Here is a 104,201-nt window from a genome sequence, read left to right as displayed (position 1 = left end):
ATTTAAGCATATGTTGAGATACACCAACTGTGAAGGCTTGTCTTTGACAAGTACCAATAGTGTCCACTGCCTTTAAGGTAAGATTTGTGAATCGGTTGGGAGAAGAACTCCTTGGGCAAAATATCACTCACAAACCAAACTCTTAATATATACCAATAGTTTTATTGAGATTTTTAAAGAGGAATTCGAGGTCAGATTCAATTGTTGGATGTACCCATTTTCCAATTGATAGAGTCCTCATTGCAGAGGGCAAAAAGCCTCTGACCTCTTATAAAGTATTGTAAAATGCAGATTATTTGATACTCTCAAAGTGCGGAATTTGCCAACATAAAAATCGTCCAATGACGGTAATACATGTAATTGGTCAGTAAAAGTTTGTACAGGGAAATTTTTCAGAGCGAAATTTTTAACATGACATCATTGATTTTCAACTTGTAATGGGTCTGTACATTTTAAGGAGGAATTTTTCATCAGTCAAAAGATCAAATTCAAGACCAGTTTGAATGAAACCCATCAAGTCAGGAATGAAACAAAAATTGCTTGTACATTTTGACCAGAGTTACATTTTAGGATGTTGGCAAATTTCACACTGGAAGGGTACCGAATACAACGGCAACCTCACAAATGGTGTAATTACATCATTTTATTGTGAGGATATTAGAAACTTTGTTTGTTCCAAACTCATGCAAGGATAATAATACAGAATTGAATATTTGACCTTGTGAATAGTGCAACAAAATATTACAGTTATTTTATTTTAAACAGGAGACTATTTTATAAATAATATTAAATCTGGTTATTACTATGATTAAAATCACTTTCAAAAGATGTTTCAAAAACTAACAGTTTCTTTTCTAGGGGGATAGCAATACGTGTGAGAACACATAGTTTGTGTCCTTAAGCAAGACACTTTTCTCGTCCTTCGGATGGGACGTAAAGCCGTTGGTCCCATGTGTTGTGTAACACATGCAAAAGAACCCAGTGCGCTTATCGGAAAGAGAAGGGGTTCGCCCCGGTGTTCCTGGCTGTGGCTGCTGAATTCGCCGTAGTACCTTGTAAACCCTTATAGGTGCTACATAATTGGGTCTCAGAATTCATCAATTCAGTAACCTGGCCCCATACAAAACTTCTATATTATTATTATTATTATAAATATTAGAATGAGTTTACTTTCCCCAAAAAATGTTAACATGGTGCCTTTCCTATTTATAAGAATGAAGAAGTGAGTGAAGAATTGGGGTCATTGAGAATGCCCCACTCTGTCCCTTGGTATAAGTCTGAGTTCTGCTCCATGCTTCAGGAAGACATTGCCAGCACTCTGGGCTGGGTTAATCCCTATTCCATCTGGAGAGAAAAAAAACATCAACAAATCATCAAAATCACAAACGGCATCAAGTTCAATAGATATAGTATTCCTTCTTGAAGGAGTGGACACTATTGGTAACTACTCAAAATAATTGTTAGCATAAAAACTTACTTGGTAACGAGTCATGGGGAGCTGTTGATAGTATAAAACACTGTGAGAAACGGCTCCCTCTGAAGTAACATAGTATTCGAGAAAGAAGCAATTTTCCACCAAATATTTGAATTTAAGACCTTTTAGATTTTGAGGTCTCGAAAACAAGGATCTGAAAGCACACAACTTCGTGTGACAAAGGTGTTTTTTCTTCCATTATTATCTCACACCTTCGGAGACCAAATGAGCTCAAATTTCCCCAGGTGTGTTATTTTGCGCATATGTTGAGATACACCGAGACTGGTCTTTGACAATTACCAAAGGTGTTCAATGTCTTTTTAAAAAAATTTGAATTAAAGCATTTTTAAATTGAACTATGTAATAAATTACACACAGCAATTCTAGAGACATTTAATTATTGATTTGACACTGGCTCTTACCATCAGTTATGATTGCACTGGTTGCAGCTGGCACTCGGAACTAGTGAAAAACAACATCAATCAATGTATCAGGAAACATGAAACGTGAGTAAAATGGCGTTCCTCATAGCATTACTTTTTTGGGACATGACATTTGACTACCCTTTACATTCGTACAAAAATCTGTGAGTTTTGGGTTCCCATCAATGCATTGATGGGAACCCAAAACTCACCGATGTATATATTTGGTACCAAAAAGTTGATTAGATATTGTGTAGAAGATGTGGAGGTACATTTGACAGAATTTTCGCAAATTTTGTCTCTAGAGCACAAAACATGGCGTTGCAGATATGACATTTGGAGCGTATTGGACATTACACTTTTGGCCACTGTTATGTTTCAGAAGAGCTGAAAAAGTGTTGAACGATGCAATTCCTTTGCACTTAATCATCCAAATATAGACTGTCTTCATTGAGTTTCAGTTGAAAACTGAGCTTTTATAGACAATGTGACCTATGTTTACATTCACACCGCCCTCTGTTGACAAAACACTGTATAAATACTGTATACGTCATGTTTCGTCATGGTAAGATTGCATACACTTTCTAGCTGGCTACCAAAACACAAAGGTTTTGCCCGACGGAATGCGTACTAATCATGTTATGGTTTTCGAGTGACGTCACAGGTCACATCGTCTATACAAAGTTCATTTTTCACCTTGATGTATCTGTTTCAGTGGAATTGCCGACCTCCAACTTTACTCCATAGAATATGTACAATATACATGTATATCCAATGGAAAATGCAGCATGGAATTCTACCGGAATTCATTACATAATGTCCCATGCAAGAGGTAGTCACTACCAACCAATAGAAAGGATTTATTTTTAAAAAATCCTAAAATACCTCTTCAGCGGTGAACTGCAATACAGCTGTAAATGGTGTACTCTCTGGAACACTTAACCTAAAGAAAAACAATTCAAGAAATTATAATAACAACTTTATCTCTGCTTTGTTAATCCTTTCAATAATGACTTAAAGCCAGTGGACACTATTGGTAATTACTCAAAATAATTGTTAGCATAAAAACTTCCTTGGTTACGAGTAATGGGGAGCTGTTGATTGATAGTATGAAACATTGTGAGAAACGGCTCTCTCAGAAGTATTGAGAAATAATTAATTTCTCAGTAAAATCTTTGAATTTATATTGAGACCTCCTTCATTAGGTCTCGAAATCAAGCATCTGAAAGCACAAAACTTTGTGTGAAAAAGGGTGTTATTTCTTCCACTATTATCTCGCAACTTCGACGACCAATTGAGTTCAAATATTCACCGGTTTGTTATTTTGTGCATATGTTGAGATACACCAAGTTAGAAGACTGGTCTTTGACAAATACCAATAGTGTCCAGAGTCTTTAAGTAAAAAATAAGCTTGCTAATAATATACGATCCCTTTAAACACAAGTGGAAAGATTCAAACTGCCAAACACCTATGTCACACCATAAAGGCTGTGTACAATTTTGTGGGGGGTTTACAGATCACAGAGAAACAGGGACTTGGAACTTGATGATTTTTTAATAAGGCCTACATGAAAGGAAATTTAATAACTGAGAGTTTGACATTATTACGTGTTACTTATTAAGCCCGGTTCATATGCGCCTGCGAATGCGAAGCGAATGTTGACGACACAAATTCGCAATGAATAATTCGGAGCAGTTTAACTTTGCTCAACTCACTTGCGAATATCGCTGCGAAAGGAGAGTTATGACTTCAAATTCACGTCAAATTCGCATCGCATTCGCAGGAAGTATGAACTGGGCTTACGAGTTCGGTTACAAGAGAGTTAAAAGAAGGTGGATATTCTTGTAATTTAACAAAAGTTCATTTGAAAAGCATATACTTACACTTTGAATGGTAATTTTGGATCAGACGTCAACGTTATCTTAAATGTAACTTTCGACCTACAGAGAAAGTGCATACAAAAAAGGTTACAATAAGTGTACATTTGTGGGAACAATTCCTATTGCAGAAAGCTTTATAACTAACTATCGCTGAAAGATACAACAAAAAACTTTCAAAAACAAGAGTAGTGTGTGCGTCGACAACTGCAATAATGCCAAAGCGACAATCATCTCATTCAACTTGAGTTTGGATGGACAACCTTTCTTTTGTTTTAGCCACATAGCGTTGTAGCCACAGTGGGCGGCGCTGGGCGGGCCTGCCTAGTGCTAGTCCTCAGAGTCCTCAAACCTGAACAAAAAATTGACTTCTGCGGTGCCGCCCACCTTAAAACTTCCTGCCGGGCTCAAAATTTCCTGTCGGCCTCAATATTCAAAGGTGGCAATGGCCGTAGATGCCCCTCTTACTGGCCGACGTACCCCTGGACAAATTTTACTTTTGGCAGCTGTGCCCTTTTTAATATTTTACTCAATGGTACATGATGAACTCCATATTCCTCCCTCGCCCACCACTTTGCTTCCCATAAATAGTTATCACTGGCAATTTTTCTAATAAGAAAGGTGGCACAACAGCTCCGTAGTGATGTTCTGACCCAAGGGCGCGAATTAATGTGACGTTAAATGCATCCCGACAAATCACAGCTGTTTGCAGATAAAAAAGTTTATAAAAGCTCTCATCATTTGTTGTGCCTCAACAACATTCCGCGGGCTTCACAATTCTACTCTCTCACTCAGATGGGCTTTGACATCAGAAAATAAAAGTAAATGGCAAAATTGTTAATCAAATAAAAATTCAAATTCAAGTCTTACGTGAGTGACACGAAGGTTGTCAATGTCATCTGCAAACCACCCTAATTTGGGATGCGTTTATAAAATAACGTCACATAAATTTGCACCATTGTTGGGCCAGAACGTCACCACAGATTCCCTGTTGTGACGCCTTTCTTCTATTATCAGTCAAGTCAAGTACCATCCTAGTTGCGATTTAACGTAACCCTCCTGCCGACGGCGTAGCCGGAGGCCGTCGGCAGGAGGGTTACGTTATCGCAACTATGTACCATCCTAGTATAGCTACTATATGTCATGTATGTATAGCTGAATAAGGAGTTCACCATTGAACTTTGAAGATTGAAGATTGGTTGGAGTCTTCAACCATCATCATCAGATCATCATCATTCATCATAATCATAATGCTGGTTCAACACTCACTTGTCGTCTTGAGTCACACTCATCTCATTGATTGAATAATGAAATGACACAATATTCAGAAATCATGTTTGCAGCACAGCAATTACGAACATTACCAAATAAACATGGATATTTAGAACCAAACTATGTCATTAAACACTTACATATTGTCCACTCAACCACTCACTTCGGTGTAGTGATTAGCAAGCTCTCAGTCTGTGTGTGTGTGTCGAAATCAGATATCCATATGGCGAAAACTGTGCACTAAACTTTTTCTGATAGAGCGCCCTCCTCCGTCAAGCCTGAGCCCATCCGAAGCCGTAGCCGATTGCGGCTGCAGCCCCCCTGCAGCTCCGCAGCTATGGCTATGGCTGAACGTTAGACTTAGTCCCAAGTCTGTGATTGTGGCTTTTAGTCTACCCGATAGTCAACGCATTTATCACAGACATGGAACAGACGTAAAGGTTCTTTCTGTGCACATTATTGCCTGAAATAGCGCCCTCTTGCAGATTGCGATTGATAGCAAATCTGCGGGTGAGATCTACGTGGCTGAGAAATACCCGCAGTCTCAGACTTGAAATCAAGTCTAGCTGAACGTTGCGTATGGTATCTGGACGGCCCGTACGCAAACAGTAACTACACATCGCCGGTGTACAATCTAGCCCGCATTTAGGAGTAAAACGCGAAAGAGCAAGCATGGCGACGTCCGCCGCAGTTCGATTTCTACCAAGAAACTTCCACATGTTCCAGCCTTCTCTTGCATGCTGGAGATGCACAGTTGTGCATAAGAGAGAGCTTAGGACACAAGGGTTTGATGGCAGGAGTAGTCTGTTACGGACTTGCATTGGAAAACAATTTGATGGTAAAAATTGGTATTGAATTTGAATTTGTATCGGACTATATCACTATCATTTTGGCATTTGCAATTCATATTTCGTGTACAGCTTTTATTATACGTCGTCAGAATTGGGGGCGGGGGTGGGTGAGGGAGGAGTGCATAGACCTTCTGACACTCTCTCTATTACTCCGCCAAATAGTAATATGCTATCGATACGCTACAAACAAATAATATCATGAATTGTTTCTTGACAAACATTCTCAAATTTCTATACAGTACACAGTTGCTTAAATTCCGTAGCCTTTCTAACGCGACGAATCACGTGGACAGTTGAGTTTAGTAAATAGTAAGTTAGTTTAGACTTAGTCTCCCCAACAAAAGTCAAAATGTATGCTATTGCTAGCTAACAATGTATGGTGGGAAAAGTTTCTGTAGGGCGCCACCACAGTTTCATTCGATATGAAATAATGTAGTATCTGATTTACCTCCATGAGATTTCCGTTCATTTTTGTGTAAAAATGAGTGAAAAAGTGGTGGCGCCATACGAAAGTTATCCCTGGTGCGTGCAAGGGTTGTATTCAATTGTAAGACAAGTTGAATTTTGATTAGCTCTCTGAATCCTTGGCCAAACATTCGACCCATTTTTTAAAAGCTAAGCAGTTGGTTGGTGATCTTACTCCTAGAAATATTTCGGTTCCGTCCGGCTATCGTCTCCTTGCGGGAGACGATAGCTGGACGAAACTGAAATTGTTTTAGGAATAGTTGGTGATCCAAACCAACTTGGCTGTAGGTACTGACCAGTCATGAATGTAGGCCTACTGATTGTACTAACAGTACACTTGGTACTTTAGATTTGGACTTAAGCTCAGGCTCAGACTTCTACTTCTACTGGATGCAATGCAGAGGAACTTCTTGTCCATGAGCGGTGCAGGGGTGCGTTTGTACATTTGATATGCAAAAGTACAAACTCATCGCAGCTTACATGTGTGCAGTCACCACTCCCCTGAATACCTCAACTGAAAGGGAGGCGATGATGTTGCCGGGGAGTGAGTTCCACCAGATAACGGGAAAAATGAGTTTGAGAATGACTGATCCTACCTGGGATGATCTGATATTTATTTGGGTGGTATGACCTGGTGTTACATGAGATTAACTGCAAGAGTTTGGTTCTGGATTTTGTAGAGGAGGGTGAGGCTGGCTGCCTGGCGTGGCGTCGCCTTTCTAAGGTGTCTCATTCCAAGGTGTTCAACATGGCCGACACGCTTTCAATGCAGTGGTACAGCTGTAGAACGAACATGGCAGCACGTCGTTGAGTGGCTTCAATTTTGGTTATGTCTTTCTGGGTGTATGGATTCCAGAAAGGGCTGCACTATTCCAGGTGAGGTCTAACGAGTGACAAATAAGCTTGCTGGCGTATTTTGATGGAGCAGTTCCTAAGGTTACGTCGAACAAGGCCCAACATTCTGTTGGCACTTAGCTTGGGCGATATCACGATATTATCGAATATCGCGATATTAATTTGGAAACGATTTCGATATCGGATGGATTTGGTTTTAATCGAAATATCGATATATCTCGATATATCACGATAATCGCGATATATCGATTAAATATCGCGATGTATTTGCTAGCTGAGACATCTTGCACCCCATAGGTTTGGAGTAAAACCAGAAGAATAGGTCATTAGAACACCTCTCTTATGCTATGACTGTCTCTTCTACAACTTTCACTTGGAGTTTTAAGACTGATGATGTCAAATTTCATTAATCGCGATTATATCGATTATATTGTCGGCGATATATCGTAAATAAAATAAATCGATATCGCCCAAGCTTAGTTGGCACAAGTTGTGATTTTCTTGATTTGTTTCAGCCATGACATATTATTGGAGAAGGTGAGGCCAAGGTTAGGGGTGGTCGGTGACTGTAACAAGATTTCTTCCACAAAGGTGGTAATTTGAGATGAAAGGGTTGCGTCGCAGAGTAAATCGCATTACATAGCACGTGTTGATGTTGAATTCTATCTGCCAGGATTTGGACCATTGATGTAACGGGTTAAGACCTTCTTGAAATTGAAAACTGTCACTGGCCTTGAGACGGAACGATACATAATACTGGTTCATATACAGTACTTTGACTCGGCCTCTTAACTACTTGAAGTAAGGTACTTGGATTTGAGAATGTCACTCCAACACTGGTTTTAACGAGCCTGAATGCGATTTCACAGGGAGCTTAGGTTGATCTAAATCGACAATTTGTCTTGCGATGAATTTGATTGCTTGGTGAAATCGGCCCGTGATGTAGTCATCATCAGGGTTATCAATGAGCAAGTTCTCGAGTGTGCACAATGGTTAACTAAAGGTTGACCATTTGCACTCGGAACCCAGGCTGGTCGACCATTGGTTGACTACTGTGGTCGACCATTTGTCACCAGCCTCGAGCCCATGGTTTCTTCACTGGTCCCAACAGCATGTTCCATTGTAACATGTGTAAAGCACACAGGGGAACCAGTGATACATGTACTATAGCGAAAAGGCGGAAGGTTGACTAGACTTCCAAATGAGTCATTCGAGTGAGTGCGTCACTGCGCATGTACGTTGCTGGTCAGTAGTCAACCATTCGTCGACTATTTATGCCCACTTGTACTTGCTCAATGTTGTAATTGTTTTGTTTGTTTTTTCTCTTCAGGATCCATTCATACGGCATCCTCCAGACTGATTCACGCAAGTTCAGCTTTCTCAGCTATGTCTGATCCATACAAAGTACTTGGAGTTGCAAAGAATGCCTCGCAAAAGGATATCAAGAAAGCTTACTATGAGGTATGAGCAAAGAGTAAAGTATAATAATTATACAAACAATGTAATTGCTAATTAAAACCCTAACGATGCCAATCAATATGCACCAAATGGTAATAGTGGTTGTAATCTGTTGCATTTGGCAGTGAACTCAGATGTCATTCTTTGACTGAATTTGTTGCATTTAGCAGTCAATCAACTTTGTTCATTTGGTAAAGTTCATGGTCGCACACATAAGCCAAGTCACCACTACACTTATGTGCATACTGTTAAGGCCCGGTCACACAGGCGCCGTCAACGAGAACAAAAGACGAGAACGATAAAAATACACGCCCTCGATTGGTTGAATGAGCAGGGGCGTATTCTGCGTGGAGCAATTCAACCAATGCGTTCTCTTTGCGTCGTTAGCGTTTTCGTTATCGCTGCAGTGATACTTGGCCTTTAGCAGGGCAAACACGCTTGATCAGTCCTAACACAAACAGCATGCCCTGCGCAAAGCAACCAAATCCCTTGTTGCATTTTGGTGCATTTAACAGGGTTCTCATTTCAACTGTGTTGCATTCTGTTCTCTGCTGTGCCTCGAGGGTTTTCCAGACCATCCGGTTTTCCTCCCTCGGGAAAAAGCAAACACTTTTGATCTTGGCTGTGCTCCGTGGTCATAATGGGTTAATGTGGCTAGCAGTCAACGGCGCCCTTCCTTGCATGCCTGCTTCTCGATCACATCGTAGCCGCGTCTTTCGCAATTCAGCTCTTAGCTGCGAGTAAGGATGATTAGCCCCCCAAATTATTATTATTATTATTATTATTTTGTTGTATTTGGCAGGGTATGTAGAGGGACCGTGATGGGTGTAAGGGTTTACAGGAATATTTACCTGCAAAATATGTTTTTTCTAGATGATGATAAATTCATTAACCGTAGCTTCCTGCGTACCCTTACAATACCCAAATAAGATTCAAGTTTGATAAGACTCAACATGACTTCTACACGTAGGCTTGCCTGGTCCCATTCACTGCTGGTACATCAACGCATACAGGGGTCATTGTGGTGGTATAAAAACACAATCTCGTAAAGGGATCCACATTTTTTTTATCAGAATGATGAGTAAAATATTATTTCTGTTTTGGGTTTTTTAAGACTTGTTTTTAAAGAATTTAACATAAAAATTACATTGGCTCGGCTCATGACAAGATCGACGCCTGAAACCAAAGCGCTCCAGAGACATTCCGAATGACTGCAACAGTCGATCATTCGACTTCTAGTGCGTCCAATCGCTCCTAAGTGTTTCAGTCGTGAAACTTTTCATGTACTTAATTCAGAATTCATAAATACCCCAGACAGTTTCTCTACTCCTAGTGGTGGAGAGCGCGTCACTTGGGGGTGTTTAAACCTTTGATAATGACCAGCTGGAGCTGTTTATAACAAGCTGGCTTGTGCGTGTCGGGCGCGCAAGACTTTCATGCGGAACGCAATTCATAGCTATAGTAACAGCGCGTGCGCGTACACCAAACCCACGCGCATCGAACAGATTCTTCACAAATTTTCAAAAAATATTTCAAACCTCAAATTTTCAATTGTTAAAGTGTCTATGATTGTATTTTTTTAACGTGTTTTAACAAAAGGGCATTTATGAATCGGAATAAAAGATTATTGACTCGTTCTTAAACGTCCGTATAAAACCTTGCAGGGTCGTTGTCGTGCGATAAAGGCCCTCGCCTTCGGCTTAGGCCTTTATCTTTATCCTACGGCCGCCGACCCTGCCGGCTTTAACCGGCCGTTGAAGAACTCGTCACTACCCTTTTATTCCCTTATTTGTCTGAAACAGGTGTTTGGTGGTAATATTGCAGTTAAGACAACATGTTTAATATCATGCATTTTCATATTTTCCCTTCATTTAGCTTCTGGAAGTTATCCAGGTTCATCAAAGTGTTGCTAACAAAAGACTAAAGGTATCATTTTTCTGTTTTGTTTTTAGTTAGCAAAGAAATATCATCCGGACAAGAACAAAAACAACAAAGAAGCTGCCAAGAAATTTGCAGAAATAGCTGAAGCATATGAGGTTTGTAGACTTCGTGGTTTTAGAAACCTTGTTGTCTCAGAAAAAACAAGATAATGAGACTTAGACACAGACGCACTGTAATAGGTTGTTTTCCCCAATATCTTCCTCTGTATAGCCATTGTTGAAGTGAAGGAAGGAATTTGTCTTTGGTATTGTTCCTTGTTAAAGGCACTGGACCCTATTGGTAGTTGCTGAAATAGAGAATAATAAAAGAAAAAATCTTTCCCCAAAAGATTGAAAGACTGAAAAGTGTACCAACTTTGTAAATTAAGTGTAGAGGTTATTTCTTGTCTTCAGTGATGAAGTTTTTCTTAGTGTTCTATCCCTAGCACATTACATCCTAAAATTTACCATGTGATGGCAGTAACCTTATATTATTTGAATCCTTGATTCTGATTGGTCGATCCATAGCAACAAGGAATGTGATATAAACTTATATCGCACCGCCAATATCACGCCCTGCTTATTGTGTGTTCTAACTCTGCGTATTGCGCTTTTACAATGTAAGCTTTACGCAAAACATACAGCTTATATAAACAGTGAATATAAATTTCCGAAGTGGCGCTTTTGCGTCAAATGCTTATCGTCACATGCGTTGCTTGAAGTTTGATTGAAGATAAATTCGTTATCACAGGCGAGTTTGAGGAAATACATAACAAATATAGCGCGTCTGTGTCCCATATCAAACTTATAATAACTGAATACATTATATGATTTAGGTATTAGGAGACGACAGTAGGAGGCGTGAATATGATACGATGGGAGCAGCTGGATTTGGAGGCAGTGGAGGTGGATTCCAGCAAGGTCAACAATGGCAACAAACAAATATAGATCCAGAGGAACTCTTCAGGAAGATCTTTGGCAATGCTGGATTTGGAGGAGGCAATAGCGGGGCGTCTTTTGGCGATTCGGTGTTTGGTGGATTTGACAGAGGTCATGAGGTGAGGTCATTATATAATTGTTGCACGCTGTGATGTGGTGCTTTGTACATCTGAGGGGGCAAATGGCACCCGAGGAGAAGCCGAGGCTGCCATTTGCCCCTGAGAGTTAACAAAACCTATGGACCATGTCACAGCGTGCAACAATTGTTTTGTTATACCTTGGTAAGGTTATTATTCCTCTTCCCTCTTCTGTTTTGTTGTCATCTTCAAACAATTTTACGGCGAAAGAATATGCATAGTTTAATGAGCAGACCAACAGTTGTTCAAATAAGAAACAATTATTTACTGTTCCCTCAAACCCGTGTCTGTTTCGTACTAAGTGCTGGAAATGGCCCAACGGTGGGAATGATCAAGGTGATGTACACCGGTCAACAAAAACTCTTGTTATACCTCGGTAACGGATTGTGAAGTTTGATTGGTCGAGAACCAGTCACGCGTGGAAGGTAACATGAAAAGTGATGTTAACCGGTGTACATCACCTTGATCGTTCTCACCGTTGGTCGATTTCCAGCGCTGTGTACGAAACACACGCGGGTTCGAGGGAACAGGTGAAGAGTTGTTGCTTATTTGAACTGGTCGTCTGCTTATTAAACCATGATTAAACTTTGCATTACTCCGTCGTAATAATGTTTGAAGATGACAACAGAACTTCGAGAAGAGGAATAACAATGTTACCAAGGTATATCAAAACAATTGTTGCACGCTGTGATTGGGGTCCATGGGTTTTGTACACCCTCTGTGGCAAATGGCACCCTCGGCTTCGCCTTGGGTGCCATTTGCCCCCTCGGGTGTACAAAACGCAATGGATCCCGTCGAGCGTGCAACAATTGTATAATGTACCATGGCTAAGGATGTGCGCTATGCATAATACACATCCTTAGCCATGGTACATGCGTTTTTGTATCACATCCATGACATCACGTGATTGGTTCTTGACCAATCAAATTTAACAATTTGTTACCGAGGTATAACAACTTTGTTTGCTTTGATTGTATCTCAGGTTATGATGGATCTAACATTTAGCGAGGCTGCAAGAGGTATTAATAAAGAAGTGAGTGTTTCCATGGAAGATGCTTGTGATCGTTGTAAAGGAAACAGAGCGGAACCAGGCTCCAAAATAGTCCGTTGTCACCACTGCAATGGAACGGGGCAGGTGAGTTCTAACCCCAAACTTGTGTTAAAGGCAGTGGACACTATTGGTAATTACTCAAAATAATTATTGGCATAAAACCTTTCTTGGTGACGAGTAATGGGGAGAGGTTGATGGTATAAAACATTGTGAGAAACGGCTCCCTCTAAAGTGCCATAGTTTTCGAGAAAGAAGTAATTTTCCGCGAATTTGATTTCGAGACCTCAGATTTAGAAATTGAGGTCTCGAAATCAAGCATCAGAAAGCACACAACTTTGTGTGACAAGGGTTATTTTTCTTTCATTATTATCTCGCAACTGCGATGGCCGATTGAGCTCAAATTTTCACAGGTTTGTTATTTTATGCATATGTTGAGATACACCAAGTGTGAAGGCTAGTCTTTGACAATTACCAATAGTGTCCACTGCCTTTAAAGGGTCTTGGTTCTTTTTGTAACACAAACCACAATGTCCACAGATTTACATTAAACTCTCACAGTTTGAAGATAACGATAGTAGATAGCGTACCTTAAAATATTATATGCTGAGGTGCTTTAGTTTTCGAGAAATGAATCAAACAATGTCATGAAAATGATTTTTGTCTTTTATTTGTATTTGTAGCAAAATACATTGTGCCGCCCAGCACAGATTTCCCCACGAATAAATCAAAATATTGTCCACTGTGCATTTAAATGAGACACAGCTAATGATAAGGAGTATCAAATGTCACAGAGAAAGAAAACAGTCAAAAGGCCATTCAACTTATTGCATGGCTCCATACATGAACAGTTCGGAAAATTTGCCCCTCCAGTTTGCTGATCCACTCGCCCTTGGTGGACCTCAAACTAATTTTTTTGCCCACCACTGAAATTTGTCTACCCAAAACCCTGATCGAGACTATATTAAAAGTTGTATGTCGACCCTTGCTCTTGTCTGACCCATTACTTTCACAACAAATTCTCTTCCCAACCATGACCCCAGTCTAACAAAGATTTTTGTTCTCTATTTGTTACAGGAAACCATCAACACGGGTCCTTTTGTTATGCGAACAACCTGTAGACAATGCCGAGGGACTCGTACGTTAATTACTGTACCATGTATGACATGTAGAGGTGCAGGGACCACTATGCAACGCAAGAAAGTCACTGTGCCTGTACCAGCAGGTAGGTAGTCTTCTTTCAATTACGTCACTATGTACTTGGACGCTATTGGTAATTGTCAAAGACTAGTCTTCACAGTTGGTGTATCGGTCGTTGCGAGATATTAATGAAAGAAAGAACCACCCTTGCAGCACCATGGTCACACGAAGTTGTGTGCTTTCAGATGCTTGATTTCGAGACCTCAAATTCTAAATCTGAGGTCTCGAAATCAAATACGTGGGAAGTTACTTCTTTCTCGAATAATACGTTACTTCAGAGGGTGCCGTTTCTCACAATGTTTTATACTATCAACCTCTCTCCATTACTCATTACCAAGTAAGGTTTTATTATAATACTTATTTTGAGTAATAACCAATAGTGTCCACTGCATTTAAGTAGGATTTGAAGCTTTGCTGAACATGTTTTCGCTGGTAAACGTTCGCGTGTAGGCGAAGTAGCACATCAAGCATAAGTTACTGGCGAAATGTTGCTGGTTCGGATTGGGCAGAACCGTGTATCCAGGCCGATCCGATAAATACTTTGGCAACAAGAATGTTATCACCGAACCTTGACTGAACAGTAATCTTTTACGGAACAATTATTTTGAGACAAAAGTATGAAAACAATACATTTTACAGAAGGTAATCGTGATAGACTTCTCTTGAAATATTATTCCATGAAATGCTTTACTTTTTGAGAAAACATTAAAATAATATCAATTCTCGATATCGAGAATTACGGATTTATTTTAAACACATGTCATGACACGGCGAATCGTGTGGAAACAAGGGTGGGTTTTCCCGTTATTTTCTCCCGACTCCGATGATTGATTGAGCCTAAATTTTCACAGGTTTGTTATTTTATATAGAAGCTGTGATACACGAAGTGTGGGCCGTGGACAATACTGTTTACCGAAAGTGTCCAATGGCTTTAAGTTTCAATTATGTGTGTTTACTCTGTAGGTGTTGAGGATGGGCAGACAGTACGTATGCCAGTAGGTAACAGAGAGCTCTTCATAACATTTAAAGTAGCTCGTAGTGATACATTCAGGAGAGATGGTGCTGATGTACATTCAGATGTCACTATAAGCTTCTCACAGGCAGCGCTTGGTGGCAGTCTAAAGATCAAAGGCATCTATGATAGCATACATCTCAATGTAAGTTGACATGATCCCTCTCCATCCCCCCCCCCCCCCCCCAAATTGAAGAGGGAAATAGGCCCCTCTTCTGGTCACTCACAGGCCCGAGGGGGAATAGACGTACACTAGTTACCGAATTATGCCAGTCAATATGTGTTTTGTAACACACCTCGGTCTTAAATGTGAAATAAGAACAGAAATCTGGAAAAGAAAGGAAGTTGTAGTTGCTGTTCACTGTTCACGTCAAGAGAAGGCGCTGTAACCAGGCTCTATTTTCAAAGACTAGTGCATGGCGGGTACTATTCCCGCAAAACATGCGCGCGCGATCATTAGACTATATTAGTTCACCCCCTTGGACCGTGTTTCAGCCAACCAGAACACAGAACAGGCAAGAGGTGTGTTATATAAATAAATAGTAAACTTGCGGGTACAACCATGTGTAAATCTCTTTTTGTGGGAGTGTTGGCTCTGAGAAGAGCTGGTTTGGTCTTGACGTTTCGTACAGTATACTCTGCTCGTCTTCAGGAGACTGCTGGTGGTGGTTGAGCTTGAGGGATGAACATTTGGGCAGGAAGGACCCAAGATGTTCTTTAACAGTGAAGGTTGTGAGAGCCAACACTCCCATATGGTTGTACCCGCAAGTTACTATTTATTCATAGTTTCTTCCTATTTATCCACAAAGGTAAAGGTTTTCACCAAATTAGTTGCCCTCTAAACATTCCTTCCCTCCCAAAAAAATCAACATGCCTTGAACAAAGGACGTAGGACAGTCAAAAAGCTTCCTGGGAATGCGAATGCGAAATGAAATTTTGACATCACATGGCTGTTTTCGCAGCGAATGTTTTGCAGGAGTTGAACACAATTCAACTGTCATTGCGAATTTGTGAAAAAAATTCTTCAAATTCACTTCGCATTTTGCATTCGCAGGAAGTATGAACCAGGCTTAAAAACCCAACCTCTTTGGCAGTCGACGGGGAACCTTTTGGTTTTGTTCACTCTCTGACTATTCAAAACCAGCCACTGCAAATTCCTGAAAGACACTGGACACCACTGGTAATTGTCAAAGACCAGTATTCTCACTTTGTGATCCCAACATATGCAAAAATTAACAAACCTGTGATAATTTGGACTCAATTGGTCGTCAAAGTTGGAAGAGAATAACAAAAGAATAAACACCCTTGTTGCATAAAGCATGTGCTTTCATATGCTCAATAAATGGCTTCAGGTCTGAAGTATTTTAGTATTTGAGTGAGAAATTACCTCTTCCTCAAAAACTTTGTTACCTCAAGGTAGGTATTTCTCACAATGTTTTATACTATCAACAGCTCTCCATTGCTCGTTACCAAGTAAGCGTTTATGTTAGAGTAACTAGAGTAATTCATCACTGCAATAACCTATCTTTCTGGAAGTTTGTATATACTCAGCGCCTTGAGTACCTTTTTTGGTAGATACGTGCGCTATATAAGACTTCGATATTATTATTATTATTAGTGTCCAGTGCCTTTAATGGTTGTTTTTTGACAGCATCTATTTGAATACTATACATGATGAGATGTATAATGTTGACATTGTTGATTTGTCTTATTACAGATACCAGCAGGTACACAGTCCCATACCCGGATACGTCTACCAAGTAAAGGCATCAGTAGAGTCAATGGTTATGGTTATGGTGATCACTATGTTCATATCAAGATTAAAGTTCCCATGTAAGTATATTTTGGATGTAGTATTACAGCTGTTTCAGACAGGTGCACCAGAGTTGCGCCGAAACAAATTTGGAATTAGTTACATGAAAACTTCTGAAACAATTGTTGCAGTTGTTTGGAATGACTCTGGAGCGCCTTGGTTTCAGACGTCGATCTTGTCATGAGCCGAGCCAATGTAAATGTTATGTTAAGTTAGCCGGTCTGAAAGAAACCAACATTTATTGGGATCGACTTAGAGTAGCTCCTAATCTATTTGGTTTGGCGCAACTCTCGCGTGCCTGTCTGAAACGACTGTTAGTCAATTCATAGATTCATATCATTATTTTTATTAATAAAGTTGAGCAGATAATTGTCAAAGATCATTTTAAAAATACACATTTTGTCATGCACTAATTTGCAACCCCAAAATATACTTTTGCAGCCTTATACCTGCGCTGTGGTTGTAACACAATGTGACACTATCCACTTTAGTTTCACACTTTTGTTTGCAGGTTTCCATGATCAAATACAGTAATTGCCACTTGTTTGAAGTCCTATGTTGTAGCCATGGTGGGCAGTGTTGGGTGTCCTTGGGGCGGGCCTGCCCAGGACTAACAAATCTCGCCCAACACTCTAAGCAAACACACTTTGTTGCCCAGTACAGATTTCCCCCAGATTGCACTTCAGCAATGATAGCCCTTAATCGAACTAGCTATAAGTGAACATTTTTGTTGAACCGTTCGCCCTTGATGGACTAAATTGGATTAAAAGCACACCGCTCGAATTGGTCTACAATCCCAGCCATATCTCCTGTGGCCCCCCCTGCCCCCTCTTAATGTTGATTCTGATTGCATGGGATTGTACGGTCTCCTGTGTTCCAGTCAACGTTGAGCGGGGGGGAAAGGGGACGGGGGATAGAATGGTTTTATGTAGCGTTGAGAATGGGGGGCCCAAGTATTTTGGCCCACCCTGCCACCTTTAAATGTTGGTTCTGATTGCATGGATTGCCCGGTCTGCTGTGTTTCAGTCAACGTTGAGCGGGGGGGGGGAAAGGGGACGGGGATAGAATGTTCATTGTCAGTGGGAAGCAGACAGGGAATGGTTTTTAGCCCCCCTGCCACCTTTAAATGTTGGTTCTGATTGCATGGATTGCACGGTCTGCTGTGTTCTAGTCAATGTTGAGCGGGAGGAGAGGGGACGGGGATAGAATGTTCATTGTCAGTGGGAAGTGGACAGGGAATGGTTTTTGGCCCCCCTGCCACCTTTAAATGTTGGTTCTGATTGCATGGGATTGCACGGTCTGCTGTGTTTCAGTCAACGTTGAGCGGGAGGAAAGGGGACGGGGAGAGAATGTTTTTCGTCAGAGGGGAAGTGGACAGGGAATGGTTTTATGTAGCGTTGAGAATGGGGGGCCCAAGTATTTTGGCCTGGATTGTAGCTTCAACACTGGTCCCTTTTTTTTCTTGTATGAGGAATATTTTTATGAGGAATGCTTGTATTTATTCTTGTTTGTATTTTGTTCATTTCTTCTCTCAGTAAATTAACCAATAAACAGAGGGCGGTATTATTAGCATTTGCTGAAGAGGAGACTGGAGTGTCAGGAGCTGTAGATGGGACAACCAAGACAAGCGATGGTGAGTAACCACAAGGAATCACCAAACTCTGTAGTAATAGCTGCACACAAATACTTTGCCACATTTTTTACTAAAACAAATGGCAAACCTTTAAATAGATGTGTTCTTCTCTCAACACATAGGGTGTTATGGCCGAGTGCTTAAAGACACTGGAGACCTTTGGCAATTGTCAAAGACCAGTCTTCTCACTTGGTGTATCTCAACATATGCATAAAATAACAAACCTGTGAAAATTTGAACTCAATACGTCGTCGAAGTTGCGAGATAATAATAAAAGAAAAAACACCCTTGCCACACGTAGTTGTGCGCTTTCAGATGCTTAATTTCGAGACCTCAAAATCTAATTCTGAGGTCTCAATATCAAATTCGTAGAAAATTACTTCTTTCTCAAAAACTACGTTACTTCAGAGGGAGCCGTTTCTCACAATGTTTTATACTATCAACCTCTCCCCATTACTCGTTACCAAGTAAGGTTTTATGCTGACAATTATTTTGAGTACTTACAAATAGTGTCCACTGCCTTTAAGAGCATCGAATTCAAGTTCTGCTAGTTAAGTATGGGTTTGAATCCTGGTCATGACACTAGTGTCCTTGAGCCAGATGCTGTCAGGGTTTTTCAGACGCGGTTTTGGATGGACGCTTTACATTAGTACCCTGGTCATTGGGCCAATAACATTCCTTTATCTTGCTCAGCTCCCTTGGGAGTATACAGCCCTGAGCTGCTGTATGGCGCAAGTGACTTTTTCATACACAACATCAACCTCTACCCTGGCAGGTACCCATTTACCCCTGGGTGGAGAGAAGCAATTATAGTAAAGCATTCTGCTCAAGGACACAAGTGGGATTCGAAACCCACGCTCTGATATCTTAACCACCAGAACTTGAATTTGATTCTTTTAACCACTCGGCCATGACACCCTTTAAAAATTTCATATGTTAATCAAACAGCATACATTTAAACCAGTTAAATAGTTGTAGTGATGGTGCGTAGTGGTCGAGCGGAAAAGAGCACCATACTCAAGCTCTGGTGTTTCTGTTTAGCAGAGTGTGGGTTCGAATCCCAGGTGTGACACCGGTGTCCTTTAGTAAGACATTTTACCATTATTGCTGCGACCTTCGGATGGGACGTAAAGCCGTTGGTCCTGTGTATTGTGTAACACACTCTTTCCTGGTTTGATCGGCAGCATATTGCGCCACAGCACCTTGTTAACCATTACATAGTGCTATTAAGGAATAGGTCTCATACTTCAAAACATAGCTCCACATACCTTGCAGGAAATATTACTGTGTGCTTTGATATGCCCCTTGGGGTGTGATGAAGCGCAGAGAACCGAGTATTATTATAAATAATAATAATAATATTGAAGTATTATAAAGCAAGCAAGGTACTCAAGGCGCTGAGTATATACAAACTTTCAGAAAGATAGGTTATTGCAGTGATGAATTCTGAGACCCAATTAGTTAGCACCTTATAAGGGTTTACAAGGTGCTTTGGCGCATTAAGCAGCCACAGCCAGGAACACCGGGGCGGACCCCTTCTCTTTTCGATAAGTGCACTAGGTTCTTTTACATGCGTTACACAACACATGGGACCAACGGCTTAACATCCTTATTAGTGGTTGTACTTATAATTATTATAATAATTGTGGCTTCTTATATAGCGCACATGTCCGTCACTCAGTGACGCTCCTGGCGCTGTAACATACAGTATTTCCTGCAAGATGTGGGACTACATTTGAATTACAAGACCTAATTCTGATAGCACCATGTAATGTTTTACAAGGTGCTGTGGCGCAATTTGCTGCCGATCGGACCAGGAACACCGGGGCGAACCCCTTCTCTTTTCGATAAGTGCACTGGGTTCTTTTACATGTGTTACATAACATATGGGACCAACGGCTTAACGTCCCATCCGAAGGAGGAAGCAGTGGTGAAGTGTCTTGCTTAAGGACACAAGTATTTTGGCTGGGGATTCGAACCCACTCTCTGCTGATCAGAAACACCAGAGTTTGAATTCGGTGCTCTTAACACGACACTTCCAGGCCTTTTATACTTCAATACTACATGTAGCTCCACTTATCTTGCAGGAAACAATACGGAGCGCTTTGATGGGCCCCTAGGGGTGTGATAAAACGCTAAGAACCGTGTATTATTATTGTTAGAACCTAGGGATAAGAACCCAGTATTATTATGATTAGTGGTTGTACTTTGTAGCACTCCTTGCTATTTGTCTTTTCATATTATATAGAACCAGATGATACAATATCAGACGAAGAGAAAGATAAAGAACCTGGTTTCTTCAGAAGACTCGTTGAACGTGTTCGGGGTTATTAACGTTGAATCATTACTGACTAGAATGAAAACAGGCTTAGCAGGTAGGCAAATGACTTGTTTAAATAATAATGATCAACATTAATACTCACAATCATACAGGCTCCAATTTCATTGCTCTGCTTACCGTAAGCAAAGAATGCTTGCGGAAGCAGGGAATTCCGTGCTTGCTTATACTCCAAGCGAATTTCATGGGTTAGTGGGGAACTGTGGCTTGTGCGCTTGCGTACTCCACATTACTAGGCATTCCACGCTTACACAGCTAGCCGCTTGCACGTAAGCAGAGAAGAGTGATCGTAAGCGCAGAATTTGGCGATAAGCAGAGCTATGAAATGGGGCCCGAGTACTTTGTGGTTGTGTGTCAAATTTTAAAATAATTTACCAAAAAAGGCAGTGTACTGCTGGTCTGTGTTGCTGTGTTATTTACAAGTCATTTGCCTATTGATCAAATGAATGGAAACCTGAGAATGCGTTGTTCAAAATGCTACAGAGTGAAACCTAGTTGCATCTAGCTCAGTGTTCTCCCTTACAGGCACTGGGCACGTTTGGTAATTAATTGTAAAAGACAAGTCTTCTCTGACTTTCTGTATCCCATCATCAGCATAAAATAACAAGCCTGTGAAAATTTGGGCTCAATTGGTCTTCGAAGTTGCGAGAAAATGATGAAAGAAAAAACACCCTTGGTGGACGAAATTATGTGCTTTCAGATAGGAAGAAAAGACTTTGACCTAGAAGTCTTTTTATATTTTCGTGAGAAATTACTTCTTTCTCAAAAACTACGTTACTTCAGAGGGAGTCGTTTCCCACAATGTTTTATACTATCAACAACTCTCCAATGCTCATCCTAAGTCAGTTTTTAAGTAAATATTTGTTTTGAATAATTACCAAACGTGTACCTTCCCTTTAACAGTGGTCCGCTGGCCAAATTCTAGTTAAAACACCTAAGGACCTAGTTCAAGTGTTAAAAGCATATTTTGTTTAAAGTATTGACTAGTGAAAAAGCTTACTGGTCCTGGGGTCTATTCACTGAACAAGTATAGGGCAATCAAAATATGCTTTTTAATACTTGAACTAGGTCCTCAAATGCCCCCACGTGACATGCTCTCCACCAATAGGAATAGCAAAACTGTCTGTGGTATTTATGAGTTAGCTTTATATAAAAGATGTTGACTTAATCAATATTATTATTATTATTTATAATCCAGGAGCCAAGATAGCTACATTAGATCCAGAGGGTCTCGTCAGTCAGCTACGTGCTGCGTTACACACCAAGGTGGTGAGTTCAGAAATACCAACACACAAAGTAGCTAACGATATTAATGAGACTGAAAAGGACACCACGAGGAAGTCATCCAAATCATAACATTATTATTAATCAATGATTAGATTAGACTGGGCCCAATTTCACGGCTCTGCTTACCGCCGAAATTTGCGCTTACGATGACCATTCTCAGCTTACGTGCAAGCGCCGACTTTCTGTGCTAGCTGTGTAAGCGTAGAATGCCTAGTAACGTGGAGTATGCACGCGCACAAGAAAAATTCCCAGCTAACCCGTGAATCAAGCTTGATGTAAGCACAGAATTCCCTGCTTCCGTAAGCACGATTCTTTGCTTACTGCAGGCATACAACTTTTCCTCGGATTAGCTGATTTCCTCTTTTTTAATCTCAGTTTTACCATTCAAATTGAAAAAAAAAAAATATACAAAATCATTGACATGTTTTAATTTCCTCTTTTTTGGTGAAGTTACAGTTGCCTGTGTGTTACTGTAAGCAGAGCCATGAATTTGGGCCCTAGTCCCCTGTCTTTACCCCCAGTGATTTCATTTGATGCAATGATTTCATTAGATAAACGTGCAGTGACATAGCTTTCCATATCTGTGTTTTGATTCGTCCGAGGTGATGTGGGTGCAGCTGACAATCATCCATTTGGACCAATCAAAACACAGATATGGAAAGCTTACTTTTGGTCATCTGGGCCCAATTTCAAAAAATTTTGCTTAGCATGAAACTTTTTGCCGTGATAAAAACAGGATTACCAACCAAATTTCCATGTGATTTTCAGGATAAGCAAACAACAGCTGAATACGAGTAACAAGCAATATGCAACAAATGGAAATTTGGTTGGTAATCCTGTTTTTATCAAGGAAGAAATTTCATGCTAAGCAAATTTTTGTGCTCAGCAGCTCTATGAATCTGGGCTTTGCATGTATGTGTATTAGGCACAGTTACATGTACTTGCAAGTAATGTTGATATGTAGGATTCGACCGTGTGTGAAATGAATGTAGGTGAAAGGTGATTATGGACGGGGATTGACCTAGGCTAGAGGCCATTCACTGGCGTTATTCACGAGCCTGGAAGTGTGACGTCAGATGTTCAGGCTAATTGTGCATTAAGATACATGTAGGAAGATTGAGAAGTTAAAGACAGTGGACACTATTGGTAATTGTCAAAGACCAGTCTTCTCACTTGGTGTATCTCATTATATGCATAAAATAACAAACCTGTGAAAGTTTGAGCTCAATCGGTCGTCGAAGTTGCGAGATAATAATGAAAGAAAAAAAACACCCTTGTCACACGAAGTTGTGTGCGTTTAGATGGTTGATTTCGAGACCTCAAGTTCTAAATCTGAGGTCTTGAAATCAAATTCGTGGAAAATTACTTCTTTCTCGAAAACTATGGCACTTCAGAGGGAGCCGTTTCTCATAATGTTTTATACCATCAACCATTACTCGTCACTAAGAAAGGTTTTATGCTAACAATTATTCTGAGAAACTACCAATAGTGTCCACTGCCTTTAAGGTATAAGGCTATAATTAAAATGGTGCAAATACAACCAACCCATAGAACTAGAACCAGGAGAACGCCGAGTCCGGCCGCCCTCTGTGTCGTCTTTGGATGCGGTGTATCAATACCCACGATACGCGTGTATGGCAAAATGATCATCGCAGGACACGCATGTATGGCAAAATTATCATCATGTGACATGCGTGTATGGCAAATAATGGCAAGACGTCAGCGCACATAGACTGTTTCTAGTGTGTTCATTGGTCAATGATGACGTCATTGTATGGTAAAATATTTTGCCATACATGCGAAACAAAAATGGCGTATGCGCGTCCATAAAAATGGTCTCACAACGAAACCACACGCACGTTCTATGAACCAACCCAAGATTTTCCGGTAATTTTATTGACATAAATTCTTCCATAAGAAATCAATCTTTGCTATCAAATAAATTCATAAAGATTGCTTCTTTTAAGTGACATTTCTACATTTAATGTAAATATGGAATTTAGAGATGATATTGTAAGGAAAGTTTCATTTCGTTTCTTTCCATTGATCTATGAAACATGGAATGATGAGTCAATGTGTGATCAATCTGATTGATAATGATATTCTGGAGTCCAGTGCATGTAAACTTTGTTGACTGTTCAAAATGGCGAATCCAGACAAAATGTCCTTGGGTGCGTTCCACTTGTGCAAATGTTGCCAACGTTTACGCACGATCGCCAACAATTTTAAGTGGAACGAGTTGTGCGCTGCCGACGTTGCTGAACGATAGCAACTATAGGCGAGCGTAATTCTGAGGTGGTTGTGGTGGTTTTATAATGGCGGACAACAAAACGATAAGCAGACGATGTTATTTTCTTGTCACGAACGTAATTATAGTGTGTTTTTTGTGGTTGATAACGTATTCAGGTCGTGTTGAAATAAATTAGTTGAGGTCACGATGTACAGAAGAGGACCTTCAATACAGCAATAATAATTATAATATTGAAGTCTTAAATAGCGCACGTATCTACCAAACAAGGTACTCAAGGTGCTGAGTATATACAAACTTTCAGAAAGATTGGTTATTGCAGTGATGAATTCTGAGACCCAATTATTTAGCACCTGATATTGCGTTTACAAGGAGCTGCGGCGCATTCAGAAGCCACAGCCAGGAACACCTAACATTACAAACAATATGTACGTAGTGTCGCCATCTTTATTATAAAGTGTCGCCATATTGACATCACGAAGTGCGCAACCAATCGTTCCAATGCATTTGTGCAAACGGTTGTGATACGTTTGCTCGTTTGGAATGCACCCCTGGTCTTTCAGTGCACAACTTCACGAAGGCTTGAATTGATGAAAGTAAAGCTAGTTGATAAAAACAGGACAATGTTTGCTCTCTGGAAATCATTTGAAACAGTCATAGATCAGCTGTAGAGAATTGTTATTGTATAGACATGCATCATACCATTGCATGCAGTTTGCCTCCCAAAATGGCCAAGGTTTGTCTCCCAAAATGGCCGACAAAAATGGGCAGAGTGTAGTTGTATGCGAGGTCAGTGCATGTGGTCAATATGTGCTTCAGTCCCATTTATGGGCATACTCGTACAAAAGTGTTGTTTAATTTTTTCCCACCTCTAACATTATTGTTATTTCGATTATTTTGATGGGTTTTTTTCAAAGGAGATTGTGGGAAATAATGGGCACAAACACTGTTTTTGTTTACGCTATTTCAAACTAAAATATTGCAGGGATGTTATTTATCTGTTATTAACCGAAAATCCAAGGTGTTTTTTTTCAACCCCCAGCCCCCAACAAAATTTATCTAAGAAATAGTTTATCACTTAAAGATAAAACAATATGGAACACCCCCCTGATTGGCTTTCAAACCAAAGATAAATGTTAGTAAGCAGGCTGCGCACGAAAGCTTTCATGCTTGCAAGCTTTCACGCAAACTTTGACGCCTTGCGCTCATAGTTCAGGGTTTTTTTCAACAGCCTATTACATCCCTGGTATTGTTTTCTTTTGATAATATCTTGCAGTTTAAAATGATTCCACAGGTTTTTAAATTGATAGCTTAGTTTTTTTATTTTTTTATTTTTTATTTAATAGGAGACTTTGTAGAGCCCCAGTAATCCAGACTACAGTTATTTTGTCAAATATTTTACAATTTATCTAGACTGGTTATTGTTAAAGGGTCTAATGCACTTTTTTCTAACACGAAACACAATGTCCACAGATTTACATTAAACTAATACAGGGTTTGAAGATTGATTATGATAGTATTAAGCTTCCCTTGGAATATTACTTGCTGAGGTGCTGTAGTTTTTGAGAAATGAGTAAAACAATGCTACAAAAATAATTTAGCATGTAAAAACGTTTTAACCAGTTATGGTATGGTATGGTGCATGTATAATACCATTGCCCAATTTCATAAAGCTTGTAAGCACACAAATTTGCTAAGCATGAAATTTCTTCCTCGATAAAAAACAAGATTACCAACCAAATTTTAATTTGTTGCATATTGCTTGTTACTGGCATTCAGCTGTTGTTTGCTAAATTCTGAAAATCACGTGTAAATTTAGTTGGTAATCCTGTTTTTATTAAGGAAGAAATTTCATGTTAAGCAATTTTTTGTACTTACAGGCTTTATGAAATTGGGCCCATAACTGGTTAATACGTTTTGTGACATTGTTTTACTCATTTATCAAAAACTACAGCACCTCAGTAAGTAATATTTGAAGGAAAGCTTTTAACCATCTTTATCTTCTAACCTTGTTAGTTTAAAGACACTGGACACTATTGGTCATAGTCAAAGACAAGTCTTCTCACTTGGTGTATCTCAAAATATGCATAAAATAACAAACCTGTGAAAATTTGAGCTCGATTGGTCGTCGGAGTTGCGAGTTAACTAGGAAAGAAAAAGACACCCTTGGCACACGAAGTTGTGTGCTTTCAGATGCTTGATTTTGAGACCTCAAATTCTAAAACTGAGGTCTCGAAATCAAATTCGTGGAAAATGACTTCTTTCTCGAAAACTACGTCGCTTCAGAGGGAGCCGTTTCTCATAATGTTTTAGACTATCAACCTCTCCCCATTACTCGTTACCAAGTGAGGTTTCATGCTAATAATTACTTTGAGTAATTACCAATAGTGTCCACTGCCTTTAATGTAAATCTGTGGACAATTTGAAAAAGTACCCGAATCCCTTAATGCTTCATAAGTGTGCCAGCACATACAATGTATTGATTAAATTCACACCCAATTGTACATTAGAACCAATAAGATCAAAATGTACTTGAATAACAGCATTCATCAATATTGATTGTTAATAAGTGAGAAATCATTGATCTTTGATCTCGCCATTGTCTCACCACAGCTCTCAAGGTTGTAATTGCTTAGCGTAACAGATGTTTGAGCTAATGTTTGCTATTGTTCTCACATTGTGTGATCTGTGTAGGGGTTGACATTGCCACTAGCCCGGGACAACCAGTTTTACAACCGGGCTAGTCGTTTTTCCAGTTTGATAGTCCGACGGGCTAGTGTACAAAATAATGCATAAATCAACATCACTGACAATAATGAATTGTGCTGATGGTATTGTAAAATGATGACCAATTTCTCCTTGTGAAACGGCACCCTATGGTGATATTGTAAATTTCTACTGGAGCATTTCAAAGGCACTCAAGGCAATGACCAGTGGACAAGGAGACAATCGCCTTATTGCCTCTTTGAAGTATTAGGCCTGTGCTACATGTATATGGTTGCAGGGCCGTGTGCTTTTTTTTGAAAGGGCAAGGGCACCAAGGCAGAGACCAGGGGACACGGAGGCAATCGCCTTTGTTGCCTCCGTGAAGTATCAGGCCTGGAAAAGTTTCCGTATACCACTTGCACTAGTGTGATAACTAGTAATATTTCATGTTTAGTCTGAATGTAACCAGTTTCTCGCTGGAGGCTTTGATGCAACTGATGTGATTCCTAACTGCATATAACGCAAATAGAGCTGTACAAATTCTCTGGAATAAATTGTTATGATTACAAACAACATGAACCTTGTACCTGTGATGGTTTTCCTACTGAAAGATTGTACTTCACTTGTATGTGTAATTGTGGGGTTGTCGTGGCCGAGCGGATAAGAGCATCAGACTCTAGTTCTGGGTCATTGGGATGTGGGTTCGAATCCTGGTCGTGGCACTTGTGTCCTTGAGCAAGATACTTAACAACCGCTTCTCTCCACCATGGTGTAGAATGGTTACCTTAGAGGGCAGAGATGGTTTATGTGAATGATTAGCTTGGAGCGCGGTAACTCACAGCACCGGCTGTATACTCCCAAGGGAGCTGAGATGGTTTAAGGAATGAAATATATGTCCCGATGAACATGGGTCATACTATCAGAAGAGCTTTGATCGATTATTATCAATAATTGCCAAATACTCACAAAATATGTATGTAGTTTACTGCTGCGATACATGGCACTCCAAAATAAATATAGGAGTCCTATATTGATAAATATAGGATGCTTGGGATACTTCACAGTGAAGCTTTCCTGTGACACTATATGACGTCATAAGTCTTTAACGTCATATAAGCATTACGTATTGATTAAGACGTGGCCTAAAACGTGGTCATCATGCACAGACTTTCATACCATAGCAAGGCGCTATACACACAAACATACTGAACATGATATACATGTGTGCAAATGTATTGTTTATTGATTATATGAAAGAAACAATTCACAACTAATAGTTTACATTTATGAGCAAATAAACCCATTGGATTTAACGTGAAGTAACAGCTTGTAGGTCTGTGTGATATTAAATCATGCCGTCTTAGTACTGTTTATTGAGTGTAACACTACAGTGACTGATTGTACCATGTGCTGCTGATCAGCATAAGTACTGTATTGTATCAGAATTGTTCAAATACAAATATTTAAAGCCATTGGACACTTTCGGTAAACAGTATTTTCCAAAGGCCCACACTTCGTGTATCACAACTTATATATCAAATAACAAACCTGTGAAAATTTAGGCTCAATCGGTCGTCGGAGTTGGGAGAAAAGAACCGGAAACCCACCCTTGTTTCCGCACGTTTCGCCGTGTCATGACATGTGTTTACTATAAATCCGTAATTCTCGATGTTGAGAATTGATATTGTTTTAATGTTTTCTCAAAAAGCAAAGCATTTTATGGAATAATATTTCAAGAGAAGTCTTTAACCATTACCTTCTGTAAACCCTGTAAGTTTTTGTAAATCTGTGAACATTTTTTTTTTTTTCTGTTCCGAAAGTGTATAATGGCTTTAAAGGCAATGGACACTATTGGTAATTAGGCCTACTCCAAATAGTTATTAACCTAAAACCTCACTTGGTAACGAGCAATGGAGAGCTGTTGATAATATAAAACATTGTGAGAAACGGCTCCCTCCGAACATAGAGCAATGCTCTGAAGTAACAGAGTTTTTGAGAAAGAAGGTAATTTCTCACTCAAAATAACAAACTTCAGCTGAAGTCTTTATTTATGCATCTGAAACAGACAAAGTATTGAAACAAGGGTGTTTTTCTCTCATTATTTTCTTGCAACTTCAGTGACCAATTGAGCGCAATTTTTCACAGGTTTTGCTTATGTTGGGATATTTTCACAATTTGGGATACGCATAATGAGAATAGTGGTCTTTAACAATTACCAAAGGTATCCAGTGCCCTTAACTTTTTTAGATATGAAACATTGCTTTGATGAGAAATGACTAAATAAAATCTACTTATAAAATGTTATAATACATATCAAACAAAGTGAAGTTTAGGATTAACTTTTTTAACAACTGTACAATATTAACATTTTCCTTTGGCAAGTGTTTGCTGATACCATGATTTGGTATTGCGTTGATTCAAAACTCAACAACTAGAAAATTTACATATTTGTGAATATAAAACTTCTTATGCTTAAAATGGTATGCATCCAAAATAGTTGAGCACAAGTTAAGAACACTGTTGTCTTTCATGAAGATACAAGTATATGCTATGTAGTAGACAAAATAAATGTATGGACATATATATAGATAAAGTACATAATATTTACATCAATTTTCATGCACAATGTACTTTTCTTCAGCTGGGTTTTTCAAAAGTCAGTGTTACTGAAATCAAATAAAATTGCTGTGTGACCCATGTCGTTGTGAACTAACATGGCACGCCATTTTGTGGGGGTCAATTTTTTTCATTAAAAAAACGGATTCAAACGCTTTTCATGGACCAACTCGACCGATCCAAGGCAACGTGTCCCTTTAATTAAAAGCAAATGTGTACACCCATTTTCTCAATTCTGGCCAAAAATATTGTTCACATTTTTTAATTGTAGGACGAGTGTTCCAGTCAGCTGATGAGTTTTTTAAAAACTTTCTTGTAATTGTTTCTAGAAGCATACTGATTGATGGATAAGAGCACCGAACTCAAGCTCTGATGCTTCTGTTCAGCAGAGTGTGGGTTCGAAACCAGGTCGTGACACTTGTGTCCCTGAGCAAGACACTTAACTATAATTGCTTCTCTCCACCCAGGGGTAAATGGGTACCTGTGAGGGCAGAGATGGTTCTTGTGATTGGTTTAGCTTAGTAGCGCATATTTGTCGCACAGGCTGTATACTCCCCAGGGAGCTGAGATGGTTTAAGGAATGAATTAAGGCCCAGTGACCAGGGGTAATAATGTCGGAAGCACTTTGAGACACCCCGTGAAAAAGCGCTATATAAAAACCGTGTAGTATTATTATTATTATTAAGGTGGGAATTAAGATTGGTATCACAATGAGCATTCTCATTAAAAAGACTTCATCCTCAATTATAATTTCAGCAGTAACAACAAGCCAGTTAAAGGGACACGTTGCCTTGGATTGGGCGAGTTAGTCTGTGACAAGCAGTTGACCTGGTTTGTTATCAAATGCGTATGGTTAGAAAGATTATTTTAAAGTAGAATATAACAATCCACACAATTATGCCTCGAATCTGCACAGTTCTCCTTATGCGGTTGCCCATTTTATTTTAGCCAAAAAGTTTACTCCACAAATTTGTGTGCCGTGTTAGTTCTTGACATATAAGGAAAACCACACAATTTTGATGCATATGTTTGTGGATCTTTATATTCTACTTTTAAAACATCTTTCTAACCATATAATTTTTATAACAAATGATTGCAGATGCTTTTGCAGATGCTTTTCATAGACCATAGAGAAAGGACCATGGAAGGAGTTTGAACTTCAGAGGAAACACGTTCGTCGCCGCTAATCCGTTGCAGTCTTATGCTAATCTTATTGTGACTGCTGGCACAAACCTACACTTAAACCCTGTTCTATTTCAGTCAAACACAGTTATATGCCAGTTGGTGTCCTACGACTGATGGAAGCATATGATTTATAGTTACAAAATGTCTATGGCATTGTATGAGTTGATTCAGCTCTGTACTAGCACTCGGCACTAATACTAAAAACAGAAGCTAAGTTCCCGGATCTCAGACTAAAGTGTCAAATTTCACTAACGAGCCGTTCATCCAAATTGTTTGTTTAATCGCACCTAACTACACTACTTGTGCAGTTTGGCGCGTCGATGGCACAGTAATCACTTAGATGGTGTGGCATGTTTGTCTGACAGCAAAAGTGACGTCATTACTGCGACGTGCTATTGTCAACTTGCAGATGAAGGTTATGACTGCATTCACAGCAAGGATCAATAATATTCAGGAGTCAAATCACTGGTAACATCACTCCGATATCCACTTCAGTTGCACCATGTTTCAGTTGCGCGTGAATGTTCGTCTGACAGCCGGGTTTCTTTAAGCAAAAGTGACGTCATTAGTGCGGAGTGCTATTGTCAACTTGGATGAAGAATATGACTGCATTCACTACAAGGCTCAATAATATTCAGGAGTCATGTCAGCAGTAACATCACTCCGGTACCCATAGTCTGCTTCTGTATCATCATGTCCTGCGTAGGAGTGAGGCCGACCATAATTGTCATACCTAGGATACACTGTACCATCTTTATGACGTATCAACGTGCTGATTGGATAAGCCTGCTCAGTGTTACCATGGGGATACTGATACGCTTCGTTGAGATTGTTTGCTGCGATGGAGTTCTTACTATCTGTTAGTTCCATTGGATCCTCCGTTATTGGCGATAAAATCAATGGTGGTGCATTGTTTCTATAATGTTTGCCATTATTACTATGGTCTGATGTTGCAGCGTTGCTGTGTGAGCTATTAGATCGTTGTTTAGCTGATGGTCCTGTGTTGAAGCCATTTTGATGTGTGTTGGCTACCTGTGAAGCATTGGTACCAGTGTTTCTTGGGAAGGTATTATGGTGCGGAGAAGCGTTGTCGTAATCATCATAGGATAGTCTGTCATTGTTTCCATGAGGCTTTCCATGGTATCCCGTAGATCTGTTGGCATACATGCTGATCGGTTTATGTATCGGTTGTTGTGAGTAGACATTAGCTGAAGCTGAACGTGGTCTGCGCGGTGTCGATGCATCATCCCAGCATAGGTCAGAGTGCCCTAGTGTTGCGCATTCAGGGGTACAGTTCGGACTTGCCATGTAGTGGTCTCTATTATACGGACCTCCTGAAATAAAAACAGAAATATGGTTTGTGAAAAGAAATTGAGATGAAGTATTATTCTTGTTTTCCTCAAATTCAAGAGAACAGTTGAACATGGGTGTTAGGTTTGAATTTGTAGATGACCTCTATTAACAAGACGCATCATTGGTAACTTGGTTGTGTTCTGGCTGTTCTGCTAAGTAAACTTGTTTGTGCTGAGCAAGTTGTTTCGCTTACAGGCTTTATGAAATTTTGATATCTATATGTATACATGTAGTAAGATGGCATCCAGGGGAATTTTAGGCGGTCTTGTTTAACAGTTCTCGCCAGTAGTGCGCATGCTCAGACCTACGCGCGCAATACTGAGCATGAGCGCCCCACTCAGAGCCACAAATAAGGACCGTTATGTCTGCTGCCACCAGCGTCTCAAAAGTCTCCCATTATGATCATCGGTTTTGGGGTTTTTTTTATTTGTTGTTTTTTAATGAAAGTTCACCCCAACATGGCTAAAAGCAACTTTTGGTATGGGCTACAAGAAGACAAATTATTTCATGTGAAAATAACTCAGGGGAGCTGAGGTTAGGAATTGATATTCCTCTTAAAACAGTCTAGATTGTAGGATGGAGGGAAACATGCACCAGGCAAGGAGTTCCAAAGAGATGCAGTTTGTGGATTAAAGCTGTTGTAATGGCTCTTTGTTCTACATCTAAGCAAATCAAGAGTGTATGGATGAGAAGAAGCAGGAAGTATGAGTGTCTTACCTTGTTGAGATGAATTGGAGAGTCTTGGGCATGATGAAGATCGGACTCGGTCAGACGGAGTATAATGATCATGATGAGGATCATGATAATCATGATCACCCTGTCCGCTATCGTAGCTACTCCTATTAGAGTTATCACTAACAGCATCGGTTTCACTGTGAATAGGGTGAAGTTGAGCTACATGTAACAGTTTCTGCACCTACAATAAAGAACAACATGGAAACAAATTACAATCAAAATTTGGAAACTTAAACTTTCAAATACAGGGTGTGTTTGATTAGCTTCCCATTGTCGACCACGCGGTGCTCATTCTGGTGAGCCCCTGACAAGAGCTAATCGAATGATCACTCACCCCCTCATGGTGACGTCATGCACCTGGGGCCAGCCCTAAGTCATCCGTTCCACAAGCAGGGCACCTGGGGCTGACCCGGGTGAGCCCCTGGAATGACGTCAAAGCTATTCTAACGTACCGGGGGGCAGACCGGGGTCGACCCGGGGAAGCTAATTGAACGCACCCATTTGGTTTGTGGTATCACTATGTGTGTATCTTGCTAGGTAGATTTTGTTCTTTAGAGAACTGTCGAGCTTTATGTTCTACTACAGCTGAGTAGATATTAAGAATTCGGGAGACTTCTCGGTTCTGAAAGCTATCCGGCTTTTTAAGTACTACCTGGGCGGAAGGTAGAAAATTGGCCGGGACTACTACATTAGCTTTTAGTGAGTTTGTATATTGGTCTCAACGTTTTGATTAGCTTGCTCTAGTCTTTGTCAGGAGAATGCTTCTAATTTTGGATCAAGTGTACAATAGTTTCTTGCAGAACATGATGTTGAATATTTCTCTTTCCATATCAAAAGATTTGGAGTTATCTTTAAAAAGATTGTGCAAATCGATATTAAAAATTTGCTACCTCATTTGATTATTTTATTTGTTTTTAGCAAGCTAACTGTCAAATTTGTCAAGTATTTCCACCATGTTTTGATGGGAGGTTACTTCTTTGGAAATGTGCAACTCAGGCCTGACACTTCACGGAGGCAACGAAGGCGATTGCCTCCGTTGCCCCTGGTCATTGCCTTGGTGCCCTTAAAATACTCCAGTAGAAATTTACAATTTCCTCATAGAGTGCCCTTTGCCAAAGAGAAAATACCTTGGTGCCCTTGCCCATTTAAAAATGAAGCATACAGCTCTGGCAACTGAATCTAACAAAAAAATGTATGAAAGGAATGAAGGTTGAGCAAGTGTCAAATTGTGTTCTTCTAACAACAAGACATTATTTTGTTAAAGAGTTTGATGAAATTACCTCTGCGTCATTATCTGGTGTTTGTCTAGCTGATGTATCTGACCTAACATCAGAGTTACTTCCAAACGTCGTCATCTGAAGGTTCCCAAGCCTTGAATCTATAGATCCATTCTGTGCTGCTTGGGCTCTCCATTTCATGATGTTCTTAGATGGTATTGAACTTAAAGATGTTGTGATTGAGACTTGAGAGGAGTCTGTCGATAGCTTTCTTTGTACGCCATGACTTTCAGAGTAGTATTCCACGCTCGTTACAGTATCACTATTGGATAGGTTAGAGGGTTCTTTATAAGTCTGCTTGGGTGTTGGTCTGGCTCGGCATTTGAAATGAATCAGGATGATCACAAGAAGGAGAAGCAGAACTGTGGATCCGAGAACGATTGCAGTTATAACAGGCCATGTTGTTATGGGATTATTGTTGTCAGTATGTGGCACCGTGTCGTCAATAAGACCAAAGTCGGCTGCTGTGAGGTTAAACCGCTTGAAGAACACATTGGCCGGGAGTGACATGTTGAAATCTAAATTCGTAATCACAACAGTTATGGATAATGGTGTTATCTGAGGTGTCTCTCCGCCGTCGGAGATTTGAACAGTTACTTTGTGAACTCCTTCCCATTTGGTTTGTATCGTTTGAGCTGTAATCAGTTGACCAGCGCTGTTAACTCCAAATATGCCATCTGTGTTTCCACTACTCATACTGAATGATAACTGGGAGTTTAAACCTTGGTCGGGGTCGGAAACATCAACGGATACGACTAGGAAACCTGGGTCAGCTGTAGCAGGAATGAAGAAAGTATCATCGGCTGCCGTTGGGTAGACAACATTTGGAGCGTTGTCATTTGCATCATGTACATCGACGCGTACGGGTACTTGAGATACTTGTCGTGTAACACCATGATCAGAAACCATCACTGTGAACTCAAATGACTGGTACTCTTCACGGTCGATATTCCTCGTCGTGAGGAGCTTTCCTGTTTGCTCAACAATACGAAAAAACTCCTTTGCATCTGCTTCTTGGATTGCATAAGCAAGCTGTGAATTCTGGCCGTAATCAGAGTCCGTGGCTTTGATGAAACCAACCACAGAGTTGACCAACTCATTCTCAGTTACTGTGAATTGGTAGCTGGATTGTTCAATTAGTGGTGCGTTATCATTCTGATCGTCAATATCAATGACTAAGGTAGTATTTCTGCACAGGATGGGTAGGCCGTTGTCGCATGCGCTTATGCGCATATTCATGGTCGACAGTACCTCTCGATCCAAGACAATGTTAGAAGTTACGACACCTGAGGAAGGGTCAACGGCAAAGTCATTCCCTTCCATGAATAGATGATAAATAATATCACTATTGGTCCCTTCATCTGGGTCGGTAGCTGTGAGAGTCACAATGGGCGTTGGAGGTATATTGTTTTCTTGGATGTTGGTGTAGTAGATCGGGGAAGAGAAGTATGGAGCGTTATCATTGATGTCGTCCACACTGATGAGTAGATATTGAACAGTGCTTCGTGCTGGTGACCCATGATCTTCAGCTCTAACTGAAATGTTATATCCCCGCAGTGTTTCTCTGTCTAATGCTCGCAAAGACGCAATGAAGTATTGCCCGTCACTGACCTCCTGAAGCTCAAAATCAGAGTGAGTATTCGACAATGATATACGAACATCGCCACTTCGGCCACTATCTGGATCAGATGCTTTGATGAATGCAATTAAAGTACCAATTGCAGTGTTCTCCATCACATGTACCTGGTCATTAGTACCACCACCTAGGGCATTAACAGTCAATGACGGGGCATTATCATTCATATCAATGATATCAATAGTCACTGTAGTAAAATCAGGCACTGGGTTAGTAACTCTATTTGTTGCTTGGATAATCAGCTGGTAGCTTGCTTGCTGCTCATGATCAAGTATACCTATGACACTTAGACTTCCCGATGCGCCATCGATTTCTAATACTTGTCTTGCGGCTTGTGTGACACTACTACTGAATGAATATTGAATCTGCCCATTGGTGCCCCAGTCAGGATCCACAGCCTGTACTTTGAGAATCTCAGTCCCGATGGCGATATTCTCTTCAATACTGACAGCATAACTAGACTGTTGGAACTGTGGAGTATTATCATTTGAATCCAGGACTGTTACATTCAAGGTAACTGAACCCGTCAGGGATGGATTACCCCCATCATGAGCTAGAAGCGTCAACAGATATGTACCACGAGTCTCTCGATCCAACCCACCAGTTACTTCAAGTTGCAGCAAGACAGAGTTATCGGCATAACGCTGTAGGTAGACTCCGAACTTTCCACCGTAGTCGTTAAGAAGTTCGTACTCTTGGACTGAGTTGATCCCAATATCAGGATCTTGAGCGTTCTCAAGGGGTATCTTAGTTCCGATGGCTACCGTCTCCGGTACCTCAATAGGAAGAACAAATTCACTGAAGAATGGAGCATTGTCGTTGATGTCTTCAATGATTACATGAATATTGATGAAGCGGAAGGAAGACTGAGGCGAGACCAGTACCTCTAACTCATATTGGCAAGTTTCACTCCGTATTGGGCAAACAGTTTCTCTATCAATTTTCCGGATTGTCGTGATATCACCCGTAACGCTGTTGAGTTCAAAATAGGTGAGGTTCGCTGATGCAGTGGTTAGCAATTGGAATCGAGTCGCAGAGTCTGTTGGTAAGGTTAGGTCCTCAACCAAGTTGCCTACATGGTATCCAACCTCCTCCTCAGGTATATTGTAGGTTATCTCTTGGGTTGTAACAAGAGGTACCAGACTACATCCCAAGATCCAAATCAATGTTGTTGGGAATATCATTTTGAAGGATGGTCTCTTTCAACTGAGGAATCGAACCGGATAGCTCCGTTGCCTTGGTTACTTGCTTGTGTATACAACCTAATGCACGGTAATAAAGAAAGAAGAAGAAAAAAAATGACTGACAATTGAAAACAAACACAGAATTCCTGCTTGAAGAAGCACCATGATATTGGGCTCATATCTCAGGAAGAATTGTAATTTTGTACATGTGGAAATGAAGGAATGGTATATTTTTCTAGTCGAGTTGGGGGCTATTTCAGTAACATTTCACCCTGCCTCTGGAACTCTCTGTCTCAATATCTCAAGGTTACACATGACATCTCACGATTCCAACATTCTCTCAAAACCCATCTCTTCAGATTAGCCTATGCAGATACATGTATTGTTACTATCAACAGCTCTCAGTTGCTCAATCTTATAAACAATTTGTTATGCAATTGTTTTGAGTAATTACCAATAGTGTCTGGTGCCTTTAAATCACTTATTCTGCTTCAGTATGTTTAAGTCCACTTACACTTTGGGGGATTTTTACCCTTAAGCAATTTGTTACATTATACTTCAGTCATGCATGTATAATATATTATAACACTGTATAAATACAGAAATAGAATGTGATCTACCCTGCCACCAAACACATGTCCTCTTTTTAAAGGAAAATACATCATTGGTTATGGGAAGAGTTAATCACTCCCAAACCTATGAAAAGGTTTGGTGAAAATAAACACATACATTGATTTTGAGCACCGATCATACTGGGCCAATTTCAATTGCAGCAACCAAAACAAGCAACCTACTGATTTCAATTTCATTTTTTGAATTTTATTATTTAGACAATATAATATTTCAGTTGGAAATAATTCTCTGGAGGACTGTGAACTTTCAGACAGGCCGGACACTTCATGGAGGCAACAAAGGCGATTGCCTCCATGCCCTTGGTCATTGCCTCTATGCCCCCTGGTCATTGCCTTGGTGCCCTTGAAATGCCCCAGTAGAAATTTACAATTTCCTCATAGGTTGCCCTTTAACCATCAGGAAACACCTTGGTGCCCTTGCCCCTTCGAAAACAAAGCATACAGGCCTGAATATGTAAAATTTCAGTTAACGGGAAAAAGGTACACGTTTGGTAATTACTCAAAACAAATATTAACTTAAAAACTGACTTGGTAACGAGCATTGGGGAGCTGTTGATAGTATAAGCCATTGTGAGATGCGGCTCCCTCTGAAGTAGCATAGATTTTGAGAAAGAGGTAATTTCTCACTAAAATAATAAAAGACTTCTAGCCAGAAGTCTTTTATTCCTATCTGAAAGCACACAACAAATTGTCCAACACGGGTGTTTTTTTCTCTCATCATTTTCTCGTAACTTCGATGACCAATTTAGCTCAAATTTTCACATGCTTGTTATTTTATGCTTATGTTGGGATACACACCAAGTGAGAACACTGGTCTTTGACAATTACCAAACGTGTACATTGCCTTTAAATTTGTTGGACTCAAATTGTTACTGATTGTGATGTTAGCGCCTAAAGTTATGGAGCTTTGTACTGGTATGTAACCGCATTGACCACATAGGGAGTGTCTGCTATTCAGTTTCAATATCACTTACTTCTAAGAGGTTAAACTTGCTAATCACTGAGGGGTGTAATGTCTTCGGAGTGGGAATAATGCACATTAGTTTGTTTAACCTTTAACCCAAGAGTATCTTATTACGTGACCGATTAGTCCTCCATCCACATTCTTCCTATATGAAACCATTGAGGAAGAAAATTGTAACCAAAGGATCGTGCAGTAGAAGGCCTTTTGTCAAGTTCACTTTTGGTCATGTCATTATTGTCAAGTGAGTTTCAGCATTTTTTTTTTTTTTTTATATATTGTTTTATGATTGATATCCAACAGCGGACAGCCACCACTTACAGGTATCATTAAAAACTATGTATAAATATAAATATATATAAAGTTGAAAATTGCAGTTACATAAAATTGATAGAAACATTATTATAAATAGACAAGAATAGTACACCGACACCCGCATAAAACAGACCATGGCACACTAACATGGTACTCCCACAATTGACCAATGTACTAAACTTTTTTCTCCGACCCAAAACCATAACTTGGAACAAAGAGAAACAGCATTGAGTATGACATCCTGATCGTCAGGCGTGATACTTCATGGAGGCAACAAAGGCGATTGCCTCCATGCTCCTAGGTCATTGCCTTGGTGCCCTTAAAATGCTCCAGTAGAAATTTACAATTTCCTCATAGGGTGCCCTTTAACAAGGAGCAAATGCCTTGGTGCCCTTGCCCTTTCAAAAACCAAGCACACAGGCCTGGGTGGACATTACCTATGTGTATTGTCCAAATTAAGTTTGTAAGAAAAGATGTTCTTAACTTGAAGGTAAATTCAAGCGAGTTTCAAATGAATCTCAACAAAGGTTCTCCCAAAGTTGGCCATTAAAAATGACATCCTTAAAGGCAGTAGACCCTTTTGGTAATTACTCAAAATAATTATTAACATAAAAACTTGCTAACGAGAAATGGGGAGAGGTTGGTTGATATTGTGAGAAATGGCTCCCTCTGAAGTAACAAAGTTTTATGCCAGAAGGGTTAATAACATTTTTTTAGGAGACTGAAAAAGCACTTAAATTTTGTGCAATATCAAGGGTGTTTTGCGTTGATTATTCTCTTGCAACCTCGATGACCAATGAGTCAAAATGTTCACAGTTTTTTTATTTCATGTATTCATTTATTCGTTTTAAATGTTGGGATACCTTGACAATAAGGCTATGGTGCCCAGTGCTTTCATGACAAATATTTACCAAATATACTTTTCGGGTTGGAAATATGTTTTATAATCTTTTTCCAAGGTGCATGACTCATACCTTCGTTCGTAAACACACAACCAATTTTTAAAAGCGGTGTTTTATAAAATGTCCATCAACACACGGTATACTGATGCTGATCGATCATTACTGGGGCCATGGGAGACCCAACCCTACACAGGGTTAGTCTTCAACTCCACGGGACCACCTTTTCACCCCCTAGGCTTCCACCAAAACCATTTGATTCCAAAAGAGTTTAAAAAACCCAGTAGGCCAACATCGAATAACAACCAAGGGCTTGACAACTTCAAGTTTCAGTAATCTGAAAATGATCCGGGAGATTGTGAGCAATGAGTGTGAATGAGAACTAGCTTAGCCCCTGGGCGTTGTTGGTAAGATCCAAGCATTCCTCAGACAAGCTCCTTTCTCATTGATGACAAGTATTGATGACTGTAGGCCTAATGAGTTAACCAGCTACCATTATAACAGAGTACCTATTGTTTTAATGACAGTGACCTTTAAGTATCGTGAACCCTTTTAAGATTTGTTTCTATTTTGATAAACATTGTATCATTAAGTTTCCCTGGTGACACCTTCTTGCAAGAATATCATCAATCATAAACATTGACGTTGACAAAATCATTGTCTCGTATTTAATTCCCATACAACTCGATTTCAAAGACCATGATATTCATCATTGGTGTTTGGAAAGTTTGAAGGTTTTAATAGAATAGTCGGCAAACACTAAACAACAAAAATGTAAAAGATTTTCATCCATCACGATTTAGTGATTAACAAATAAGTGTTTTTTGTTTGTTTAAGGCATTGCACTGGATACAAACGTTTTGAGAAACGGCACCTTCTGAAGTAACGTAGTTTTTTGGGGGAAAGAGGTATTTTATGAAAACGCACACAGTTGTGTAACAAGGGTGCAATTATTCTCTTGCAAATTCGAGGACCAAATGAGCCCAAATTTTCACAGGTTTGTAACAATGACAATTACTAAGGGTGTCCAGTGCCTATAAGCTCAGAGACGCACTCGGCAGCCCATCAAAGAACCACACACACGCAATACGACCCCGACCTCTAAACGGAAAAACCTTATTTCTAAATCCGTCGTCTTTTCGTCAATGATACTTTGAGATGACTGTTATTTTAATAACGTGAAATAATAAACCACAAACGTCTGGAACTTAAGACTATCCACCCCATGGGTTAAGGTTATCTTCTGTTGGTGGTTTAAACTCGCTAAGCACATTCAATATGATAAGCACCCCAGGAATCTGATAACTTATCCTACTTGATCTTATAATACAGAAGTAATAAAGTTTCTTAGCGGGAGACTGGCTCCATTATTTGCTACCATGGAAGGAAGCATGAGTAGCTGATTGTTCAGTCGGTAGTCCTACTTCGTCTGTTAGTCTCTCGGTGGTCATGACTGATTGGGTCTCTGGGGTATATCAGTGGGTGTTTCTGGTGTTTTTCAACCAGACATGACAAAATGTTTCAATTTAGTTAAAAAACATCATCTTAGTTAATAATGTTCCTTTTTGGTGGAACTGGCGTATACGCAATGTACAACGCTAGAAAAGCAATAATGTCGTTACACTTTTCATGTTCTATAATCTAAGCATGAATCAAGAATCTTCTGTGAAAGGACGAAGAAACACTATGTGAATAGGGTCAACGGGATGAACTTTTCTGAAACGTTTCCAGCCCTGATACTTCGCAACGGCAACGACGGCATTTCTGACGTCGTTTCCCCTATCAATTGCCGCAATGCCCTTCAAAATATCCTACTTTCCACGGCAATTTTTGACCTGGCCTTTTCTGATCATTGCCGCCGTGCAATTATATTAAACGATATCCAAGTTCGACATTCACCAATGAAACAGAAAATGAGCCGAAATAGCAAATGTCCAAAGTCACACAGACTACAATGACAAAAGCACTTGAACATAAATGGTTTGGTAATTTGTTTGTAGTTTTATAAAATGATGTTATTGCACACGTTCTGGCCAACCACGACGCCATCTGGCCATACATATTGAAGCATTTGTCACGATTGGAGCAGAGAAACAAAAACCCTGGTGCAAGTGTTCTCTCCTTTGTCATTCAATGACAACAGTTTTGTCTTTGCTATACTTTTCTGTCCGTTCGTTCGTGTTCCTGTTTATGATGTTCTCTCTAAATGTAAAAGAGTGAAAAACACCACTCTTTACGAGCTGTCCCTCATATGGCTCTTCAAAAAGAGTGGTGTTTATTTCAATCTTTTAGAGGGGTTTCACTCCAGGACAGAGCGAAAAATCACTCAAAAAGATGCAAACTTCAATCTAAAAGAGTGGAAGACCACTCGTAAAAGAGTTGTCCCTCATATGGCTCTTCAAAGAGTGCTTTTTCACTCTTATACAATTTGTCTGTCAATCAGGCATCACACCACACTGAGCCTCTGCTGCTAGATAATGCCCTCATACTTTATCAATACGTCTCTGCCTTGTGAAATTGTATTGGGTACTTCTTTAAAAATTCTTGTTTTCATGTATCGTTTTCATTTCTCTATGTTTTCATAAAGTATGGAAATAAATGTGAGTTTGACATTCAAGCCTATCAATTAAAATGGGAAACACTATGACGTCGTATTGTGTATGACACCTTAACATCGCTGTTCATGACCGTCAAGGAATGACACAACATACAACACTGTAAAGGGAATTAAAGTTACAATATGGGATGCGACCATCTGCTGCAGTAGGCCCCATGATGTATGATGAGTAGAGCTTCCAATTACTGTCTTGCTTCCTCCAAGTAATTTACAACCATATTTACACACAATCAATAATGGATCGATTAACAAGCCGTCCGCTGTGCAACTAAACAACAGCTTACCCATAGCCACTAGTGACCGATCAATGTATGACCAGCACTCTAGTATTGCATAGAAACAAACCATGTTACTCTAAATTACAACTTAGCACATACACAAACCATTACTCACTTTACTTGCACACCCAGATCCGCTAAAAAATCTAAAAATAACCAGAGTGGAAACACTGCGTTGTGCACGCTAGTGATATACTATCCATAGAGCAAGGGGGTGTATAGTTTAGTTTTTCATCATGTACTTTTTTTTGTCGGCATCCTCATATTTCATTTTGAGATGAATACACGCAGCATGGCCAGCAGTACTCAAGGAAAATAACCAAAGTCAACAATGAATGAATCTAGAGTTATGACTTTGTACATTCTCTAGCTTGCCGCCATTACAGCTGGGGGGTAGCTGGGCCATAACTACACATTACCAGAAAGCGAAAATGTTTTAGCCACTTCTTTTACATTCGAACGACCAATGGGATGCTCCAAGATGCAAACCCAACTACCTTTTTATAAAAACTAAGGCCTACCGTCTGTGCCATACCACTGAGCACACAGAGCAAGGTTGCTCTATGCCGTCAACTCATTAAATTTACATGAAAAATCTATAAAAAGGGGGCACGGAAGTGTTAAGTCTGGGCTATACTACATATTTCTGTTGTGGATTTTAAATGTATGTTGGAGGAGTTGACGGCGCAAGTGAGTTGACGGCGAGTTGACGGCAAGTAGTAGGACCCCTTTATGATCGTGGTCTTGAGAAAAACTTGCGCATGCAACCCCCAAGCCGGTCCTACTACTTGCCGTCAACTCGCCGACTTGCCGTCAACTCGCCGTCAACTCATTTTCGTGCCGTCAACTCATTAAATTTACATGAAAAATCTATAAAAAGGGGGCACGGAAGTGTTAAGTCTGGGCTAAACTACATATGTCTCATGGTTTTCGGTACAAATTCATTCACAAAAACGACTTTGTGTTGATAAAAAAAAAGTACCAATCATTGACATCTTGGGCCAAGACTAATCATTGTGAAAAAGCAAGATGGCGGCCGACAGTTTTTTGGCTTCGAGAATTTTTTTTCACGAGAAAAAAAATCAATTTTTATTCCGAAATATGACCTAAAACTTACGCGAATGCTCTTTGAGCTGATACTTTACAGTTCTATGCTTCTTTTGTGGATTTTAAATGTATATTGGTGGAGTTGACGGCGAGTTGACGGCGCAAGTGAGTTGACGGCGAGTTGACGGCAAGTAGTAGGACCCCACCAAGCAGCCTACTCGCGAGAAAAGTTTCACACAATACGTTTCTAGTCACTTCGCCAAATCGAAGTCACATTAGACAATGGACACCATTGGTAATTGTCAAAGACCAGTCTTCTCACTTGGTGTATCTCAACATATGCATAAAATAACAAACCTGTGAAACTTTGAGCTCAATTGGTCGTCAAAGTTGCGAGATAATAATGAAAGAAAAAACACCCTTGTCACACCATGGAGCTATGGTCACACGAAGTTGTGTGCTTTCAGATGCTTGATTTCGAGACCTCAAAATCTAATTCTAAGGTCTCGATTCAAATTCGTTGAAAACTAATTCTTTCTCGAAAACTACGTTACTTCAGAGGAAGCCGTTTCTCACATAGTTTTATACTATTAACCTCTCACCATTACTCGTTACCGAGAAAGGTTTTATGCTAATAATTATTTTTGAGTAATTACCAATAGTGTCCACTGCAAAATCTGATTATATTGACTTTTCTTTTGACAAATGTTCATAGTTGGGGTCAGTTTCGTGACTTACTTTCACACCTACAGAACAAGTCCAATGTACTATTCGAATGTACTTTGTACGGATGATTGATGTGCAACCAAACGTCATAAACCATAAAACTTATTGAAATAAATAAGCCAATAATTTCGGAGTAGCTTTAGAAAAAAATGACTTTGAGAGCACCTTTGATCAGGCAGGGTGGAGAAGCGCTGTTATGTTGGTTGTTGTTGCACATAGTGATACATCAACATTTAGATTTACCATAAATATTAAGACTGTACGCACTATTTAAACAAGAATAATGTTGCTTGAATGTCCCAACATTGATCCTATTTGCTAAGTCGTTCGTTAAATCATTTCATATAATTTTATACAGATTGTTTCGTTATCTGTGGCTTTTAAATTTGATTACCACCAATAAATAATATATTTTGTATAGATATGTCAACTTACCTTCTTGCTTCACACATCAACATCCAATGTAATATAAATCGCAACAGAACCCAGCATTTTGGTCGTGTTTTAAAGAGCAGTGTAGCCTTAAAAATCCAGTTGTTTAGAGAATCTTTTAGAGAGCGCAGTTTGAGCTGACAGTATGCGAACAACCTTGTGTGATCACTGAGTACGGAAAACGCCGTGTAAAAGAACAGCTGAGTGATCAAACACACCGAACACCAACTACGCCAGACTCGTCCATTAGTTACAACGGGGGTGTTCTGTTTCAAATGGGCGAACACAAGGGCATAATTTTTCGCTTTTGTTTGTATCAATACAAAGTGCCAATAATTTCCTTGTTTGTTAGGGATTTTGTTCCTGTATTTTATAGTAGTTTAACTATTGACGTACGTGCCGCCTGGGTTGACTGTTTTCTTTATTCTGGTTTTGGGTTGGCATTATTTGTGTGTGTGTGTGATTTATTGCACTTAGCGGTTAATTAAAGACGTCTTTCTATTCAAACATCTTTGAAGTCAATGTTGATCTAACTTTTGGGTTTGACTCCTTTCACACCTCTAAGCGGTTTCTTGGCGAATCCCATTCAGTTTTACGTGGTTAGTTTGATGTTTTGATACAATGCAGTCACAACAATAGAGGTGCGAAATACATCGTAAATGCCAATGGATAGCTGTCACCATTTTGTTCAAAAGCTTCTGCATGCTTCAAAGGTTTAATGTGTATCAACTTGTCCTCTTGAACCGACTGTTGTTGAAAAGTGAACCATCTTCTTTGTTAACCAACGCAGCTACCAAGGAAGTTATAACCAAGAGATATAATAGATGACTGGGATAAGCAAAAACAACATGATAATTCCAACCCATAAAATGTGCTTGAGAATTCGTAAGCGCCGAAGTTTGCATCAATTTAACCTGAGATTTTCGCCACTAATTAAGTCACATATAGTGCGCATTCTTGAAGGGTATTAAATGCTCATAACTTCGCCTATTGCTACGATGGTAGTAAACAAAAAACCGGGCGTTACTATTTCCAATCGGGCCTGTATGCTTTGTTTTTGAAAGGGCAAGGACACCAAGGCATTTTCTCCTTAGGGCACCCATATGAGGAAATTGTGAATTTATACCGGAGCATTTCATGGACACCAAGGCAATGACCAGGGGGGCACGGGCAATCGCCTTCATTGCCTCCATGAAGTATCGGGCCTGGTGTTTGCACCTAAAGTCATGTATCAATCATAATGCACATTCCTGTATTAGGATGTTTTCACGTAAATCTGTCTATAGTACTGAGAATATTGATGATTACTGTTTGAGTTCGCCTGAAGTTCCGTTGATTACATATAGTCAATTAAATTATGCTGACACATTTGATCTCCTAAGATTGCCTAAAGGCGAGTTTTGAAGATCCGGTTTGAGAGGTGTTCGTTTGTGAATTCTCCGGCAAAGAATAATGCGGTTGATACCCGAGGTTACCTTACTGGATTTGGTGTTCCTTGCGAAAATTATACTGTTCTTGACAGTTCTTGCTGTTTTCCCAATAAGTAGACTTTGTATTCACTGAAACTTCATTACGTTGACAACATCCAATCTATGACTTTTAATATTGAACAATTGATGGTGCTTCCCAATTCAGTGACACTCCAACACTGTTGACTTGAGGGTTAAAAACTGTAAATTAATTGTTACAAGTTTTATGGGTAGGGTCTACGTCTGGGTATTATGTTCGTAGTTTCGTCAGGTCGACATGGCTAGTTAGTTACAGTTTTGATATAAACAAACAACTCGAGTTTGTGTTAACTAGAAGTTAATATTAATTTGGTAATTGAATTCAGGGAAACTGACTGGGTAAATATATAAAAAGGTTTTCTTCGTTCAACCCAAAACTAAGATATTGAGTTTATTTTAATAAAAGGAAAGCAGCGTATGTATACATAATTTTAGGAAATACATTTTAAACGATTTGTTAAAACGCAAAAAGAACCATTTTTAAAGTAATAGTCATTTGGAGCGACTGAATTGAAATGTACAGCTCATTTATTGATTACCATTGGATGACGCACAATCCTGATAATCAGAATCATGTAATCCTCATTGAACACACACTAGACCTATATGTCACACGCCAAAAAACGACACTTCTATTCACCATTGTTATTAATTTTGGTTATTGTGTCATCCCCAATTCATTCAACACTAAATGTAAAGAGTAAATATACACAGTCTCCTGACGATGACTCGAGCAAGCTAGTCGAAACGTTGGTACCAAATTCAAGAACTCACTATACGCGGTATAGTTTATAACGAGAAGTCCCCTCAATCCACAAAAAATAAAATAGTAGTCCAAGCCGATTTTCTACCTTCCGCCCAGGTAGTATAGTTTAAAAGCAGGACAGTTCTTTTCAGAACTGAGAAGTCTCACGAAATACAAAAATGTACTCGTGGTAGTAGAATATAGCAAGACCGTTCTCTAAGAACATAACATATATTGGTGTTACTGCAAAATATTGATACCTCACCATGCAATGTCTCAAATCCCATATTGTTACTTTACCACTTTTCAAGATGTACAGACGTAATAATCTGTTTACTCTAATTGTTTTGAGAGTTTGGTGTTTTCCCCTCAAATATAGATATTGGGCATACGCTGAAGTTTAACAGTGATACTAGGCCCTTTGGGAGTATTTGTGACTGTATATGGGTCCAATTTCTTAATATATATAGAATGGTTTATTTAAAAATGTCATAAGCAACCACATGCTGAATTGCAACAATTTACAATAAAAAGGGTAAACAATACAAAATTTGATAAAAAAGTTATACAAATTACATTAAAATTTGACATTAGAAATTTCCTGATAAAAGAAAAAAAAAGGACATAACCAGTTTGGAAATAAAAAATATTACTTGATGACAAATTGAAAGGGCTTTAGCATACAATATTGCTTAACAGTTTTCTGCTGAGCAGAAATGAGCAGGTCACCAGTCACAAATTGTACACGTGACATGGTAGTTTGGCTGGTAACCTTAGTCTGGTAAGCAAGCTTTTGTTGCGCTTAGTTACGTTGGGCCCTGATAAGAACATCATGGCTTTATTTTGTGTGATATGTTGTTCTCTAACTTATTTAATGCGTGTTTCTAAACGACAATAGCATTAACGATGTCGTGCTGTGACAGCTTTTTAAACTCTGCTAATTTATTATGCAAGAAAAGAGGCACACACACGGTAGAACCACGAGCGTCTTCTTCCAAACAATTATCGAATAACGATAAGTCACTGGTCTTAATCAATAATGTAAAAGCTGTTTTCTAGACCATAACCTTGTCATCCTGATTGTAACTTTCTTCTAACAACTTGTACTATTGATTAGCTGGTAAACATTACAGACGCTTCGGGTTATTGTTGGTGTATTTGGGGTTGCAGATGACAATACACAACACGGAAGCACCTGTTGGTAGTGCCATGTGTTTAAGTATTGCCTCGAGTGAAGATTACTATTCACCAGCCATGTAAGTCTATGCTACATCAATATCATGAATGGGCTATACAAGTTAATCTGCCAAATCTTCTTCAACTGAAGTTGGTTTCATCATGGAAGATCCTCCTTTAGTTTCACCCCTTGCTCTACCAAGGAACATGCTCTTTGGGTTCATCGATGGTTTCATCAACAATCATCACCCTTGCCAGATGCTGGAGCTAACAACAAAGTGGTTTATTTTAACACGAGTTGCATATATTGTGAAAATCATTTTTGGAATCTACACAAAACTTGAGAATGACAAGACCATCTAGTCGAAACGTTGAGACCAATTCTGCTGGGGTACTGATAGTAATAACGATCCACTTAAAGTAGTAGTCCCAGCCAATTTTCTACCTTCCGCCCAGGTAGTAGTTAAAAAGATGGATAGTTCTTTTCAGAACTGAGAAGTCTCCAAATTCCGAAAATCTAGTCCGCGTAGAATATAAAGCAAGACAGTTCTCAAAAGAACAAACTCTACCTGGCAAGTAGATACACACCGCAAAGCAATATATATATTGATACCTCACCGTAAATCCCATATAAACAACATGGTTTACACGAGCGATCTTATTGTATGCAAAATCAAAATAAGTGAAAATCATTTTGGAATCTAAACAAAACCAAGAAGTATTCATAAACAAAACTAGAAGACTTACTAGATTGATTGCTGTGCAAACCTTTCTACATTGTGTAACCACATAAAACCTGGACTCCCTGAAAAATAAAGCCTCGAAAACCTACCCCGCCCACCCGAAAACTACCACGCGTCTAATAGAATTCAAACTGGAATGTGTTTTGTTTATGGAAAAAAATGTTAAGTTTTGAGGATTCAAAACTTAAAAAATAGTTAATGGCCTGACGTTTGGACACTAAACAGAGTCTTTATCGAAGGCTGGAAGAGGATTTAGTCAATCTACGCTGCGTTTTTGATTTATGACTCACGCGGTTCACTTACATTGGTTAGCGGGTATTGATGAGTGAGTAGAAGGTGGGTGTACCGAGAAGGGCCCATGGAGAGTGCGGATCATTGGCGGTTCATCAGAGCCAATCCACGGGGGCAAGAATGGCACCAGACAGGGTTGGTGACTTGTCACCTCGGTAATATTTATACAATCTTTCTTCATGCAGGTTAAGTTTCTCTGAAATGGAAAGGTGTTGTTTGAAATAAGTTGACCACCAGAAAGAATGTTTTTTTAAGCATATTTCAAAACCACTTTTGTCAAAGAATACACTTTCTGAGTTGCAGATTCGGGGTGCTTTGATGGGCAAACGTTTATCGTTGTTTAAAGGCACTGTATGGACACCTTTGGTAATTGTCAAAGACCAGTATTCTCTCACTTGCTCTATGCTTGTTGTATTCCGATATTACGGCATATGCATAAAATAACAAACCTATGGTAATTTGGGGCAATATTGGTCATCGAATTTAGAGAATAATGAAATAAAAAAACACCCTTGTTGCACAACCTTGTGTGCTTTCAGATGCATCATAAAAGGCTTCAGCTGAAGTCTCTTGATTTTTATTTGAGTGAGAAATTACCTCTTAAAAAACTACGCTACTTCAGAGGTAGCCGTTTCTCACAAGACTATCAACAGCTCTCCTTTGCTCGTTACGAAGTAGGTTTTTATGCCAACAAATATTTTGAGTAATTACCAACAACGTCCAGTGCCTTTAATCATAGAGGTCTTACGGGGCAAAGTTGCGCACGAGCCTAATAAAGAGTTACTTGTAAACCGGTACGACTAATCGACTTAAGAAACTTACTCAACTAAAGGGATAATCCATGGTTTTAAAAGACACAACGATTTCAATGGTTCTCAGAAACACTCTAGATACATAATCTGCAAAATCCCCAAATCCTGCGGTCACGTTTGTTCGACAGAAAACAACGAACGCTTTGTTTGGCCAGGTATTTTCGCAAGTTCACTTCTGGCTTATTTTGAGCTCAGAAACTGGACATATGGCGACAAGTTGCAATGCTAATGAACTCATATTCTGGCGAAACTACTGGAAGATTGGAAGTTGAAACTAGTTGGCATGTGTGAGCTTTCACAGATTGAAAGTTTGTTTCGATATGAAGTTTGAAGTTAAAGTAAGGGGAAATGGCCTGCCCCCCCCCCCCCAAATGTATATCACTTAATTTGTGTTACAAAGAAGGGTATTAGGTTTTCTTGGTCAATTTCGGCAAATGAGCAGCCAATTTAACTTTCTTCCGTTCGAATTAAAGCTGTTTTGCCTCTCCAGTTGTTGTTGTGTTTCAAGTTCAGAATTAGGTCCTTCAACTCCGTTATGAGGAATTTGAATTCCAACCAAATTATTAAGTCTTAAATTACACTTTTAAATAGTGATCCGTAAAAGTATATGGTGACAACTTTGAATCCCAAAACTCACTTCCGTTATGAGGAATTTGAATTCCAGCCAAATTATTAAGTCTGAAATTACACTTTTAATTAGTGATCCGTAAAAGTATATGGTGACAACTTTGAATCCCCAAACTCACTTCAAGGCGAGTTTTGGGAATTCAAATTTCGGCGGTGTCCGTTTGTGAATTCTGCGGCCAGAGATGCGGTTGGTATGCGGTAAGTTTTTGGCCTTTTTTTCAGAAAGTAGCGACAGTATTCGGCTGAAACTTTCACCTGTGCCTTTTTTGTATCTTTCTTGATAATTTTGCAGTTAAATCAGGGCCCAATTTCATGGCTCTGGATTCCGTAGGCACATAATCGGCGCTTACGGAAGCAGGGAATTCTGTGCTTACGGCAAGCGTATTTCACGGGTTAGCGGCGAACTTTGGCTTCTGCGCGTGCTGTGTTAATAGGCATTCTACGCAGAGATTCGGCGCTTGCAAGTAAGCGGAGAATCGTGATCGTAAGCCCAGAATTCGGAGGTAAGCAGAGCAATGAAGTTGGGCCCTGCATCATTCGTTGACAAAAAAAACAATCTATGACCCTACACCATCAAAATCATTCCTTGTATTGTACAAATTTTTGATCGTATTGACGGTTGTCTCTAAACCATTAATTTACAAATTCAATTTATTTTGTATATGGTACATAAGTTTGTTGAATATCATTTACATTGAATCAGCTTACTGTTTCTCAAATTAAACTGTTTTGATATTTATGTTGTTCTAAAAACTACAAGGTATGCCTACTCAATACAATATAGTTATGATCGGTTTAAAGGATTCAAGTACTTTTTCAAAATGTGCACAGATTTATATTAAACTTACAGGGTTTGAAGATAATGATAGTGGAAAGCTTCCCTTCAAATATTACTAACTGAGGTTGTGTAGTTTTTGAGAAATTAGTAAAAAAAGTCACGACGAAAATTATTTTAGCATGTAAAATCCCATTAACCAGTTATGATATTATACCAAACTATAGCATAACTGGTTAATACGTTTTTACATGCTAACTGAGACGACAATTATTTGTTTTACTCATTTCTCAAAAACTACAGCACCTCAGTTAGTAAAATGTCAAGGTTCGCTTTCTACTGTCATAATCTTCAAACTGTGTAAGTAATGTAAACCTGTGGACATTGTGTTTTGTGTTAGGAAAAAGTACATATACCCTTTAAAGGATGATGATAATTAAACAATGTACAAATAGTATCTTCTGATACAGCTTTTACTGTTTTAACCACCGGTTCTTTTCGGAATCATCACTACCCGAGATAATATTCACATGGTGTTACCACAAACCTCTCTTAGTAATTCTTCCACCATGCAACGTTTCAATGCCTATAGCCTTACTATAAATTAAAACAGATTTCTACTTCGGTTCTTATGGTTTTTCTGTAATATAAAAATAATAACGAATGTTAAAAATGTCCGTGGCATTGTTTGCAGGAACGTGTTAAGTTCAATGTCAATGGGAGATAACTGCCGTTTCCCATGATGGGACACAACTGAATAAATCTTGGTTGGGAGCCATTGTTACCAAATAATCTAGTTGTTCATGCATGCCTGCCCATCATGAGACGCATACTACACCGATATGGATGTCAACGGACACCTTCCATAGCCATCAAGGTTATGATAATGGAAGCAATGGGCCGCTTGTTTGTGGATTCTATCCACTCAGGAATGCATGTTTTGCTAACTTCTCCCCTTTCAACAATTGAAACTATTTTGAAAGTCATTTGTCATCCTATAGGTCTGCGCACCATAGTCAAGTTATATTGATTGTATAATGTTGGCTCCCGACTTAGTCTTGGTTCCAAGACCTTCGCATGGATGCAATAAGAAAAGCGCGCCCTCTGTCGGGTTTTCACGTTATGTTACTATATGAGTATGAAATAGTGACGTCTTGGACCAAGACTACTCCCGACTGTGTCTTTTGGTGATAGATACTTTTTTTAATTGACCTCTTTTGATTCAGGTTGTTAAACTCAAGATCACGCAATATGTTCAATGAACTAAGACGTACATTCGCTTTTCGAGTTTACTGTCATGATAGTGTCTGATCAAAATTCCCAAATAATAATTTGAAAACATCCTCGAGTGTCAGTTTTCCTGTGGTGTTGGCGTCGTGCAACAGAATAAATTTAACAAAATGAATCGTGCTATACCTTCACTTTGGTGTCTATTCAGCTAACATCAGATATACGACCATGCAGAGATCCCTGCGGAGGACACCAGATTAGTCTGACCATAATTAATGCAAAACAACCGAGACAAGTATGCATGAACCATTTACAATTTCGTTGTGGACTGATGATATGTTGTAATGAAAGTTAAAGTATTGCCCAAATCAAAAAGGGCCCAAATTCTACATTTTAAATTTTGAAGGATTTTTGTTCTGTTTCCTTTATCAAATTATGCCTATGGCCCTTGCTACATAGTGCACAGTAGCCATAAAAGACGTGCGAGATCGCGCACTCTGCTCTATTTATGACAGAGGGAGCCGTTTCTCACAATGTTTTAGGCTACCAACCTCTCCCTACTATACTCGTTACCCTGAGTTAATAATGTTTTATGCTAATTTTATTTTGAGTAATTACCAATATAGTGTCCAATGCCTTTACGTCATTAAATTCAATTTCAACAAAGAATTGAAGGGTAACTTTACCAAACCCAGCCCAAAGTATGGTTATTGCAAAACGAGTATCTACAAAAGCTTCTTTAGAGTGACTTCCGGTGTTTGTTTTTGTGTCAACTTAGCTCAAAATAAAAGTTAAAGGCAGTGGTAATTGTCAAAGACTAGTCTTCATAGTTGGTGTATCTCAACATATGCATAAAATAACAAACCTTTGAAAATTTGAGCTCAATCGGTCGTTGAACTTGCGAGATAATAATGAAAGACAAAAACACCCTTGTCACACGAAGTTGAGTGCGTTTAGATGGTTGATTTCGAGACCTCAAGTTCTAAATCTGAGGTCTCGAAATCAGATTCATGGAAAATTACTTCTTTCTCAAAAACTATGGCACTTCAGAGGGAGCCGTTTCTAACAATGTTTTATACCATCAACCTCTCCCCATTACTCGTTACCAAGTAAGGTTTTATGCTAATTATTATTTTGAGTAATTACCAATAGTGTCCACTGCCTTTAAACTGACAATGTCTCTATAAATTCTCCAATAACCTATACAAAACGTAGCCAATGAGCTCACAAATTGTCACAAATACAGATGGAATGGTTTCAATATGGGCTCTTTCTTAAAACCCCAAATACATGGCTACTTTGAAAACGAACAACACAAAATATACTTTTACACATTGATCTTCTTCCAGCTCGTTTTTCGATGGGATCCATTTTCTTCCATATATTTAAGAACTAGAGCGAGCAAGAATGTAAATCACTTGGAAAAATCGTAGCACCGTCTATGTCTCAATTGTTAAAAATGCATTTGACGGGCCGTGGTTTTATATACGTCCTTTTTATAGTTCATACGTCTATGGTTTTACATGACAAGAACCGACAACGATACACAGCGAATATAACGCGGCTTTACTAAACGTTAACGTCAAGAAACTAGCATCAATTTTAACCATTCATAATCAAACTTCAGTGCTAAAATCCAAGTTATATGTATATTTTTCAAGTGGCAGGGGATGTTAAGCAATTCAAAATAATGCGTTAATTTAATTCTCATTAGAATAAAGGCATTAAACACTATTGGTAATTTCTCAATTGTTGGCATAAAAACTTATTTGGTAACGAGCAAGGACAGCTATGGTACAGTACACATCATTGTGAGAAACGGCTCCCTCTGAAGTAAAGTAGTTTTTGAGAAAGAGAATTTCTCACTAAAATAATAAAATATTTCAGCTGAAGCCTTTTATTAGGCATCTGAAAGCACACAAAGTAATGCAACAAGGGTGTTTTTCTTTCATTATTCTTTTGCATACTCGATTACCAATGAGCAAAATGTGCACAGATTTGTTATGTTATCATATTTTTGGAGACACAAAGTGAGAATACTGGTCTTTGACAATTACCAAACGTGTCCAATGCCTTTAATTGACTGCTGTTTAGTGTTCAGAGATTACTTATGTGGTATTGCATATTCATGATATAGCTACTAACCTTAATACGTGGATTGAACGGTAGCAATAGTGCCGAACTACCAGCCATCAAGTATTGTGAGACAAGATAAAACACAGACTTGAAGTCTTTCTTTACTCCTGGTGTTTCCCATTCCTACAGATATAATTCCATGAAACTTTCCGTCGTTCACTTCTGTACTCGGATTTAACATTAACATAATGTTATGCGGTGTCGTTGCTTTCCAGTCGGTTTTTTAATGAGTGGTCTCAGTTATACGGCAAAGACACAGCCCAAAAATAATTACTGAAAGAAGAGTTTGTCTTAACCGAGTGACGGCTGTTCCATGTACGTGAAAGTAGTCGCAACCGCTCCCTTCATGGGCCAAGATGTAAACTGGATTTAAACTTCTCATTAGGGCCCATTTTCATAAAGCCATGTAAGCACAACAGAAATGTGCTAAGCACTAACAAATCTTGCTTAACAAATACTGGGTATCAGTCAAAATTATACAATGGAGCCCTATACATATTACTTGACAAATTTCTTTGCTAAGCAAAAATTGAGACGGTCACCAGCCACAACAATGCAAACTTAATAAAAATGGGCTGGTATCCATGTTTCTGCCAAGTAAAACTTGTCTGTGTTCAGCGAGTTTCCTGCTTACATGCTTTATGACATTTGGCCCAGGTCTTCCATTAACAAAATGCATTGATGTGTAGAGTTGGGTACGTTATAATTATATTAACGAAGAAGACACAAACAAATCCTCATTACTGAAATACACCAACTGAAAACAGTCGCCGAGTTTGCAACAGGCCTACCAATTGTTCGCCAATACGCCCAATATACGAATCTTTTGTACTGCGTAGTAATCAAGCGTGAACTTGATGGTAGCTGGCGGAGTTCCTCGTTCTAAAATGACAATGGGTTATGCCCATCACCTGGTAGTTGGTCTTATCATTCTCTTATTATATTATGTCCTTGAATGTGACACACGTAATAACAATATAATGCATGGCCATCTGTTTGTTCGTGTATTTGCAAAATGTCACACACGATGCATTTGACGCTATAATGATCATTGTTCTTAGAGACTCGTTACGTTTGGTTGAATGTTTCTTTTTGGTTTTGTCGAAGGATATCATTGTATTCGACCATTTGACTGAGAAACTGAAATGCTTATAGGTTTATCTGTAAATTATCAACACAACATCTCCGTTTGCAAAACAGTTAATAATAGCCTTATGATACCACAAGTGTTTTCTGGTGAGCCGAAATACTTTGTCCCTTTTCGCTCAACGATGCGCAAACGTAAGTGTGGTTAAAACAGTGAACATTAAAATGCCTATTTTTTGACAACAACAGTAAATGTGGTTTTACTACAAACGTATACATATCGTCCTGTCAATCAGTTAGATTAGTTTTTTTTTTACAGAATTCATTTTCCATTTTAAAGATTGGATTCGCCTTTTGAGTCACAGTGGTTATGTTCATCCATAGGGATCGGTTTCACAAAGAGTTAAGACTAGTCCTAACTTAGGACTAGTCCTAGGAGATATACAACACGTAAGGCTAGTCCCAAAGTTAGGAAGAGTAACTCGTCCTAACTCGAGATAAGACTAGTCTTAACTCATTGTTAAATCCACCCCTGGCCCTTTTAGAATGTGTTTGTCCGATGTTTTTTGTTTGTCTTTCAGAAGTTGTTCATTTATATTACATCATTGGGAACAGTGTTGGATATTATTTCATTAGTTGTGGCAAATTAGTTGCAATCTTGGCCGAATAAATACGAATAATGAGAGTATAATAGTATTGACAAATGATTCTTTTTTTATTGTTCATTGACGATCTGCGTGACCTTCCAAACTCAGTCAGGGATGAATGATTCGGGTGTTAAAACGTATTCGAAACTAGATATAGAATTGAAAGGGAAAACCTATAGGAACTAGGTATGCTACGGGTACATTTTTTACGGAGAATTTGGAAACTTTAACTTGAGAGTACACTTGACGAAACCCTTCCAACAGAAGTTAACGGCAATATATACTTGTGGTTTTTGGAATCGATTGATTGTTTTAATCTAAATATAAAAGTAGTTGTATGCAAATTAACTTGTGAACATTTCATTTCAAAGGGCGTTTGCGTTTTGTGATACTTTTGTGAAACTCCGGAGAGCGAATAATTTGTCCGCGCAATTACAATAACAATGTTTACTTAATAGAGTAGACCCTATACATATGTGTATACCAAAGTTCCAACCGGAACTCGTGGACGCCCCACCCCCCCCCCCCCCCCCCCCCCCCGACCTGGTTATAGTAGGCTACACCAGTGGTGACTCCTGTATACACATTCCGGAACTTCCGCCAATCTGCTGGGCTTGAAAAGACTCGGCTTAATTTGGCGTCTTTCAAAGCCTTTTTATATACTAGAAATAATATGACATGAGTTCAGGGTATAGAGCTGCTTAAAAGATTTTAACAATGGTTTGTAATGACTCTGAAAATCAATGCCAGTAACAACTTACTTGTGCCCAATTTCATGGAGCTGCTAAGCACGGAAATTTGCTGTGCAGTCAATTTCTTCCTTGATAAAAACAAGATTACCAACCAGATTTCCACGTGATTTTCAGGATAAGCAAACAACACGTGAATACCAGTACCAAGCAAGGAAGAAATTTTATGCAAAGCAAAATTTGGTGCTTAACAGCTCTATGAAATTGGGCCCTGTTTGGAAGTACCAGCAGCTTTGGTAGTATAATGCATTTTGACAAACTTTTCACTTTAAAGTATCCCTGCGGTTGTGTAAACAGATTTTTATTCCCCAAAATTTGAATCTAAGCACCGTTACTGCAGTACCGCTCCAGATAATCGGCAATATCTCAAAACGCTACCACCTTTTGGAATACAAACGAACGACAAAGTTCAATTTATTTTACAGTCCTTTAAAAAGAAAAACGCAGGTTTTAACTACATTAACTACGATGGACAGGTTGATTCAGAATCTACGAACGAAGGTTATCTCACAAGAGGGCGCTGTTTATGGCCTACCGCTTTTCATCGCGACTTCACCCAATAATTATTCCTTCCATCTGGTCTTTCAGAATTTATCTTTTTGTGCTATGAACTCAAATGGAGAAGATAATTTGAGCTTACGATCGTCCTCCGATCACCGTATAGTAGTTGTGCAAACAAAAATGAAGCCAAAATGTCATGTTATTAACGAGAACTCGTGGGATAAAGCAAATTAAAAATGGTCAAACGTTGATTTTTACGCGTAAGTTGCTGTAACAAGCTGTGAGAAAATTACTCTTTTAAATTGGTGAATTGTTATAGCCCAAGCAAGCAAGCCATTGTTTGAACCCCTATAGTTGGAATGTCCCGTCAGGAATTGGGGCTATTTGCTATTGTAATGGGGTTCATCGCGTCGTATGAGACCAAAGGAATTTGGTTATGTGGTTGAGATTTGTGTTGTGTTGAGGAGAGTACTGTTTGGGTGTGGACCAGCGACAGCTAGGCAAGCGTGAGGCTGTGTCATGTCGACCCGTCTAGCACGTGTGGAGCTGCCCAGCGAGTGTTTTAAGGTCCATCAGCAACGCAAATCTTCCCGGGAATCTCGGACCTGAGGGCGGCCAAGGGACCCGAGGATAACAGCGTCGGGGCCATAGGCACTGTGAGTAACTTCAAAGTAATTTTACTGGGAATTTAATTATAAACCACACGGATAAAGTCATTGCTTTTCGGGGAACCGGGTTATTCGTAAAATGGTCCAACTTGCACCCCTGTGTTGTTGACTTTAAACCTGTAGTGTTTTTGGAACACAAGCCCTGTGAAAACGGCCTATTTTGCTGTCTTGTGTATGCCTACGGGTTCCTTACTCAAGAAAGAGGTAGGCCCTAAGGTAAAAGCCAGTCCAGTCCAGTCGTTCATGGTTGTTTTCATATTGGATAATATAAAGCTTAGTTAAAAATTTAAACGGAGATAAACCTGTAAAAATTGAGGACAAAATAAATTGATTTGGTGTGGAAGGGCCGAGTATTTTTGAATTAGCAATTCGCATTGGTTTATAACGGGAGCTGTATGGCGTGGTGCACCCGTTATTGAAAGTGATGTTCGAAGAACGACATGTCGCCCTCTATTGACTTGAATTTTCAAAAGAACGTGCGCCGTGTTCTTCATAATGACAGTAACCGTCTTAACTCAATCTGTATCAAACGGGAGTTTACGGACCCGGTATAACTTTGAGGAATATTGTGTCCCTGAGAATGAATTATAAACCCCATAGCCCCATTTATAACATTGGCGACGAGGATGGGATTCGAACCCACGCGTGCAAAGCACAAAGGATTAGCAAAGGTATAAAATAACCAAACGAATCATTTGCCTTTATAGTAGCCTTACCACTTTATTTGTTTTAGTACGGAAGCGAGACGCTCTGAAACTTATGTTCTGTAATTTATTAGAAAGTGATGATTTTTTCGTATCTTTAGGTGTCTGGTTACCATGGTTACATGTAGTGTATCCTATTATAAGCTACCTATCCGGGTGACATTATTTTCTCAATTGCCCTACGACTTAAGTTCATGCACCATCTTGGCCCACATTTCATAAAGCTGTTTACTAGACTACAGTGTTTACTGTCAAGGAAAACATTTTGTGCTAGAACAAGTGTTTTCTTTTAAACGATTTTGTGCGCAAGTAAATATTATTTTATTAAATATCTCTTTATCATTGTGGGCTATAAGCAACCGAGGATTTTTTTTTTTTTTTTTGTATACGGTATAACATGAACCATGCAATAAACGACACGGACAAATAGCTATTTTGGTTAAGAAAAGTAACTTTTTGTCTTCCGCAATTGTCACCCTTGGGCAAGACTAGCGAATAGTGTTCTGCAGTCACTTTGTCTTTAACGCCTTTTTGCCACTGAACGGAATTTTAATTCACACGTCTGACAACTACTTTTTATAAAGCTGCTTAAGCAGAAAACATTGTATACTAGATGTTAAATTTGCACCGGGGATAAAGAATATTAATTTTGGTTTTTACCCTAACACCGATGTGTGTTAGCACTGTATACTCAGTATTTTCCCGAGTCCTGTGAGCAACATTTTGTTGTGGTTAGCTTTTTTGTTTTTTTGCTTGAGGGCTGGGCCCAATTTCAGCGTTGCTTAACGGTAAGCAAATTTTGTTGCTTATCGTATAGCAGAAAAATTTGCTTGAGCGTAAACGTGTTTAACCAGCAGTTGCTAACTTAAGCAGGTAACAAGTTGCGCGCGCAACCTTTTAGATCGTCAGCTTAAGCACAAAATTCCCCCGAAAATAAAATAAAATTAAAATGGCGCACGAATCCAACCGCGAGACTGGACAAAGGCTATCTTGGATCATTACCCGATCAAACGAATAGGTCAATGCATTTTAACACCAGCAATGTAGGTCCAATGTAATAGCGACAACAAATCCATAATCATGTTATTTTTTTTGTTATATTATAAAGTTCACGTCACGTCACCCATTATGACAAATAAATGGCGCCAACTCAAATGGACACAATTTGCACTCTCGTCTGCATGTGGGTCTCATAAATACAACTGTGTACATACGCATCAAGTAATAAACCGTTTTCCAGAATGCACTTTGGTCTTTGCATAAGAATTAATGGCAATTAAAACTGTGGCCATTCGTGACGGTCGTGTTAGCTTTGTTTGTCCTCTCGGGCTCACCGCTCCACAATGCAAAAATAAATTACTTATTTCTCTTATACATTATGAGGATTGAAAAAGAAAATACAAGAGTTGATATGAACTTGTAATCTCAGCTTATTTATAACGCTCCGCTATTTGTACCACTCTTAAAGTTATTAAAAACCTGCCAGCACATTAAAACTAACACAACGTTGTACACTAAACAAACTGAACAGGGATATGTTGACATTATTATTTTAGTTGCAGGTGACTGACATTTTAAAGATTAATTTGATTGAACTTTTATTTCACTTATTTCATTCCAAAGAAGAAGTTTCGCGAAAGATATATTATTTGTATGATATGAGTTATGACTGGTATGGCATTGTTTTAAAACGGATCTTAAAGCAGCTGTCAAAATAAAATGTTGTAAAAGCGTGCGGCTGAAAAATGTAATGTTTGTTCCTTTAAAACAATTTAATAATGATGTTTGAGCATTTACAGAATGTATCTGTTCCTTCTATGATGACGGGTGGAAAATTATGTTAGAGAGGGCGCCCTGTTGAGTGCCAACTGGACTATCCACTCCCCACGTAGTGTTGATTCCTGCCGCGTATATCTCAACCCGGTCCGTAGTAGCGACTTTCAGCTTACAGCTACTCGTGCAAAATAACTGTTTCGCTTTGATTGTGTTTTTATTTATGTTAACCCAAACTTACATAACACACCATACTTCTTCTTGATTTATAGAGTAGTGTTAATGTATTATGTTACTTAGCTTCTTCATATATACAATATTATTATGTAAAACATTGTTTAAAAATTGCTTAACCCGTAATGTTTGTTGGAAAGGATCACCACTGTCTGAAGACATCTCGCGTGTGGTGAAAAGTACTTGAGAACAGTTTGGTTTTAACCTTACTGTATAGACTGGAAGAATCAACCATAATGCGTTAATTCAATGTTGCAGAACTCACAGTAATTCAAAAACATTGTAAAATATAATATAGTCAAAATGATAGTATACATGTACGTGGAAAATTACTTCTGTCTCGAAAACTACGTTACTTCAGAGGGAGCCGTTTCTCACAATGTTTTATACTACCAACCTCTTCCCACTTCTCGTTACCAAGTAAGGTTTTATGCTAATAATTATTTTGAGTAATTACCAATAGTGTCTACTGCCTTTAAACAAATGGCAAAATCTAGGTCCGGGGTGAAGCAACAGCTTTGTTCCCCAGCCTATGGACGGACAGACAAAATGACAGTTATACATGGAAAGACAGGATATAAAAGGGTGTTAGACAGAAAATAAGGCAGAAAATAAGAGACATCGAGCTGCAAGCTTCCTCATCCCTCGTGTTAATGCAATCTATTCCGAAGAAAGTTTATAGTTGGCATAAGGTGCAAAAATGGAGAGTTATTGATCGCCATTATGTTGGATGTTGTCCTGATATTAACAGACTCCTGACTAAAGCAAGTTGATGTTGCCTCGTAGGTATTTAGCTGGAGTGGTTATTGGTGGTTTGAGTATACCGACAATACATCACCTGCCACCCTCCAGATACTCCACTCATTATACGCTCACTCCACTCTCCTTCCCCGTAGGCCTGCAACTCAATCAAGTCACAAACGCAGGCAAAAAGCAATATCTTCAGCTAAGTCTCAAACATTTTGGGAAATGAACCTAATTTCTCACAATTTGTGAAATATTTGATAGGTGAAAGTCCCCTGTACTGATTAAGTCAGCCCATCCCCAAATAAAAACACGGTGTTGCTCTGGTTTTTGTCGTATGATAATTTAATAAAATTCACGTGCGACTTTATAAATACAATTTCTTCCGAACGAATGATGAATTGCCAGCCGCTAGACATAATTAATAACTAGTGAGAATGCTGCTTTGTATTATCAGAGCCAATAATGCTTGTAGTCAAAGTTTATATAGACATGATTCCATATCCCCAAGCATAAGTCTATATAGTTTACACATTGGGGGCCAACTCGTCATTGTATTGATCGATTGTGAGATGGAATAATGACCTGATGCACAAACTCAGATGTAACCCTACTGAGTACAGACAAGTTTAATATCATCTGAGGCATTGCATGGTGAGGTATCAATATATATTTGGTTTGTGGTCCACCCTGTGTGTATCTACTTGCCAAGTTTAAACTATTTCTGTGACGTCACTCTATTGTTGAAAGTATAGATTACCATCGTTACGAATCTACACTTAAGTGTAGATTCGTAACATTGGGAGCTGATGACTAAAACAAATTTGCCTTGAAATTGCGTGGTTTTGGCCGACCGTGTTAGTTGGCGAGGTAAAAGGAAAACCACGCAATTTCGAGGCATATTTGTGTGGATTATTGTATTCTCCTTTTAAAACATCTTTCCAACCATATGCATTTTATAACAAACGGCTACAAACGCTTTTCAAAGACCCCCTCGACCGATCCAAGGCAACGTGTTCCTTTAATAAAAGACAAGAACAAACAAGCTATTACATTGGAAGGTTTGTATCCTTGAGTTTTGATTTCGAAATTAATACCTTTTTCTGCACTTGTCTATGCCATCGGTAGCGGAAAATGGGTATTGAAAAAATAAATTTAAGCATTATCTTCAAGAACTATACACTTATCTATAAAGATATTTAAACACATTGATTGAACCATGCTTATAGAATGTCTAAAAACAACTGTTGAATCTTGATTTGTTAAGAAATTATCAACAAGTTAAAATATGCAATGTTGTAAAGTGTCAATCTTATAAACTGCTTTCCCAAGACGTGGTCAGTTGACAAACCAGTAACTCAGAACAGAGACTCTTCTTACAAAACTTATTACTTCGTTGCTGTGGTAAGTTTCGGCAAGAAAGTTAAATTTCGCAAAGATCTTTGTTTTTGTTTTGTTAAGAGGAGGCCGTTGAAGAAGAGGGCGGGTGCATGAAGCATCACGAATTAAATTGTCGAATTCAGTGGTTGGTGTGTAAGGCCTATCTCGTAAAAGTACCACCCCTTTCCGATTAATTTTACACAAGTTGGTTAATGTAGAATGTTCATGCCAAACTGAATTATAGGAACAACGTGAACTATGCTCTATTCTTCTTTTAAAGGCAATGGACAATGAAGACGCTGTTGATTATAAAACATTGTGAGAAACGGCTCCCTCTGAAGTAACGTAGTTTTTGAGGAAGCAGTAATTCTCCACTAAAACGTGTGAATTTGATTTCGAGACCTCAGAAATAGATTTTGAGGTCTCGAAATCAAGCATCTGAAAGCACACAACTTCGTGTGACAAGGGTGTTTTTCTGCCACTATTATCTTGCAGCTTCGACGACCAATTGAGCTCAAATTTTCACAGGTTTGTTATTTTATGCATATGTTGAGATACACCAAGTGAGAAGACTGGTCTTTGAGAACTACCAATATTATCTAGTCTTTAATACGGGAAGGTGATTGGATGATTTCATATTGTATCTCGATGAGCTTTTTATGATCAGATCCGTATTCATGCATAGGTCACTCATTGTAGGCACACCAACTTCATCATAAGAAATGTGTTGGCTTTAACACATTTACTATGGTTTGTTCCTTCACAGTCAAATGTGAGAGTAGTCCTCGTTCAAGCATGGAGGTCCTCCATGGTTCAAGATGTATCTTTATTGGTTCTTGATTTGTGGACCGGTAGGCTCCTCTGAAGATCTGTTCAAAATTATGTCGAGGGCAGAATCAAACTCAGTCATTGTACCTCCAGCCCGTTTAAATGCATGTTTCCGGAAATAAAGGATCTTGCAAATTTTAGTTGATTGCATCAAGTTCCATGTGATCTTTTTGTATTAGTGTTGTATATTTTCATTCAGTTGTACATTTTTGACAGTGGCGTGGGCCCGTAAACACACTTTTCACTAGTAGGCCTACAAGCTGGGGTGGATTTCACAAAGGTAGTCCTAACTTAGGACTAGTCCTAGGCAATGCTAAGAGATAGGACTTGTCCTAAGTTACTGGTCCTAACTTTAGGACCAGTCCTATCTCTTAGCATAGTCCTAGGCAATGCTAAGAGATAGGACTTGTCCTAAGTTACTGGTCCTAACTTAGGACAAGTCCTATCTCTAAGCATTGACTTAGGACAAGTCCTATCTCTTAGCATTGCCTAGGACTAGTCCTAAGTTAGGACTACCTTTGTGAAATCCACCCCTGGACCTATACGTAAAAGAGTGACAATTTCCGAGTGGTGTCACTTTCACTCTTCTGAGAGTGAAAGTCAATCTGTGTCACTCTTTTTGAGTGAAATTGGAACAAACTTCACTCTAAATCGAGTTGAAAGTACCCGTCTTTCACTCCAGAAAGAGTTGTCCGCCATAATGGCTCTTCACAAGAGTGGTATGGCGGACAAAACAAGTGCCACACTCTTTTACATTAAAGCCATTGGACACTTTCGGTAAACAGTATTGTCCAAAGGCCCACACTTCGTGTATCACAACTTATACATAACATAACAAACCTGTGAAAATTTAGGCTCAATCGGTCATCGGAGTCGGGAGAAAATAACGGGAAAACCCACCCTTGTTTCCGCACGTTTCGCCGTGTCATGACATGGTGTTTAAAATAAATCCGTAATTCTCGATATCGAGAATTGATAATTGTTTTGTTGTTTTCTTAAAAAGTAAAGTATTTCATGGAATAATATTTCAAGAGAAGTCTTTCACCATTACCTTCTGTAAACCCTGTAGGTTATTTGTGAATTTGTTTTGTTTTCTGTTCCGAAAGTGTCCGATGGCTTTAAGAGAGTATATTCACGTTATTCGAAATTGACATTCAAAACAAAGGGAAAATGACAAAACTGTACGCCAAGGTGATAGCATGTGGACATGCTAGTACATGATGAACCAAAGCTATGCTAAATCAATGACGTTATTCTCATAGTATACCACCCGTGTCGAACAAGACAAGGTTGACGCAGCGGTTTGATGACGGTGAGCAGTAGGGCGTCAACGTGACATCCAGGTCATTGCAAAGCAATCGCTAAACGACACCTTACAACCAACCAAATGTACTTTAATCTTTGAGCAACCACGAGTTTTTCTGAAATCTCTTGCGTCGCCCAACTAAGCCACTCTGGAGGCATGGTTTATAGAATAAGCCTGAATAATTCATGAATGTCATCATAGTTATTGCAATGTGTTGCTCATGAACTACACAAGTGGATATTCATTTGGTTATTTTTCAATGTACTTGAAACAAGTACAAACTTTATCTCTCAAAATATCATTGTTTAAAGCCATTGGACACTTTCGGAACAGAAAAAAAATTAAAAGTTCACAAATTTACAAATAATTTACAGGGTTTACAGAAGAATGGTGAAAGACTTCTCTTGAAATATAAATGCTTTACTTTTTTAGAAAACAGTAAAACAATATCAATTCTCGATATCGAGAATTACTGATTTATTTTAAACACATGTCATGGCACTGCGAAACGTGCGGATACAAGGGTGGGTTTTCCCGCTATTTTCTCCCGACTCCGATGACCGATTGAGCCTTAATTTTCACAGGTTTGTTATTTTATATTTAAGTTGTGATACACGAAGTGTGGGCCTTGGACAATACTGTTTACCAAAAGGGTCCAATGGCTTTAACACCAAACATGTCAAATTGACGATTTAATTGTTGTTTCCAGTAGATAGAGCGATGTTGGATGGTTGACTGCGAGTCATTCCTCATTATTGATTAACGACTTGCCCCTTTTCTAATTTCCAGTCAGTTAGTTACACGGACTCTGTGATTTCTTTTATTTCAATTGTCTACTGTCCGCTTTCTGGGCAATGACTCACACTAGGTCACCAGTATAGTCATGTATATGCCTTTGGCCATAGCGTAACTACAGCGGGCAGCTGCAGGTCGTAGTATTACTATAAGACCACCAGCGTATCCATTTTAGGAATGTAAAAAAAATAATACCGCAGTCAATAACTTGAGCGAGGGATAGAAGGTATATAAGATCGATCAGGAATTGACTCGTCTCCAAAATCTAAATCAAAGAGTTAGTGTTTGTTTTCTAACTGCCACAAATTTGGTTTGAAATATTTGGCTTGGGATTGTGCATTTTCCAGACAATTCTGGCAGTGACGAAAACTAAGGGCTGTTCCCGTCATCAAATCTTAATTATTAAAAAAATAAAAAATATTCATATTTATATAGGCATACAAGCTAAATAATAGGCTTTGAGTAAGACGTACAATGCAAGATGCCGTATTTAAAGCCTTAAAGACAATAATGGATACTATTGGTAGTTGTCAAAGACTTGTCTTCTCACTTGGTGTATCTCAACATATGCATAAAATAACAAACCTGTGAAAATTTGAGCTCAATCGGTCGTCGAAGTTGCGAGATAATAATGAAAGAAAAAAACGCCCTTGTCACACGAAGTTGTGCGCTTTCAGATGCCTGATTTCGAGACCTCAAATTCTAAATCTGAGGTCTCGAAATCAAATTCGTGGAAAATTACTCCTTTCTCGAAAACTACATTACTTCAGAAGGAGCCGTTTCTCACAATGTTTTATACTATCAACCTCTCCCCATTACTCGTAATCAAGAAAGGTTTTATGATACAAATTGTTTTGAGTAATAAGTGTTCACTGCCTTTAACAAAGCATTGCCTCTATTAAAACGAAACTGCAATAACGTCGTTCAGATACTTGTAGAATTCATATCATACTGTGTATGCAAGTGGGTAAGCTTATATTATATACATCAATGATCGATAAACGAATCTACTCGGAACGAAGCAAAGCCAACGTATAAACATATAGGCCCTCCAACAAGACATCAAATACTGCCAATAATTACTCAGTTTTCCATCGTTAGCACCAAGGACTTCAGTTTGCATGGCCATGTTATTAAGTGTCGGAAAAATCAATGCACAATCATTGTGGTGGAACCTCCATAGTTTCAGATTGTAGATGATTCTAATGTACGTGCTCGAGTGTAATCTATACACAAAGGTTTAAAGACAAAAAAAAAATTCATAACAATTCCATATTGTGTTTATTGAATGAGTTCTTCATTCACAATCTGTTGGTTTTATAAAGTCACATCAAAATAACAAACTGCGAAAACACCAAAGTGGTTTGTATTATGTGAGTTGTTGCGTTAACTTATTATTAATATTGATTAATTACTCCAATTGGTCCATAGCCACCAATTGTTTCTGATAGAAACTTTGATTGGCTGTTATTTTCCCGCTTCTTTCTGGATCCTTCCATTAATCCCTTTCCCCTCTCTTTTTCTATAAATGGATATGTATTTGTTTGTACTTGTTTTATGCCTCTGAAGACGGTCCGGATTGGATCGAAAGCTAAGGCCACCTACCCTATTCATCATTTAAAATAAACATGGATACAAATGCAAGGCAGTCTTTTATGCTTTATTGTGATGGGCGAAAGCTAACGTTGGCTCAACTTCAACGAAAGTTGAGTCTTGAATAACTTAAGCAACCTTCAAATAAGTGTATCATAGATGGATTGTAATATAGCACCATCGACCGCCATGATTGGTGATGAACAATGGAAAAGTGCACACGTGACGCGCTGCGTACAACACTCAGCCAATCACATCCTTTCACGCGTGCACGTTTCATCAAAAATGGCGGTCATTGACGTCATGTGGATTCAATATTAAACAGAAAACGAAAGAAAAGAAAGGGTAACTGACAATTTGGTCACCAAAATGAATTATATAATTTTGTTCGAGCCATAAAACTTGTGGAATACCTGCTTGTCTTGTCGTCATCTTGATAAAACGTGTTTTACTCAATAAACGGTCCAGCCATTTTGAAGTCCAATCTGTAATGACTCGTTACCTATCACTGTCCGGTATGACATCACTGCATCAATTAAAGGCAGTGGACACTATTGGTAATTACTCAAAATAATTATTAGCATAAAACCTTTCTTGGTGACAAGTAATGGGGAGAGGTTGGTGGTATAAAACATTGTGAGAAACAGCTCCCTTTGAAGTGCCATAGTTTGGGAGAAAGAAGTAATTTTCCACGAATTTGATTTCGAGACCTCAAGTTTAGAACTTGAGGTCTCGAAATCAACCATCTAAACGCACACAACTTCGTGTGACAAGGGTGTTTTCTTCTTTCATTATTATCTCGCAACTTTGATGACCGATTGAGCTCAAATTTTCACAGGTTTGTTATTTTATGCATATGTTGAGATACACCAACTGTGAAGGCTAGTCTTTGACAATTACCAATAGTGTCCACTGCCTTTAAGACAAAACCAATACGACAATATTTCCTGGCTCTATCCACCTATGCCAACATAAAGGTTAATACGACAGCATTCACGGCGTAAAGTGTAACAAAAACAGCGAACGTTCCCGCAGTGCGTGCACTGTGTATAGTCATTAGGTACACCCTTACAAGTTGTACATATATTAAAGGTGATTATGTAATATTGTTGGAGGTAAACATTCAAAACTGGCTTCATAAAATGAAAACGTATAAATTAGTGATATATTTAAACGTACGATGATAACATTGGAAACAAATTAAATATGAACTACTGCGAAGAACGGTAAACCATGCTTAAAGGCACTGGACACCATTGGTAAGTGTCAAAGACCAATCTTTTCACTTGGTGTAATCACAACGTGTGCACAAAATAACAACCCTGTTAAAATCTTAATTTTGGTTTTTACCCATACACCGATGTGTGTTAGCACTGTATACTCAGTACTTTCCCGAGTCCTGTGAAAAAAATATCACATGCATACTACTCGGGTGGGATTCGAACCCACGACCCTTGCAATTCTAGAGCAGTGTCTTACCAACTAGACTACCGAGGTTGTTAAAATCCTGATAATAGGTAAAACTGTGTAGTAAAAATGCCGGCTGGCGCTACTCTGCAGTCGCGTTCGTCATTAAAAAGGAAGTTTAAACATTTGGTAAAAAAAACACTGACGTACTTGAAATCATTGATATCGATATGCGAGAAGTATTTTGTTCAGCGCAGTCTTTGTCAAATGATAAGGAACGGAACCAGTTAAGCCTGTATTGTGAATATCAGAGGTACCAGGAGGACTAAAGTGTCATACCATGGTCAGACACTGAGGTATAGCGGGGCCTAATGTGTCTATTTACAGTGACTTCTTTCCCGTCACACAATCAGTCCGAGCAGTCCGTTCACTATCGTCCTCTGCCAGTCCACTACACTAAACCTGTTGTCATACACTATGACATCGGGATTAGTTCTCCACACTCTATCTTATTTCCCCCTGAACCCTTTACTCAATTCCCCCCCCCCCCCGCACTACTTCACCTCTCTTTGTTCACTCCACTACCCTAGCTACCCCTGTCCTTGTTTTCTCATCAGATGATATAATGACGGATCAGCACATACAGAAAATGGAGTATGACAATAATTGATGTAGAGTTGGTTGTCAGTTGTAGGCATTGGGTATGAAAAGACGATGGGTAGCGCTAGGTGAGCGTCAAGTGTGTAATAAAGCCTGCTGGATGTTAGCGGATGTAAAACGACTCACTCTTTCAACCCTACAACTGATGCATGTTGTACTTACTCTCTACGTGGCGTTAAAGGCAGTGGACACTATTTATAATTACTCAAAATAATTATTAGCATAAAACCTGTCTTGGTAACGAGTAATGGGGAGAGGTTGATAGTATAAAACATTGTGAGAAATGGCTCCCTCTCAAGTGATGTAGTTTTCGAGAAAGAAGTAATTTTCCACGAATTTGATTTCGAGACCTCAGATTTAGAATTTGAGGTATCGAAATCAAGCATATGAAAGCACACAACTTCCTGTGACAAGGGTGTTTTTTCTTGCATTATTATCTCGCAACTTCGACGACCAATTGAGCTCAAATTTTCACAGGTTTGTTATTTAATGCATATGTTGAGATACACCAAGTGAGCAGACTGGTCTTTGACAATTACCAATAGTGTCCACTGTCTTTAAGATTTGAAGCCTGTATTCACAATATCAATCATGTTGTATGCAATAAATGCAAATGAAAAAATAATTACTTTCTTATTTTCTTAGTTTTCTGGGTAGCTGGAAGAAATGGGGCAAGGATGTGCTTACAAAGGACGGTCATTGACATTTAGGAAAAAGTATATAATCCCCAACAGCACTTTTGAAGCTAATCAGGTATTTTCAGCCATTTTGGAATTGATTAATGCTACCCGATTTTTGACATTCTTTTCAAAGGTGCCGGAACCTAGTGGCCAAAACATTGTTTAAAAAATCATTGCACTGAACTAATCGTGCGTCTTGTATGATATCGTATTTTTTGTACTTAATAAAGGCCATCCTATGAGGCAATTGTAAATTTCTACTTGAGCATTTCAAGGGAGGCGATGACCTGGGGCATGGAGGCAAACAGGCAATCGCCTTCGTTGCCTCCGTGAAGCATCAGGCCGACCTACCAAAAGTCAACTGTTGGTTTATCCGCCAGTCCAAACAAACAATATACCTTATGCACATGACGTCATTTACGTAGGGCGCCATCACCACCTAGAGGTCAAAAGGAGGTTGTTCATTGGCCAATACTGTGCGCCGCGCGTACAATTCTGTGTGTCTCGATTGTTTTGTCACCTTTTTTTCCACTAAGATGGCGGCTGGATGACGTCAATGCATAAGGTATATACACCCCAAACAGGGCCCAATTTCATAGAGCTGCTAAGCACAAAGATTTGCTTAGCATGAAATTTCTTCCTTGATAAAAACAGGATTACCATCCAAATTTCCATTTGTTGCATATTGCTTGTTACTGGTATTCAGCTGATGTTTGCTTGTCCTGAAAATCATGTGGAAATGTTGTTGGTAATCCGGTTTTTATCGAGGCAGAGATTTCATGCTAAGCAAATTTTTGTGCTTAGCAGCTCTATGAAATTGGGCCCAGTTCATTCCCAATATTACTTTAAAGCCATAGTTTTTGAGAGAGCACATAAAAGTACACTCCCCTCCTCTAGTTTTCAAGAAACTCGCAATTTAAGAAACCCGTAAAAATGTCACTTTAAAACAATTTTCACAAGTTGGTTGGATATGTGTATATTGCTTGCGATACCTCGTCGCTGCAGCGATTGCGGTAGCATTTGCTTCAATAGCAGGGATGGATTTCACAAAGAGTTAAGACAAGTCTAAGAACGAGTTACTCACCCTAACTTAGGACTAGCCGTACGTTTTTATTATCCCCTAGGACTAGTCCTAAGTTAGGAATAGTCATATTAACTCTTTGTGAAATCGACCCCTGATGTTTATAACAGTGTCACAATTTCACGCGAGATCCCTTGTATCAGTAAAATGCGGATACAAGTTTTAATACATAAATTGTTGAAATATGTATTGCTCATAATGTAAACAGATCTCATTCAAACACAAATTTCTCAAACACAATACGACGTTTTATGGCCACCATTTTGTGAGTAGTGGTATTACAACCCGGGCTTCCAAATTTTCAGTATCAGTTTTGAGGTTGAAACGTCAGGCCATAAATATTGTTTGCATTTATACCATTTAGTTTGTACTGTTGTTTGCAACAGCTAATTCTATTTTCTCGGTTTTGAAACTAGAGGACAAACTATTACACGTAACCCCTTCACATCCCCATACAGAGTGTCTGAACTATTCTCTGTTTTAGTATGACACTTTCACGTGATTTATTCAGATATTACCAACACTATACGTAGGGCCTAGTCTAGAAAACTGCACGAGTTCCATACATGAAATAGCCGTTTAGTCATCGTTCTCTTGGCAGATAATTTTCCCTTATATCCGAGAGCGAAGATTGTGCGACAGTATACAAACTATTCCGACTCGATCTGTACAACTTTTGCAATAATACATGGGCGTTACACGTAAGGAGGCCCATCAGCCTGGGGCGAACCAACTTGTCATTATATGCCATTTGATCGCCATCTTTGTAATCAGTCATGTTATCAAATAACTATAACTCTACTGTCATATTTATGTCACGCCCATGTAGTTTCGCTATTGTAATATGGTACACTCGTACTATAAGTGGCGTATTAAAGGCACTGGACACCTTTGGTAATTGTCAAATACAGTAGCATCACTTGGTGTACCCCAACTATGCATAAAACAACAAATCTGTGAAAATTTTGACACAATTGGTCATTGAAGTTTCAAAAGAAAACCCAGACTTGATGCACACATTTTTATGGCAGTTTAAAGGAACACGTTGCCTTGTATCGGACGAGTTAGTCCATAAAAAGCGTCTGTAACCTCTTTTTATAAAATGCATGGTTGGAAAGATGTTTTGAAAGTAGAATACAATGATTCACACAAGTTTGCCTCGAAATTGCGTGGTTTTCCTTTTACTGTGCGAACTAACACGGTCGGCCATTTATGGGAGTCAAAATTTGACCCCACAAGTGGCCGACCTTGTTAGTCGACGAGGTAAAAGGAAACCACGCAATTTCGAGGAATGTTTGTGTGGATTATTGTATTCTACTTTTACAACATCTTTCTAACCCATATGCATTTTATAACAAACGGTTACAAACGCTTTTTATAGACCACTCGACCGATCCAATGCAACGTGTTCCTTTTGACATAGGCTCTTGCGAGTGGGCTCGGTCAAACCCAGGGCCCAATTTCAAAAAGCTGCTCAAGCAAAAAATTATATATTGCTTAACAATTGTCTGCTAAGCAGAAATGAGCAGGATACCAGTCACAAACTGTGCATGTAACATGGTATTTTGGCTGGTAACCTATTCAATAATAATTTTGTTGTGATTAGCTACATTTTGTGCTTAAGCAGCTCCATGAAATTGGGCCCTTATTAGCTCTATCCATATTAATCGAAAAGTATAAGCAAGTTTGCCACGATTGATGTGGAAGTTTGAGCTGCCGTCGATTTCACCAAAGTCTCCCTACTTTTCGCATGCTTTTCAAACATTGTGTATGTAGCTTTTTCTATAAGTTGTTATTGTTTTATTGTGCATTTTCAGTTTTTGTATGCGCTGTGATATAGCTTTCTATGGGGAGCGTTTCTAAATACCTGTTATTATTATTTATTATTATTAATATTAATCTTAGGACCTAGGACGACTTAAGTTACGTATCCATAGACGTTATAATGTATTGAACCCATCCTAAGTTAGCATGAGTTACTCGTCCTAACTCGAGATAGGATTAATCCTAGCGTTTCTTGAAATCGGCTGCTGCGTTTGTCAACTTTCCACGGGCTGCTAACTTTATGTTCAAACTTTCTTCACACAAAGACGATCGCGCTCAAACAATTATTGATAAAGTGAAAATGCTTAACCAAAACCCAGTACCTTGCAATGTATCTTGACATGAAATAACAGAAACGACAATTTGTATTTGAATCATCTTATTTTTTAATGAAGTTGAATAACTTCTTTAAATGATTGAATGACATTAGTTTTGCAATGAAAATTAAATGAGCAAAAAGTAAAACAATTTCAACACCACAGCACAAATTGAATTGTAAATCTTTGTGTGACATTTCTACAGCATGTCATTTTATATAAGAAGTAGGATTTATTAATAAAGGTGAGGAATATATAGTTAAATCATTTCTCAATCAATTATGACAGACATTGAATTCCCTTTAAATAGCTTAACAATAAATAATGACAGATATAATTGAGATGTAATAAATATATAATATAGTGTAACGGTAGCTTGCTGACTACCCAACGCTCCTCATCAACAATCGATCTCCACAAAACAAAGGATAGCTTTATAACAGGTGGCAGTTAACGCAAACAAACAATACCTAATCAACATAATATTAACCCCACCAATTTGCTTCTACAATCGACATCCCTTGGCCTCACTCAACTAATATCGAAATATTGGTCAAAGTCCTGACTTGAGCTTAATTGGCGCGAGGAATAATCGTCTATCATGGCAGGCGGTGCATGCTTCCTATTTATAATATCAACTCATTCAATCGCATGAAATTGTATTTATTTACTCTCTCTCGTCGCTTATTGAACCGCTGCAAGATACAAATATCAATGGAGTCATTCAGGCGATTGCTTTATAAATTACTGGTCTTTTGATGGTATTTCATTGGTTGTGTTTATTCTCTAGATAATTTTGAAGTTCACAGTTTCTCAGTGAATTAAGTAGTATAGACGGTTTACAATTCGTTATTGACATCACGACTAAAAGAAGGCATTCACTTCCGTTTCATGTCTAGTGTGCCATTCCGCAAATAGTAAAAGATATCATTGGCATTGGAAGATGGTTTTATTACCTTACGCCAACGGTTCGATACTTTTTAATAAAATGCAATCAACATGTCTAACGAAACTAAACAAACGTAGTAATTTTCCGTAGCCCTGACGATGTGGAACAAAGGCTGTGTGAGTTTGAGCAATGGTCGAAGCTATGCATGCACCTCACTGAACAAACCAATAAGAACCAACAATTAATCCGCACAGTCATCTCCCTCCATAATGCACACGTACAAAAATACTAATTAACAATTTAAATGATTGAAATGGGAGATCTCATTGAGCCCCAGCAAGATCTCGCTGGAGTGAAATTGATGTTGGTGGGTTGTGAGTAAACGCCATTTATCAACTTGTTCATTATTTTATGCTGGCGCGGTGCTCCTACTACAATGCATTGGCCACTTGCAGACGGTATTAGGTTTGGCGGATTGTTTGCATGCGTACGACTGTTCTGCATGCCGAACGTCGTTCTGCGTTTTCTTGATTTCAATTCTCATGTTTGCCTTAAAGATTTCCCGTTTGTTGAGGACAATTCCATGTGCTCGGGGGGTCTTATGACGGGGCCTGGTTCGATGGGACGGGACTAATTTAGGCCAATATCATGCTGATATACTATGCGTTAAGTGTGAATCAAAATGACTGATTAATATTCCTGCCTTAGGCCTCGCTGGATTAAAATGGACGCACCTTCTCGGTTGAATGCAATGGTCTTCTTTAGATGTGTAAGTGATTAGAGAGGCTCACTATTCCATCATGCAATGAGGGTAGGCATGCGGTGAATAATACATTCATTTGCACACAAAGTATAAGTGCAGCCATCATTATTTCTTCAACTAAAATCAAAATTAATGTCAGACTTGTTCTTTCTGTTCACATCACTTATTTTTGACGCAAAGCTGTTACAGATTAAAACACCTTTTTAGTGTATTCTGCATTTGTTATGATGCTTTTGGGAATTATGTAGTCTCATTTGAATTTACTCAAATTACTCAAATTTACTCAATTAATATACTTCAAAAATCTGGTTTATTCAAAAGTAAAACCTTTGAAAAAAATAAGTGAATACTTATGGCAATTGCACTACAAAGTGTCACACTTGTTGGTCATCTACACAATTGTGACAACGATTATCTTCATAAGAAAGATTTACATAAGAAAATAACAAGAATTTGTTGTGGTGTATACAGTAATAGTGAACTTGTTCACTGTCTTTCAACAAGACGATGTCGAATGCGAAGAAAACTTTCCCTCCAATAAAGTTGATATGAAATTGGGTGAAATTATTATGAAAGGGAAGGGCGTAGCGACAACGCAGACTAGTTGCCTTTAGCGGGGGAGTGTGCTACTTCAGTTCAGGACTCAATATCATAGAGCTGCCTATAAGCGAAAAGGCACACAATGGAAAGTGTCATGGCGGAGCGGTTAAGAGCATCAAATTCAAACTCTGGTGTTTCTGTTCAACAGAGTGTTGGTTCGAATCCCCCATTCGTGACACTGTGTCCTTAAGCAAGACACTTAACCATTGCTTCTATCTCCGGATGGGACGAAAAGAAAAGGGGTTCGCCCCGGTGTTCCTGGCTGTGGCTGCTAAAAATGTCATAGCACCTTGTTAACCCGGATAAAGGTGCTACATAATTGGGTCTCAGAATTCGTAACTTCCAATAACCTATCTTTCTGAAAGTTTTTATTTACTAAGCGCCTTGAGTACCTTGTTGGTAGATACGTGCGCTTTAGGGCCCACGACTTCGATATTATTATTACATTATATTGTTCAAATAAGCACAACCAAATCATGCAAAGTAGAACAAGGTTACCGGAAAAAGTACCATTTTACATGTATTTGTGACTAGCTCATAATAGCAGGTTTTAGCAATATTCTCCCATTTAAGCAGCTCTATGAAATTGGGCACCGGTCAAACTGCTTCATCATCAATGCAAACGTCGCTATGTGTTGTCCTTTACGAAACCGCTCCCTGTTAGTTTGGAATTCATCTTTGGGTTAGAGCGAAACGTAAGATTTACCATTATCTTATAATTGTATTGTTGACCTAAATTTAAAGAGGGGGTCACCTAGCCCTAGTTATCCACCGATGCAACATCACTATAGTTGGCCTTCAGGTTCCAGTCGATTCGTTTCCGTTATCCGCTTTCAAAGCAAGGAATGGGCGCTAAAATATACACCTCCATTTTCCACTGCGCGCCATTTACGTTATTAGCTCCAATCGAAATTGTCAAAATAAATAACGGATGTTGGTGAAGATGCAGATCGAAGACTGGAGGACAACACTGATTATCCTTCAGCGCTTATATCGTATCAGTCTAATGACAATAATATACTTGGCTTTTCTGTCTCTTGATAACGATTAGTCGCTTAGATTCAGCTTGACTGCACTCGTTATATGAAATATACCACCATGGCAAAGAAAGATGGGTCTAGGTTGTTTGTGACTCACTGCAGTTTTTAGTTATATGTAGACTTGATTCAAGTCCCATTCTCGTGTGAGAGGTCTCTAAAGCATACCTCAACTTATAATGGGTGCGTTCGTTTAGCTTCCCTGGGTCGACCTCGGTCTGCCCCGGTACGTTCGAATAGCTTTGACGTCATTCTACGGGCTCACCGTGGAGTGGGTCACTTGGGGGTGACCTGAGGTGCGTACCGTCACCAGTAGAGGGCGAGTGTGATCGTTCGATTAGCTCTTGTCAGGGGCTCGCCCGAGTGAGCACCGCGGGGTCGACCCAGGGAAGCTAAACGAACGCACCCACTACAACACGTAGCATAGTACAGTACAGTGCGCGCTCGCCGTCAAAATGTGGTCCCGAGAATGCATGCGGAACAGGTTTTGGAATGCAGAGCATCACAAAACATTAGTTTCCTGGGGATGGCACGGTAGTTGAGTTAAGTCTAAGTTATATGAGCAATGGAGAGCTGTTGATAGTATAAAACATTTTGAGAAACCGCTCCCTCTGAAGTGGCGAAGTGGTGTTATTTATAACGACCCTATATCCGCAGGACTAACATCCATGCCCCCTGGTCACCGCTATGTGCCCTTGAAACGCTCCAGTGCCCTTTACCGAGGAGAACATATCTCGGTGCCCTTGCCCTTTCTAAAACGAAGCATACAATGCCTGCTATTTTGTGTAAAAACAAGAAAGTGATGTTTTCGGACGTAATTATTGCAGGAGTGTGACAATTTGACAAGTTGAATTGTGTTGATTTGTTTGGAAAGCACGCGTAGGAATAATTAAATAAGGCACCAATTTGGGTCAAGGTTAAACGTTTTTGTAAGGATACTTGTCAATTCATAAGTCAGGTCTATTGTGTAGGCTGCATCCTGACACTCTTGTTAATTAAAAGTCCTTTTTTACATGTAACCTGTTGTCACATAATACAAAGAGCCACATAGCCTGGACTTCCTGCATGCACGCTATGTACACAGCTCAATGGAAGAAAACACTGAGTCTTTTATTTCATGGATATTGTGCCGTTTGATTGTTATCAACTTTTGATGTGAAGAAAGGGGGCACATCTCAAAACTTTTTTATTTTTATTTATTTTTTAATTACTAATCAGCGTATAATTTAGAGCCATAATAATTTGTTCAACACACTTGTTATGATGTCCTTTGTAGTGACGTCTTGGTGTCAGCTAAGCTAGGGTGTTGACGTGTATGATTAAAGGCAGTGGACACTATTGGTAATTACTCAAAATAATTATTAGCATTGTGGAGAGGTTGATGGTATAAAACACTGTGAGAAACGGCTCCCTCTGAAGTGCCATAGTTTTCGAGAAAGAAGTAATTTTCCGCGAATTTGATTTCGAGACCTCAGATTTAGAACTTGAGGTCTCAAAATCAAGCATCTGAAAGCATACAACTTCGTGTGACAAGGGTGTTTTTTTCTTTCATTATTATCTCGCAAGTTCGATGACCGATTAAGCTCAAATTTTCACAGGTTAGTTATTTTATGCATATGTTGAGATACACCAACTTTAAAGGCTAGTCTTTGACAATTACCAATAGTGTCCACTGCCTTTAATTGTAAGTATTGGTATTCTGAATGCACAGCTCACACTTTCATCAATAAAGTAGCATCAGAAACATGAGTGATTTTAAAAACTTTACATTTTGTTACCAGTAGGCCTATGCCATATCCCAAGATCAGACCGGTAGCAGTTTTGATGTTTATATTGTTATACAAAGTTCACGCTCTAAAACGTAATAGCGTATTGTCATCAGTGCGCCAAAGTTTCGTCTTCACAGATCATCATGCTTAGTGGAAAAACAGACTGATAATACTGCAAACTGAGATATTTGCCGAAAGAGTTTTTGTTCACAGATTTGTTTTTCTCTAGACGAATTTTGACACAAACAGCATACAATATTTTTCGCATGCGCCACGGACTAACCCTGATGAACACAATGCATAAACATGTAAAATTGTGGTTCAACATGAATTTGAAATCAGGATCCTGACAAAGTTGTATTTTTAGTTTTTCAATTTGCGGATTTTTTTTACAACTTAACATGGAATAATATAACTTTCTGGAATATGTATTGTAGTCTTATATAATGATAGTTGAATTAAAGGCAGTGGGCACTATTGGTAATTACTCAAAATAATTATTGGCATAAAACCTTTCTTGGTGACAAGTAATGGGGAGAGGTTGATGGTATAAAACATTGTGAGAAACAGCTCCCTCTGAAGTGCCATAGTTTTGGAGAAAGAAGTAATTTTCCACGAATTTGATTTCGAGACCTCAAGTTTAGAACTTGAGGTATCGAAATCAACCATCAAAACGCACTCAACTTCGTGTGACAATGGTGTTTTCTTCTTTCATTATTATCTCGTAACTTTGATGACCGATTGAGCTCAAATTTTCACAGGTTTGTTATTTTATGCATAATTATGTTGAGATACACCAACTGTGAAGGCTAGTCTTTGACAATTACCAATAGTGTCCACTGCCTTTAACTGCTTCATATTATTTTATTTTTAACCCATATTATGTGTTAGCACTGCATACTCAGTACTTTCCCGAGCTCTGTGAAAAATATCACAGGCATATTACTCGGGTGGGATTCGAACCCACGAACTTCGCAGTTCTAGAGCAGTGTCATACTTGCTTCCGTCACAAAAGGCAGCCCTGCCAGTTTATAAGTCAATAAATGCTTACGATCACCCAAGTGAACAATTACTGTATATTTTATATTGTCTGTAAGTTTCTTAACTTTATTACAAACGATTGCCACGGTCAGCAGAGTCTAACGTGACTTGTGATAAAGGTTTTTTATTTTCATATATCGCTTGACCTGTTACACTAGCCAGAAATTTGTCTTTTGTAAAACACTCTCAATGGAAGAACAACGCAAGCAACCGACCTTCAAGTGTTTTTTTTTGTTCGCATGATTATTCCTCATTGTGGACGAGTGTTCACTCCAGTGAACAATCAGTGATATTTCACGTCGAATGCAGTTTGCAGTGTAGTATGGCTGCATCATCGCATCAGGGCCAATTTCATAGAGCTGCCAAGCACAAAAATTTGCTTAGCATGAAATTTCTTCCTTGATTAAAAAAGAATTTCCAACCAAATTTCCATTTGTTGCATGTTGCTTTCTTACTGGTATTCAGCTGTTGTTTGCTTGTCGTGAAAATCACATGGAAATTTGGTTGGCTTTCCTGTTTTTATCAAGGGCGAAATTCCATGCTAAGCAAATTTTTGTGCTTAGCAGCTCTATGAAATTGGGCCCTGTAGTCACCTGTAAATTGACACCACGCACTAAGGATGCCCACTGTATAGAAATAAAGGCCATGCAAAGGCTGTGGCCACTAGTCCGCTGCTTCTGCAGGGTGGGTTGGGGATACATTTTGTCATAGGGGGGTGGAGAGTGTTTACGGTCGTCCACCGTTCAAACCCCCGAGTGTCGACTGCCAAGCAGGGACGTGCGTGTGGGCTTTTCGGGGGGATCTTGCAGTTGTAGAGAGCGATGACTGTGCCAAGCACATGAGAATTTACCGTAAACCATTACTTGTGTCATACGGAGGAGGGAAAATGTTTATATACTGGCTTGTTACAAAATCTTGTTAATCTTTGTCTTTGAATTTGTTGTTTGTTCAAACTTAGCCCAATTAATTCCCTTGTCATTTTTTTCTTGCCACCCAAACCTACCTTTCAGCTTTTACCGAAGTTTTTTTGTTGGGCTACTATTATTAAGCTTGCTAAACACAATTAATTTTTTGAAACTGAAGTTCATGATTTGAAAGGCCAGTTATTTGAAATAAAGTCCGGTAATGCAATCTTAAGTAGGAACCTAAACATTAAAGTCACCTGGAAGTGTCACTAATATATGTGTTTTGATGAGTGGAATTTGAATAAACAGTTAACTAAGGTTTTAAAAAATCTGTTCTTATGTTAGTTACAAATTTAAGAGTAGACCCCCCCGAGAGGGCGCTGTTCGTGACGTCAATCGAGGCAGACTTTGCCTTAATGCGTAGAGTAAACACAATTGCAAAGTACATGTACGGTCCAAGTCGTGAGTTTGTACGTTTCAAAAAAATATTTTTTTGTTTTTTTCCCGGCAATGCCGACCAGGTGTATTGCTGCTGAATGCAGAAAAACACTTTTTGAAACGTACCAACTCACGACTTGGACGTACATCGATTGCCTCGATTGACGTCACAAAAGGGGTAGGCGGAGTCACCCCCCAAACAACTTTATATATTTTTTTTAACATATAAATCGAGACAAACAATTACTAAAAAAAATGTTTTATTGTTCGTAAGCATATACTCTTATGTTTGAAAGAAAAAAAAATTCTATTTCCAGGTGACTTTAAGAATTGATTTGACAAAAACAAGCTTGATACCTTTCATACGAGTAGAGCCCCTTTCACACGAGAGAAATTTAGCAAGGGTCTCTTGCTAAATTGTAGCATGGTTGTAAGGTTTTACAAAATGTGAAAAGACAACAATATTTGAAGTGTCCATAGGGTCCCTTGTAAAATCTTGTCAAACATTGCTACATTTTGTCGAAAGTCCGGACATATACTAGAATACTCCCTCCCGCATGCCATCGTGGGGAAATGGGCAATTTCTGCACATTTAAAGTTTAATTGGCGACTGGATCGAACGATAGCACTCTAAAAGCAAATACTTGTGTCATCCAGGCTTTCGGAAGTTACTCATTACATCATCATTTATCTAAAAGACAAAGTATAGATTGGTAATTGCCTAAATAGTGTCATTCTTAGACAAAAATCAAAGAAACTATCGTCAGAATACTGCCAAAAGTCAGAGAAATAGAAGTTCAAATAAATCATCGGCAATTCCATTGCCGCAACCAAAATAAGCCATGATATAATCGTGCAAAATTCCTGAAAACCTGAACCGTTTTTTTTCTTCTTCAAATGTTGCGACCAAACTATTTGATGACATTTAACTAACAAGCAGATTGTTCGACGTGCTTTCATAAAAGAAAATAAACAATGCAATCTAATTACCCCCAAACAAAAACACAAAGCAAACAATACTATTGAAAAACGATCCATTCAAGGTTTGAAAACACACATAGTTTGTTTTTTCATCTATAGCAATAACACCAATTGCTTGAGCCTTTAGAAATGAATGAGGCACTGGACACGTTTGGTTATTGTCAAAGACCAGTATTTGTCACTTGTATCCCAACATGCATACAAAACAAACCTGTGGAAATGTTGGCTAAATTAAAAAGGTCATCGAGGTTGCAGGAGGATACCGAAAGAAAAAACAAACCAGTTACACAACTTAGTGTGCTTTTATTAGATGCATAATACAAGGCTTCAGCTGAAGTATTTTATTATTTGAGTGAGAATTTACCTCTTTCAAAAACTACGTTACTTTAAAGGAAGCTGTAACGGCTTCTCAAAATGTTTTATATACTATATCAATAGCTCGCCATTGCTCGTTACCAAGTAAGTTTTATGCTAACTGAGTAATTACCAATAGTGTCCAGTGTCTTTAAAGACACTGGACACTATTGGTAAATGTCAAAGACCAGTCTTCTCACTTGCTGTGTCCCAACATATGCATAAAATAACAAACCTGGGAAATTTGAGCTCAATCGGTCAAGTTGCGAGATAATAATGAAAGAAAAAACACACTTGTCACACGAAGTTGTGCACTTTCAGATATTTGATTTCGAGACCTCAAATTCTAAATCTGAGGTCTCGAAATCAAATTCGTGGAAAATTACTTCTTTCTTGAAAACTACGTTACTTCAGAGGGAGCCGTTTCTCACAATGTTGTATACTATCAACAGCTCTCCATTACTTGTCACCAAGTAAGTTTTAATGCTAATCATCAAAACGTTGAATAAACAGCAATTGTTGTACATATATGATTATTGACAAATTCAAAACTAAACTTCAGAGATATTGGTAAGCTTTCTAAAGACCTCACATCCGGAAATGCATATTGCAAAACGTTGACATATATGCATTGTAAGGGAGCTTGGCTCAATTTCATAAAGCTGTTTCATTAAGCCTATTGACAAATAATGTCTTTGCTTAGCAAAAATTGTACTGAGTACTGAGTATACAGTGCAATTTTTTTCTTAGCAAGTTTTTTTGTGCTTACAGGCTTTATTGAACCGCAAAATATTCAACACTCCCGAAAGTCCTCATCCGGTAGTTGTGTTACTTTGCACTAATAGCTTAGCCCTCTATTGATTGGAATAAGATAAATTAGAAATAACAATGCTTTTCTCACAAAGGAACTTAACATTTATTTCACATCTGTTTGGTTACAACATTTACACAGGAATGCAACGCAATACACATTCATTACTTGCAAATAAAATGTCTTTTAAAAGCGACGACCAATAGAGACTTAACTATAATACCCGACAAAGAAATACTTGTTACTTCATCCCTATTCTAAAAGTGGAATGACCCTCTGACCCCACGTGCGTGAAAGTACGTCCAATGTGTTCATTGATTGAGTGCATATTGGTATAAGAAATGTGCACATAGCATGCGGGGCTGTACGACTGTCACACTTCTATTAACTACCGCTGGGTGCGCACACAAGGAGGGATTGGTCGTAAATGAAAATATTGTAAAACGTGAACAGGACATTATCAATCAACGAACCACTGGAGGAGCGAGTCGAAACAAAAGACCACTGCAGATGTATTCGCTGTTGTTCACTTGCTTGACTGTTTCTTAAGTTTAAAATCTGAGATTCTGCAGTTGTTTTTATTTCGTAAAGCATGATGAACTCTCCACCGACCCAAGTCCCCCCGACCAGTGTCCTGTACAAGCTGGACAAGGTGGCGTATAGCACCCCTCCGCCTGTCAGCTCCGACCCGGCCAACAATGAGTGCAAACTTATCGAGTACAGGGGTGCTAAAGTGGCTAGCTTCAACATCGCTGGCGATGTGATGATCTGTCTGCCCCAAGCCTTTGATCTGTTTTTAAGACATCTTGTTGGTGGGCTGCATACAGTTTACACCAAACTGAAACGTCTGAACATTATTCCAGTGGTATGCAACGTGGAGCAGGTTCGAATCTTGAGGGGCTTGGGAGCCATTCAACCCGGAGTCAATCGCTGTAAACTTCTCACAAGAAAAGAGTTCGACATTTTGTATGAAGATTGTACAACGGCAAGGTAAGAAGCCCGTATTGAATTAGGACAATTGATTCTTCACGGGGCCCATTTAGCCATTCCCGCCCCGCCGTGAGTGCTATGTACCTGTAGTTGTTTTGTTTAATAATTGAGGCTTTGTAAAACATTGTTATAAAAATGCATACACAACATGTTTAGTTTAGATACAACAACCAGTGTTTGTTGGGTCTGTTCCGTGAAGAATCTTGTGACCCAGCTAGCTTGGTAGTGTATGTGATTCCAGTATAACTTTATAACAATAATAAACCTTTCTTTCAGGAACCATATCTAGTAATCAAACCAAACATCAAGTGTTTTGCTTCTGCAAAAGTCCTTACATTACAAGCTTTTAAATATGGGTTTTGTACACAACAACTTTTTGGTGGAACCCTTGAATTTATTTTTTAAATTAAATATTGCAAGTACCAGTAACCAAGGTCCAACCAATGGGAAGTACCATTTACAATTTTGTGTGTAAGAATTTTGATTTTACCCGATTTTTTAAAAGAAAAATTTCTTGATAAAATGAACGGAGACCCATGTGATCAATTGACCCTGATTGACAGCAGTAGAATACAACGATAGAATACAGGTACAGCAAAACAGTATAATACAGGTACACTTAATTTTCCTTCCCCGTCACTTTCTTATTTTTTAAGGATATTTTAAGAAAGTGAAAGTTATATTTGGTTTGCGATAACACCATGTGTGTATCTACTTGCCAGGTAGAGTTTGTTTTTAGAGTAATAGAGAACTGTCTTTCTTTATTCTACTACCGCGGAGTAGATTATTGGATGTTCGGGAGACTTCTCAGTTCTAAAAAGAACTGTCCTGTTTTTTTAACCGTTAAATTAATTAAATGCTTTTTAATTAACTGCACTTGAAAAGTGAAAGTTAGTCCGATTTCCATGCCATTTATCGTTATGCCTCAATCCGACAATTCAAAAAGGTGCTCTCAAAAATGAACCTGCTTTCTATTTCTATATTTACTCCCAGGTTTTGATTGTTTCCCCCTAAATAATGGAGAAACTGTGGAGGCTAATGTAAGACTACTAACATTGTGAAGCAACTGTTATTCTAAGGCTTAATGAAGTTTGTGATTTTATAATTTATAATATTTCCCTAAAATAAAATTGTCCACAATCACTGATCTTCTTGTGATGGCTTCAAAAGTAAAACTTACAACGAAAACAAAAACCCCATAAATTTAAGTTGAGTAATAAAGTATTTCATTCTAATAAATAACTAGTTACAAATGATACTTCTCAGAACGAAACTACTGTTAATGAATGATGCAGACTTGGTGGTCGGTCTCATAGAATACTAAAGCTCCAACTCAGTAACTACAATTTATAAGATATTTCCTTTCAATAATTTGCAGACATGTGCCATCCAATTTGATAACAAACATTATGATATACAAAGCGCAGTGTACATTTGATATAGAAGCCAGAATGCTTTGTTTACGACAATAAAAGCAACTGGAGTTATAGGCAATAAAATTTTAATGTTGTAAGCAAACGGTGAGGCAAAAATGTTAGTCTTGAAACTTGGCATATTGGTTGTGGAAGCAGTACGAGCGCCTTTATGGAGTAGTTTGTTCCCCACACATCCGTCCTGATGGGGTTTTGTTTACATTTTCAAGCAGAAGTAAGAATAAAAGTTGGCATTTATTGCTTGCAATAAAACAGTCCACTGGGAACTTGTTTGTAAGAAGCTGTGTTTAGTTTCTGTAGTTTTTACTTGGCAGTTCATGAAAAGTTATGTTTTGGAATTTACCTTTTTGGGCACATGACATTTATCTGTAGGTTTGTTGTTATATTGTGAAATAGTTGCTGGAGATTGTTAAAAAATACCAGTTTAGTTTTGGAGAGTTAACACATGATGAAACACTCTGAAGGCATTGAGATAATTATATTTACATTTTTCATACCCCCCCCCCCCAAAAAAAATGTTACAGTTACTGAAAGTGATACGGTGTTCAGTGAAATGCAACTTTTCATTTGCTTTCATCATTCGCTTTTTAAAGACTCCAGTTCTTAAAGGGAAACAATTTCTCATATCAGTTTGCGCTCATTTTAAACATCATAAGTGAGCTACATGTAGTGTATCAACAATTTTCAATAATTTGTTTGTAGGTATAGTCTTACGAAACACATAAAACAAAAGATTCAAGCCATTTAAAGACATTGTACACTATTGGTAATTGTCAAAACCAGTGTTCTCACTTGGTGTATCCCATCATACGCATAAAATAACAAGCCTGTGAAAATTTGGGCTCAATTTTGGTCACTGAAGTTGCGAGAAAATGATGAAAGAAAAAAAACCCTTGTTGGAGGAATTTGTGTGCTTTCAGATAGGAATAAAAGACTTCTAGAAGTCTTTTAATATTTTAGTGAGAAATTACCTCTTTCTCAAAAACTACGTTACTTCAGAGGGAGTCGTTTCCCACAAAGTTTTATACTATCAACAGCTCTCCAATGCTCGTTACCAAGTCAGTTTTTAAGTTAATATGTGTTTTGAGTAATTACCAAACGTGTACCTTCCCTTTAAAACAAAGTCCAAAAATTGACATGACTGAAATCCAGACCCTCTCAATATGATGGTTAACCCTACAATGTCATCCAAGTCGAAGATTTCCAAACTGGTTATGAAGAATAACAGAGAGAAGCCTAGATGTAATAACAGGACAATGATGGTCAGACAAGCTGTGTGATTACAATCGACAACATCCTAGGTAGACTCTTCTAAGTAGTGGCCCACGATCATCAATCCAGCCTAGATTTCTAGCCAGGGCTCTTGACACGCTCATTTGATGCCGTGGCAGGGTGCCATAGAGGAAGTCCTTTCCTTCAAATAACACTATTGCTATACTTGACCTGGCTACTCTACTTAACACTTCTCAAATATTTACCAAGTCACCACACCTTCGTAATAACATGGCTAAGTTTGGGCAGAGTCACAACTTTTATGTCAAATCACGCAATACTTTAAAGAAAGTTTTTCACTATTCTCTCTTATTTCGTTTTAAATGGCTTATAAATGCTATGTACTTTTTACAAATTTTATTATATGTTAAATCGTGATGTATCAGCGAGCTGTTTTTACTAAGTTTGATATTAAATAAACCATGTCAATCAAAAAGTTAATCGAAATCAAGTTTTAATTTTATATTCATTTATTTTTGTTTGAAGTCAGACTGAGACTAGATCTTTATTTTTTGGCAACTTTAGTATTTAAAGGCACTGTACAGGTTTGGTAATTGTCAAAGACCAGTGTTCTCACTTGGTGTATCCCATCATAAGCATAAAATAACAAACCTGTGCCTATTTGGGCTCAGTTGGTCATCGAAGTTGTGAGAAAATGAAAAAACACCCTTGTTGGACGAACATGCTAGAAGTCTTTTAATATTTTGAGAGAAATTACCCAGTTTCTCAAAAACAATGTTACTTCAGAGGGAGATGTTTCCCACAATGTTTTATATTATCAACAGCTCTCCAATGCTCGTTACCAGTCAGTTTTTAAGTTAATATTTGTTTTGAGTAATTACCAAACGTGTACCTTCCCTTTAATCCAAAAGTATTAACATTTTTGTTACTACTACCAGCACTAACATTTACTCTTTGTAAAAAATATTTCTCAGGGGTGAAAAAGTTTCTAAAAAGAAAAAAACAAACACTGTACTACGGAGAGCACCATATTGACGCTGAATTACAAGTTTCATATTGAAGAAAAGGGTTTTATTGTTAGAAACATCTGTCGACATTACAGAAAGACTGACTCCAACGTCAAATCACTTTATAGATGAGAATTGAAATAAGAGTGGAATGGCGAGCCCAGATTCATCAGACCAATCGCATTTTTAATGATAAGACTAAATCGTGATAGCAATTGAGACCTGATGTAATTAGATCATTTTGCAGTTTTGTGCGGTATGCTGCACTTACCCAAACTGCGACAGATGGCGTACACTCTTTCAGAGTCAGCAATCATAGATATTATTGCACTGTATTCAATGAACGGGGTCACGCACAACGAGAGGACAGCCTGGGCAATGTACGCTTTACACCGCAGTTCAATGGGTCATCAAACCCAACAATCAAATGGCTTTTTGTCCTCTCAGTGTCAATTATTTCCAATAGAAATGTAACAGAGTGGATAGATGTTTATGATGACAAGTTTTGACAGTTGGAGCCATTTCCCAGCTTTCAACTTTTCAGCTTTTCAATTAGAATGGGCTGTCGGATGGATTGATATTGTACAAAATAACAAATTGTTGAAGTTCCATTTCAGTTTATAAGTGGGGTGGGCAGTGTAATTAAAAGTGCAATAAAATGAGTATAATAAAATTGCAATAAAATGTAGTTATCATACTGAGTTCTTTTGAAATCAGAGCAGGAACGCGAAGACGTTTCTTGACAGTTTAGTACTTCAAAGTAGAGTCAATTTTTGTGGAATTTTCAAGTATGGTTAAAAATTTAAGCATAAGGAAGATTAACAATATTTTCATGTTTTCATGGTCCCAAAATTGTCAAAAAAATGTGTTTAAAACTTGTGTTACACTCAATCATTTCATACCAATTAAACTTTGATTTTGTACTTGTTTTATTATTTTTCTTTGTTGTTTAACTTGGCATTTTAAAGTTTTAAATTACACAAAGATAATCAATAACAATTAAACATCAGTCTTATCAAAGGACCATTTTGTCCTTTTAGAAGTAAAACAATCAAACACATTGAGAAAATCATAAATAAAGTTTTTTTAGTTAAACAAAAAAAACAAAAAAAACAGAAAAAAGAGAACAAACCACAAACAACCCCCCTAAAATAATGTAATTTTTGTGAGTTATGTTTTTCAAAACAGACCTTTCCAATGTTTAACAATTTGTCATTTGATATTGCAACATTCTATTTTTTAATGAATTTTTAAAATTAATTTATCTTGTAAAAACAAACAGAGCCACTACAATCACAGTTATCCATTGAGTATCTGACAGACCATGGGTTTCCGATGAACTCTGACCAAAACCTTTATCAGTTTTCTTATCAAATGTTTACATTCTTTTGTATTGATTAGAGTAAATGCTCAGCTGAAAAGCACTTTTAAGTTGTACACTACATACAGTTTGCAAATGGGTTATGTGTTAAAGACACTGGATACCTTTGGTAATTGTCAAAGACCAGTCTTCTCACTTGGTGTATCTCAACATATGCTTAAAATAATAAACCTGTGAAAATTTTCGGTATAATAATGGAAGAAAAGCACAAGTTGTGTGCTTTCAGATGCTTGAATTCAAGACCTCAAAATCAAATTCTGAGGCTTTGAAATCAAATTCAAACATTTTAATGAGAAATAACTTCTGTCTTGAAAACAACGTTAGAGGCAGACGTTTCTCACATTGTTTTATTCTAGATAGCTCAGTTGGTAGAGCGCCGGCACCTTAATCCGGAGTTCGTTGGTTCGAATCCCACTCTAGTCAATTCATTGTTCAACCCCAAAAATCATTTAAAAATTTACCCAGTCAGTTTCCCTTGTGGTTTATATTGATAATGTTTTATTCTATCAACAGCTCTCCATTGATCGCTAACAAGTAAGTTTTTATGCGAACAATTATTTTGAGCAATTACCAATAGTGTCCATGGCCTGTAAAAGCACGCTTTAGTTTTTCATCTAGTTGCAATGATTTTTTCCATTACTGCTATCTGCAGGAAGTGGCAGGTGATATGATATGAGAAAACAGACTGATAAACGATGAGCAGCGCTGACTGCCTCTAACAATCAACATGAATTGATAGCAATCCAAGAATAAGCTATTATTGCCAACTACACTGCAGCGTATACATGTGCTGGCTGCTTGTAATTGGTCATCTGGCCCAATAGCACGCTTTCATTCTTACCTATTATTGTCACAATGTTGTGTATTCAGCCACAAGGACAATATTGAATCTAGAAATTGCTTTTGCCGATTGAATTCTGTGAAATGTTTGGTATGGGTTTAATGTCTTTGTTGGGGGTAGGCTGTGTTGTATAGCATGCATTTGGTACTTACAAAACAAAGGGATAACAGTATGCTAACATAGTATGCCTTAGTTATTCAAATAGTATCCTCTGCATTAGATGCACAACTATGGAAGTAAACAAGGGATGTAAGAACTTAAAGGCAGTGGACACTATTGGTAATGACTCAAAATATTTATTAGCATAAAACCTTACAAGTAATGGGGAGAGGTTGGATATGGGTGTGTTTTCGTTCATTTGTTGCAACTTCGACGACCGATTGAGCTAAAAATTTTCACAGGTTTGTTATATGTAGAGATACACCAAGTGAGAAGACTGGTCTTTGACAATTACCTATAGTGTCAAGGGTCTTTAAAGAAGCATTGCTGCGCTTTGGAATGAAAGATAAAAATAACGAGTCACTGGATAAGCACCAGATCCAAAATTTTAAACAAAGATCAATATTTTTGAAGGGATGAACCACCCCCCAAAAAAGCAATTGGTTTTGAAATGTTTTATTTGGCAACACATTACTATGTGTTTGTCTTGTCATTTAATCAAGGGGAAATTAACAGGAAAATAACAGATTACTGTGAGTTGATTAATGTAAATAAAATAAACATGGCTTGACTGGTAGCCAGTGCTTTAGTTTTATTAAACAAGGAAGATTCATTGTGTTTGGTAAATCAATCCTAATTTAGTGTGAACATTGAAAAACAAAACGGGTTTTCCACCAGTGCAAAACTTAAACCACTCAACACCAACTTAAAGCAGTCATCAGAAATGACTCTTAACTGTTATATTGCTATTATGCTGGCTCCGATTGGAATACCTGAATGTGGAATAACAGAATAACCTAAACACTATACACCACAGTTTAAGGTGCCCCTGTTTAGCGGCCCTGTTTAACAAATAGGACCGCCTTAACGCAGGGATCATTGACCCGTACATTCATAAGCACAAAGGATTTATACATGGGGCCCTCTGAACATGCACTTCAGTCAAGCTTTATAAAAACCTGACAGGCCAGAACTTGAACTCAATTAACCAGAAACACTTGACCACCAGACTTAAAATCACCCTTGATTCAAATTGATTTGTTGAATTGGCTAGAACACATTGTCTTGGTTGACTCTGGAATCCTAAATCAGAATGATTTATCTGAAATTATTAAAGGCAGTGGACACTATTGGTAATTACTCATAATATTTGTTAGCATCAATACTTACTTGGTAACGAGGAATGGAGAGCTGTTGGTAGTATAAAACATTGTGAGAAAAGGCTCCCTCTGAAGTAACGTAGTTTTTGAAAGAGAGATATAATTTCTCATGTTTAATTTGCATCAGGGATAGAGAATCTTCCTTATGGTTTTAGCCCTTTTGGTTTTACGTTAGCACTGTATACTCAGTACTTTCCCGAGCTCTGTGAAAAAAAAGGTAATTTCTCACTCAACTAATAAAATATTTCAGCTGAAGCCTTTTATTAGGCATCTGAGAGCACACAAAGTAATGCAACAAGGGTGTTTTTTCTCTCATTATTTTCTAACTACTTTGATGACCAATTGAGTCAAAATGTTCACAGGTTTGTTATTTTATTTTATGCATATGTTGGGATACACTAAGTGAGAATACTGGTCTTTGACGATTACCAAAGGTGCCCAGTGCCTTTAAGTTACTGACAATAATGACCAGCCTGTTTGTCATTCTGAAAAGTAGTCCTCAAGTGAAAGTGTGTTGAGTAGAGTCAATGAATAGTGACACAATAAAACGGTTGATCTTTTGCTCCAGTGATGTCATTGCTAGACACCCAAATTGAAATCTGTCACTACGAGTCTTTCACCACCACACATGGTAGAAATTATTCATTGACACAGGTATTGTGACTCAATAGGTTTATCCACACTACTTTTAAATGCCTGTATCCTCTCATTAGCTGGCATTGTTTCCTCGCTAAAGCTAAATTTAATTGTGTTGTGCCTCACCTCTGTGTTATATAGTCGGGAACTAGTTCTCAAGACCCAATGAAGATATAAAAGACTGATCAATTATTGGATTATAGGGAACAAGTTGACTCATTTTGAAATGCTGATTCCAATTATACAGTATTCAATTCATTGCTGTATTCGTTTGTGAAACATAAGTCCCTTTCCTTCCTGCGTTGCAACAATCAAAGATGTTTCATATAGAAATAAGATTCCCCTGAAGACGAGTAGAGTATACTGTTCGAAACATCAAGACCACACTGGCTCTTTTCAGAGCCAACACTCCAACAAAAGAGATTTACAGTATACATGGTTGTACCATGGAGGTTGCCAAAAAAAAACTATATTTATTTATTTATTTACAGTTTGTTTTTAGAAAGAACAGTGAATAAATTTGAGTGACTTTCGAAAGTAAACTGCAAATTTGTACGAAGCTTTAAAGCCATTTTAGGACCAATTTAGGCCCAATCGGTCATCGGAGTCGGGAGAAAATAACAGGAAAACCCACTCTTGTTTCTGCACGTTTCACCGTGTCATGACAGTGTTTAAAATAAATCTGTATTCTCGATATCGAGAATTTATATTGTTTTAATGCTTTCTCAAAAAGTAAAGCATTTCATGGAATAATATGTCAAGAGAAGTCTTTCACCATTACCTTCTGTAAACCCTGTAAGTGATTTGTAAATCTGTGAACTTTAAAACAAATTCTGTACCAAAAGTGTCAAATGGTTTTTAGTTCATACATGTATAGAGACAAATTTTTGTTGAAGAAATCTGTGTATGACAACTGTGGGCAGACAGAGAAAATCACTGTTGGTTTTAAAATTCATGCACAAATGGACAAAAGAGCATAGTGAGTAATGGTGTTCCTGCAAACATACACAGAGCAATCTGGCATTGTGGCCCATATGCAATATACAATGAAGAGCATTGTCTCATTACACAGTCAGACGCAATTCATGTATTATTACTGAAACAGATTGTAGTGTGTCTTTAAGGGAGACAGCTAGCTATCAAACCAATTGAGAAATTGTGATTAAGTGAAAGGCCTGGCCATGATTTGGTACAATTGCTGACTGCTTTCAATTCAATAGGCTCCAGTCCTTGTCAATTGTTAACCGGGCCGATGATAAATGTATTTAATCACCCAAGCTGCGGATTTTCTCTTTTCCTCGGCCAATGTTTTTATTTCATTTGTTTGGGCTGCTGCGGTAGTGTTTGCATTTTCATCTTTTGTCCGGTGGTTTTCATATTTGGCTCCCCATGATTGAGTTGGCCTTTTACAAGATTTGCCCAAGGGCGCAACGGCTAACATTAATATCTGAATATCACACACAGTGTTAACATCAATGGTGTGTTGTTGTTTGGCTAATAGCCCGCAGTGGCGAGCAATAATGTAGCTTTATAAATGTATATGGACAGTCTACAAGTGTGTTGGCGTATGAAAAGGGAGTTGAGAGGAGTTATTTTACAATATTTGCCTATCATCATTATTTGGATTTCTATAACAACTGGTAGCATACATTGTGTTGCACGCCAGTTTAAAAAGGCGTGTATCATTCTGTATACATAAATGAGTATTAAATCTCATGCCTGTGATTTTTTTCACAGAACTCTGGAAAGTACTGAGTATACAGTGCTATTAAACAGTTTTTTTGTATCAAATGGGAGAGACAATATTTTGTAAGTTTTCAATACATGCATAATTTTACTTATTGCATTGCTGTAGTTGTGAGACACTTTTTGGGAGATAGTCACTGTGAAACTTTTTTAAAAGGTACATTTAAAAAAAACTAAAAGAACGCCATTTCTAGTGTTGTGATGTGACACTTATTTATTAGAAAAAGGTTTGTAGTTTTACAATGACACATTAGTCGAAAAAGAACAACCTCAAACTAAATTTGAAAACAAATGCACACACAACAATTAGCATGATCAAAATATTCCAATGATTTAATTAAAAGTCAAATTCAAAGTCATTCACATAAATCATTTATATTAATTTAATTGCAAAAATGGTTTAATTGATGTCTTTTAAAATCCGTGTGGTGTCTGTAATGAATTAATCATTTAAGATTAAGTTCTTGATTGAATGCCTACAAAGACTTTAAACTGATTTTTTTTGTAATCACGACTTCATTAGTTCCACTTCCAATACATCTAGCAAAGTACTTCCACATGTTGGTTTTCCCTGGTGTCAATTCGTAACGATGTTCTTTGTAGTTCCTGCTTTTATGATCACTCCTTTGATAGTAATTTTTCCCTTGAGCAAAAGGAGTTTTTAGGATTTGTTATGAACAATCCAAATGTAATCGTCAGGTCTGATACTTCATGGAGGCGATGAAGGCGACTGCCTCCATGCCCCCTGGTCACTGCCTTGGTGCCCTTGAAATACTCTGGTGGAAATTTGCAATTTCCTCATAGGGTGCCCTTTATTAAGGAGAACATGCCTTGGTGCCCTTGCTCTTTTAAAAAACGAAGCATACAGGCCTAAAGACCCGGTCACACAGGCCCCGATAACGAGAACGAAAACGAGAACATTAAAAATGCACGCCCTCGATTGGTTGAATAAGCGTGGCATCTCCTGCGTGGAGCAATTCAACCAATGGAATGCGTTCTCTCTGCGTCGTTATCGTTATCGTTTTCGTTATGGCTGCTGTGTATATCGGCCTTAAAACGTATCTTTTAACATAGTGTGAATACTTGTTAAGTAACAAATCACTCTGGTTTACAAGGTAATTTGGTAATTACATAATCATTTTAGTTACAGCCTGTAGCATTTTCTGATAAAAATTAATCATGTCAAAAATTGCAGGTTGGAAACAATTAAACAAGCGTCACTTCTCAAACAGATGTTTTGTCTCAATTCATCAAAACTGGTTACGAGAAATTAAATTACTGCATCTGTAAAAACAGGGCGTTTAACCAAAAATCTCTTGAGCATATGTTTTGATTTACTATTTAGGGCGAGGTAGGAACAAGGATGTATCTGTGTACAGTGTGAGGTGAGGTGCTGTGAGTAGCAAATTAAGTATAAAGACAGGCTCATTTATTGGCAGGGCCTGACTATGCCACAAGTCATTTATCAGACTCAGACCTACTATATAGGATTGATGTTTTCTAACAAGGTTGTGCGTACTTTATCGGTGATTCCCTTTATGACATTCGCAGATATTGTATTATAAATTTATGCCCTCAAATCCATTAGAGTAAATGGCTAACATGCACAGACGTGGATTTTTAATTTGTATTAATTTCATCTAGCGTTGGCCTTCACTCCAATGTGTTTGTTTGTATGTGACTGAATGAGTAAACTACCTTCCCATGATAGGAAACCATACATAAAATGTCTGGTAATGGTGAAATTGATGATGCTTTTAGTTGACTAATTGCTGTTTCAATCATGAGTGTGCTGGGTGTGTTGAGGGAATTGGTTTTTCTAGGATGGGTGACATTGTGTAGTCACATTGGACTGATGCTAAGTCAGTATGAATCTTTAAAGGCAGTGGACACTATTGGTAATTACTCAAAATAATTATTAGCATAAAATCTTTCTTGGTGACGAGTAATGCGGAGAGGTTGGTAGGATAAAACATTGTGAGAAACTGCTCCCTCTGAAGTGGAGTAAAGAAGTAATTTTCCACGAATTTGATTTCGAGACCTCAGATTTAGAACTTGAGGTCTCGAAATCAACCATCTAAAAGCACACAACTTCGTGTGACAAGGGTGTTTTTTCTTTCATTATTATCTCTCAACTTCGATGACCGATTGAGCTCAACTTTTCACAGGTTTGTTATTTTATGCAGATGTTGACATACACCAACTTTGAAGGCTAGTCTTTGACAATTACCAATAGTGTCCACTGCCTTTAAAGCATTACTGTTTCAGCCTTCAAGAAAGACTCTGACAGGGTCGAACATCAGGACATTTACTATGTTTTCCCCCATATTAGGCCCTATGCCATAAGGCACATAGATCCTTTCTAGGCTGGTAGTAAGCAGTTTGCAACAGCCAATTCTAGGCCTAAATCTCTTGGCTCATATTCCATTTTCTACATATAAGAAATATATAGGATTTGAGGCATTGCATGGTGAGGTATCAATGTATATTTGGTTTGCGGTAACACCATGTGTGTATCTACTTGCCAGGTAGAGTTGTTCTTAGGGAACTGTCTTGCTTTATTCTACTGCCGTGGAGTAGATAATCGGAGGTTCGGGAGACTTCTCAGTTCTGAAAAGAACTGTCCTGCTTTTTAACTATTACCAGGGCGGATGGTATAGAAATTAGACTGGACTACTACTTTAGCTTATAGGATCGTAATTAACTGTACTGCCGCGGAGTCAGTTCTGAAATTGGTCTCAACGTTTCGACTAGCTTGCTCTAGTCATCGTCAGGAGACAACAAATGTTTCACAATCTTGTATAAATGCCTCAATGTTCTGCAGTGGAATCACTTTTTGTTTTCTGAGTTGACATTGGTGAAAAGGTACTCCCTCTTTTTTTCTTTCTATTTTTCTCCTCCAATTTTTCTCTGCATTTTTGTGTACCTTGTAATGCGCAGTAGAGTATATTTATATAGGTAACTGCGCAATATAAATGTCCGTTTTATTATTATAGAGTGAAAATTTGCTCTCTTGTTCGAGTGGTGTTTCCTTCTTTGGGGAGTGAAAATTAATCTGCATCCCTCTTTTTTTAGCGATATTGGATTTAACTTCACCATAAATCGAGTTGTAAGAACCCGTCTTTGTTGACTCTAAAAAGAGTTGTCTGCCATATGGGTCTTTGCATGAGTGGTATGGCGGACAAAACAAGTGGTTTCACTCTTTTACAATACTGAGTTTGACTTGAAACCACTTGAAAGATTGACCATCTTTGTTCCTGAAATTCCTTAAGATATTGAAAGATCATACAGTATCTTAAGAATGTGCAGTTGATAGCAGCATGGACCCTTTTCTTTACTCGGTCCATAGTGACTTTGAGTTGACTTACTGTGTGCCCATGCAAAGAAATTTTAATGAGTAGTGATTGGAATTATCTTGGGGTATTTCATAATTCAGATACTACTGGATTTAGAACCTGTGAACATCAATGTAATAAATGACTATAGATTGTTGGGTAGATGGCAACCCTAATGGAGTACAACAAGACAAAGCCTTTAAACACTTCATTTACTGACCAAGCTTGAGCAGGACTCCACATTAAAGCTATACAAGATCAATGAATAGACATTGCAGTGTCCAGATGCACCAATGCATCCATCATGGGTTCACAACACAATTGAAATAAGAAGAACTGGAAAGTGAAAGAAGAATCTTTCCGAGAACTACAAGCTCATCTACATGTAGGCTATTGTGATTGACACCCTGAATGGATGGTACAACTATTGAAATAGTACAAATACCAGCTTGGTCAGTGCACTTAAATAAACTATTGTTATTTAAATGTCTTGGAGGGTTCCAATGAGTACTTGTGTGCTTATTGATTGGGTTTTACCCCAAAGTCGAGTTCTTGACTAGTTGTTATAATTCCTCTAGTTTGGTTTGGTGTTTTTTTGTCAGGAGTATTCTTACACAATGGTTTTGACTATGTTAGTTGAGTGTGCCATGACTACCATCTCTATAGTTACCGCTAGTTCAGGGGGATTTGTTAGCCTGCATGGTACTCGAGCCTACATCCGTATGGACTGTAAAAGGGGTAACCCTGTTTCAGCCCTAGGAGTAGGTGGCAATGGCCTCTGGAAGAAATAGTAGCCCACATCTTGAATAATAATAATAATGCGCTCTATGCGCTTTGAGATGAAAACAAAAGAGAAGTAAAAGTTAATAGAGATGTGAAGTAAATACAAAAGCAAAATTTAGTTGATACAGAAAGAAGTACTGAAGGCTATTGCAAAAATAAATGTGTTTTTAACTTTGTCTTAAATAAATTCACTGTTTGAGCTTGTTTTATGGTGTCCGGAAGACTATTCCATAATTCTGCTGCTGCTGCTGCTGCTGCAAAAGCTCTGGCCCCGTAACATTTAGTAAAAGTCGAGGGACAAACTAAGAGAGACCTGGATTTAGAGCGGAGATTACAAACTGGATTTTTTTTGGGGGATGAGTTCCTTGAGATAAGTTGGGCCCAAACATTGAAAACGTAAGAAAGTTAATGAAAGTATCTTATACTGAATATGGTGTTTTATTTATTATAAGTGGCCTTCATGCCTTGTGTTGTCTGGCGACTTGCATAAAAAAGGAAAGTAAAAAAAGAAATGGTACAAGATGTACACTTGTACTTTCTCTAGACCCCATATGGGAATCCAGCTACTCTGCTATTTGAAGTTTTGTCAAACAACAGATAACTTCTTTTATATAACACCCAAGCAGATCCTTGCCATTTGATTGGAGGATTGTCCGTCACGTGATAGCAAATAAAAGTACCATTGCACGCTGAGTCACTCGCCGTGCTTTTTCGTTCCATCCGAAAAGTACCATTGCACGCTGGCACGCTGCCAGCGTGCAATGGTACTTTTCGGATGGAACGAAAAAGCTGAGTAAAAACATCACTGCGTGCGCGTGTCTTTGGTAACGCAGCAGGTGTTACTGCAAGAAGGCATAGTAAAATTACTAGCATTCGGCTTCTACAGTTGAAATTGTTTGTTTTGAAAGTTGTTTCTTTCAATCAAAATGACAAAGTTTTACTTGGATGTTATATAAAACAAATAATGAATGTTTTTCATTCGTGCAATGGTGCGAATATGTTCATTCGTTGAAAGCTGGAATGTTCCATTCAACTCGGCTCCGCCTCGTTGAATGGAACATTCCATCTTTCAACTCATGAACATATTCGCACCATTGCACTCATAAACATTCATTATGTGTATACTATTGTTCATTAATTTGGTTGTTACCCATATACACCGATGTGTGTTTGCAGGTGTACTCAGTACTTACCCAACTTTGGGTGCGTTCATTTAGCTTCCCTGGGTCAACCCTGGACTGCCCCCGGTGCATTCGATTAGCTTTTACGTCATTCCAGGGCTCACCCGGGTTAGCCCCAAGTGCCCTGCTTGTGGAGTGGGTCACTTGGGGGCTGGCCCCAGGTGCATGATGTCACTACGAGAGCGGCGAGTGGTCGTTCGTTTAGCTCTTGTCAGGGGCTCACCCGAGCGAGAATCGCGGGGTAGACCCAGGGAAGCTAAACGAACACACCCTTTATTGCTCATATTAACTGGTTTCCATAAAATAATGAATCACAGAGTAAAAACTAAGCAAGGAAGTGGCAAGGTGACAATAATTGAACAAAAATTATTAATCAGCAAAACTTGGGCATAACACACAAGTAATTGGTACAAATGTGTACCAAAATAAATCCAGTGAAGATCTGTTATGAGCTTTATTGTAACATTGGTGCAAGGATGGTTTTCTTGGAGCATGGCAAAGTACGGAGTCAAAGGCTTTCTTAAGAGAGTGCTCGTGGGGGCCACACGTCTACTGATTTACCTGAAGGGTACGTTCAGACAAGGAGTTAAATAATCCTTAATCCAAAAGTGCTAAAAAATGGAATGCAAAAATCCAGTCCGCAAGGATCAATTTGACCTACCGAGTTTGGCTTAACTAGTCCTTAAAGCCATTGGACACTTTCGGTAAACAGTGTTGTCCAAGGCCCACACTTCGTGTATCACAACTTATATATAAAATAACAAACTTGTGAAAATTTAGGCTCAATCAGTCATCGGAGTCGGGAGAAAATAACGGGAAAACCCCACCATTGTTTCCGCTTGTTCGCCGTGTCATGACATGTGTTTAAAATAAATCCGTAAATCTCGATATCAAGAATTTATATTGTTTTAATGTTTTCTCAAAAAGTAAAGCATTTCATGGAATAATATTTCAAGAGAAGTCTTTCACCATTACCTTCTTTAAACCCTGTAAGTTATTTGTAAATCTGTGAACTTTTAATTGTTTTTCTGTTTCGAAAGTCTCACTCTTACCATGGAGGAAGAATGCTCTTACATCTAGGATGCAACAGTTATTTGTGTAGCCTGCCCTCTATGTTCACAAGCCAACATGGTTTGAATACTGTTTTTTTTGCTACCTCGTTCCCAGGGGTGATCTATCTCGCCGCGCCATTTTTTTCTCAGCATGCCTTGCTCGATCATAACCACCTGGTATTGGCAAATTTAAATGAACGTATATATTCAATCTGTTCTAAGCGCGCAGGCATGTCTTTCGTCTTAAAGAATGTTTTTGTTTTTGTTTTAAAAAAAAACATGTTTGTGTCATAAAAACATGGGCGTGATCATCTGCAAATATCTTAAAACTAAGCGCGCACGCACTTGACATCTAATGCATAACGAATTTCCTGAGCCAATCAGCGTTGTTTCTCAGTACATCCCTCTAGAGGTTTCGATACGGCGCGCTGCCCATGGTAGCGAGGCTGTGTTTTCTTGATATTGGGAACAGAAGTCGGGTTCAGTGCCTCCCCCTACATAGCCACATGCTGTGAGAACAAAAGTAAGCCAACACTTGGCCCTGAATCCTTTCCTATGTACACTTGACCATCCTGGCAACGAACCCTCCATCCTAGTCCCTCTGTGATCGAACCCGTCCCTCCTTAAAGACACTGGACACTATTGGTAATTACTCAAAATAATTATTAGCATAAAACCTTTCTTGGTGAAGAGTAATAGGGAGAGGTTGATAGTATAAAACATTGTGAGAAACCGCTCCCTCTGAAGTGCCATAGTTTTCAAGAAAGAAGTAATTTTCCACGAATTTGATTTCGAGACCTCAGGTTTAGAATTTGAGTTCTCGAAATCAACCATCTAAACGCACACAACTTCGTGTGACAAGGGTGTTTTTTCTTTCATTATTATCTCTCAACTTCGATGACCGATTGAGCTAAACTTTTCACAGGTTTGTTATTTTTCTGCATATGTTGAGATACACCAAGTGAGAAGACTGGTCTTTGACAATTACCAATAGTGTCCACTGTCTTTAAGCCCGGTTCATACTTCCTGCGAATGCGAAGCTGACATTCGCTGAGAATTTTTTTTTCAAAATTCATATCGTATTCGTAGGAAATATAAACTGGGCTTTACTCGAAACCAAGTCCCATGAAAGCAATACTAAAGACTCTCTGCACACCTTCGTGGATTCTTAATTATAAACTGCCATCAACATTCATGTTTCACATCGCCATTCATACAGCATCACATAAGTACACCTGTATGTAGTCTCTTGTTGTAACCTTGTAGTCGAAGAGTGGACAAGATCCTCATTGCCACAAATTAAACCTATACATGTATTGACCTACTCATGCATGTTATGTACACACACTTTAAAGGGTTCAAAGTACGCTAGATTTATTTGGCTCAGGATGTTTTTTATAAATAGTACCGTGATGATCCCACACCATGAAGATAATTCCGTGTGTAATATTTAGTTGCTATTATCCCATACATGTGTTACACACATTAACAGTTCTCCATTATCTGCAAATTAACGAGAAGTCATCCATGTTGATTGATCTACATAATACAAATAATTACATTTTGGTACCTTTTGAAATTAATAGGGTGGTGTGAAGTGCTCTTTTTTTTGTTTTTTACATGATACATTTTTCGTTGTCAACTGTAACAAAAGTTTGAGTTACATTTACGACTAACTGTGCAATATTAATGGCAACATATCGGACTCACAAAAAGATCAGTCACAATAGAGGACAATGAGCCTCTGAAATTATTATCATTTGCTCGCTCACATTACTGCAGGCCTGATACTTCAAGGAGGCAACGGAGGCGATCGCCTCCGTTGCCCCTTGCCATTGCCTTGGTGCCCTTGAAATGCTCCAGTAGAAATTTACAAATTCCTCATAGGGTGCCCTTTGCCAAAGAGAAAATGCCTTGGTGCCCTTGCCCTTTCAAAAACGAAGCATACAGCCCTGTTACTGTGTACAAAGCTTTAACAATTTTCACTTTAAAGGCAGTGGACACTATTGGTAATTACTCAAAATAATTATAAGCATAAAACCTTTCTTGGTAACAAGTCTTAGGGAGAGGATAATAGTATAAAAACATTCTGAGAAACGGCTCCCTCTGAAGTAACATAGTTTTCGAGAAAGAAGTAATTTTCCACGTATTTGATTTTGAGAATTTGAGGTCTCGGAATCAAGCATCTGAAAGCACACAACTTTGTGTGACAAGGGTGGTTTTTTCTTTTATAGTTATCTCGCAACTCCGACGACCAATTGAGTTCAAATTTTCACAGGTTTGTTATTTTATGCATATGTTGAGATACACCATGTGAGAAGACTGGTCTTTGACAATTGCCAACAGTGTCCAGTGTCTTTAACAGAGTAATTGCTAAGATTAGTATTTAAATGCTCATTTCAAAACAGGCTTGATAAACAAAATGTCAACGGTTCTGTATAATTAAAAGATGGTTTCTATCACTGACAATAACACCATTGAGAATTTGTTGTGAAAAGTCCCTGAAATAGAGATTTTAATATAATTTTGAACTTTAGAAGAAGTAGGACTGTATGCTTTGTTTTTGAAAAGGCAAGGGCACCAATGCATTTTCTCTTTGGTAAAAGAGCACACTGTTAGGAAACTGGAGCAATTTAAAGGCACCAAGGCAATGACCATGGCCCAATTTCATAGAGCTGCGTAGCACCAAAATTTGCTAAGCATGAAATTTCTTCCATGGTAAAAACGGGATTGCCAACCAAATTTCCATGTGATTTTCAGGTTAAGCAAGCTACAGCTGAATACCAGTAACAAGCAATATGCAACAAATGGAAATTTGGTTGGTTATCCTTTTTTTATCAAGGAAGAAATTTCATGCTAAGCAAATTGTTGTGCTTAGCAGCTCTATGAAATTGGGCCCTGGGGGGGCATGCAGGCAATTGCCTTTGCCTCCGTGAAGTATCAAGTCTGAGAAGGATAATTTGAAAGCAGAGATTTTTTGGATGAAGGCTAATCTAGCCACTTCTTATAGTGATTTAACAGTGTATTGAGTAGGTAGAAATGCCTTCCATCCACCATCCCACTTAGGTGGTCTGTATTCGGTACTTATCTACTTTCTAGTCTGTGTTTTAGGCCTTCACTCTATGTCGAAAGGTACTCAATATGGTTTGCATCCTTTGTTTAAAATAGATGGCCTTGAGTTATTGAGAGGAAGAACTAGTCAACTGCTATGGTTTGTGTCACTTTTATTAATAACAAACCTAGCAATTGATTTCTTTGTTTGCGGCTAGCGATGCATTTGTTATTTGCTTTCAGCTGAATGTATTGACACTGCTTGAAGGTTTTTCTAAAACCACTGGTCTGGTCTAAAATTGTAACTGTTGAACCTAGTGTGAGTGTACTGTTTTGTTGTATGGGTGAAAAGGCAAATTTTATCAATCTAAGAAATTGATTTGAGATGGGGCAAATGTTCGTTTGAGCTGAAGTCTTATTGTTAAAGGCACTGGACAGTAGGTATTTGTCAAAGACCAGTATTCTCACTTGGTGTATCCTGACCTATGCATGAAATAACAAACTTGTGAAGGTTGACTCAATTTGTCATCGAACGTGCAAGAGAATGATGAAAGAAATACACCCTTGTTGACGAATTTGCGTGAAAATTTGAACTTAATTGGTTGTCAAAGTTGCGAGATATGAATGAAATAAAAAATACCCTTGTCACTCGAAGTTGTGTGCTTTCAGATGCTTGATTCTGAGACCTCAAATTCTAAATCTGAGGTCTTGAAATCAAATTCGTGGAAAATTACTTCTTTCCCAAAAACTACTCCAC

General features: G+C 38.5%; 4 protein-coding genes across 6 annotated transcripts; 2 read left to right on the top strand and 2 right to left on the bottom strand.

Moving 5' to 3' along the window:
- Positions 1-1,136: 1,136 nt before the first annotated feature.
- LOC117293316 (ubiquitin-fold modifier 1) lies at positions 1,137-5,292 on the bottom strand. Of its 2 annotated transcripts, XM_033775571.1 has the most exons (5): positions 5,187-5,292; positions 3,781-3,837; positions 2,782-2,839; positions 1,897-1,936; positions 1,137-1,344 (listed from the first exon to the last, which is right to left on the bottom strand). In XM_033775571.1, coding segments are annotated over exons 1-5 (261 nt in total). In that variant the 5' UTR covers positions 5,189-5,292; the 3' UTR covers positions 1,137-1,240. The 2 variants fall into 2 exon arrangements, with proteins under 2 accessions (XP_033631462.1, XP_033631461.1); XM_033775570.1 differs by lacking the exon at positions 5,187-5,292 and having other exon boundaries at positions 3,781-3,854.
- A 419-nt stretch (positions 5,293-5,711) lies between these two features.
- On the top strand, positions 5,712-22,409 carry LOC117293315 (dnaJ homolog subfamily A member 3, mitochondrial-like). 2 transcript variants are annotated; one of them, XM_033775568.1, is made up of 11 exons: positions 5,712-5,884; positions 8,548-8,678; positions 10,628-10,711; positions 11,431-11,652; positions 12,653-12,805; positions 13,796-13,943; positions 14,882-15,075; positions 16,648-16,763; positions 18,279-18,376; positions 20,625-20,751; positions 21,913-21,997. In XM_033775568.1, the coding sequence occupies exons 1-10, from the start codon at positions 5,719-5,721 to the stop codon at positions 20,708-20,710; spliced, it is 1,398 nt and encodes a 465-aa protein (XP_033631459.1). In that variant the 5' UTR covers positions 5,712-5,718; the 3' UTR covers positions 20,711-20,751; positions 21,913-21,997. The 2 variants fall into 2 exon arrangements, with proteins under 2 accessions (XP_033631459.1, XP_033631458.1); XM_033775567.1 differs by lacking the exon at positions 20,625-20,751 and having other exon boundaries at positions 21,913-22,409.
- Positions 22,410-30,677: 8,268 nt separating this feature from the next.
- Positions 30,678-55,034, bottom strand: LOC117293727 (protocadherin-11 X-linked-like). The gene is made up of 4 exons (XM_033776154.1): positions 54,901-55,034; positions 34,125-37,019; positions 32,827-33,025; positions 30,678-32,090 (listed from the first exon to the last, which is right to left on the bottom strand). The coding sequence occupies exons 2-4, from the start codon at positions 36,939-36,941 to the stop codon at positions 31,381-31,383; spliced, it is 3,726 nt and encodes a 1,241-aa protein (XP_033632045.1). The 5' UTR covers positions 36,942-37,019; positions 54,901-55,034; the 3' UTR covers positions 30,678-31,380.
- Positions 55,035-83,834: 28,800 nt separating this feature from the next.
- On the top strand, positions 83,835-84,450 carry LOC117293931 (dachshund homolog 1-like). Its single transcript, XM_033776422.1, has one exon. The coding sequence runs from the start codon at positions 84,049-84,051 to the stop codon at positions 84,448-84,450; it is 402 nt and encodes a 133-aa protein (XP_033632313.1). The 5' UTR covers positions 83,835-84,048.
- Positions 84,451-104,201: the final 19,751 nt, after the last annotated feature.

Source organism: Asterias rubens, chromosome 8 (genome assembly GCF_902459465.1).
Source record: "Asterias rubens chromosome 8, eAstRub1.3, whole genome shotgun sequence".
NCBI classification, from domain to species: domain Eukaryota; kingdom Metazoa; phylum Echinodermata; class Asteroidea; order Forcipulatida; family Asteriidae; genus Asterias; species Asterias rubens.
The sequence above is the reverse complement of the archived record's forward strand: the minus strand, read 5'-3'. Positions and strand labels throughout refer to the sequence as shown.

Coding starts and splice junctions, on each gene's coding strand:
- LOC117293316 (XM_033775570.1), bottom strand. CDS start 3,854: ATGCACTTTCTCTGTAGGTCGAAAGTTACATTTAAGATAACGTTGACG. Junction 2,840..3,780: donor CCAAAATTACCATTCAAAGT/GTAAGTATATGC, acceptor GTTTTTCTTTAG/GTTAAGTGTTCCAGAGAGTA. Junction 1,937..2,781: donor TGCAGTTCACCGCTGAAGAG/GTATTTTAGGAT, acceptor GTTTTTCACTAG/TTCCGAGTGCCAGCTGCAAC.
- LOC117293315 (XM_033775567.1), top strand. CDS start 5,719: ATGGCGACGTCCGCCGCAGTTCGATTTCTACCAAGAAACTTCCACATG. Junction 5,885..8,547: donor CATTGGAAAACAATTTGATG/GTAAAAATTGGT, acceptor TTTTCTCTTCAG/GATCCATTCATACGGCATCC. Junction 10,712..11,430: donor AAATAGCTGAAGCATATGAG/GTTTGTAGACTT, acceptor TATATGATTTAG/GTATTAGGAGACGACAGTAG.
- LOC117293727 (XM_033776154.1), bottom strand. CDS start 36,941: ATGATATTCCCAACAACATTGATTTGGATCTTGGGATGTAGTCTGGTA. Junction 33,026..34,124: donor CACCAGATAATGACGCAGAG/GTAATTTCATCA, acceptor TCTTTATTGTAG/GTGCAGAAACTGTTACATGT. Junction 32,091..32,826: donor CTCCAATTCATCTCAACAAG/GTAAGACACTCA, acceptor TTTTTATTTCAG/GAGGTCCGTATAATAGAGAC.
- LOC117293931 (XM_033776422.1), top strand. CDS start 84,049: ATGATGAACTCTCCACCGACCCAAGTCCCCCCGACCAGTGTCCTGTAC.